General features: G+C 32.1%; 6 protein-coding genes and 2 long non-coding RNA genes across 8 annotated transcripts; 1 reads left to right on the top strand and 7 right to left on the bottom strand.

Moving 5' to 3' along the window:
• Positions 1–24332: 24332 nt before the first annotated feature.
• On the bottom strand, positions 24333–25729 carry LOC134257574 (uncharacterized). The gene is made up of 2 exons (XM_062740174.1): positions 24890–25729; positions 24333–24782 (listed from the first exon to the last, which is right to left on the bottom strand). The coding sequence occupies exons 1-2, from the start codon at positions 24893–24895 to the stop codon at positions 24333–24335; spliced, it is 456 nt and encodes a 151-aa protein (XP_062596158.1). The 5' UTR covers positions 24896–25729.
• An 8376-nt stretch (positions 25730–34105) lies between these two features.
• LOC134257566 (chitin synthase-like) lies at positions 34106–47435 on the bottom strand. Its single transcript, XM_062740169.1, has 10 exons — positions 47325–47435; positions 44051–44186; positions 42419–42619; positions 41492–41719; positions 40620–41338; positions 39789–39928; positions 38794–38965; positions 38519–38619; positions 34604–34794; positions 34106–34490 (listed from the first exon to the last, which is right to left on the bottom strand). The coding sequence occupies exons 1-10, from the start codon at positions 47415–47417 to the stop codon at positions 34207–34209; spliced, it is 2265 nt and encodes a 754-aa protein (XP_062596153.1). The 5' UTR covers positions 47418–47435; the 3' UTR covers positions 34106–34206.
• Positions 47436–47880: 445 nt separating this feature from the next.
• On the bottom strand, positions 47881–68104 carry LOC134257572 (chitin synthase chs-2-like). Its single transcript, XM_062740173.1, has 7 exons — positions 67992–68104; positions 67779–67904; positions 60657–60680; positions 58654–58677; positions 48607–48723; positions 48404–48513; positions 47881–48020 (listed from the first exon to the last, which is right to left on the bottom strand). The coding sequence occupies exons 1-7, from the start codon at positions 68102–68104 to the stop codon at positions 47881–47883; spliced, it is 654 nt and encodes a 217-aa protein (XP_062596157.1).
• Positions 68105–69067: 963 nt separating this feature from the next.
• Positions 69068–71002, bottom strand: LOC134257567 (uncharacterized). Its single transcript, XR_009989948.1, has 3 exons — positions 70887–71002; positions 69387–69606; positions 69068–69196 (listed from the first exon to the last, which is right to left on the bottom strand). It is a non-coding gene; the product is annotated as an uncharacterized LOC134257567 (long non-coding RNA).
• Positions 71003–71543: 541 nt separating this feature from the next.
• LOC134257571 (unconventional myosin-X-like) lies at positions 71544–81816 on the bottom strand. The gene is made up of 11 exons (XM_062740172.1): positions 81326–81816; positions 81011–81153; positions 80621–80671; positions 80382–80448; positions 79994–80049; positions 79731–79880; positions 78277–78406; positions 75230–75472; positions 74933–75064; positions 73350–73446; positions 71544–71608 (listed from the first exon to the last, which is right to left on the bottom strand). The coding sequence occupies exons 2-11, from the start codon at positions 81082–81084 to the stop codon at positions 71544–71546; spliced, it is 1065 nt and encodes a 354-aa protein (XP_062596156.1). The 5' UTR covers positions 81085–81153; positions 81326–81816.
• On the bottom strand, positions 81287–95517 carry LOC134257570 (myosin-IIIb-like). Its single transcript, XM_062740171.1, has 11 exons — positions 95356–95517; positions 91045–91110; positions 90632–90859; positions 90035–90149; positions 89467–89620; positions 87946–88054; positions 87681–87792; positions 86337–86405; positions 83264–83387; positions 81984–82221; positions 81287–81496 (listed from the first exon to the last, which is right to left on the bottom strand). Exons 1-11 carry the CDS (start codon positions 95449–95451, stop codon positions 81287–81289), a joined length of 1521 nt encoding a protein of 506 aa, XP_062596155.1. The 5' UTR covers positions 95452–95517.
• A 9755-nt stretch (positions 95518–105272) lies between these two features.
• LOC134257568 (uncharacterized) lies at positions 105273–107062 on the bottom strand. The gene is made up of 3 exons (XR_009989949.1): positions 106787–107062; positions 106258–106314; positions 105273–105658 (listed from the first exon to the last, which is right to left on the bottom strand). It is a non-coding gene; the product is annotated as an uncharacterized LOC134257568 (long non-coding RNA).
• An 18069-nt stretch (positions 107063–125131) lies between these two features.
• Positions 125132–128044, top strand: LOC134257569 (myosin IA heavy chain-like; the record flags this gene model as incomplete). The annotated part of the gene is made up of 4 exons (XM_062740170.1): positions 125132–125358; positions 126478–126589; positions 127509–127662; positions 127957–128044. Coding segments are annotated over exons 1-4 (504 nt in total), but the record flags the coding sequence as incomplete, so codon positions are not given.
• Positions 128045–128771: the final 727 nt, after the last annotated feature.

Raw genomic sequence — 128771 nt, 5'->3', positions numbered from 1 at the left:
TTAAGAAATCATCGTATATATATATATATATATATATATATATATATATATATATATATATATATATATATATATATATATATATATATATATATATATATATATATATATATATATATATATATATATATATATATTATATATATATATTTATATATGTAATTGTATTGTGTCGTCTTAAATACCTACAACATTTCGTGAAATCTTGTGTAGTGATTAAAAACGAGCTGTGCCTATAAAAGAAAAAAATAAATAAGAGGACTGACTGACTATCTGATGGGCGAAAGCATTATACCACTGGCAACTTGTCGTTACATGTATGAAAGTAATTCATAATCTCTCTCTACACTTTACACGGTTTCTATACGGGATCTTAAAAAGACCTTTACTCTTAATGGATTTTTACGAAGAGCACTGACTTTTACTGTCGACGGTTTACTTTTACATTAGAAAAAAACCCTTTTTGATTTTCATATATAACTTAAATTGTTTTAATACAAACCACGACCGTTATGACATATCTGATGACATATCCAGATTTAAGACAGATTTCAAAACCAAGCTGACAGATTGAAACAATGAATGTCACGAAAATCGATACTTTCTCAGAACAAAGGACTTCATTGATGTTGTCTGATATTAACCTTCTTGTGTTCGTTAATATCTTTCAATATGTTTTGCAGACACACAAAAGAGTGTTGAAATTTTGAATGCCGAACAATCTGAGATATCAATATTTAACTTGATTTGTCACATGATATATTGTTTGGTTTATCAGTCATTATGCAAAAACATGATCAAATAACATTTTTCTATGTCGCTCACAAATAACCCGTTCTAATATCTTGACTATAAATTTTATGATCGATTTCAACCCTCAAGTCTCAACATAAACACATGGTTATGTAAATATTTACCTATATATATGCAGTTTAACTTTCGATAAGAAAATAATATAATGTTGAAAACGAATTCACCTGCAAATCTTCATGTGGCTTAATTTATTTATAATTTCAAGATGGAATTCTCAGCGGTAAAAGAGTTCCAAACAAATTGCAATGAATGTTTAAAAAAATTACCCTATATAAAAAAAATCAAACCACTTCTCACAAAGAAATGCATGGATATTCATTACATGTCGTCAAAAATCGATTTAACACAGCGGCTTCTTAGGGAAAATACTTAGAAATGGCAAATAAAGAAACTTCATATTCAATGGTTATTCGGATATTTCTAAGACATTTACTTTAGATGCAGAAAGTAATAAGTGACTTCATACAAATTCTTTAATTTTATCAAAAAAAAAATCTATTCTTGCCTTATTACACCCCGTTTGAAAAGCAGGAGGGTATATAGTGTAGTAATCGGTATGTCCGTCCGTCTGTTACGCTTTGGTGTACCCATCTCTCAACCGCAGCTCTTCTCATACCACTGAGTGAAAGTTGATGCAACTTTCACAGAATCTCTATCACATATTGCAAATGTGCACCTTCTATTTTACTTGTTGATCCGATACTTATTTTGGGTTTCCCACAGCAAGACATGGACATTGACATTATATTCACATGGGAGGCATGGAGTATAATTTAGTAAGCTCATTGCTCATAGTACCTCTAGTTTGTTAATGAATTTTACACACATTTTTCAACAGTTCATACACAACCAAAAAAGTTACTAGTATGCAAAATTTCTAGAAATTAATAAGATGATTATATATTAAGTTCAGGTGAATTTATTAATTTGCATACGTCTTTCAACCTGGAGCAGCATTGCTACGTCATTTCACTTCACCTCTGCTGGATATATTGAAAAATATCTTTACGCTCTATAAGACCAAAGTAAAACAACAAAACAAAATCGTATTTCAAAATCATTTTATTGATAAAATTTTCCCAAAAAAACTTTATTCATACCGTAAATCTGGAAATTTTTGCTGCAGAAAATTTTTTAGCAAATTTGCGAGTTCATTGTTTTCGCAAAAATATTTTTTTCTTAAAAATAATTCAACAATAAAAAAATTGTTAACAAAGTAGTGTTCATTCGCAAAATTTTGAAACGCAAAAATTAATTAATAGCATTTTGACCCAGATTCGCAAAATAAAATCGACGTAAAATTTTCAGATTTACAGTATAAAGCATTTTCCTGCTGCTACATCAGAAAAAGAAAATAAAACAACGATAATGAAAAAAAATAACAAATTTTGACTTTTAAAAAATATGGAAAGGTTACTGAAAGAAAGAGTCCAATTCCAGGATTATTCACTTGTTATAACAGTGTATAACTTTTTCTTTCTCTTCACCCAATCATCCAGTTTCTTTCTTTTTACGTTTCTCTTTTTTTCTTTCCATCTCATAATAGCGTATAAAGTACATCACTATCATCTCTGTTTCTCTATCTGCTTTAAATTCCTTATAAAATATTATACAACGTTTAAACCAGTGAAAACTTAAAAGAATAAATACTTTACCAAATTCAGCGAGATCAAGCAATATTTCAATTATAGATAAAACAAAAACGACGTAATAAAAATAGACAGAGGTTTCTGCTTGTTCTGAGGGGAACAGTTTTTTAATGCATAAAACTAAAAATAATGAGTCGATGATAATGTCTACTCCTTTGTATACAATCACAATTAGATAATGAGCGGTAACAGGAATTTTATTCTTGATCTCATAACAAGCTGAACTTGGTTTTTCATTATCTACGTCTTTCCCCCTGTCCTCTTTATGTGAATTTGGTTTTTCATTATCTACGTCTTTCCCCCTGTCCTCTTTATGTGAATTTGGTTTTTCATTATCTACGTCTTTCCCCCTGTCCTCTTTATGCGAATTTGGTTTTTCATTATCTACGTCTTTCCCCCTGTTCTTCATATGGGAACTTAGCTTTTCATTTTCAGGTATGTTTCTCCCGCTTTCAGCAGTCAATGAAGGTGTCACTTTATTTTGTGTTACACATGCCTTTTTTTGGTCTTGACACTTTTTTGAATTTAGGTTTTCCACTTTGATTCCAAAAAATAAATAAAATGCAATTCCAAAACCATATCCGATACCTACGGCTATGGCTATGAATATTCCACGTTCTATATCCGAGGGAACTGACACTTCAACTACTAATGTCAGTACTAATTGTATTATATAAATGACGGCACTTATTATGATCCGAACACTGAAACAGTTTTTTAAAATAATATGGCGTATGTAATCTGGAAGATCCTCTAATCCACACGACGTCTTACCATCTTGGTTTGAGGTTAACATGAAAAGTGCTTGAAAAACATTTTTGTCCGTAAGAGGCAGTCCCTTAAGACTCAGTCCATATTTCTCAGGAAGATTTAATTCCAAGAGAATGATAAATAAGGAAAAGAAATCCACAACACAAATTTCCCCCATCATGAACAAATTACGATAATAAACAAAACCAATATCGATTCAGATCCATATTAAGCACTGTGTCTAGTTTAACTTTCAGTTAAATTGACGATCTTTCAGAAAAAGAATAATCGGACGTACTCTTTTTAAATGTTATGAGATTCTAACTATTTTGAATTTTAGAAGGCAGAAAAACAAAATCCCTTTAAACTTGATACATCATGTACATGAGATATATGAAACAGTCCTCTTATATTACACAAAATTGTAAAATTATTGACTATTTGAAAGGAACCAAACTTCCAAGGCATATCCCTGTTAATCCTTTAACATGCATACATCATGTGAATTCATAATCATGCGTACAGTGTAGGCCTAGAGTGACACAGCATACATGTATCTCCTCCAAATATGGTAATCAATGGGTTTAAATTCTGCGAAGTCTATAATTACTGACTGTTAGAATGGAACCGAAATTTAAAGGTGAATCCCCGTTATTTTTTTATTTAGATACCACGTGAAATTATGCCTACACTGTAGATTTATGTATCAAGATTCAGTGAATGGATCAGCGTTATAAAATACACCTTTCGGATAATTGAAAATATACAATATTTCATGAGGTTATCCATTTTGATTTTTATAAACTTCTCTTTGAAGCCTGTTAGGTGTAAAGTGTTGAAATATACGTCCATTTGTCTTTCCGTATGTTTTACAAGGGTTGTCCCGTAAAATCGTGGACAAAGCGTTTTTCTCGAAAAGTAATGGGCGCACTAAGCTGAATGAAAATTTCAGTAAATGTTTATTTATCACATTTAAGTGCATGATAATTTTTTTGATAAAATATAGGCAAAAATAAAGATTTTATTGTGCTTGAATGTGCACGGGGTATTGTCCTACGGCGCACGGACAAAGAACTGAGGTTTTATTAAAGAATACACAAGTTTGAATTCAAAATAAAAGTTTTAAATACGTAAGATTGGACTAAAATTATCTTAATTCAATTCAACAATCAATTATGTAGTCTTTGTAAAAATTTTAAGGCATTTGGTTAATTTTGGCAGTTTCTTGAGCATTCGAAATGGGAAAGTGGTAAACACAGCACACGAAAAATGGCGACGTCTTATGACGTTACGGCGCACCGGAGAGCAGTTCCGTTATAACTTGATGTTGTAATGACACCTTTAGAGACTTGAAATGAATATAGAAGAAAAAAGATTATAAAAATATCACCATATCTTAAGTATACGAATGAAATAGGAGTTTTCTTAGCGAATCCTTTTTTGATCGAGTCCCTGGGGAGTACAAAACATACGGACAAACTCCTAATGTAATAGGAGTAGACCGCCGATATGAGATTTCCTATTAGTTGAATGATGGTGAGAATATTGTCCGTAACTTAGTGATAAATTTTCAGAAGATCGCATGAGGGTGCCAATCGGTTCTTCGGCTGTTTATGGAGATTAAAGAATGTGTATCAATGAAATTCCTAAATTTAAGTCGGACTCATCCAACTTTTTTTTCAGCAAAGATAAAACGTGACGCTATTTTAGACACCTTGACGTTATAATCCATGCGCCGTAAGGTGATACATTAATACATAGCATAAAATCTCATAATTTGTTTATTTATGCATATATTTATCTGAAATTTGCTTTGTATATTACTAAAATATGTACTAAATAATAGTGAAAATTTTAGAACGCAGTGATGTTTATTTTTTACACTAGACAACTTGTCCACGATTTTAATGGACAACCCTCGTATATATCTAATAGTCAGAGACCAGCAAAGCTAAAGTGATAGTAAGGTGTCCGTTGTCCGTCCATCTGTCTGTCTGCTTGTAAACAATCATGCTCCTTCTGTTTTGGTCTTTCAGAGTAACTTGGAACACATTGATTTTGATGAACTGTGTTGCAATGGTTACCCAAAATAGATTTTTTTGGTGCAATCCTTTCAAATTTTACTACTTCTATAGTTTATTTGATTTTAATATCACTTGGCTTATGAATGGACTACACATATACTAAGATAAATAATATATGCATCGTTTTTTAATTCTAATAAACGGTGTTGTACTAAAAATAAAAAAAAAACTATTGAAATTCCTTTAAAATGCTACTCCTCCTAAATTTTCGGATGATTTCAATATAACATGACATATAAAAAGACTACAATAAGATAGGTAAATAAATGGTTCGTTTTTTGATTCTGTTGAAGGATGTTGTCATTGTTACTAAAACAAAACAAATTCTGTGAAATTTCTTTAAAAGTCTACCCCACCTACATTTTTCTTCTGCTTTAACAATGGTTTGACAAACAAGAAGAATACACTAACATACATAATTTCCTGTATCAGAATTTGATTTTGAATATGATTGCCATTGTTACTAAAATTAGAACGTTTTTGTAGAGTACTTTCAAAATGCTACTTCTCTTACAGTTTTGTTCATATTTCAATGTGTAACAAAACTAAAATAGAAAATGGTGTGTAATGGTTTTGATTATGATGAACGGTGTTGCCATGGATACTAATATAGAAATTTCTTTGAAATACTTTTGTAATGCTACTACTCCAACTGGTCTGTAGATTACACTTAAATACATAATTATCTTTTTTTTATTTTAATGTGTTATGGTAACTAAAATAAAAATTTATGTAATGTTCTTTTAAAAGGCTACTCATCCCACAGTTTAAGTCTGGGTGCAATCTTGCCACAAAAAGAAAGAACAGATCATTTTCTATTCATAGTTGTTTCAAGTTTCAAGTCCAAGTGCTACTTTTCTCTTCCATGTTATAAGTACAAGCCAGTAGAGCCACAGTCTTGGAAAATATCTTCTGGTTAACAATTTGTGATAGCAATGAATTTTGCTGCAACCCTCCTATACATTTTTATAAAATTATATGAAGTTTTATAAAAAAAAAATTCAGATAATAACATTGTACATCTAACATAAGGGATTTTACTTTACATTTTAATGAAATGTCAAGCATTTGGCCTTTTCACTAGCTAAACACTAACTGGATACATTTCTGTATTATTTTCGGTACCCATCCGCGAATTCAATTAAATGGACGCTTCAATATATTATGTCTTATTTGCATTGCATTTCATTGCGAAAACACCGTTAACTAATTGCTTTTATCATTTACATGTAGTTTCTTTAAATTCTGGACTTTAAATGTCACATTGATTTTTATAATAAAAAGCACTTGAAAAGCCTTTCAGGTAAATTAATAATGGAATTAAGATATTTAAACAGCAATTTACAAACAACTTAAAAGTGGATGCCAAACAAAATTTCTTTTAATTGAATTGCTCCTGGTACAGATGTGTAATAACAATACATAAATTTATTGCAATGAGGTGTAATGGTTTAAAATTTAAAATTTGGATGGTTAAATTATAACTTCTTAAAATGCTTTTTTGATTAAAAATTAATAAGAACTACGTTGGCACTTTAGGAAAAAAGATTAATCTAATTTCTTGAATGTTTATTAAAACTTTATCATGAAAACACATATTAATAAATACTTGTATGCATTACCTGAAATACATCACCAAAGAATCATACGTCCTGAATGAATTGTATCATTACAAAAGTTCATTTCGGAGAATTCTGCAGAATGTGTCAAACATTTATTCTAACTTCATTTGAGTTTTCTCTCATTTTGGCCATGGAAGCACATAATCTGTTCATTTTGGTAATCATTTGAAGATAGCTTGAATTCAAACAAGCACTTTTTCATTACCGCCAATTAAAGTACTATCATTTTATTCAATTATTTTATGCCTTCCTCGACAACCGGTCACAACCGACTATTTTTGTTCCTTGTCAAAAAAAATCTTTCTTTAGCTAGCATTTAAAGTATGGAAAATTCATACCTATTTTCTGATAAAAGAACTTGAAATATACTCAACGCCAGGGGAATTTAAATGACATGTAATATATATTTTTAAGTGACAAAGATCAAGTTAATTTTCTGTTGGAACAGATATCTTTTTACTCGTGATTCGTAGCAAGTAAAGTTAAAGGGTAATTATACGGTGTGTTCCCGTTTTGCAGACATTTGGTAATTAGGTATAGAACAGGTATTAGGTATAGAACAATAGATGTGAAGTGTGTTTTGATAGCAATTATAGTCTGATTTCTGGTTTGGATTTACCTGGATTTACCTGTGAATACCTGATTTAGCTTAATGTATTCTTCAGAGGTTTAATACAAATTTATAAGCATTTTATTAAAATTCTATATATATTTATGAGAAAATATTTGAATAAATTATTAATATTTGTTTGATATCATTTATTAAGTCCAATTTCTTAAAAAAAAAAACTTTTCAATGTTGATAAAATTTTAAATGAATTAAAGATATGACATAATAAAGAAAATAGTGAATAAAAATTAATTTGAAAATAATGCCCAAGCCAAGAAGATGTTAAGATCATTTGATAATCAAATACATTAACTTTGTGTTTATTCTCTTATTTTTTCACCATAAGTTCACCTTTCACATACTTACTAAATATGGTATAGACTACAGCAACCAAGTAAGTATCTCACCTGGTCAAATTCCAGTTTTTCACATATTTTTAATTACCTGTAATTCAAATGTGTGCAAAACGGGAACAAACCAATTATACCAGGATAATAGAGTGTTTTCAACAAATTAAATACAGTACTGAAGATTCGAAATGTTTCTATTTCTGCACAGAACATATTTTATAAAAAAAAATATACACGGTAACTCAAAACGTTTAATTGTTTCGTCGGATTGATTTTTATCTAAAAAAGAGTTTGGAATATGCCTTAACAACAATCTATTCATCCAGAATAAAATTATTGATCGAGGAACACAGTTGTTTTATATTCAGGATTTGAAAAGCAGTACAATATAGTGCTAAACGCTAACTTTATATTTGATTCCTGAATTCATATGCATGGTTTTATAGTTAAATATTCTGAGGACATTTTAGGCTGTGTAAAATCAAGAACATTACGAGCTATGTTTTGAAGATGATTGATATTGGAGTAGTGGATGTTTTTTCCCTTTTAATTGTTATTGCAGAAAAAAACTGCCTATTTGTAGTGGATTAGAGATGTTGGGAATACTGCTCATTCGAGACGTTCTTCTGGCAGTATTTAGGATTCATTATAATGAAGAAGACAAAAAATAGCTTGTGGGATTGAAGAGCTTGGAAATGTAAAGTGCCATTTGATTTTGAAAAGATGTTTTTCTCTCCGGATGTTCATTAGCGCTGTGTTACAGCTAATATTGCTTGATTTTGTTTTCTCTTCCCTGCATTTATAGACTACAATAATGACATCTTTTGCCATAATATATTCTCTTGGACTTTTTTTCTCTTTGGTGCTTACAATAAAAATAGAACTTAAATGTGACTTTAACTGTAAACAAACATAAAGTTGTACTTGTGTAATTGGAAACAAAGTGGAGCCCCAATCATCATCAAAGAAACATTCCCGCACTGAGTCATGTTTTAAAATTGAAAATGAGATCAGCATTCAGAAGCATTACTTTTTTGTCATGATTTTTAAACTGTTTGACATTTTAGTGAATTCCTTATTCATATCTGTCTCTGTAGATGAAATATTTTTTTCATGATATGAATCAAGTGATTCTGTTTATTTCCACTTTATTTTATTTGGTCTATCTATTTTTGAAATATTCCTCGATGTTTTTGAACTTTTACGAATTGCTATTCTCAACTGCATACATGTGGCAAAAGAAAATTCCGATAGGGAGAAACAAAACGGAAGGAATATCACTAATAATAAATAAACACAAACCGAGAATACCTATGACAAAAACATAAACATTGGAGGGACAATTTGATATTTCGAAGAAATCGATCGTTTACATGACCAAGGCGCTTAGACTGTAAGTAAAGAATGTGTGGTTGTATTTATACTGAAAACATAAAAATCATTTATACCAGGTGCAGAAAACGAGTTGATTTCTTTTCTGTGCACACTAAATATTACAGTAGATTCGCCTCATTTCATATTTGGAAGAAGACGCTACAATTCACTCTACACAATACATCGGGAAAATTGCGTGTTAATCGTTAATCTTTTAAGGTTTCACTGAACATTTAGTCGATTATGCTCTTCTGGTAAGGTACATGTATCAGACACGCATCATTATTTTTTCTTAAACGCTAATATTACACGCAGGCCAGGGCAGAGTTAATCGATAAATTGTTGAGCCTGCATAAAATTAACATTTTTGACATTCATACTTTACTTTCGGGGATACTTCACCCAGTATTGTTGACGATGATTTTTTTTATTGTAGATTCTTATAATTAGAATTCTGGCAAATATAATTGATTTCTTTTATATTTATATTTATGTGTTTATTATTAGACAATAGCTTAGCTCTTTATATTTCTATGTTGTTATTTTTTTCACAGTTGGACAGCTCTAATTCAGTTTTGTATAATATGAAACATGGTGGGAGGGGAAAATTACGTATTAAATTACTGAGCATTTGCGTTATGTCTAACGCTGTTGTATTTATTTATTGCTATAAAATATATTCAAATCATATCAGTTTACTTTTTCATTATTTTTAAAATCATGCATTATGTCAGATAATAATGATTGATTGATTGTATATTGTTTAACGTCCCTCTTGAGAATTTTTCATTCATATGGAGACGTCAACGATGCCGGTGAAGGACTTCAAATTTAGACCTTTACTCGGCACTCAGGGCCATTGAGCAGTGAAGGTTCTTTATCTTGCCAACGCCTACCGTGACACGGGACCTACGTTTTTAAGATCATATCCGAAAGACCCGTGACTTTCACTTCTAGTACCGAGCGCTTGGCGAAGGAACAGTCACTACCTATGTTTACGTCTTAGGTATGACGCGGCGCCGCAATTGAGAATCGAACCCGGGCCTCCCGATCACGAAGCGAACGCTCTACCACTCGGCTACCGTGACCGGTGTCAAATAATGAAGTCAAATGCAAACTTTAATAAAATTTGTTTATGATGTTGGCCACATTTAAAATTAATAATCAATCGCAACGCTATAAAACTTCAAAACTAGGTCATGCTAGGTATACATTTAAATATTAAAAATTCTAAAACATGTATTAATTTGCTTAAACATGTATGAATTTGAATGCATATATACTAATTATAAATACAAATATTAAGACAAATGATATACTTCATACAAATTATACTGAAAGGAAAAATAAATGCAGGGTAAACTTTAGAGGTGAAAAAATTTTCTTTTTTTTGTATTCTCTAGTATTCCTATCTAACGTTTAAAATCACTTTTAATGACAATGTAACCAAAATTCCATTTGACTTTGACCAATAATTTGTTACTAATTAAAACTGATATGACGATAACATCCCCCCAAATAAAACGAAAATGGAAAATTCTCAATAACTTCAACGTCTCCTTTGAGCATCTGTCACAGCCTCCTTTCTACTTTGCATGGAGTTCATCAGTGTGTTTATCCTCCAAAAAGGGATATTTTATCAACCATTTCAACAAGATAACCCTAACATTAAAAGGACTATCTTCGGTATTTCAAATCCTAGCTTCCACATAGCCCCACTGATTTTCAATGAGAAAAAGATGGACTGTATAGACTAGACAAATATGTAAATGTGATTGTTTGCTAGAAAATATTGATAAACCCAGGCTACAATGGGCCGGAGGTAAGCACTCCGAAAAAATAGACAAACGGTCCGCGCATGCGCCATTGAGAGGAATCCCGACGTAAAGGTGACCTGCTTAAGATGGCGTATTGATTAAAAACTATACTAATCCCTGTCATCTGACAACGGTTAAGACGACCTTTGCGGGAAAATTTGCTAGAAACTGCAACGTAAGCTACTGATGCTTTTGTCCTTACTTTGGCAACCTAAAAGCCAGACCCCAGTGAAATTATGTCACTTGTTATAAGACTGGCAAGATTGCATTTCGTCTACATATACTCGAAATCAAATTCTGTGTCTCAAGTGCATGAAATGGTACAAAAACATCGTTGAAAAACTATCAAATTGCAGGTGTCTTTGGCTTTTTTCGTATTTTTCCGACGTGACGTCATAAATTTCACAGTTAAGTAGTTCTAAACACTGATTTTAGTGCATAATAACCAAGATTTTTATCTGACCAATTTTTGTAATTTTTGTTCATGCAGTAAAAAAATCGTTATTTTATGTTACCCTGCGTTTCATTTTTTTTTCCTTTCAGTAAATAGGGGGTTGGTTAGTTGGATTTTTTTAAAGGAAAAAAAAATGTTCTTTACGCAAAGCTTAATTAGGATATTTCATAATAATTCAATTTTAGTTGTAACATGTTATTTGATTTAATAAAAGATTTTATCAATTTTGTATGATATAATATGCCTACGTCACAATGAGTCACGTCAAGAACGTATTTCGCCGCTTGACATAAATTTTAAAATATGTTATATCTGAAGCCTTTTTCTAGAGGGAAAATTGTCTCATTGTCTACACTTAATTTTTATTATACATGTAAGGAATGAAACTTTACGCTTTTTCAAAAACCTCTCTGCTGTTTATAAAAGGTAAACTGAGCCAAGTTATGTTATATCGTATTACAGAAATTCAAAAAAAGCTTCATTCCTCAAATAACCATTTCACAAGAGCATCATATAATGTTTGTCAAAATATGACGACACAATGCATAAACACTGGATAAATATCTGCATTGTTTCCTTTATTTGTGAATTTTTAAATTATTTAGATTTTTTGTAATAAACATAATTTCCATTTTTTTTTTACACACAAAACGTTAAGAAAATGGGGGAGAGGTATTGGGGTCCCATTGGCCAACCTTCACTAACAAAAACAATAGTTAACTATAGTTTACCATATTCAACTATAGTTTCCCCAAAGTTTATCAAAGTGTCAAAGTTTTCGCCAAAGTTTTTCAAAGTGTCAAAATTTTCGCCAAAGTTTTTCAAAGTGTCCAAGTTTTCGCCAAAGTTTTTCAAAGTACCAAAGTTTTCGATAATTTTTTTCAAAGTGTCAAAGTTATCACTGTAGTAATTCAAAGTTTTCAAAATGTCAAATTTATAACTATACTTAACTATAGTTAACTATAGTAAACTATATTTAAATATAGTATTTTTTGTTTGGATTTTGCAATGAGTAAACAAAGGCTGCATTATTATTATGCATCAGTCATAATTATTATTCATCAGCTATACATTTCTCTAACATTGTATATAAGAATAGATATAACATCAAGTGTAATTAGCTGCTGATAAGCTTCTCAACCTTTTACAAGTAAATTAAGACATGAAAAAGACTTGCAACTTGCGTCAGAAGACCAAAGACTATTACATGCATTTAGTTCATCTAGAAATAAGGCTTAGGTGAGCAGTTCTGAATGATTTTAATTGCTCGTCGCCTGCATAGTTTTTGCAGTGTCTGTATGCGGTATTGTTTTTGTTTACATAGCTCATTTTCTCAGATATACGGGACCTAGGTTTAACAATCAGCGAATAAAGTATTCTTTATGAAGAAAGGGTATATTATGTGAAAACACCACATTCAGTTTTGAATGTAAAAGAATTTCTTCAACAACCAGAGGAAAAGAAAACATTCTTAAAAATTGGAAAAAAGTATGTTTTTTTATGCAGATTCACTCTTGTTATTCAAAGCATGTCTGCAATAGTGATCTTGAAACAGTAGCGTACGAATGTCGAGTTATAGGCATTGACGAGTGTCGAATTTAATGTATACTCTAATGATAATATAGTGAAACTGCATTAATTCTTGGAAAATCTTCTCCATTGCTACTAGGCATTATGCTGATGATCTAAGTATATGGTTATGATGAACAAGTATTGGTCATCTAGAATTGTGGATTTCAAGGTCCTTGGATCAGGGGTGTTGGAGGAAATTTCAATGATTATATACTGAAAATAAATTAATGCTTTGAAAACATTCATGATGAGTGAGGTGCCTTTTCCAAAATTGTGAAATGTATGGTTTTGGACAAGGGTTCCTGTTAGGAGGAAACACTACTGATCATTGTTTTTTATTTCTGATTAATGGACGGGCATTTTCTTTCTTTTATCTCCAACCCTGCCTCTCGGTATTAACTTCGTGAAAAGTTATGATGAACATTGGTGCCTCTTTCCAAATTGTGAATATAATGGCCTCTGGTTTAAAACTTCTCGAACCAAATTCAATTTTTGGAAAGTTGATACATGATAATCAGGTGACCTGACAAGGTGGAGATCACTTGTAATCCCTAACCGCAACACTTCTTCAGTAGAAATTCAATAAAACCTTCAGTTAAAATTGCTAGGGAAAGCGTATGTTTTTATTCTGTGTACCTGATCAGAAATAATGAAAATTCTATTATTAGATTTTGTTTTTTTAAAAATTAATAATGGTCCCTTTATCATTATCTTTAACCTCAAAACCCCTGTTGGTAAAGAAAAATATTAAAGAAATGAATATTTATTTTTCTACAGGATAAAAATATCTTGAATTTGACTTATATTGTTCATCATTTTTAGTTCGTCCTTTAAGAATAAATACAAGTGAGTATCCAAATAATACTTCAATAGAGATCCCACGGTTCTCTTTATTCGAATGATGTTTTTCTTGCTAAGGAAAAAAACCAAAAACCAGAACAATGATTTCCAAATACTTATGTAAGCAGTTTGATATTAAGAATAAAATCAGCTTTTGAGCTTCCTTTAGATTTTATTGATTTTCTTTAATAATGCACGCAACCGTGAAGGATTTTGTTTTAAAAAGGTTTTAAAGTTATTGCATTCTTAATTTTTGTTTCTTAACTTTAGCTGATCATTATTCTTCAAATTTCAAAGTTTAAAAACTTTGGAATTTCACCTATTCTGAAAGAAAAACTTGTTTACAACTGGAAAAAATAATGCAGGGGTTTTAATATTTCACATGTGTTTTTCTTATAACAAGGTCTCCCAAGGGTACTTTACAGGATAATTATACCTTTTGACATAGACCTTTGGGTTTGTGCTTAGGTTATAAGGAAGCATACAAAAAGTTCTACCTTGGCTAAATCAGTGCTACATTATGACGTCATAGTATGCGAGATGACGTCAATTTTAGAACATTAGATTTTGTAATATTTATAAAATAGTGTTGCATTATGCATGTACAATGCCTAAATAGTAGGCAGGGTTTGACACATGGTGCACGAGCCGGAGGCGAGTGCACTATTCGTCAAACCCTGCCTACCATTTAGGCATAGTACATGCATAATGCAACACTATTGTTATTATTATGCTGACTGTTGTTATTATTTATTAGGCAATCCATTTGATTTTTTCCTGAAAATAACGGTGGTAACACAGCGCACGTGCAAAAACTCATTCAAAATTTTCATGCTAAAATTAGTTGCATGCTTAGTTATTTTGGTTACTAGTATTTTCTCTAAATAAGTCAGGATTTTCTGTCCCAAAGATACTCATCTTTATTTTCTGTTTTGTTAGTAAGACTGATTTATTTACAGACGTGGATTCTCATTGATAATTTTCTTTTACATCCTTCAATCAAGCGCTATATAAAAAAGCGTTTTAATGACCCCATGATATCAATTCATCTAACGATCTGTATGTAATTAGTTTGAAACTTTGTTGTATACATTTATCTAAATTTCCTTAGAATAAATATAACTGTTTTCAAATAATATTTGTCTATTTTCTCCTTCTTGTGTCAATTGTATAAATTAAGTTTATATATTTAATAAAATTCTCCCAATCAGTGATCGTCTCTGTGGCGTAATCGATAAGGCATCGGACTGACAAGGTCATGGTCGTGAGTTCGATTCCCGGTGTATGCATAGAAGAATTTTATTCAGAAAATAAGGCCGTGCACTATTTCGGCATAGTATGCTTACGCTATATAAATCCTTAGACCACTATGCTAGAGTAGTAGGGTATGGGTTATATAGAGACAAACTGACAGGAAGCATAATAATGATTTTTAGAAATGAAATTAAACTCTAGAAAATGAATAGAAACGTGTAAACATAAAAAATAAGATGTTCTTATTGTTATGCTGTACCTGTCATTTTCATTATAGTCTACTACCGATGACGTCATATGTGTACATCAAGTAACTTTTAAACTGATCATGTCGTGTAAAGAGAATTTGGCTGAGACGGCATGTACAAAGATACGTAAAATGTAGTTTAAAGGCAAATAACGTGAATATTTTGTGAGATTCATATGGAGTTCAGTTGATCAAATAGTTATGCTAATTTATTAACATCGATTATATTCTCTTTCGAAGACAGTCAGCTCTATACATATCCCGGTCGGCCTTTCCTCTGTCATTTTTAACAAAAAATATTGCAACAGAACAACAATAAATGGCATATTTCAAAACATAAAATTTTTATAGATGGAAAGTTTGCCTTCTAATATGCTTGGAAAGTGCTTCTATAATCTCGAGATAAGCATGGTTTTACGAAAATTCTCGATTCATATGTAAAAAAATGTAAAACATCGGGTATGGTTTCGTGCGAATGTGTGGAATCATTATTATACTGAAGGAGCAGTGGGATTCTACCGGCACTTTTAAGGCAAAATAGACGTTTTTCATTTACATTATTTACTCCAAAAAATATTTAACTCCGGGGTATTTTTGTTCTGTTGGCTTTTTTATTGAGGACAATTTTGTTATTAAAAGAAGTCACGTAATGCCGTGGTGGTGGTGCACGTCGTTGCGTTAGATACTCTTTTTAGTCATGCAATAGAAAATAACAGTTTACGATTATTAGCGGTTTTCGTAAATTATCAAACTAAATCATCTTTAGAAAGTCTAAATTTTCCAAAAAAAATTGACTTATGTGCTTTCTTAACATACCCACGTGGCCCATATTTAAAACAAAACTTAAACCTTTGGCATACTTTTTTAATATGGTAGCTCTTGGGTTTTCATATTTCATAGGTATATTTTTTAAAAACAAGTCCTCTCTCTGGGAAACAGCATTTTTCAACCCTTGACCTTGGAGGTTGATCTGCATTCGAAAGAACTTCAACCTTCTCCAAAACTGTCCTACTGTGGGATCCGTGTTTCACAAACACAGCTGGATTTTTCTAAAGTACTCTCAGTACATTGCAGTGCATATTTTACTTTGTGCTTGTTAAATTGATATATTGGATAGACATATACGATGTACTGTTTTGTAAGAAAAACACACACACAAATTATGTTTTATACAAGTTTTTAGATGAAAATCAGTTCATATGATAAGTAATAAATTAAAACGAAATTTTTAAAGTTTTTTAACGATACATATAGTTTTTTACAACTTATAATTAGGCCTCATGTTCAGTTATCTCTGATGAGACACACAGCAGTCTCTTTCATTTTTTTAGAAAGACATTCATAATACACTTGTACTTTTATAATTTTTTTTATGAAGGGAATTAAAAGAGTGTATCCATAGTTGTTAATAGTTTTTAGATGTATATCAGTGAGCAAAAAATATATCATGATAATGTTACAAGTATTAGACTTCTGTAACATACAGTACATGAAAATCAAGAACCTGTACATATAATAAATATTGATAATTTGTTTGATAAAAATGCAATAAATTCAACAATTAAAGAAGCATAAATATGGAAGTACAGATTTTCTTTCTTTAAACACTCTCTCAGTATAAATCTGATTATTCATAAGCGAAATATATGGTTATACATGTACCCCGTGGATACAGGGTCATTTTTGGTTACTGAAATATACATATTCGGACAATTCATTTTAGCAAAGAAATCATTGAAAATTGATCTCCCATGAACAACGATTATTCCAAAGTTGCTGAGAAGGCCATTCAATTGCAGGATTGTAAGATACATGTAATAACAGTTTCCTACACTGGACTTTTCCATTAATTTTGTACCAATGTAGTATAAATCACCATTTCACTCTTTGATGATGTATATGCATTATCATGGGACGATATTTGGGCTTGTTTTTCTCCGGCGTAAACGATTCATCATCCTTTCATGAAACTGTTTTTCTTTTCCTTTATGGCGTCGTCCTGTTGAAAAAGTCAAAAAAATTTTTTCAATAAATTGAATACATCTCTGTTGTATATTTATAAATGAGGAATGTAATGATGGATAAGCAACAATCTTCACAGTGGTATAAGGCGCAAACATAATAAGAACTATATCAAACAGGAAAAAATACACGAGTTCAGAAGATGTATAGGCCATTATTTACACACAAAATTGTCGACTGATTTTTCCGTTATTTTCCAATCATGGCAAGGAGCACACGGTGGGTGTGACCGGTCGGTAGGGGATGCTCACTGCTCCATGACACCTGAAGTGTTGGAGGTCCGCGATTACTCTGCTCCAACTTTGTATTGTTTTAAAGAACTTTTGAGGTTGAATTCTTTACTTAATTTACATATATCTTATTTTTCTGCCTATGCAGGGAATGAGGGATGTCTAGACTTTTAATACAATTTTCGAAATGAGATGATATGTTTTTATTTAATTTTACTTTCCTATTTCCATATACAAGTAGTTAAATAACAGGGGGAATAATATAATATATTTAAGTCATGGGGATTTCGGAAAGAAGTCCCTTATGTCTTCGTTTCGTAAACAAAGACATGTCAAAGTATATCTGAACATTCATAGGGTAGCTACCGTCTTCTTCAATATAATATTGAATGACAATCGTTACTTCAATTATCTGGCGACTGTCATTCATTTTCTGAATGCTTATGTGTTTTTTAATGCAAAGTTGGCATCATGCAGCACCATTTTCCTATTAGTTATTACTGTTTATTAAATTGCAATCTTCGTATTTACATATCCTAGGTATAGCCAATAGATTGGAATGGAAGTATAAATACTCTTTATTCATTTTATTTCTTTAAATATTGTTTTGCTATCTTTGAACGCTCCCTTTCCCTTCTTTATGTCAGAGAGATTCAATGACTGCTTTATAATACGATATATTTTCACATGTATCCTTGTTAAAATCCCTTCGGTTCATTATATGTCCACTAAATAGTATTATAGCGTCGCAGTACAAAAGAATTTTGAAGTTATTTTGCGGAATATTACATGCTTAAGTTTGCACATTTATTGCATGGAAATAATTTTATCAGATTCTCTTTTAAAACATATTCCATTATGTTACAATATCGTTGCTTCCATTAATAAAAGAAATGATAAAAAGAAAAAAAAATTAAAAAGGGTTGAATTTTTAAAAAATGTATTTTTTGACATAATTCTGATTGTAAAAAGAACATTAAGTTCTCATTATGTAATATATGAAGCTATATTGTACACAAACTAAAAGTGATAATTTATTAACTGTATATTAACAGGACAAATTTATTTTATTTATCAGTAGTTCATGTAGGATCGTGATTTATTTATGAGATGATTTCCTTTAAAATAATATTTTTAAATAATATATTCTTTCATCTAAAGAACTTGTTGTTGTGTATAAATGTATATACATACCATTCCACTGGTAGTTTTACAGTAAACCAAATCAAATAGATTTGACAGGTTTAAAAGAAACGATAAAAAGATTGTTTCATCATAAACCACACATTTCACCAACTGCATGTTTTATAAAGAAAATAATCCATAATATTCATTGCTTATCTATAATAAAGTACAGTGATTTTGATTAATTTTGTTGAATTTTTTTTTAAGAAAAAAAAAAATCAAAAGAGTGTGTTTGTATATCGATTTTTGATAAATACGAGAATAAAATAATTAGTTTACATAAAATGAAGTTAACTGTTGACCGTATCATTCACTAACAAAATTATGTTTTATCTATTCATACGACAAAAAAATCACTATGTATGTAGATCTACTCAATGACATGTGAATATTTACCTACATATGTACATAAGTTAAAGTTAATTTGCTATGTATTCAGGCGAGATTAATGTACCATAAGTTGATACTTAAATTGTTATTAAACATATTAAGGATTTTTGGCTGATTCAGAATTGTAAAATTCCATAGAAAAGGGATATTTTCTTTCTTTTAGACTACATTTTAAATGTTCCTTAAAGAAAGTTAAAAAAAAAGTGATCCACTTATTGGTACGTGAAACAGAACTTAAAAACTTTAAGATAAAGATTAGTTGGAAACTTTCACTTAAATATTAATAAAAATATCTTAAAATCTTGTTTTGAAAATATTTTTGCCCCGTCCAAAAAGGCGGAAATTGCTATCTACTGGTTGGCATCTTCAGAGAAATATAGGATAATTGGAAATCTGTCTGGTCTAGTGAAATCTACAATGTATGACTGATGGAAACCGAGGGAAATGTTTAAAAGGGAAAGTACGTAATAAAAAAACAAATTATAAACGAATTCAAAATCTTACTCGAACGGGGTTGTCGAAATCATTACATCAATCTATCTGTCAGTAGCTTGCCTCGGTTTAGAAACTGAGAAAATTTGAAAAAAGTCATCAAGAGCTTAACTGATTTGGACATTTCATAGAATGGATATTTCTGTCTAAGCTCCGGAGCATTCCAATGGAGAGCACTTGAACAAAAAGTAATTCTACCCATTGATTTTGCGGGGTGTTTCCGATAACAGCTTTATTTATCATTTGATACATAATTTTATGTTTGCCAGGAAGTAGCATGATGCCAATGTTTTTGAAAATGGCAAAAATCGATTAAATAGTCCAAAGATTATCGACCATTTAAAATCCGTGTTTTTAGAGCATTGAAACCTAGCCGCCATGTTTACCAACTGATGTTTTACACTCCATGTATTGAATATACAACAGTTACAATGCTTAAGATGGAGACTGTTGCTATAAGCAATATGAAATGTACTTACACAAATAAATTCGCGCTATATTCATACGGCAAAATTTACACACGAGAACTAATTATTTGCAACCACATGTATGCAAAAGTTAATGTGCACCTAGTCCCGATTAGGATAAAGTGTGATATGACCGGTAAATAATTTCATATTTTAAAACATGTCATAGCTTTTTATCTAGTCTAATTTTAGAACCATTCTTACAATTTAAGCTTAACCTCTTGTGTTTACCTAATCTTTCATCATTGGCAGGTAAATGTCAGTATATAGAAGTCAAATAAGAAAAAAAAATCATAAAAAATATAACAGAACCATTTTAACATTTTAATTTAATTTTTTTGGTTTGAAGATTTTTAATTTGCATCCAATTATATGCCACGATATTGAAACGAAGCTGATCTCTGATTGTCGGGACAGGTAGTTTATTGACTCCATTTCCAGGTTGAATTAAGCTTCTTAAAGCTTGGTTAGCGTAAAATGCACTCTTACTTTACAAAATTTGTGTGTAAAAATTCTTGTTATCAATGTTGAAACATCTCTCTCGTATGCGTCGTCCTACGTGAATTGTGCTAAATTTTCTGGTGGGCTGCCATCTTAAGGCTTACATGCATATACTTATGAAGTAAGTTGTGAAGTACAGCAGTATTTGTGTCACGACACCCTAAGCTTGATCAGTGATAACAAGACTATTTTCTATTTACAATTTTATATAAAAACATATATGTACAAATATACAAAATGAAAATTAATGAATTTCAAAATGTCTATGAGCGTTCATCTTGGACCACGTTCCCAAAACCGTCCACGTCTAATCCTTGTTACGGTCCATGTCATACAGGTACCACGCCCTTGCACAAAATGCCACAACGTCCTCGAAGTCCCACGCCAATCCAAAGCGTCTTAAGCGTCCACAGTGCTGACAAAACCAGGAAACCACGTTTCCACACACACGGCCTCGGCCTAGCATACCACGCCCTCGTGTAGTCGCCCAGGTTGCCACCGCAGACAGCACCAAACCATTGTGTAACCACATTTACGTACATGTATCTAGAGGGACCTTCAACAAATATGCGTAGATATAATAAGCTTGACCCCGAACGGGCTGCCTTACAACATAGCATAAATGTTTACACATATACTTGTTCAAACATACAGTTTTAACTAATATGTATCACACCGCTTCTTACGACAAAGCAAAATAATGTACAATATAACGTTACATTCTAAGTAATAGACTAATATCATTACTTTACGCTTAAACTCACGGCATGTGCACGTGATAAAATTCCCGTATATAATTCAAACACTTTCTCGTGGATAAAAATAGAATAAGCTCAATTTACATAATACTGCATTACTTTTTAATATAATAAATGTAAGTAAATTACACTTACCCTGATTGGAGATTCAGTTACCACGAATAAAGCTACCTAACCCTCCATGGACATAACTGTGAAACTACTTTCACTGGTCAAGGAAAACGTGCGCTACCCAAGACAAACCTGACATCACCTTATATAGCGACTGGCCAAATATTTAAATCATCTGAGCGTCACAATGGGGCTCCTTGCAGGATAAACGCTAAATACAAATAAGGGTCAACACAGGGCAATATTAATAAAACAAAAAAACAAATAAACATATAACAAAATCAACTTTGATTGTGACATCACCTCCCCAATTCAAGAAAGTTCACTGAACTTGTGCAAAACTCACAATCAACAACAACAAAAAAAAAAAGCATATGTACAAAATTACTATGTTCATTATGTCTCACTCAAATCCTACAACCTACTTAGACAATCAGCACCAACGTTCTCTGATCCTTTAATCGCCACATACGGAACCTGTAAGGCTGCAAAAGTAAGGACCATCTCATTAGTCTTCCATTAAGCACTTTAGATTGTGATAAATAGATAAGCGGCTGATGGTCTGTCTCTAACATAAATTGTTTTCCGTACAGATATCTCTGAAATTTCTGAACTGCCCATATGATAGCAAAACATTCTTTCTCGATCGTAGAATACTTAACTTGCTGCGTTGTAAGTTTCTTGCTGGCGTAAGCAACGGGTTTCTTGATACCATTCTCATACTGGAGAAGAACGGCTCCAATGCCAACATCTGATGCGTCCGTTTGCAAGATGAATTCTTCGTTGATGTTCGGCAGCTTAAGTACTGGCGTTACCATAAGTGCTGATTTCAGGGAGATGAAAGCATTCTGCTGGGTCTCTCACCACACAACTTTGTTCGGCTGTCCCTTTTTCGTCAGGTCGGATAATGGTGCGGCAACTGCTGAAAAATGGGGAATAAACTTACGATAAAACCCGACCATCTGTCAGCATCTCTTTCGGAACTCCGATTCTGCAAAATATATCTACTAAAGCCTCAGCTACTCTTTCAGTTTCTATACCTTTGAGTGCAATCGCTTCTGGATAACGTGTTGAAAAGTCAACTAAAGTTAAAATATAACGATTACCGTTTTCTGTCATTGGCTGTATTGGTCCCACCAGATCAACTGCTACGCGTCTGAATGGCTCATCCATGATCGGCATAACACTCACTGGAACTTTAGTTGTCCTACCTTTAGGAGTAGTCCTCTGACATATGTCGCATGATCGACAAAACCGTCTTGCGTCAGCCTGGACCCCTGGCCAATAAAACTCAGCTAGCACGTTATCAATTGTCCTTGTTGTAGCTAAATGACCTGCCATTAAAGACTCATGTGCAAGTTATAAAACTTTCATTCTGTACTTCTTAGGAACAACTAGTTGAGTAAACTGCTTACCATTCTCGACTTTCTCTGACTGAAAAACTCGAAACAGCATACCTTTCTTCAAAATGTACTTCACTCTGTTGCCGTTGGTTTCCTTTCCAACCAAAGCTCTAAGATTCTTCAGCGTCTCGTCTTCTTCCTGTGCTTTTAACATAGCCTCTGGACAAACTTCAGATCCTATTATTTCTGGAACAGAAAGAGGTTTTATCTTCTTACCTTCCATGCGTTTCTGTTGTCTAGTCACTACAGCATTCACAACACTAGGCTTCCAGTCCTTGTTCGGATCGTGAGGATCTCTAGCATGCGGAATGTTTCCGATAATCAAAGGATATAATGGAGCATGTAGGCACCACGCATTCACTTCTCCTACGAAATACGGAGTGTCAACATTCACCTTTGCGATAGGGGTTTCAATTTTGGATCCGTCCGCCAAAACACACACTTGATGGTCTCATGTAAGTTGATCATCATGGACAAGACTCCTACGCACTATAACACCATTGCATCCCGTGTCTCTAAGTACTTGAACAGATTGATCATTAATCTCACCAACACAAACAGGCATCTGATCTGAGAAATTAGCTACACTGCAAGCTGATGTAGTTAATAAGTCTGACGAATTTGCCATTGAAAATGTTGAAGTTGATGTGATAGATGTAAAAGCAGAGCACTTGCCTGAATTTTTGTGTTCCTTCAAACTGCTTCCTGACTCACTTGAAGTATCCGCTTTCACCGCAAAGCTTTGATTCTTACTTGATGACTGTTTACACTGCGAGGCTATATGTCCTAGCCTGGAACATTTGTAGCATCGAATATCCTTCCCTGTCTTCTTCTGTTGTGAAAAGGACTGACCATTAGTCTTCGGCGGCACTTGCTCCTTCTGGCTGCGTTGATCTCTTGCTGCAACTGGATTTCTGTTTTCAAATGTCGTTTCCTTTTTGCTAGAAGAAACTAAAGTTAATATGTTTACATGTCGTGCTTCTTTGAACTGATCCGCTAACATACACATACCTTCAATACTTTTCGGAATTCGCTCTTTTAGGAACAACGATAAGTCTCTGTTACAAATTGATATGAACTGATCTTGCAACACTAAGTCATATAGTCCGTTGTAAGTTTTGTTAACTTTTCCAAACTCAATCCATCTATCTAGATAACTTCCTAAACGAACTGCGAATTGTGTAAAGGTTTCACCTACCTCTGGTCTACACCTACGGAAATATTCTCGAAAACCGTCCTCTGTTTTCTCAAACCTCCTCAGCAAAGATGTTTTAAGGGCTGCATAATCCAGAGCCTTTTCTTGTGGAAGTAATGCATAGACATCAAGAGCTCGTCCTTTAAGTAATGCGCTTAAGTTCCTTCATTCCTTCGTTCCACTTTTGTGCTATAGCGTATCTTTCGAAACGTCTAAGAAAAGAGTCTATGTCGTCTTTAACCTCATCAAAGTATGGCATTTTAGGAACCTTTGCTAATGAACCATCAGATATGTCTGACTTAGCAGCTTTAGATTCTGTCTCTTTCAAACTCAACTGGTATTTAAGTTCTTGTACATTAGCTTGGTACTTACTTTCCAGTGCATCTAGTGATTTCTTTTCTTCTAGTCGAAGCTTCTCTACTTCCAACTCTTCTCTCTTCAATTCATAGTCTCTGTCCTCCTTTTGTCTCTCTCTTTGCTCAACTCTGAGTTCTCGCAGATGTGCCTGCTGTTCACGGATAAACCTCTGAAGATCCGCTCCCGTCAACTCCAAACTTTGACCATATGCAGTCAGCTCTTTTAACAAATCCATCTCAAAAATCGCCAGTAAATAAACCAACTATCAAACAACATAAACTGACACAAAAATAACAAAGCAAAATATCACTCCAGGAAAACTGAACTAAATCGAAATCAAACCTTCATAATACAAACTAATTCATGGTAACGTCCTCTCCTCTCAGGGTCCCTTAACTTCTTTCTGAACGTCTCTCTACAACAATACAATAAAAAAAATATTATAACTTCAATACATGAAAATACTACAATATTTTTCCAACGTTCAATCCAATTTACACAAAAAACATTCTTTTAAAAAAAACAATCACTGATCAAAGCTAACATCATCATCCCACTTCTGACACCATTTGTCACGACACCCTAAGCTTGATCAGTGATAACAAGACTATTTTCTATTTACAATTTTATATAAAAACATATATGTACAAATATACAAAATGAAAATTAATGAATTTCAAAATGTCTATGAGCGTTCATCTTGGACCACGTTCCCAAAACCGTCCACGTCTAATCCTTGTTACGGTCCATGTCATACAGGTACCACGCCCTTGCACAAAATGCCACAACGTCCTCGAAGTCCCACGCCAATCCAAAGCGTCTTAAGCGTCCACAGTGCTGACAAAACCAGGAAACCACGTTTCCACACACACGGCCTCGGCCTAGCATACCACGCCCTCGTGTAGTCGCCCAGGTTGCCACCGCAGACAGCACCAAACCATTGTGTAACCACATTTACGTACATGTATCTAGAGGAACCTTCAACAAATATGCGTAGACATAATAAGCTTGACCCCGAACGGGCTGCCTTACAACATAGCATAAATGTTTACACATATACTTGTTCAAACATACAGTTTTCACTAATATGTATCACACCGCTTCTTACGGCAAAGCAATATAATGTACAATATAACGTTACATTCTAAGTAATAGACTAATATCATTACTTTCCGCTTAAACTCACGGCATGTGCACGTGATAAAATTCCCGTATACAATTCAAACACTTTCTGGTGGATAAAAATAGAATAAGCTCAATTTACATAATACTGCATTACTTTTTAATATAATAAATGTAAGTAAATTACACTTACCCTGATTGGAGATTCAGTTACCACGAATAAAGCTACCTAACCCTCAATGGACATAACTGTGAAACTACTTTCACTGGTCAAGGAAAACGTGCGCTACCCATGACAAACCTGACATCACCTTATATAGCGACTGGCCAAATATTTAAATCATCTGAGCGTCACAATGGGGCTCCTTGCAGGATAAACGCTAAATACAAATAAGGATCAACACAGGGCAATACTAATAAAACAAAAAAACAAATAAACATATAACAAAATCAACTTTGATTGTGACAATTTGTGTTGTATGCTTAAATTGAAAAGATGTATAATTAAATTAAGTTGATAAAAATAACTTTCACAATGAATGAGTACTTTCATTTGAATTTTCTTCATGAGGGATCTTAATTGTAATTCCGAAAAGCACCTACTTGCAATAAAGTTTGCCTAATTTTCAAAGAGAGTGGTATGATATAAACGACCCAAGTACAATCAATTGTAACACTGTTGTTCTTTTGTTTACTATTGATATGAATTTAAGTTGGTATGACTTGTTAAACTTTCATGGAAACAGTCATAATGTTCCGTAAATGTTTGATTATTTGTATATTTCTTTAATGTCCTTTTTGAGAATTTTTCTTATATTTTGAGGGGCAACCACTTGTTTCCTGGAGGTGCAAATTTAGACTTGTACTCAGCACTCACAGTCTTTGAGCAATGGGAGGATTTTAAAATACGAGAACCTTCTGCAACACGTGATTTTGGTTCACACAGTCTCATTCCAAGGACTAGGATCCAAGTGTTACTCTGAGATTTGAATCCACGACGCAATTATAGGATCCACTTTATTGCAAAGATTCTTGTGACCATCTTCATCACTCACACTAATCCTTTGGGAAGAAAATATTTATCTATATTGTTTCGAATACTATTATTAAAGCAAGACATTTGTACAGAAGTAAAAAAAGCGTATGTCAGTCTGTACTTCTGCTCTTCCGTCACAAGAAACTTAAACCTTGTTCATATCTTTTGAATGAGATCAGGTTGGGGTTCAATATTTACATGTGACATGACCTCTCCAAATGCACAATGATTTTTTACCTTGGGAATTGATCTTGAAGTTTGACAAACAGTTGAAAATTACATTGAATTGGCTGTATCTTTCGAATGAGAATAGATGGGGCTCTCATATTATACCTCTGCACTGCTTATAATAATATCTTTCTGAAGTTTTTGATTTTAATATAGATATGGTACTTCAAATCCATCCTGGTTCTGTAAATCTTAAAATGTATTCAAAACCGACATATACTTTTGAAGAATTTCTTTCTTAGACAGAGGACTATGAGTATAAGTTACATCACCATTTGTAGAATGAGACGTATGGAGATAAGGAACAGTATTCAAAATCAAAAGTCCATAAAACAATACTAAATAGGAGGAGAACAACACGAACCTCCAAAATATCAGAGATGGGATCAAGTGCAATCCAAGTTCTTCTAAAATGCGATTCAAATAATGAAATGTACAAAGATGATGTTGTTATCTGCTTTGTTAGTAGGGACCAGTATGCACTGATCATGTAATCTATCTAATTTTTTTTTTCATATTGATTGTTGAATATACATGTATGAGAATAGATTGATTTCATATTTCTCCGCAATCTATTAATACGCGATTGTTACATGGATAATATACACTAAATCCGTTCTGACAAATTGTCAACGTCTTTTCCATATCTGGCTTATCGCTTTGCGTTTTCCTCTTCTTTTCTTGTATATGCCAACCTTAATTTTTACATTGTTTTGATTTTTCATATCACAGGGAATTCCCCTGCCATTGTTGAATATATGCTACCTGGTGATGTCCTGAAGATCTCCCATCTTCTAAATTTACATTCATCAATGATAACAGAGTCTTGCTTAGACTTTAGGGACATCCCGCTGCCTTTGTCATGTTAGGTGCTCTATAATTCTATGTTTGTCTGGTATCTCCTTAGTAATTAGTTTGTTTTACACCCAGGAATAATAATAAGATTCTCAAAGAAATAATGATAATTCATTTTCAATGTATGATCTATGTAGCCCCTCCATAATACCAAAACACCTGAACCAGAGGCCATGAATTGCACAGTTTTTGGCAAAGGTATAGGATTGAATGCTGATTACAATCATGCCAACAGTTTGACTGCTTGATGTATAGGTGTAAAGAAGAAGATTTTTTTAAATTTTGTATTAATGTAAGTGGTTTTGGCACCACTAGCCGTAGTGGTGGCGGGGGAGGGGGCTAGAAATAATGAAATTAACATTTTCTGTTGTTCTTAAACCATAAATTAATAGATTACTGCCCAAAACCAGATCTCCTAACCCTATGGCCATGAGATTGACAAGTTTGAAAGAAATATTATCGCTTAAAATAATTTTATACTTAAATATTTCATTTATTGTTCAGAAGCAGAAAATATTTTCAAATAAGTAATATATTTTCATTATAATAGGCTATTTCTCCTCTCCCTAGCACTAGAACCTCTGACCCTGGGGCTATGAATTTTGGTACAAGACTATTTTTGACCTAAAAAGGATAATTATTGATAACGGTTTATAGAAGTCAGATAAAACACATTCATGGAAAAGAATTATGTTATTTATTTAAATGACGGAATAAATTCAAACAATTTAACAAACAATAAGGGGATCGGACTCACAAGCTCTGATTGTTAGTTACGTAAAACAAGATAATGTCTGAAAAACGAATAGAAAATGTAGATATATTTAGAACAAGACAAACAAACATCACAAGAAAAAGTTAGCAAAAAGATGGCACTTAAAAACATAATTGGACCTACATATAAAACAAGATAAAACATCATGTACAGCTGTTTCGCTATGCTGATCACGTAATGTTTTCCTATCCTTGAGTAGGCGAAATTATTTAGTACATGGGCCAAAGCTCGGATCTAAAGCTTTTACAATAATGGAATTTCACAAGCTTTAAATCTTTATGGAATCCTCTACATAAAAACCCCCATAAAATACATTCAATTCATACAATTAATAATAATTGTTGGGTTTTTTTTGACAGAACAATTTTACAAAATAAGTGCACTTCATTTGAAGTGTGTCAAATGATTTTCTGGAAATAAAACAAGTCTAATTTACAAAGTGATTGAACTATTTCAATGTCCTATCGATTTTGCTGCAAGACAAATAATTTAAAAAAAAAAAACGCTTTAATTTAGCTTGACACAAGTTATTTTCATTTACAGCAGAAACTCCTAACCTACTTTCTGTTCCTTGTCAATAATCAAAGTACCGAGAGTACTCATGGGAGCTGAACGTGGTGTAAAATAAAATCTTTGATCGGGAGGTTAAGTGAGTGAACATTATTATTATTTCAAATACAGACAGTTGTTTCAGATTTTTTGGGTTGCAACGTCATGAGAAAGACATTCAGAGACACTGAATAGCAAAATGCATGGGCCATAATGCTTGTCTGCCTATATTAGTCCTCTTTTTTTTACCCCCTGCTTGAAAAGCGGGAGGGAATTTATTAATCGGGATTTCCGTCCATCTGTTTGTTACACTTAAGGTATACTCATCTCTTATCCGCAACTCCTTTCACACCATTGAACGAAATTTTCATAGAATCTTTATTACATATTGCCGTTTTGCTTCTTCTATTACTTTTTCAACCTACACATAATTTTGGTTTCCCATTGCAAAACATGGACATTGTCATTATTTTCATTTTAGAGCCATTTGATCATTTATATAATTCACTGCTTGCAGTTAAAATTTGTAATATATTTTTCCCTTGTGTAACAATCACTATTGCACTTGTGTATATAACTTGTATTTCCCGCGTTTTGTCCCTATACTTTTTATACCCACAAGTCGTTGCAAAATAGCTAAGCCGACCAGAACAATTGAGGCATGGTCATTTCCGGCAGAGAAGCGTAGCTGCAGACACGTTTCTGATTTGAAGCAGCTAGTATATGTACATAGCAGCAGTATATGCAATTTTTTGACACTGGCATGGAGACAGGTCCGTGGTAAGTATTACTTATGATATTATTTGCTTTGTATATAGTTTTTTATGGCAAATTTATCATTAAATACAACTTCGTTCTTATTTCTGAACTTGGCCAGCTCTCACCATTTTACCTGTTGTTCATTCAGGTGTGACGGTTAGCGAGAGTGTTCGAGTGGCTGTTGCATTATATCGATACAATGAATGAATTGCCAAACATATGTAGTGAACATGTGACTTATTAGTATGCATCATTGTAGCGTCGAGGATATTGGAACTGGATATTGGGTACATACACTAAGCTGAGTGATCGTCTGATCGTGGTGACACAGCGAAAGGTTCTTGGACCAAAGTCAGGAAGGATGCTGTGTGTGTGATCAAGACTCGGTGATGGTGGACAGACACAGATAAGTCAAACCACGTAACGTGATAGTTCGTTAGATGAACATTAGTGGCAAACCTGACATGGTTTTATTTATATGATGATGATGATGATGGTGATGATGACGTTGAGGATGATGTTCGATGATGATGCCTTTTGGCATTGATTGAATAATTGAGACATTGATTGATAACTGAGATATGTACCGGGGGTAGATTAGTTGATTGTTAATTGGTTACCAAGAGAATTGTTTTTTTTAGTTAACTGTTTAATAGTGAGTAAGAGGTGTGGAACAGAGTGTGGTAGATTGTTTGAGATCTTTGTTATTATTATTTTTTTTCTTTTTTGTAAATGAATTTATTAAACTTAGTTGAACTTGTGTGATTCTTGGAGATAGCCAGCTTGACCACGTGACACCTTGCACCTTTACCATGTGTTATGAAAATTTCAATTTCGCAGGAATAATACCAATGTTGATAAAATGTGCATTTTAACACAGCATCCTTTTAAGAGCTAACAGGTTTGTTATAAAAAACTTCTCTGAGAATATAAATGTATTTCAATTACACGAGTAGTATACATGGTGTACGTCAGAACTTAATCGTTTTTAATATTATGAAGAAAAAAGCTATACCAAGTTAAAACAAATATTTATAGACCAAACATAAAAACAGTGGTATATGTAAGAGTTTGCGTGCGTACAAATTATTTGATATGTAAATGGATCAGATGGGAAAGAAATGGAGTTATTTAAATTTGTGTTTGTAGCAGTATTTTCTGGCAAATGTTTACAAAATCATTTGCATTGTTCCTCGAATTTCAAAAATTTCATGCGGAATTACGTTCTGAAGAAACGTTTCTCTCTTCGGGTATTAGCTGTTGCTATCATATATGCAGTACAGATAGCACTACTTCACTTTGTTTTTTCCTCTCTGCACGTCCTGACTACAATAGTGACGATTGGGGCATACAATATGTATATTGTCTGGCAATTGCCTTGCTTTTGTAGATTTTATATAGATATTGGGATTATATGTAAATCAAAAGACAAAGAAAGAGGTGAGATAAAGTAGCATTGGCTTATTTACCTGAAAATTTAACTATTAAAACGCGAATTCTACTCAAAGCAGCAGCATTTTTTAGAAACTACAAAGTATGCAGAAACAATTAATAGCCTGAATTTTTAATTTCAACTAGAGTATGCCCTTGCGATATTGAAATTTGTTCATGACCTACATTCAGTACACGAACTATGCATTCATTACGTGACTGTCCATCGATGGGACCAAACTTTATTCAGTTCAGATTGGGTTATACTAGGCTATTTCCAAAGGTATTTGAGTTCTGTGATAATAAAACAGCTTAATTAAAATAAATTCAGTTTTAAAAAGTCCTCCTATTTTGCACGTCTATTTTCAGTTGGTTTTCCATAGTAGGCCTTAACAGTGCTGCGTTTCTCTGCAATTTAGCAATCACACAGATCGGTTTCCTGACCAATTCCCGTTCCATCAACTACAACATTACAATCATTATGGCTGTGGAGAAGTCACATAGGGCCTACACATGTGTTTGTGCTTCCGACAACCTAAATTTAGTTCACATATATAATTGAAATTTTTTCGTAAACAATATGCTAATTACTAAAATTTTTTGATTGATTAAATATTGCTTAACATCCTTCTCGAGATTTTTTTCCACACATATGAAGACGCCACCGCTGAAGAGCTGCAAATTTTGATTAAATTGTAAACAATATTTTATTCACTCATGTTTGTGTAAATATGATAGACAAGCAGTCTCAACCTATTGTAACCCTCTCCCTACAACAAGATCAAATAACGAAATAAATAATGATAATAACAAGAGAATGTACAAAAGTACAAAAGAAGAAAAACAAAAATGCACAAAATAAAAAAAAAATACAGAAGAAATGATATAAAGGAATGTACGAGGGGTGACCAAAAAGTTCGCGAACTAATTGAATGACTTTCAAAAAAAAGAAATAATAATAATAGAGACAATATATCATGACAGCTTCTACTCCGTTCGAAAAAGCTGTAACATGCAAAGGATGAAAATGTATTTTTCCCACAGAGAGTCTGGTAGAAAAATAAATCGGAAAAATCAGAAATAGAAATCAGAAAAAAAACTGAAAAAGCATTGTACCAACTAATTTTTTTTCATAATAAGAAGCAAAAATATAAATAGTTCATCAAATGTTTTTTTACTATATAGCTTTTTGCTTTTTGTTTGTTTGTATGCTGTTTAATGACTCTCTTAAAAATTTTCATTCAAATAGTGACCACGTACGGATAGATTTAAATTTTGTCCTACACTTGGCATTTACGGCCATTAAGGTATATAAAGTAGGTCGGTCGGTAGAGGGCAACCTAAGTTTTTTTAATGAACTTAAAAATCATTTTCGTTTGCATCATATATTTATTTATGGGTTCTTTTTTTTCTTTTTTGTTTTTGTTTTTGTTTTGTTTTTTTTTTTTTTTGCTTTTATTTTTGTTCTTGTTATTTTTTTATCGTACATGAACTGAAGTTTTATCAGCACTATCCATTTTTCTTTTTGACAAAGACACAACTTACATGGTGAGAAATCTAAAGCAAACCCTTTGGTTTAAAGATATAAAAATGTAATAGTATGATTACCGTACAAAGTACATTTCTAAACGTGTTGCATATGTTGAGGGTAATTTTAGTTTGAAATTAACGGATAAAATGTAAGTTCTGAACATTAAGTATGATGATAAATTGTCGAAATCATTAAATGTCTGTAACCCTGTATAACACTTTATGATCAGATAGCTAACTAAAAGCAGTCTATCAAAAAAGTAGGGCTTAACAAAAAGAAGTAAAAGAAATGTTCATGGTAGGGTAGATATATTTAAACATTTACATATCCATTTATTTTTCGCTAATTACACATAACTTACAAATTAGAATTTTGTTCATTTTCTCATGAGCTACACATTGTACAATGGATGAGGATGAAAATCTCCATTTTACGTCAAAATACCCTACTTGACGTCAAAACTACAGCTGTGGAATTATTTCAACCCATGGGGGGTCAATTTCGTGGGTTGGCAAAATTTCGTTGGTTTGTGGATGTCAATTTCGTGGGTAACTCATATTGACAGAAGATTCAATAAATAATGACGTTATCAAAATAAACGTTTGTGGGGCTGTGAATTCATGGTTAAGTGGGAGCCACGAAATCCACGAACATTTGTACCCAACGAACAATGTGGATTCCACAGTATATGAGAAACTGTTTTGCTTTAAAAAAAAAAATAGTTGAATTGATAAAATTGTGGTAACTCATAACAAAATAATGTAAATATAAGAAATGAATTAAATTTTTGAAGATATTAAGTACATGGACTACAACGCTTCATTTTTGCATATTTATCGTGCTTCATGAAATTTGTCGACGTGAAGCGTCGTAGTTCATGTCCTCATGAATCTCCAACAATGAAATTCATTTCTTAAATGATTTTCTTATTTAAATATTAATGATATGTAATAAAAAACATACAAGTATTATGACCAGTCAAACAGAATTTAAAAAACCGTGAACGGAGCATACGAAGACCCCCGAAAACAGATGTTTTAATAGTTATATAACCATCCCTAGGCAAATCACTGTAAAAATGTTGGTTTTACAATCCATATAAAAAGAAGCAAAAATGCCATTTGCAAATAGATGTAATGGTTAAAACATTTAATAGGCGAAAATGAATACATAAAGATATCTTTGTTTTGCATATAACTCCAAGTATTGTCACAACTGATAATTTTTTTTTTTTCACTAAAAGGTAAAATTATCAAGATAAAATATCATTCGACTAAAGTAAATAATTATAAATGGGTCACTTTTATATGTTGATTTAACGTCCACTTCCAATGAGTACTCTTTAATAAAAAGATTATTTCCGCTTCGAAATGTTATGCCTCTCTTTTTGACCTCGACAGCTGCAGTCTTCGGTGCATAAGCCCTCCACGTAACAACGGCAGGTTTCCTCCCTGCTGTCTATCAGGTATAGAGTTTTCGGTCTCAGTTCTCGCCATTATAGTTTCACGTAGATTTCGCTTGGTTTCTGCGAATCTGACTCTTTTTCCTTCTTCATTCTTATTTGTATTTTTGTAAGATTCAGTTGCCGCTGTGGAATTAAGATCATTTTTCTTAGTGGAACTTGTTGGTATTTCAAAACTTTCTCTTTTATATTTACCTGAAATCAGAAGAATAAAGTATGAATAATTTCATTTACTTACAACCATACATACATACAGAGAAGAGGCAATCTTTATTTCATCATTGGCTCCAGTTCTAACTATGTTGTACCTGTTTTCTGAAGACTGAAAATTATTTGCTCTAGATCTTCCTCTCCTTTAATCCTTTCTTCCTCTGACGTTTTGAAGTTTTCATCATCCTCTGATACTTGATTTATACTCTCGGCTAAATTGTCCTTTTGTTTCTTTTTGAAAGGATTGGGGATTTCGGTAATAGCTACAAGGTGTAAAAATGTTCCCCATCTGAAATGGATGTATAAGAAAGAAAACTGAAACAATTCTATATGAAAATTATATTGTTTATTTTTAGGTCACCTGGAAAAACTTATGTGACCTATTGCTTTCAATTTTCATCCCTAGTCGTGCGTTTAAATTTGAACATTTTCAGTTTCTTCTCTGCAACCCTTCGACCATTTCAACCAATTTTTGGCATAAAGTATTTATGGGTAAAGAGGAAGTAAAATTGTGAAATTTATTGTCCCTGTCCCCCCTAAGGCCCGAGGAATGGGTATAAAACCAATAATATAAATGCAATCTTTAGAAAGCTTCTTCTCTACTCCTGGACATCAAGTACTGAAACTATTTGAATAAAATTGTAATTACCATCGAGTACTCTATTAAAATTGTTAAATTCATGGCCCCAGGGTCAGAGGTTCTAGTGCTAGAGCGGGGCTAAATAGATTAAATAGTAAAAATACATTAGTTCTTTGAAAATCGTATTCTATGCTCCTGCTCAGCCAAGTTAAGGGCCGATATGGAAAATGTGACCTTTGCACCGTTCTTTTAACAAATTGTAACAAAGAAACTAAATATTTGTAGAGAAAATGTAATATAGCTTTTAATAATGGATAGGACTAGGCCATAGTTATTACCAGTTATATCGCATGAATAAGATATTTGTCACGTGACTTGTATGAAAATAGAATTGTTTAGCTGAATGTAGGAAATGAGGGTAGTGTATCTAGGCATACGCTTGGTTTGAAAGTTGATACACATTAAAAAAATATTTATTTCCTCTACCCAAAAAGTGCTGATAGCTAGTCTGTGATGTTCGCGAAGTACTGAAAATTTTGCTGAAAAAACTTATAATAGCTAAGAATTTTCCCTTCGCTTAAATTCTGTTATAAATAAAAATAAAGTTACACAGACTAGGATCAGCTCCCAGCACTTTTCAAAATATACAGTACATAAGCAATTAATATTCCAGATTTTAGTTCAAACAAAGGTCTCTATGTGTTCCATGACAGGTTTGTGTTTAAAACAACTATTATAAATATAAGACTAATACTTTGAAAAGAATATTACATTTCATTCTTATATTTCTTGTGCAATTTCAGATAATTCACATCCATTTCCCTAGCAAGAGCCCAGTTTTACAATGAATTTTTCAGCTTTTGAGCCATAAAAAATTACTACGAAGAGTTGCTAATGTATTGAAAGAATCTAGAAATAGATTGTATACTATTTAACGTCCCTCTTAAGAATATTTCACTGATATGGAGACGTCACCATTGCCGGTGAAGGGCTGCAAATTTGGGCCTATGCTCGGCACTTACGGCCTTTGGGCATAGAGGGATCTTTATCGTGCTACACCTGCTGTGACACGGAGCCTCGGTTTAAGGTATCCGATCCATATTAGCCTCAGATTCAGTGGAATTGAATGCATAATAGATATGTATGGGCCGAATACTCGGTGTATTTAGAACTAATTTTCATCTTTGAGTATCAGAATGTAAGAGTGGGACATGTCCTAATTTATGACCTTTCCTGCCCTTGACGAGTTATCTCCCTTTGATTTTACTCAATAAAAATTAATTTTAAAAAAATATGTCTGGTCAAAAAATTATTTCTAATTTTTTTTTCTATTCCCAATGATCAAATACATCTTTCCACCAGAGCTTTTTTTGATATTTGTAGTATTTATTTTTTTATTGTGAAAAACTTACTTCCTTCTATAGACTTCAATGCAATCTTCAATAATTAATTTCTGCTTAGGTAATAACTTTTTTGAAAATTTCTCATGGCAAATGTCGTTCTACTCTAAAATGCATCAAAATAATATCAGGATATCTTACAAAGAATTGATAGTTAAGGTTAGAATATTTGGTCCTAATATGGGTCGGATACCTTAAACGGTCTCATCCGAAGGACCGCCCCATTTAGTCGCCTTTTACGACAAGCAAGGGGTTACTGAGGATCTATTCTAACCCGGATCCCCACGGGGTGAATCCAAAAATAAGAGGAGAGACAAAATAGATGCAGCATGACCAATTACATGTACTTGACACTGCCGAGAAAATGCTAAAGAAATGTTAGGCAATCATTAAAAATATTTTTTGTTTGATGTTCTCGGAACAACATTTTTTAAGGTAAATACGTAGGTAGGAGGTACATGTACATCAAACAAATCATTTTTTTTATTGTTGGCCTTGTACAAATGTATAACACAATCAATTTCTTCAAATTAAATTTAATCCTATCACACACTAACTGCAATTCATATACTGTAAACAGAGAAGTAAAGAGAAAGTATAAATATAGAAATTGCCCTGTCTGTCTGTCAATTTGCCACATGCATTTTCCCTACTCTGTTACTTTGCTTCAAGAAGATAAGAAGCTCTTGTTTTCTTCAAAGATAGCCAGACGAATTAGTGAAGAATCTCACCCAAGTCATTTGATGACATTTTCTTAAATTGGAAATATATAAATATAGCATTATCAAAAAAAAAATTACATTCGTTAATTATTTTTAAAAAATATGTCTTGTATGGTTTATTTCAATATAATCAGAAAACTGTCCTTTTTCACATGTAGGGGCCTACATGCTTTGAGTACTACATTAAGTGTATTTGGAGACAGATTAGTTGTTCTTTGAACCAGGATTGAAAATATCAGTGCTTGTTGAATTTTGTCCAGAACTTATTGGATGCTGCAGAGGAAGAAATGGGGGTCATACTGAACAGAATAGTTTAAAAGCTTGAATCCTCAAGGTCACCAGTAAATGGTGTACCGAACTTGGATAAATAAAAAAAAAAAAGACAGTTTTTGATAGTAGACGCTTGCGTAGTGTAGTGACCAATATTTCAGGGTATGTTGTATAGATGTTAACTTGTTAGTAAACGTTTTAAGTACTTTTACATGTAGGGACATTGGAAACAATAAATTTTTCTCTTATAATTTTCGAATATGACTTTGTAAATATTTAAGTTTTATTTGTTTTACATTTAATGCTTGTACAGCTGCTTAGAGTTTTAATATATAGGGCGCTTTATAAATGTTTAATAATAATAATAAATAATTAATTAATTAAAATTCACAAGAACATTATTTCAAAATCATGAAGAGAAGACCCAGAGATAGAATTTTTTTTAGAATAAAAAATGTCTTTAAAATGTACCACTTTGCAACAAATGTCTGATCTAGCCGATTTTTAAGTTATTTTTTTAGCAAATCAGAACTCACTTTTTGGAAAATATCATCATCTCCCATTACACAGAATCCAGATAAATCAAGATTTGAATTTCTTGTGACACGTCAATATTTTTTTTCTCACTTTTCAAGTACGCCCAGATAACTACCAAACGTGAATCAAAACGACCCTGGTTCTTTGATTAAATTTTCCAAAATTGTGTCAAAATAAAACAAATGGACCTAGGTTTAGTGGTTACTGTGGGCTGGGATGCACAATTAGTTATAAGGTGGAAATGCGTTTTCTCTTTGTTTCCCTGATCTACCTTCGCGTATTAAGAAGCCAAAGTTAGCATGCCAAATGTAAAGTAATGAAAAGCAATGACGCTTCTATCAATATTGCTAATTATTTGCTAATTGTTCCCCCTACTTCAGACTTTGGAATTAAATTAAAGTTAAGATGTTGCAATAAACATTTGATCATATCATGCAGCTTCCTTTGTGTATTGTTTAATGTACAGTTTCTACAGATTTTTTTTTTACCAAAACGAATACAAACCTGTGCATGATCATACCACAAAACTGAATAACCAGAATCAAGGTGAAGAAAATTATGAACAACAAGCCTAGAACATCAGTCTTTATTTCTTCCCCATTTTCCTACAATATGAAAAAAATACATTTCCATTATCTAAAACGTAGAGGCAGTGGAAAAATATTGTAGCTTCGTAAAATAATGAGACTCATATTTATTTCAGTTTGTTAATGAAGCATAGATATCTAATGCATTGTAAGTATCTTAAAGGAACATAACTAAAAATTTTGTCACCTCACCAATTTAACAAAAGTGACTACTGTCGGTTTGCGCAATTGAAACATGAAGTTCACTGATATCCAGATGAGGTTAATCAGAGCCATCCCTCCACATACATTGTTCCTCAACTCTCTTAATTCTTCCTTCACTTTCTTTTCCTTATCTTCGTCTTTTTCAAGAGGTTTTAGGTACCTTAGTAGAGAAAAATTTAATAATGGATGGTTTATATAGATTTTTATATAGACTCATATATTATTTGTGAGATTTATGAAAGATGATTTGTTTCTCTTCCCAGTATGATATTTTTGTGGTATCGAGTACGTACATTTCTTCTAAATGTGACCATCAACCGAAAGAAACGATCCAAACGTAAAAAAAAAAAAACCTTTCAATTACTGTCTCGTAGTTTCACTTTTCAATCGTAAACATCCCTTACTTGTACAACAATATACCTTAAAGTCTGTCATCTCTCGGTTTATTAGATGCGGAAGAGCATGTTTTACATAAGAACAATTTCATAAATGAGGTCAACTATAGCAAATAATTTCATGAAGCAAGAACATCAGCAAACTCTTTTTAAACAATCATTTCGTCCTATAGTTGATGCAATTACCGTGTCAATTGAATTATCAGTTAAATGCTGAATGATTTTTTTCATGCTGACTGTTAAGCTATAGAGTAGTCAATTGATTTTTCCATTATTTCTAGATCATGACATGGAACACACGGCGGATGTGACAGATCAGCGGGAGATTCTCACTCCTTTATGGCACCTGATCCAACCTCTGATGCTGTGGAAGTATTTGTTCCTATTAATGTTTGCTCCTTTCCTATTTTGCATTGTTAAGTTGAATTTCCGTTCGAGTACCATTTGTTATCTCCTCAAATTTCATGATTAAAAATTCTGCTTACAAGAACAATTATATTTTTTTAATTAAAGGAAGGCGCTTTGAAAAAAATATTTGGATACATATCTTCTAAGGGTGAAAATATATTAGTCAAAAAAGATATTTACTCTTTAATAAATTTTCTCCAAAAAATAGTCTCTTCTTCCTTCATTTCAGTGCATATGCCTGGAAACCTACAATTTTCTATCCATCCCGGTCCTGAGGTCTTATTACCTCTAACTTTTTTCACCGTGTTATGCTTTTTAGTCTGAAGTATATAAAACATAAGAAAAAAGTTACTTTCTCGTGTATAAGGATATATCAAACTTTTTTTTCTGGATACGAGTATTTTGTATTATACACTTCTTAGCCAGTCGAACTAAGTTATTAAAATTATTAAAATATAAGGAAGTTTCAAATCTAGACCATGTAAAATCTGAAAAAATACAAGCATTAATTCAGTTTCATTTTTTTATTCTTTTATATTTAGTTGCAGTTGTTTGATTTCGCCCCTATAGTAAATAAATCCTCCTGGTTTCTTTGTGGATACATATAACGAAAATTGACATTAGGAATTCAATGAATTCTTGAAAACGTGTTATGTTACATAATATTATCTATAATTACTTGAAATTCATCTGTTGAACTTGATTATTAAGTTTTGGTATGCATCTAGCCTTTTTTTAAATTGTTAAAAGTCATCTATAACAAAGTCCATGGAAGGAAAATGTAAGTAGTATTATGTAGCTTATAATTTTGGTTTTACAAAAAGATGTTTTGTTGTGGAAATAAATTGAATAAAGTATTCTAATAGCTCAAAAATGGTATATGTCCTGCAAATACATTTTAAATTAAAACTAATTTAAATTTAAAATGCATGTAAAATCACCTTTTACCTGAACAGGTAAACTGCATTTAGACTGATTATATTCTTAAAGATGGAAATACCTTAGAATTACCTCAGCTTTCTTGTTTACAGTCTCTTTCTGTTCCTTTTTTACATCTGTGTCGACGATCACTTCTCTTAAATCGCCTTCAGAGGAAGTGCGTTTTCTCATAGATTTACTTTGCTCCATGACATCTGTCATTGATTTGAGCATGTTTATGTATAAAGCGTCCTTCTCAGAATTTCGTGAACTTGAAAGAGACTGTCTTAGTTTTTTAAATGGGTATAGGATTTTGGAAAGTACACTTTTTTTCTGCTTCACGTTGGCGTTCGGTGTACTGCTTTCACGTGTACCCCAGGACACGTCGTTCAAATTACATAACGAGTAGATAATTAAAATTAGAAAGCCAGATGGCACCAAAATGAAGTAGAGAAAACCAAAGATAAGATTGCTCCATTCTCTTGGATGACACATTGCAGCAAATACAAAGATGGCCACTATTCCAACGAGGAAAACAACGCTTGGATGATATGGAGACTCTGTGACGGCGGTTATGATGACGCCAACAAGTACAACCATCATGATAATAACGTAGAGCCCACTCAGTATCTGAGCAACAACTAATTGGATCTTCGTGCTACACGTTACACAGATTATGAAATAAAGAACCGCAGGGACAAGGGAAGCGATATATGACGTGATCAGATCAACGCCAAAGACTGCAACAAATGCTCCGGCGATCATCATCAAAATCGTTGCAGGTCCAATAAATGTCGCAGCCATCAAAGATGCTAAAACATAATCAAAGTGGAATTTTACATAAGAGATGTTCAACTTATTTCAATTGAGAAATTGTCCTCCTTTTGGTAGTAACAACGAAATAGTAAAGATTCATTTTTCATTTTCCTAAAAACATACAACAAAAAGATTAAAAAGAAAGTTACCCTGATAAAAAATGTACAGCCAACTTATGTTCGAGTTATTTTTAACTGTATTTTTGCTGTTTTGTAAAAGAGACATAATATTGGCTAGTGTTGATGGACCCCATCTCTTTCTTTGGTTGAAATACTCATTAAATTTCTCTGGGGCATATGTAAAAGCATCAGCCCCGGCAGCATAATCCACTCTGTAACCTTGTTGAAGAAGAAGTGTGCAAAGCCATCTGTCTTCGCCTGGTTAAAATAGAATGTATATTTTACACGGTCATTTCTTATCATGACATTTAAAAAAAAATGTATTGCCATTACATGTACAACAGTTAGAAATTTTAATAATTGATCTTTGAATGTGGCACAGACCAAACGTCCTTATTAATAAATAAAACTGTTCTCTACAGGTTGTATTTTCATAAACCAAATATTATTACAGAATGTCCAAAGACCATAACTGTGACGTGGATGTATATACATGATCCACAAGCTGAGGTGAAAAGTTAGAAAAAAAATGCGCTAGAGAATAAATACTTGAAATTCTCTAACCTGTTCAAACACAATCAGAAGAGGTTAGTATAACAGAGCAACAAAAATGTCAATATGTAAAAATAATAAGCAACATTAGGGCCAGAAGGGGTGGCTGGTGTGTTCGAAAAATTCAGCAGTTCAATAAACGTCACTTTTTCTTTTCGTAAACAGATAAATAATGACTACATGGTGTGGATTAATGTAAGAACTTTGCTGATTGGTTGAACCAAGATTTGGATATAGGAACGGCCTAAAAATACATGTAGTTCTTATAAATAATAATAAAAAATAATAGCAGCTTAGTATAAAACAAGGTACAATATACAGACACTGTTATATAAAAAAAATTGCCAAACCAGAACATGTCACATAAATGGGATTATTTAATCTCCACGGTGTCCATGATCTTACCTTGATCATACATTAGGTGATGTGATGCCTCAGACGGCAGTAACGTATACTTTTTCATTACATTATCGTCCATTAATGCAGAGCCTCTAAATAGACTGAAGCATCCGGGGGAACAAAGAACACAACCTAGGACGTGTTCGGTTGCTTTCTGGAGCCAGTGGGCCACAGCATATTCAAATTTCTGGTACCAAACAATTGGACCTTAAATATTATATGCATATTAAAATGCAAAAATGAAACATGCTTGATTAGCTGAAACATAATGTTATACAAAACAGGCAAAACATTTTGATCCACGTATCAAATCCAGTCGGGCAAACTGAAAATATTCGAATGCATATTAAATTCAATTAAGCCAAGACAGATAGGAATTTAAAGATTATCTTTGAGATACAATTTTTGTTTTAACCCTTTCAGGGACATTCGTTAAAATTTATTTAGGTTATGATAGTTTTCATAGTGTCAAAGTCATCATTATTAACGAGGCCCAATTTACTTGAACTGCTCATACGTTTTAACGCAGTGTCAACTCAGGCACGTCACAGTGCCCTTGACTTCTTTCATAATTAAACACATTAACTTCACAATTAATATGACGTCAAATTTCGCTAACATGTTTTGCTGATCCTACATCCATCATAGCTCTATAGACTGTACATGTTGAAAGCTGGTATTTCTACTATTGACAGGTATTTTATTTTTTTTAATTAATAAACAACTTTGGAACATGATTTTTTTAGGTATCAATTTCATGGTACAAATTCATTAAGTTTTTCTTGTTTTATTTCAATATGTGAGTTAAAAAAACAAACACTGCAACCAAAATTAAACGATTTTATTCTTACTCCTTGAACATGTTTAAGTGTTTATACACACCTTTTTTATTGAGGACTTAAATATGCAGGAATTAGCTTGAGTTTTAAAATTCAGCCCATGAACCATTTCAATGTAACCCCGAAATATTTTATTTTTTTATATATTACATGATATTAGTAAAATTCGTCATTCGTCGCCCTTTACACCCTTCCCCTTTCCCACATGTTACAACTTCGCGTGTAAAGAAAAAAATAAAACATGGAGAGAATTTTTTTTTCAAAATGTTAGAATTATTTATTTTTAAAAACTAATAAAGGATTGCAATCGTTTGTTAATGTTACCTAAACCCAGGGCGACTCGGTGTCTTATTTTATATCTAATTGGATAAAAAAATCCTAATTTTGCGTTTTGATATGCCCCTATTCACTACAATAAAGGCTACCTCTAATTTTCTTTCATTTTTTATAAGAAGAATAAAAATTGCATGATATATGTGACAAACAATACATTTCATCATTTCTTTTTAATTTTCAATTTCTTTGTTTATTGGAGAGTTTTAGATTGTATTTGTGTATAAAAACACGGAAAATGGTCCATATCTTGACAGTGCCATCATTTGACTATAATAAAGGCAAGGTTACAAAATTTCATTCTAATTTTTCTAGGCAAATTACATACAAATATATTTCCAAAAATTGAAAAGTTTTATCATTCCTTTCGGAATTTTCAACAAGATCGAGCCTTGTTAATAGTTTATAGTTCTTTTGAAGACATAATTTAATCCTTTTTTTCAAGTGTAATAAAGTTTTACAATACCACTGCCAATAGGATGTATGCGTCCACATGCGGCTCCAACCCTATCATCTTTCCTCATCCTGTCAATCAAAAGTCTCACCGAACCAGGTGTAAAGTCAACGTCCCCATCCAATGCAAGGAGAAATGTGTTGTCAGCCTAGATATTCCAAACAAGTTTTCAAAGTTTTGAATGTATTATTCATGTTAAAAAACTACATGTAATGTCTTTTTTAAAAATTATTAAGAAGTCATCTTGTTTTTTTTTAAACATTCGTTTTACCAGCATGTGTCAAGGAAGTATTCCGGTACACAGACTAAACAATATTGTAAGTAATATTTGGCGACAGTTGAAAAAATGACGTTAACTGTACAATTAATGTATTGTTAATGAATGTATTTGTATTTAAAAATTTAAATAAACTCAGATTTGGTGGACAGTAAAAAAAATGGCAATGGTTTAACCATCCCTAAATTTAAATATTTCGACCAGTGATAATATAACTGATCATCATATATTTGAGAATTGATCATGGAGTGTAACAAAAATTAGGTTATGACAGCATATACAGGAATAAGCGAGGAAATCGAAAACAGGCAATTTTGCATGTGATTATATCATTTTTTTTAGTTATTTCCTAAAGGTTTGTCCACTCTCAGTATTAATGGTTAAAAGAACAAAAAGCCATTTTTTTCATTAAATACATGTACACGTGAAATTTACCAATTATCGCGAAACAGTTTACGTCGCCATATTATTATTTAAACAGAAGTACGAGGGACGCTCAATAAATAATGTCTTTAGCTCGATGACGTACAGCATTGAAGTCATATGACAGAAAGCTTGACTTTCTATCATTATTGAATCTTTAATAAATTGATAACAGTTTGGTTGACCTCTTTTCATCGCATTATTTTATTGTGGAAAGCTGGAGAACAAGGGCTATTCGATACACTGCATTAAAAATGAATGGTGAAGAGTCATCAAATTAGAGTAAAATTAAACGCTTCAATAAAGCAGCTGTAAAACTTGTTAATATCCCAAAAATATATTAACTGAACTATGTGAAATTTATAGCAACCAATGTCTGTTTCATAGAAAGGTGAACATGTAGATTTCAAAAAACAAAAATCGTATAATGGGCATAAAAAGTGGGTACCGTCCATCGCAACATTGACTTACAATAACCGATGTAAATTTGCAAAATGTCAACAAATTATCACTGATTATGTTTTATTGACTTTAAGACACATAGCAAAATTGATAAAAATCATTTTGGGGATAGTTCATACTGTTTTAAAAAAACATTTTATAGTAAAAATATTTAATACTCAAAGGTCACCCTATATTTTGAAGAAATGAGTGAAAACGATAGCGTGTAGGAATATCCAAGCATTATTATTTAAAAAAGTAAAAAAAAATGTACTTATCCACGTTTATGTGAAATTCTAACAGATATTGAAAATTGAATCCATATTGCTCTAAGCCCTCAAAACAAATTTACAATAAGGTGCACTTGACAAAACTGCAAAGACCTAAGAAGAGCAAAGACTTACAAGAGCAAAAAACAGTTTGATATGCTATTTTCTTCAATATTATGCAAGTTTGTTGTTCAAATTCATATTCGATGAAGAAGTTCAATTTCTGGAGGAGTCTAGAAAATATTTTTTGCAAAAAATTGAAAGGTACCGTATATGAGAGGAAGGAAACAGAATGAGGAATTCACCACATTAGATGTCCATGACGGCGTCAAAACCCACAGGCCATGAAGAGTAAAAAAGTTTTGAGAATAAACAGAAAGTTATTTTTTGTCACACCAGCAACATTTGCCAGATCTTTCTACCTTTGACTTGTTTCATTTCCTTAACTTAGAAAAACATTTATCAGAAAGAAAAAAAAGTACAGCAAATCATAGGATCTGCCATATTCCAGTATACGAAGGGTCATACTCAAAAATGTGTTTGAAAAACAATTAGAAATTGAGTGAAAATCTTTCGGGTATGCGTTTAATTCAAAGATAATATTTTAGTTAAATCATTAAGACTACCCGGTAAGTCAAAGAAAAGCGTTTTTTGTTTCTTTCTGAGCCCAAATGACATTATTTATTTAACGTCCCTCGTATATAACATTTTTAAAATATGTACATTTTATGTAAACTGTGAGATAATAATTATGTAAAAACAGGTTCAAATGCATAATTCTGATGCAGAAAGTTTCAAAATACTTGCTACTAGTAAGATATATTTAAATTGTGAATATCAGGAAATCTTTTTACTCTTAGAAGTAAAAATGTTCATGTCTGAATGAAGATTCCCATGAGGGAGTAATTTCCCTTGTCAACATTTTTTGACTGAATAGAGAAAATATGCATCATTTAAACTTCCTTTATTCAACAATATATATGTTACACCTATTGAAAAACATTCTTCAAAAAAATATTGTTTTATTTGGTATGGATTTAAATTCATAATAGTTTTTGCAAAAAAAAAAATTAAAATATGACATCATAAGAGGTTGGAAGGATCTTAATTTATCGATTTTCTTCTCAACAATCATGTCTCTAAATTTAAGAAATCAGCTGTACATTACATGCAATCACAGCCAAGTTTCCTCTGCCATTCTTGAACATAATAAGCAACAGAACAACAGTACCCTATATCCATTAAAACATTTTTTTCTTAATTGATCAAAAGATTGTGACATATAATACTTGGTATTAATGTGGCTCGATTCATAGATTACAGAAGGGTTTACTTACTATAAATTGAAAAAAAATCAAGTTAGGTTTTGAGTGAACTTGTAGAATATTTAATAAACTGAAAAATACGATAGCAGTATAACTTTTTAGCATGCTGCAGATATGTTGTCAGAAACATTTCTTACAGATGTGATTCAGCATACAATAACATGTTTGACTGCTGTAGACGTACTTTTTTCCACGGTGTCATAATTCCGCGGAATTTCAATTTCTGTTTAATCCGCGGGTAAAAAATTGTGCGGATTTTGTAGATTGTCACTATATGCCTTACATTTATACAAAGTACGCTTGGATAAATTTCTGCCGAAAGCTTGCGACCGCGTACATAGCGTAAATTGATACCTCGCTGTAAAAGGTACTTCTACGGTATTTTAATTAAGGATCATGTCTCAGTTTTCAATAGTTTCGTAAGAGTGGTCGTCCTCGACTTAGGCGATACTTTTAGCATCTTAAAATTGTAGATACTTGTTCGTATTTTATCGATGACTTTGAAATATTTGTTTTTTTAACAATCACATAAATGTTTTCATTACTAGTACCTTTGTATCAAAATCATTCAGACTCTCTGATTCGGCACTAGTAGTTTTCTCTTTATCTTCTTCCTTTACTTTGTGAGATATCTCCGCCGTCATAAAACGATAACCAAGCAGGTAGTACATATACATCACCTGTTGATATAATTATCCGATTCAGAGAAAAAGGAAAACAGATTTAAAAAGAAAAATTATTGAAACCTTTTTGCTTTAATATGGAAGATTAAAGGGTAAAATTGTATAACTCACCTAAGATGTCTATAAGTAAGTATTTTTGAAATGTAATTACGTATTTTCACTCAAGAACAAAACTCTATTGTTTAAAAAATGCCTAACCTGTGACCACCTTTTCTTGTGCCGTATTTTTGATTTATCTTTCAAATGAATAAACATTAAATTCCCACCAGGCATCCTATATATCACTTGACCTCCATATATCGTATTCAAAAGAAAGGGTTTCTCGATTGGACACAGCTTTTTATGTACAGCACTAAAATGAATTGTTAAATAAAGTGCACAATTCTAAATTAATTGAACAAAGCAATTTATGGTGACAACACATTCATTGATCTGTTGATATATAAAGTTTATTTGTTCCAATCATTATATACCTTGCAGATTCTTTTATTACGGATTCAAATGTTTCTACATAGTGGTTGACATTGCCATTTTCGTTGAAAGCGTCGTCAAACAGAATATGAGCTTAATGAAAAATGAGAAAAAAGAATATGTGTATACAACAAATGCATGAAAAAATTGACATGATAATCAGGATCCGCTATGATAAAAACAATTGAAAAATAATTTGATAATAGTATATTATAAACAAAAGAAATATAATAAGGAAATGTGTGGCACAGTTTACTGCGTTTAAATGAGTAAATGAGTCATATATCTATTTGAAAAGGGTATGTGTTAACCAACACCACAAGACTCGATATTTCATATAATATGCCTTTAAATGGGGAAGTGATTTTTTATATTCTGCTTAATAAAATTTCTTTAAAATCAAGAATAATTTACCTCGTGATTTAGGTTTAAAGCATGTAAAACTTCATGAAAGACATTCAGGTTGTGAAAAATACCTTCAAATTCGTAGTAATCTTCCGGTAGGTTGGTTTTGTTTGGATCGTTTTTATTTTCTTCCTTTGCAGATTGATATTCTACTTCTCTGTCAAATTGGTCTTTATCTAGTCTTCAAATCGAAAAAAAACAACAAAAACACTTAAATGTTCCTCATAAATATAAAAATAGGAACAATTTTCAAGATACAGAACTCAAAACAAACCTGAACAAAGATTTTAAAAGTTGAACCATTTCAAAGCGGGTTTCATGCCACATAGTTGCGCATGCGTACACAACAGGATGATTTTTCTCATTTGTGTTGGTTTCCTCCTTCAATACCCTACAAAAGACGAAGATATTCTTTCTACACAGTATATGGAAATATAAATTGACCCTTCATATCATGTACTGTAGCGAGATTTTTAAAGATTTTATAGTAACTGGTATTCTACTGACGAAAGGGCATTTGAATAAAGCAATAAAATCATTTTTGCATATGAAAAAAGGTGTTATTTAGGATAAAGTCAGCGTTTTCGTGAATGTTTTGGAGTAACCTACGAGGTCAAGATATGTTGTTTGAAAGATAAAGGCTGATGTATTAGCCGAGGCTGCTTTATATTTCAACAACATTTCGAGACCGAGGAGGTTATTCTGCAGCATTCACGACAACAAGGACTTTATGTCTATTCTACTGTATGTACAGCATCTCTTAAATACGACTGATCGTTTTTCTATAGAGAAACGATTTAGGTCACTATGATGAGATAACTTTGTTCCATTTAGCTCCCGAGGGTAAAGTACGTTTGTTTACTTGTGAATAGAGTACAGACGATTTGATCTTTCGCTGTATTAAAATTAGCCTTTTATTAATTACAAATCTGTTTATAGCTTGTACATTTATAGATTAAACTTCTTAAAGATAGAAAAGCAAAATCAGATTATCATTTTACCATTTATCACTAGGATCACGGAGTTTAAAAGAAATTACGTAAGGAGGGGTGATGGTCATGAAACAGTCCCACGTGCAAGCATGTAGCAGCGGGGGGGGGGGGGGGGGGGGGGGGACTGTCCCCCTTTTTTTCCCAACATTATTTTTACTGTTGGAAATGTTCATTGAAAGGCTGGCTGCCCCTAACTTTTTCTGATATAAGGAAAATGTAGTATTTTAGGTTTAAAAATTGGTACTGAAAGAAGTTGGTATCAAAAACTAGGTTGTCTCCCCCCTTCCCCCCCCACCAAAGTCTAGAATAAGGTTAGAGAGTTTACAACGATCTCAAATTTTTGACACAGGAACAGGTACATTTTGTATCCGTCGCTGATAATCGTCATCGTCCCGATACAAGAGACGTGTAATAAATCAGCCTATTCCTGAAATCCGGGCAACTAACATAGTACTAAAATATACAAAATATATACAAGATCAATATCACAGGTCCTCGTTACAACAGGTTAACAACCGTTGTCGTAAAGTAGTTGATACATGTACTTGTACACTGTACGGTCGCAGACATTTATGCTGGAGACCAGGGTTTTATTCTAAAAAGGTTCTTTCAGAAAAAAGAAGTTGAAAATAGTATTAATTCTGTTTCATCAATCAAGACTAGATTTTCTTGAAAAATACATGCATAGGTATGATAAAATGTGTTAGATTGACATAGGAATATCAAATTCTATATATATTTGATCTGTACAATAAGATAACATTGGCTTTCTTGTTGATATTTAATTAAGAGCATTTGACTGAAATCGTCTATTTCTTTTTTTTTCCAGATTGCATGATCACATAATTATTCATTTTTGCTTATAGTACAGGCCACGAGTTTTCCGCATCGCTCGGTGGAAAAAAAACACCGTGTGAAACGCTCTGTGTTACACCGTGTACACGGGGTAGCACAGTGTGTGTGGATTTGAAATATACAGGTAGGCACACCGTGCCGCACCGTGTCTACCAGAAATCTCAGGTAATGTCCTCCGTGTCGCACCGTGTCCAGTAAAATTCCCTCCGTGTTGCACCGAGTGACAGAAAATTCTCCCCCAAGCTGCACCGTGTATATAGTATTAACATTTGTTTCTGATAAAAATGTAATAAATTTTGATGACAATTTAGAACTTTGGTTTATTTATATATATATATATATATATATATATATATATATATATATATATATATATATATATATATATATATATATATATTCCTGAAACGTTCAATTTTCCCATTTTCCCGTTCGCTCACCGTTCGTTCAGCGTGCGTTCACCGTTCGTTCAGCGTGCGTTCACCGTTCGCTCTTCGTTCACAGTATTGCGTTCACCGTTCACCGTGCGCTCGCGTTCATCGTTCACAAAACGTTCACCGTTCGCTCTTTGTTCCGTTTACTTTGCGTTCACCTTGCGTTCACCGTTCACTTATCGTTCAGTCTTCATTGTCATTCAAAACTCCGAAGTGAAAAGACTTATCTTTTTGATGGTAAGGATTTACATGTTTTTTTAATTAAATAACTTAGATATCGTTTTTAAAGAATAATCATTTCATTGCAAAAATTATCCATGATAATTATATTTCTATTATTATAACTCAGCTGTTATTTATTTCATAAATTTTCCCTGGAAAATAATTAATACAGTAAGTACCTACATGTATGTAGAACGATGCTAAAATATTAAATTCAAAAAAGGGCAATGTACAAATGCTTCACGCACGGCATCAATTTGATGTAATTTTAAAGAGGACAAATTATTAATGGACGTATAATAATTAATCCAAGTCTTTTACAGGATAAGAATACATAAAAAAAATTATTTCTACAGTAACACGTATTTAAATTACATGTAGGTTTGAGAATTATGAACAGTACTGCAAATATTCAGTTAATTAAATATCTTTAGAGGTAATTAAATTGATGGTGTGGTTTTAAATTTTAGAAAAAACCAACTGTTTAAAATATTCTATTATTAGAGAAGAAAAATTTCTTCCTTCTCCGTACCTAAACATGTTTAAAAAATATGTTTTCTTGCTATTCAGTATAATTACCCCCCCCCCCCCCCGGTGCCTTTTCTCCCGAAATAAAATTCTTATTGAGTTTTTCAGAATATTTTAATTAATATTTAATTTTCGTTGTAACACAAGAAAATCAGTCTTAAAACCAACATCAAACAGTCATTAAACAATAGTATTTTAGTATAAACTTGTGTCGACAGTAGTATTTTAAATTGGCAGGGAATATGTTTCACATTCAATTTAAAACTTTATCCTTCCATGTATATTTTCGAATTATTTTTTTCTGCAGAATGCAAAAATCAGATCTAGAAATGATAGGGAAAAATATTAAAATTTCTTGGAATACTAAGTGACTCCTTGCCTTCGGCATGATCGGTGAAACGCGATTTCCACACCTCCACTGTGTCGAATTATTTTGATTGACAGCACAAGCACGCTACTACAAATATATCACGGACTTCCTGTGAACTGTGTGATCTTGTTGATGGAAAATAAAAGCCAATGATTACTGTCAAATGGATTTCTTAAGGTAGTCCGATCCTCGGGTTTATAAAATTAGCAGTTAAGTAATCAAAACTACTCATAAAAGTATCTCCCAATCCACAAAGGTAAGTAAATTTATCCACAGTATTTCTTTAAAGTTAAAGATTGAAGTTGATCATAATATATAGGGAAAATTGTCAAATCTCCAATATTTTTGCAGAAAAGGCGAATTAGATTATCAGAAATGCATTTTCTAATTGCATATTGATCAACAAATATATTTTTGGTTAAAAAACGATAGGTATCGAGTCATTCAGAGAAATTGTCATGATTTTTATACTTATTTGGTGTTTTTTGTCTTCTATTTCCGACATGTATTCTATAATACATAGTGTAAAAGGCTTTTGCTATCATTGCAAGACACCACAAAACACTTCTCATTTCATATTATGCTAATAAGCATTGGTATCTAAGGTTAGATTCAAGAAAATCTTATTTCTCTAAAACGGTATTAATTTGTTTTCCTTTTATAGGGTACAAATGTCAACTTTTATAAGACCTTTTCTAAGACTTCCAAAAATCCTGAATCTTAAAAAGATGAATGAAATGAAATTTGTTGCATGAAAAAAAATCATCTTCAAGCTTAATTTTGATGCATTTCAATTCAAATATTAATTTTTGGACTTGTCCTTCTGAGCTGAGGATCGGATATCCTTAATCTAAAAAATAAAGATTACCTTTATTGCTTGGAATATTTAGGAAAAATAATTAGAATTTTTATTTGATACAGCATATATCTGAGAATCGAGGGGGTTATCTCTCTCTCTCTCTCTCTCTCTCTCTCTCTCTCTCTCTCTCTCTCTCTCTCTCTCTCTCTCTCTCATTTCTCTGTTCAATAAAAACTATGACAACACATTACTTATTTAGTTTTGAAAATTTAATCTACACATATATTACAAATAATTTGAATGCCTCTTTCCAACATCTTGATCGAGTATAATCACGGCCGGGAAATGTCTACAGATACATGAAGAAGTTAGCTAAAATAATCGTCATAAAAGAATAAAAAGGCACATAAATATAGAATATTTTGCAGTAGAATTTAAATAAAACGAGAATTTTTATGCAGTACGATAACAGTCAATGTCAACAGATAATTGTGAATTAAAAAAAATCCGTTATTTTACTCAGAATCGCTTTGGCACGGAAATACATGTACGGTTGTTTCAACCCCGTACAATGTAATTAATTCATTCTATAAATAGCAGTTTTATCTTCAGAAGTCCACATTATTTTATTAATGAAAAGAATAAGCATAATTATTTACTATATAAGTAGATTAATTTATTTCTTTAGTACACGCGGTAACAAATACACGTTTGACGGCGATTAAAATAATGTCATTAAAATATCGATTTAAACATACAGTGTAGGTATGTGCAGAAAAAAATGCTTTATTTATTTATTTTATTTATTAATCAATTAATTAATTAATTAATTAATTTAATTAATTAATTAATTAATTTATTTATTTATTTATTTATTTATTTATTTATTTATTTATTTATTTATTTATCTATTGTTTATCTCAGTAGTAGTTTTATCTTCTAAAATCCACATTATTTTATTAGTTAAAAGAATAAGCATAATTATTTACTATATTAGATTAATTTATTTTTTAACTACACGCGGTAACAAATACACGTTTGACGGCGATTAACATCATGTTTTTTAAATATCGATTTAAACATACGTATGTGTAGATTTTTTTTTTATTATTATTTATTTATTTTTTTATCTATTTATTTCTCTTTTTTATCTATTGTGTATTTATATTTATTTTTGACATTTGAATTATAGAATAAAAGAATAATTTCAATACAAGGAAAAGACTGAAGGCATTCCGAATAAATCGTTCATCTTGCGTTCACCGTTCGTTCACTTTGCGCTCGCGTTCGCGCTCCGTTCGCGTTCTGTGTTCAATCACCGTTCACACATCGTTCACCAAGTTGCGTTCACCGTTCACTCTGCGTTCGTTCAGCGTTCGTTCAGCGTTCAGGTGGGAAAGTAGAACGTTTATATATCAATATATATATAATATATATATATATATATATATATATATATATATATATATATATATATATATATATATATATATATATATATATATATATATATATATATATATATATATACTGAAAGGAAAAAGAAATGCTGGGTAAACTTTTTGAGTTGATTTAATTTTATTTTTCTTTCAATTTTTTTCAATATTCCTATCTAACTTTTAAAATCATTTTTCAAAAAGGTATTACAAAAATTTCATGTGATTTTGTTTAATAATTCTTGAGTTATTGAAGCTCATATGACGATACCCCCAAAAGTGAAAATCGAAAACACGCATTATCTTCAATGTCTCTCCTGCATATCTGTCATGAGCGTTATTTCTTCTTTGCATGGAATTCATTATCTTTTAAACCCTGGCTATATTGGGCATCGGTAACCACGCCAAAAAATTAGTCATGCAACGCGCGCATGCGCGAGTGAGAGGAACAAACACAACAGTAAGCTGACTTGCTCAAAAAACCAATTTGCAGAATTGTTTTCTTTTATTTTTTGTGTTAATGTGATGACTAGAATAGTCTACTGTATAAAAAGCGGTTTTTGGTGGTAGTAGGATTGTGATTTAAGAGGTGGCAGGACGAATAACCCGCTCGTAACATGGCTCTGTTTCGCGTCAGCGTCATCGTCACGGTTGATTGAAAACCATTCCAGGCCCTCACTGACAACAGACAACAAGTTTTATGGGGGAAAATTTACAAGAAACTGCTTAGTTACCCATTGTTGCCTTTTTCAATAATTGGGCAATTCAAAAATCAGACCCCACTGAACTTCCGTAAACTGTACCAAGATTGCAAGGAATTAATATCGTCTCTAAATATTGAAAAACAATGTGTATACCTCAGGTGCATCAAATGGTGCAAAAAGATTTGTTGACAAACTCTTCGTTTTCAAATTGCACGTGTTTTGGGCTTTTTATCGTTTTCCCTGCATGACGTCATACATGTTACGGTTGAGTAATTCTTAACACTGATTTTCGTGCATAGTAACTAAATTTCTGATCTGACCAATTTTCGTAATTTTCGGTCATGCGGTTAAAAAGTTTTCGAATATTGTGCTACCCTGCGTTTCTTTTTCCTTTCAGTATATATATATATATATATATATATATATATATATATATATATATATATATATAATATATATATATATAATCGTTTTTATTCAACCAGATATTGGACTCGGAATGGCACGCATGATATTGAGATTAGATATCGTTAAAAAAAATTGAATCATTTTCATTTGAATTTGAACTGTGTGTCTAGAAATTTTTATTTAAGTAAAATTATTCATTCACGTTACTAAATCAAATTTATGGATTTTTTATATATGAATATTTTAATCTCATGAGTTCTTGAAACAAAGGAAGACGAAATGGCATCGAGCTGCATTCGTGTCAAACACACTGTATGTAGTATTAAATCCGAGCTGTTTTTATAATCATGGTTTTAACATGTACAGTACTAGTGTACGATCCAAGCATTATTATGTATATTCCTTATTAAAATACATGCATTTAATTCATCTTGAATTATTCTGAATGTGGATGCGAAAATCGTCAGCAGAAACACAAAATTAATGCAATGATTTCAAAGCGTATTTCTCGTAACAGCAAACATTATTTTCATACAGTATATAGTGTTCACTTCCACGTTGTGTTTTTAAATCCTTTCAGTGTAAGTAATTATTTAAAAAAAGATTTTCTTAATTCTAATAAGTTTTTTTCTTGTAAAGTGTACTATGTTTAAAAAGCAGTACCAGAGAGAGAGCGAGAGAGAGAGAGAGAGAGAGAGAGAGAGAGAGAGAGAGACTCATACAACCCATTTCTAACATAGTCTGTATTTTTTTTTTTTTTTGATTCTTCGTTTTATTTAAGTTATTTAAGTTACGGATGTCACAATTAATCATAATGATTCTATAATTCTATTTAATTGCCACAAATTTTGTTCATATCCAACTTATTTACTGCAATCAAATTCGTTCTCTGTATATGCTGTACGCACAAAATCCTCGTGCATCACCTGTCCCATGACGCTAGGTGACCTTGAAAGTCAGTTACGAGTTCACACCTGTTTAAAAAATATATTGGGTCTCTGCCGGTGGACCAGGGGCGCCGTATGTTTATCACACCTTTCAAATTCTTTAGCTCTGACCACAGCAAGTGTATAACACACTCAACTGATATCATGCGAAATTCATCTTCCACAGTGGCGGATTTAAGGGGGGTACACCCGCCCCCCCCCCTAATTGTCAAAATTAACGTAAATCACAGTTTTGTCTAGAAAATGTAAACATTTATACTTGGTAGACCTCATTTTTACCCTACAAAATCTCTAGAATCCAGGAGCTTCCTGGGGCTTCGCGGCCCCCAGACCCCTTGTCTACTTTTGGCGCCCCTTCTAACTTCAATTCCTGGATCCGCGCCTGTTCCACTTACAGCAACGATTATAAACTTTCTTGTACTTTGTTAATTTATTTATCCTATTTCAGACACCAGTAATCATGTATCTCATAGATTAAGATTAAAAAAAAAAACATAACATAAATTTGCAGACCTCTGATAAAGTTTTAACCAGCCGATTGACTCGTATCGCTTTCTAGAAGGGGGGGGGGCATTTTTAAAAATCGCTGAATATCTATATGTTCTCTCAAACTTCTTTTTTCGTTTCATTTTTCACACGATATATTTCAGAGTGAAGTAATATTCGTACCTAAGTTAGTACATTTTATTTGCCAAAAAATTCGGCTGGTGATTTTTGTATTCAGCGTGTAAGTTGATCACTATTTTAAACAAAGAAATTTATTAGATTATCATCTCTGCCTGTTCAGTAGATTTTTGAGTTTACTGCATTTAATAATTATCTCCATATTTTACATAATTACAGATTTTCAGTGTTAGTCACGGCAATAATCCTTATCTGTACCTGTCCAATGATTCGCCGTATCGGTACCGGTATCAAAGAGCAGAATTAATGTGCGAGTCTGATATGTTTTTTTTAAATTATTCTAGACATAGTACATATATAATTATATATATTTTTTAAAAATTCCGACATAATATTAATTCACTTAGTACAATCACGCATCTGATATGTACTATGTGTGAATGCATACGTAGGGAAAAACGGTTAAAATCAAAATCGAAAGTAGAGACAATCAAGTAATTCATGTTTGAAAGTGTGTTTCCTCTTAGTGTAATATAATAATAATAATAGTCTATTGAACTTTTTATGACTAATATAATTGAGATTTAACTTGAAACGTGAATGTACATATTTTTTTGCTGGACACGAGTTCGCATTGTTATTTAATTTAAGGCATCTTATAAGTTTAAACATCTGTATGCGATAAATTACCATAATTAATTTATGGAAAAGTATAACAACTAGAGCAAAGCTCGTTGCAAAGCAAGGAGTAGGTCTTCCGTCCTGTTTCACCGGAAGTAGCTTTCATTTTTAACAAAAATGAGAAATAAGGCCCACAATGCTTTGAATCCTTTAATGCTATGTTAATTTATGCAAAAATAAGCTTTTTTGCTACTTCCGGTTTGACAGGAAGTGACGACGACGCACGGAAAGTTAATTTCTAAGCTCCCAGAGACATATGTTACCCAAAAACTTGTCAAAAACGGCAAAAATACGCGTTTTCCAACTACTTCCAGTTTGGCAGGAAGTGACGACGCTGGACGTATTTTGACGACTTCATTAGATTAAGCTTGTCATTTTCAACAACTTTGCTTCTTTGATGTATAACAAATTCTCAATGCTTTTTGAGATATCTGGAAAAAACTTTTGGTCCCTCTAGATCCCTTTATTTAGGGGTCAGCCCTTTTTACGACATATCATTTGAAAGATCTATTAATTCTGCACAAATTATGTTCTATATATCTTAGCAAAATATTTTTAGTTTAGAAGATAAAAGGCAAAATATGAGTAATTTTTGGTTCTTTTAAGCGTTCTAATTTTTTACCCCTATACAGCGCCATTTTGAATAGAGAAATCGAAAAACAAAAACAAATGTGCACAACTTCAATCCTTCTATTATCTAAAATCAGTAGAATTTCTGCTCCAACTTTAGCCGTCTCTGAGCCTTTGTCTGGAAACGAAAGCTTATAAATTTTCGTTTAAAGCAAAATAACTCAAAACCGGAAGTGACTTTTTGAAATTTTAGTAAGCATTCTGATAGAATATATAAACGTCTATTACCTCTAAAAATTTAAGCAAAATCCGTTGAGAAATGAGTGAGATATGAAGCCTCAAAGTTGCGGTCTAGGAAGCGGAAGAAAAAAAAGAATAATAATCTTTACCAACAGAATCAGCAGAAGGTCTTCCGTTTGAAACGGAAGACCTTAAATATTTCAAAAGAAAACAAAAAAGGGCAATGAAAATGTTTAAAATATATATCATCAAAACTGTGACACACCGTGTTACACGGTGCACAGAAACGCTGACTTCAAAGACACCGGGGCCCTGTGTTTTTTGCTGAAAACTCGTGGCCTGTACTGTATCAAACTGAATATTTATCACTGATTGAGAGATTCACAGAAATAATAAAAACTCTCTTCTTGTTAGCGCATATTGCTATTTCATGAACGAAGGACGCTTTTCTCTAAAGTATTTTTTACATTCCAATTTCCATGAATAGAAAAAACATAAAATGTATACATACACTTGATTGCTGTCCATTTCCGGCCTTAAAAATAAGAAAATCAAAATTAAATTGTACCATACATGAGAGTATATGATCATTGGTTAACTGCTCACCTTAACAAATTCTCTCTCTCTCTCTCTCTCTCTCTCTCTCTCTCTCTCTCTCTCTCTCTCTCTCTCATATATAAAGGACAAGTATTGTAACGGACACATTTGACCTATTATTTTATAATATAAAAAACTTTCAATGTTGATTGTATACAATTAAGAATTCCATATGATTTATTTCAAAACTAGCGTTGATTTTAATTCAAAGCGGACAAAAAAGTGACAAGAATTGAAAGAAGAGGCCCATGGGCCACATCGCTCACCTGAGTAAATTTTGTCATTTTGTCATTTAACAGTTCCCTACTTTGTTATACATATCTTGACCTTGACATCCTAAAGAGTCATAATTTAAACAATTTAGAATGTACATTACCCCCAGGATGCTTCAACATAAGTTTCAGATTTTTTTTGTCCACTTGTTTTTGAAAAGAAGATTTTTAAAGATTTTTAAAGTTACTGGTATTCTACTGACAAAAAGGCATTTGAATAAAGCAATAAAATTATTTTTGCATCGGAAAAAAAGTGTTATTTGAGAATAAAGTCAGCGTTTTCGTGAATGTTTCGGAGTAACCTACAAGGTCAAGAAATGTTGTTTGAAAGATAAAAGCCGATGTATTAGCCGAGGCTTTTAAATTTTAACAACATTTCGAGACCGAGGATGTTATTCTGCAACATTCACGACAACAAGGACTTTATTTCTATTCTACTGTATGTACTAGCATCTCTTAAATACAACTGATCGTTTTTTTCTATAGAGAAACGAATTAGGTCACCATGATGAGATAACGCTGTTCCATTTATCTCCAGAGGATATAGTGTGTTGACTTGAGCTTTCGCTGTATCAAAATTAGCCTTTTATTAATTACGAATCTGTTTATAGCATGTACATTTATAGATTACTCTTCTTGAAGATACAATAACAAAATCAGTTTATCATTTTACCACTTATCACTAGGATCACGGAGTTTAAAAGAAATTACGTAAGGAGGGGTGGTGGTCATGAAACAGTCCTGCTTGCAAGCATGTAGCAGCAGGGGGGGGGGCTGTCCCCTTTTTTCCCAATATCATTTTTCTGTAGGAAATGTTCATTGAAAGGCTGGCTGCCCCCAATTTTTTGTGATAAGGAAAATGTAGTATTTTAGGTTTAAAAATTGGTACTGAAAGAAGTTGGTATCGAAAAATAGGTTGTCTCCCCCCCCCCCCCCCCCCCCCCCCCCCCAAAAAAAAAAAAAGCTAGAATAAGGTTAGAGAGTTTACAACGATCTCAAATTTTTGACACAGGAACAGGTACCCGTCGCTCATAGTCGTCATTTTCCCGATATAAGAGACGTGAAATAAATCAGCCTGTCCCTGAAATCCGCACAACTAACATAGTACTAGATTATACAAAATATGTACAAGATAAACATCGCAGCTCCTCGTTACAACAGGTTAACAGCCGTTGTCGTAGCGTAGTTGATACATGTACTTGTACATTGTATGGTCGCAGACATTCATGCTGGAGACCAGGGTTTTATTACAGAAAGGTTATTCAAGAAAAAAAGTTGGAAATAGTATTGATTCTGTTTCATCAATCAAGACTAGATTTTCTTGAAAAATACATGCATAAGCACTAAAAAATGTTAGATTGACATAGGAATATTGAATTCTGTATATATATTTCTTGTTGATATTTAAGAGCATTTGACTGAAATCGTCTATTTCTTTTTTTCCAGATTGCCTGATTGCATAATTATTCATCTTTTGCTTCACAAACTGAATATTTATCATTAAGAGATTCACAGAAATAATAAAAATAAAAACTCTATTCTTGTTAACGCATATTGCTATTACATGAACGAAGGACGCTTTTCTCTAGAGTATTTTTTACATTCCAATTTCCATGAATAGAAAAAACATAAATTGTATACATACACTTGATTGCTGTCCATTTCCGGCCTTGAAAATAAAAAAATTTAAATTAAATTGTACCATACATGAGAGTTTATGATCATTGGTTAACTGCTCTCTCTCTCTCTCTCTCTCATATAAAGGACAATGTATTGTAAGAACCACATTTTACCCAGTATTTTATAATATAAAAAAAAGTTTCAATGTTGATTGCATACCATTAAGAATTCCATATGATTTATTTTCAAAACTAGCGTAGATTTTAATTCAAAGCGGACAAAAAAGTGACAAGAATTGAAAGAAGAGGCCCATGGGCCACATCGCTCACCTGAGTAAATTTTGTCATTCTGTCAATTAACAGATCCCTCCTTTGTTATAGATATCTTGACCTTGACAATGAAAAGATTTTAGAAGTTTGTTTTCCCATATATTTCAATGTAAAGCTTAGATTTCCTATTGCGTTCTCGCCTTTCCTCTAGGGGTCATGATTTGAACAATTTAATATCTACACTTCGACATAAGTTTCAGTTTTTTAAGTCCATTTGTTCTTGAGAAGATTGTTAAAGATTGTTTTCCCATATACCTCATTGTAAAACTTGGATTCCCTATTTTGATCCCGCCCTTCCCCCGGACGTCATGATTTGAACAATTTAAAATCTTTTTTTTTTCCAAGTATGTTTCCACATAAGTTTCGTCTTCTTTATCGCTGACTTGTTTTTGAAAAGGATTTTAAAAGTTTGTTTTCCCATATATTGCTTTATAAAACTTGGATTCCTTTTTGTGCCCTCCCCTACGCCCGGGGATAATGATTAAAACATTAAAAATCTACACTGCCCGAGGATACTTCCAATAAAATTTCAGCTTTTCTGGTCTAATGGTTCTTGAGAACCCCAACCTAAATTGGTATATCTTTATTATCTCCCTTGGAAAGGGACTTGGCCCTTATTTTAACAATTTTAATATCCCACTACTCAGTGATGATTTGTACTAAGTTTGGTTAAAATCTGCCAAGTCGTTCTTTCGAAAAAGGCGAAAAATGATAACCTTTTACCGAAAATGGACAGACAGGCGGACTACAGACAAAATATGATCAGAAAAAGTAAATTGAGCTTTCAGCTCAGGTTAGCTAAAAAGGGAATGCATTCCCTCAGTTTTAATGGGATAACGTCATTTAAGATGTAATTCTTATTTCTGAAAACATGGAACATGGGCTTGAGACTTTCCAGCAAAAGATATATATAGTTGAACAAAATCATCCGAACGCTTCATCTCCCAGATGATATTTTGAAAATCTTTATTTCAAACTATATTATCTCATTAATTTTGGAAATTCACGTTCCGGATTCGGATGGTCAATTATTGCTACAAAACGGAATATTTCACTAAAAGTGACTTGATCATCCAGACAGCAATTTTTAAAGGAACGACTGTTTTTTTCACCTATCTCGCATTGATGACCAATGTCCGTGAAGTCAGTTTGAAGGCGGTTATCCGTGACCTCTAAACAATTGAGTCTAGTGTTTACCCACAATAAAGCAATGTGTAAAGTACATGTCTTATAGGTTACGATGCTGCAAGAATTTAGCATAAATAATTTGCATGAATTTAGTATATGAATGTGAGTTAAGGCTACGTATGGAGTTTTCTATGCAAAATAATTAATTAAGACCCATTATTGCTATACATACCGCAAAGAAAATGTTAAGACTTGTTTTCTTATACATTCTTGGTACCCACGATATGCGACTGCCAGTACACATTATGACGTCATTTATGACGTCATCGACCTTTACTACACAAGTTTATAAGAAACATCAACAAAATCGCTTCGGCGCAAGGGCATATCTTACTTTGTTTTACAGAAACAAGGTATAAAGAAGAGCAGAATATTCCAAAGATTTAAGGATATACGATCCACAGCCAGGGAGGATAACTCTTTAATTTATAATTTAATTCAAAAAGTCTTAAAATAAAGATTGAAATTGAACTTTTTTCATGCAACAATTTTCATTTTATGCCTCTACATTTGATTCAATGTTCTTTAAAGTTTTAACAAACGGTATGAAAAAAATTGACATTTGTACCTCATAAAATTATATAAACCTTTTTAAAAAAAATCAAATTTCTTTAAATTAAGCCTTAGATACCAATGTTTATAAATATGATTTGAAATTAGAAGTGATTAACGGTATTTTCTTTAAAAGGAAACACTTCATACACTTTGCATTATGAAACGATGGAAGTAAGAAGGAGAAAGTAGAGTATTAAATAAGTGTAAAATTCATGCAATTTTCTTTAAAAGCCTGGATACCTATGATTTTTATTCCTAAAATGCATTTCTTGATCAATTATCAATTAAAAAATATGCAGTAGGTAGTTCAAATCGCATTTCCGAAAAAAAATATTTGAAATTTACTAATTTTCCCTACATAATATGATTAAATTTAAAGATGAAGTTTAAAGAAACACCGTGGGTAAATACATTTTAATATGAGAATTTAGGGACATTTTTGTGAGCATTTTCAATTAATAACTGATTTTCAGAACCTGAGGATCGGATAACCTAAGATATTGCTGCACAAATGTCCACGCTGCAATTTTTTAGTTAATATTTGCACAGTTCTAAGTTGAAACAGGTTAAAAATGTACAGTCCAGTGTAAGTTTAGTAAATATTTTTATCGATTTAAGAAGAGGATAGGATTTGTGCAGCAATTTTATTAGTTAAAATAGAATATTTTCCTTAATATTATACTTTATTTATTTTAAATTAAATAGGATATGCCCTTGCGCCGATGTTGTTTTATTGACGTGTTTTATTACCTTGAATGGGAAAGAACTTTGACGTCATAATATGACGTCATAATGTGCACTTGCAATAATATACTGTGGGTACTAAGTATGTATAAGAAAATCAATTTGAACTTTCTCTGTACATAAAATATATAGTTTATGTATTTTTATTAGCTCATTTGCATAGAAAACTCATATCTAGCCTGAACTCACTTGCGATAAATCCATTTAGTTTAGAATTAATTGCTAACTGTTCAACAGATTAATCAAAATAATGAAGAGTTCTCAGCTATGTTAAGGAAGGTCAGAGTTCACATTCCTTGTATATCGTATTGGAAGTTTAATTGTGACGTCATTGAAATTTAACAAGCCACAAAAATTAATTAACGACATAATCATGCATAAATAACAACTTGATTATTTATAAAATCTTGCAAAATCACAATACTTGATAGCACTACATTCAAGTAATACAAGAAAGCCTTTCGTCAAATATGACGTCATCAGGCTTGACATGACGCAGCCTAGTTGATACAGAGGACTAGATTCACTGGTTTAATAATTACAAGAATGCATAAATAAATATGATACCATTGCTAATTTTTAAACCTAATCATTAAAACTAAAAGAAAATAATTTATTAAATCCAATGTGTATAGAATATGAATTTATCTAGTAGCACTGAAGCTGCACATGGATAGGGAATGTATATATAGAGAGAGAACATCGCTAAAATGATGAGCGTATTCGTGATTTATATCAAAAGTGCAAGGGCACAGACTATTTTGTTTGAGATGAAATCTGGAATATTTATTGCTTATATAGTGTATATTTTGAAAAATGCTGGGAGCTGATCCTGTTCTGCATAACATTATTTTTTATTTATGACAGAATTTAAGCTAAGTGGAAATTTTTAGCTATTATAAGCATTTTCGGCAAAATTTGAAGTACTTTGCAAACAGCACTGACTAGCTCCCATCACTTTTTGGGTAGAGGAAATGAACTTCTTTTAATGTGTATCAATTTTTTTCTTGAAAAACAAGCGTATGCCCTTGCACTATCCCCATTTCCTAGATTCAGCTTAACAATTCTATTTTTATACAAGTCAGGTGACCAACAGGTGATACGTGCGATGTACAGTAAAACACGGTTATAGCGAAGTCCTGGGGACCTGTTACTTTAATTAGCTATATCCGTAATTCGCTATATATGTATTACGAATTCGTATAACCATATATAGCGAATTCGCAATATGCATGTTTTCCTTCAAATGTTACTATCAAATATGTTAGGGAAGCAAATATTACAAAACATACCTTCGATAACTAAGGTTTTATTATGAATTGAATTTTATATATTAATGCTGAGAGAAAATAAAGTCAGTTCACTTATTCAAATTTTGAAATCTTTGAAAGTTCGTTATAAAAGCTGTAAAATTTATTGTATTTAACTTCAACGGGACTCAAAATCAGTTCGCTATATCCGTAAATTCGTTTTATCAGAGTTCGTTATAACCGTAAAATTTTACAAAGATTTGTTTAGAATTTTGCTGGGGACCCAGAAAAACTTCGTTATATCCGTGAATTCGCTATATCCGTGTTCGTACTAAACGTGTTTTACTGTAACTGGTAATAACTACGCCCCAGTTCTATCCATCATTGAAAGCTATATTATATATTCTACCAGTATTCAGATGTTTTGTTACAAATTTTTGAAAGAAGTAAAACATATTTAAATTGTGCAAAGGTCACATTTTCCATATCGTTCCTTAACATAGCCGAGTTGTAAGTAGAATGATTTTGTTGTGGTCTTGATGCTATAGTTTATGAAAATACCATTTTGCATTTCTCAAAACGTAGAACATTAAGTTTCTTTCTTTATATACAACGATTCATAAGGATACACAATTCAAGAGAATATTTCTACTTAATTTTTTTTTCTCATTTTATAGATGAACATAAAAGAAATATGTAACTGGCGTGAGTTACAAATGCCGATCACGCTTCACGTGTCAAGGTATAATACTTAGAGAGATTGTAGAAAAAATATTAATCTGGACTGGTTTACGTTGAATGTTAACAACCTACACTGAGTATGCGCCTTAGCTTAGAGTGTTCAGTTATTTGAACTTATCATTGAAATGAATATTTAAGCGGGTTGTGCATTTATCATTGATTAAAATGAACCGTTCTTTGTAAAATCAGCTTGAATAAACAAAATAAAACAGAAACTGATTTGATCAGTGTTTTAACACACATGAAATAGAAGGCAAGTAGTGTTGAAAAAGGTAAAATCAACATCAAATTGCCAATTTATTTTTCGTCGTATAATTCAATTTAAAAAAAATTCTTTTTCTTCTTTTTTAAGATATAAATAAATATTCCTTTTCAAAATAAAAAAAAATGAAACAACAAATAACATTAAACACATACGTTTTTCTTTATCTTCAAATTTGATGACCACTTGGTGTATACAAACATGCTTAGAGAGGTAATTTACTCTGGACGATTCATTTATCCTGATGATTTCGTGTGGGATGTAGGCGTCCAGTTTAACGAGGCGCCAATATATATTTTTAAGGTACACTGTACATAAAATGAATACGTCTAGAAGACAAGCAAGTCTTACGTTTTTTTTTTTTTTTTTTCTTTTTTGTTTAATGAGTTTCTTTAAAACTGATGAAAATTTGAACAGAAATAAGATCGGTAATCAACAAAGGTAAATATCAAATTTGGTAAAAAGTTTACTTTCTTTTGTTTGCCCCCTGTTTAGAAGCATTTGTTTATATCTTATATTTACTTTGATTTAGTGACGATTCGTAAAGACTTGATAGCAAAAATTAATATTCCATCATCATACTTTTCCTTTGGTAAACACAACTATCATTCATACAAAGTTCAGACATTATTGTATATTTTACCATGATTCAAATAAACGAAACTTTGAAAGTAGTCCATTATGTTTTTGTTGAAAGAAGAAGGTGTGTACAATTTCTAATTTGAACACATCATTCTAATGTTAGTAGTAGTCTTTTAATCGTTTGGTCATTCTTATTTTAGTTTCTATTGATATAAATCTATTATAATGTGGTATTTGTGCTGCTGTTCATGAATGTATGGACGAAACATGTAGCTTCTCATAATGATATATTACATTAAATTGTACGAGGGGTGATCAAAAAGTTCGCAAACTAATTGAATAACTTCCATACAAGAAACAATATTTCGTTTTAATGTTGATTATATTTTAAATTAACCCTCCCCGATTTTAATGCACATGAACCACCGTTCTGCGCATGCGCGAATCACGTGATATTGGCGGTCACGTGACCCTCTCCGTAGCGTCCTGTCACAAAAATTGAAAGATTTTTCTGAGTTTTATTTTTCTTTCCATGTGAGTTAACTTTTATGACAAGAATGGTTCATTTGTCAGAAATGGCCATATCTCGGCAACAGAATGGGTAGATAATGATATCCTTTCCAAAAATAAGCATGGCGACCATTAAAACACAAATCTACTGTCTCAGGAGAGACCTTTATTCAAAGTGGATAGAGAATGAGTGCATCCTTTTTATCATATCTAATATGTTTAAAATCTAAAGTAAACGATATCTAAGGTATTTAATACTTATATCATTGTTCAAATATTTTTCAAAGTGTTATTTGGAGGTCTTTGATTGCAAATTGCTTAATTAAAAATACATATTTTTTCAAACTTGCTTTCACTGGGCAAGATGACAAGTATCATTTTCAACCATCAGCCTTCCTTCACTAAAACGATTAATCCAATCATTAATTGAATTAATAGGAACTTATTTATCTCAGTAAACTGTCTACAAATTATTATATGATACTGTAGAGGGATTTCTAAGAAATTCAATAAATTTTACAGTCGTTTGTTGAACGAGTTCGACTGAGACCATTTTTCGTCACAAGTGACCTAAATAGTGACGTCATTTTCACATTATGACGTCACAAACAAGGAGAAAATTTATTCAGCATATGCTATTTATAGAAGTTGTGTATGGTTATGTGTGTACTGAATTTCATTATATTCTGAATCGTGGTTTTCTAGATATATATAGAGATAATTTGCGAGATGTTTTGATCACCACTCGTATCTCGTTTATCATGTATCAATTGTATTATTCTTATTTTTGCACGACATAATATAATTGTAATTATATATATATATATATATATATATATAGTTATAGTTATAGTTATTTAGAACTCGTTTCCCATCCTTTTTTTTTGATGACAATGGTTATTGCATGTTTAAAACAATTATTTACGAAATCATGTTATTTTGAAAGAGTTTAGGTGTTTCATATGCAGTAACAAATGATAACTTACATGTACACACACTCCTTGTTATTTTCATTTTTTCCTTTTTTATTTATTTTCTGCTGCTTTCGTCTTCTATTCATCACCAAATGTTGTTCAAGCAATATCCCACAATAAAGTGGATTTACAAACAGCCTGTTAATGAAAATGATAACGAAAAATCAAGCGTGAACTTATTAATGAATTATCTATTATAAGATACAATTAAATAGGCAGTCTTACCGTGTAGCTTTAGCCAGACGCTCTTGAGAAGGAAACCATATGTGTTGACCAACCCAATACAGGGATAAAAGCCAAACTGCAGAGATCAGAACATGCATTCGATTGCCAAACATTTCGTTGTCGCAATTAGAATCTATTTTGTTAGTGGAAAACAACGAAATAAAATCTTCTCCCGTTTTACAGTAATACGTTAAAACTGCAATAAAAACTGGGGTTGAAAGCAGACAAGGTAGAGAGAACGAAATTCTCTGCATCTGTAATTTACAGGAAGTGTATGCGGTATAATATCCCACAAAACTGGATACGATGAGAGCAATGATATCCGAAAAGAGGGTAACATTTTTGTAATCTGTTACTTTAGACCAGAATTCACCTTTTAATAATCCCATGTATTCCCCAACAAGAAGCCGTGCAAAGAAAACGGTGGTGGCAGTTTTAAGGAATGAAACAATAATGTATATGTAAGGACGCCTTTCCTGCAAGTCATCTCTAATTTTAAGGATACTCTGTTCAGCAACCTTCCGGCAGCATGCCTTTTCAAGTACAAAATTTTCCCACCATGATACGGAGCAGAGAAGTAACGATAGTAATACCTTGAAGTACCAACTTAAATCTGTGGAAAGTTCACTGAAAATACCATTGTCGAGTACTTGCGTTTTGTTTGAATTTCCTGGTTTATTTGATTCTGGCTTAAACTTGAAAAACGGGAGAAGAAGAAAAAGAATCGCTGATAACTGCATGACAATTGCCAGTATATCAAAAATTATAATCATGAGTTTTCCCAATTTCCCTCTATTCTTAAGCGATTGCGATTCCCGATTTGAGAATAATTTGAAAACGCTCGGAAGTAATACTGTAGCACTCAAAAGACATATCCTTTGTACAGATCCTAGATCAGGCAAGAGTTTAAACACTAGCACACACAACCCAATTGAATGTAGCACTTCTATACCCGCACACTGCAATTAATTTAAATTCTTTATGTTAGTTTTATTATCATATCAATATATGACAGATCATTATATCAATTTAGATTATATTGCTTTTTATTAAAATAATTTTAAAATTACCATGAGGATTGTTGTCAATGAAGGCCGTTTTATATTTCCAAAGAAAACTTTCCAGCAGCTTGCAAGAAATGTCATAACATATGGAGTACATATCACGAACACTAGCAGAAGACTATGAACCCCTGGGTTTGAAATCTAGTTTACGAAATACATGCATTGCAAGAATATGAAGTTTTATGATACAGTACGCAAAACCTACATTAAAAAATAAAAGTATCTATTTGCAAGTCTTAATTATTAAAAATTAACTCACTGACTATTTTGCAGAAAGTAAAATTTAATTTCCTTTCTTAAATGTAGATGCTGTTTAATAAAATACACCTACCTCGTTTTCGATGGTATCATTTCCAGTTGCATTTGCAGGGTTGATTTTTTTAAGTTTTGATGTAGCAATTAATAGACTTATCTTCTGTATTACAAGTGAGGCCAGCAAGATGAGGAACAGAAACATGTATAATAGAATTTTTATAATGCGAAAACTGGTATGTGTGTGAACATCGACGCGTTGGTTTTCTTTGTCCATAATTTGGAAGGTATCCCAAACCCTGCAAAATATTTATTTATCATTTAAAGTAAAATGCATAAGGCATGAGAAAATTTTAATAATTTTGAGTATAAGCTTTATTCTGAATAAACTACAATAAAAATGTTAATTTTTTTTTAATTCACTTTTATTTCTAAATCGATATGAAAGAAAAATATATAGATAAAATACATGTTTCTAATCAAAAAAGATATTGCAATACATAGATGCATTGTAGAAACTGCTTATGATATATAGCCAGTTAATGTCATTAAGTGTTGCAATGTGTTACACCGAAACTTTCTGTTTTTAAATAAAAACGCCCAAAGTTTCCAACAAAGTTTATTTTGTATTCCCGTGTAACACTTTACACACAGGACCCGACTGAGTAACTAATTGAACACACAAATTCTACGCTAAATATTAAGAACTGCCCAACCTACAGACTGTCAATCACTGCTAAATTAACCCGTTAATTGTGAACACTATGAATTCTGCATTTTCTCATGGCCAGCACTTCGGACATTCAATCCCCCTGAGACTCGGGTGATAAAAGTCAGCAATGCTGATACAAGAGCTAAATTTCCCAGCCAAATCTTAATGAGCGGTCAAGACCTTATCACATAAACAGATCACTGCAGTCTGTAGCTTAGAACAATTACTACAAATCAACAAGATTAAGATAATATAAATCAAGCATTAATTATACAAACAATTTCACACAAAATTTCACTTTAACACAATGCTATCATTACATGTAATGACGTAAATGATTGCGTTCATTGGTTACATGCTCATCCACTAAGCATATATTAAAATTGATATAATTCTTACATTTGGCAGCGATTTAGGATTACAGGTAAAATTGGTCATCTATTGATGCAGTAATTTATGGCATTTAGGTTCATAAACCCTCCTCTCACTTATATGAATTTTTTTAACTTTTATGATTTTCCAAAGGAAATGTATATGCTCAATAAAATGCCAAAAAAATTATAGCATGCTTTGCAGGTTAAAATTTGACAAAAAAGACACTTACGCTTGACAAATTTATAAAGAAATTATAGATATTTGTGTAATTAAGAGTTATCTCTCTTACCAGAGTATCAATGTACCTTAAGTGTTGATGTTGCGATGCTTTATGATGTTGTATCATAGAGTGGCGTTCTAACATCAGCGGTTGCTACAATGCCTGAGATGCATTTTTTTTTTGTTTTTGGCCAAAAATACTTTAAAAAGAATGTAAAAAGTTTTTAAATAGCCTATTTATCAAATTATTTTTATTTTTCTTGTGCATCTTACTCCTTTTTATCTGTTGAAGGGGATGGTCTCTTGTCATCTCTTCTTTCATTACCATCTTCATCATTTGTTTCCTTCAAAGTAATTTAATTTATTATACCTCCCGCTTGAAAAGCGGAAGGGTATATAGTAATCGTTAATTCCGTCCGTCTGTGCGTCCGTCCGTCCGTCCGTCTGTTACGCTTTGGGGTACCCATCTCTTATCCGCAACTCCTCTCATACCACTGAATGGAATTTAATGAAACTTTTACAGAATCTTCATTACATATTGCCATTGTGCACCTCCTATTTAACTTTTTCATACGACACATATTTTGGGTTTTCCGGCCACAGCAAACCATGGATTTTGCCATTAAAACTACTAGTATATGGCGGCGGGGGTATCATTTAGTGAGCTCATCGCTCACAGTACCTCTAGTTTCTTTATTATTTTTTAAATGAAAAGAAATAACAATAATATCCTTTTTGCAATAAATTAAATTTTGTTTAAAGTTATTTAACTCGAAAAAAATATATTTGTAAGCAAATTATGCCTTTTTACAGCAAATCCGAATGTCGATTTTAAATAAATGGATATAATTTATTATGTTTCCTAGCATTTTAAACTGTAGTAGTAATAAACATAAATTAAAACAAGAGGTACTGTGAGCAATGAGCTCACTAAATGATACCTCCCGCCTCCCATGTGGTAATAACTGATGACAATATCCCTGTTGTGCTGTAGCCTGGAAAACCAAAATATGTGTCTGATCAAAAAGTAAAATAGGTGGTGCACAATGGCCACTCTTTATCAAAGATTCTTTGAAAGTTTCATTAAATTTCATTCTGTGGTATAAGAGATGGGTACCCCAAAGCGTAACAGACGGACGGACGGACGGACGTAGAGCTTGACTGACGACAGACGGACGGACGGACATACTAATTACAGTATACCCTCCCCTTTTCAAGCAGGTGGTATAAAAAAGATGAAATAAAGTACGTATGTATCAATATTGCCAAGAAGCAATACCTCTCCGCTGCTTTGATTAGAATCAGCTGTTGGTTCTGTATGATCTTTCATTTGTTATAACCCCCGCTTGAAAAGCGGGAGGGTATATAGTAATTGGGATGTCGGTCCGTACGTCCGACCGTCTGTTACGCTTTGGGATACCCATCTCTTATCTACAACTCCTCTTATACCACTGAATGAAATTTTATGAAACTTTCAGAGAATCTTTATTACATATTGCTATTGTGCACCTCCTATTTTACTTTTAATCCGACACATATTTTGGGTTTCCCATAGCAAAACATGGACACTGCCATTTATACACATATGGGAGGCGGGGGTATCATTTAGTGAGCCCATTGCTCACAGTACCTCTAGTGTTTCTTCTATGTCTTGATACTGACAAAATAAAATGCATCTATTGCCATACAATGTTTATATTGGTTACTATTCCCCATTGGTAGTGATAGAGGTAAGTCACAATGATCCTTTTTGCTCATCGAATTAAGGTCCTGCATGTTATTGTGATTGTTATGAAATTCTAAATAAAAGTAACCATCTCCAAGACTTGTCCTACTGATTGATTGTATACTGTTTAACGTCCCTCTCCAGAATATTTCACTGATATGGAGACGTCTGCATTGCCGGTGAAGGGCTGCAAATTTAGGCCTATGCTCGGCACTTACGGCCTTTGAGCAGGGAGGGATCTTTATCGTGCCACACCTGCTGTGACATGGGGCCTCGGTTTATACGGTCTCATCCGAAGGACCGCCCCATTTAGTCGCCTTTGACATTAAGCATGGGGATACTGAGGACCTATTCTAACTCGGATCCCCACGGGGCCAGATTTTTTCTAGGAGGTCACACTGAAATTTATACTTTAATTACCATTCACTTAGAGAAAAAAAGTAAGCTTATATTTTTGATTGGTCCTGGCATCGTTAAGACGAAAAACACTTTGAATTTTACTTTTGTTGCATGGAAGTCCTACTTTGTAAATTATGTTTTTGGGTGTGAAAGGTTTTATTGATATCAGATATTCAGTAGGTTAAATTAATCGTGAACAAGGTAAATAAAAATAGGGTTTAGGTGCCTTGGAGAAGTAAGAATCCCCTTTTGACCTTCACAACTGCTATGAACCCTTTGTATTGATTAGGAACAGAGGATGTTCCATAGACAAAACAAAGCAATGAACTTACAGTCGGCATGCAACGTCATACAAATACGACCTTACGACAGGTTGCACTGCACATTAAATATGTAATTAAAGATATGTTTGTTATGAGTTATCGAACTCGAAAAAAATATTCTAATTTTGTAAGCAAATGATGCAGTTTGTCAGCATTTCGATTGTCGATCTCTTGTAAATAGATATTCTTAATTAAGTTTCTTTGCATTTTAAACTGTTGTAGTAATAAACTGACACATTCATTGTAAATAAAAAGAGGAAACAAAGTACATATATATATCAATATTGCCAGGAAGCAATACCTCTTCGCTGTTTTGATTATTATCAGCTGTTGGTTCTGTATCTTCTTCTATCGCTTCCAGTTGTATTTCCTCATTGCCCTGAGACTGACAAAATAAAATGCATCCGTTGACATACAAATCTTATACTGGTTACCATTTTCTAAGTGATTATCCTCAAGACGTATAATATAATGATATTTTTTGGACATAGAATCAAGGTCCAAGATTTTCATTAATTAAAATTTGAATACACAGTATCACGTGGTTTGATCTTTTCTACATAGAGACTTATATCATGCATTTCATAGTGAATGCTATAAAATTAAAGAAAAAGGTTTTCCTAAACTATCTCCCGGACCTGTCTTAGGAGGTCACGCTTAGATTATTTACCATTCAATTAGACAAAATTGTAACATCATCTGTTTAATTGGTCCTGATATCTCTTTGAAAAATTACAGTTTTTTGTCTTTTTTACTTTTGTTGCATGTTATATGTAGTCCTTTATTGTGATCTGGCCGGTTATGATCTTATCAAACTTTTTTGTAACCTTATGCTTTTGTGTGTGAAAGGTTTGATCAATCTCGGATATTTTGTAAATAAACCAATCATGAACAAGGCAAAACAACAGATGGGTGTTAAGGTACCTTGGGGAATTAAGAATGCCCTGTTTACATTCACTTCCTCTGTGAACCCATTGCATTGATTAGGTGTATGGAATGTTCCATAGAAAAAACAAAGCAATGAAATCTCAGGCAATTTACGACCCAATGGAAGGTTATATTTAAAAACAAGGTCATAACGACCATATATAGAATTTGTGTGAAACTGACTTTAATTGTCACTTGTACATGGTTTGGGTTACCCCCGGCTCAAGATAATCTAGACATAAGTTACGTTCAAAATTATCAAATCACTTGCAGACCTCTTTGATTTATCTGAGTAGAGCTTAGCATTGTGGTTTAATATAAACCAGGTAAAGGGCAGGTTTAAAGGAAGGTTTATAAATGATGGCGTATTATTTTGATGAGATAGACCAAATTTATTAAGTGGAAAGATTTATCAGGCGAGAAAAAGTGGTTAGAGACAGGACAAATCCTTTTTTGAATGATTCAGAAAAATTTATTGACAGATTTCGCTTTAGAAAGGAATGTGTAATTGAATTATTACATGAAATTGGGGAACAGCTGGAGCCAAACAAACGAAGGTTTATCCATATCACCACTTGACCAACTACTAATAGTTTTACAGTTTTAAGTAACTTTGTAGAAATCCTTGTCTAGATGCAATCACCCGTTAATAATTTTGGAAAAAGAATAATTTGGCGTTGGACCTTAATAAAAAGTCAATTGCTTCTCTATCTTGGACTGAATATTTGTTCAATGTTTTTTATTTTATTTAAATTCCAAAAATAACATGGGAATGAATTTTGTTTACATTTTATATATTTGCAATAATTTATGAGATACACCTGTAGACAGTAGGATCAGAAATAATATGCATGTACATGTATTTAAGAAATAATAAATGTGTTTATCTTGTATATGAGCATACTCTTTGTTGGGGAAAAATGCATCGAGTCTTGTGCATGTACCTTTTGTCTGTCTTTACTACGTACACGTTCAGAATTGGATGAAGACAGCCGAATGCATTCAGCTTCTATATGAATGGGAGTGGAGAGTCCGAGCTTCTCTTTTGGTTTTACTTCTTCGTCTTCCGACTCCCCCTGAAGAACAAGCATTTAGCGTCAAGTGCTACATTAAATATCTGCCTTACGAAACACGGTAATATTTCTTTTACATGTGTATTCTAATAAAAATTCCTATAATATATATCAAACTATCAAACTATGCAAATAAATCTTGCTTGTCAATTTGCTATTGATTCATACAGTTTCTCTCGTTTCTCTGTTTGTGTCTGAATTTTGCTCTGTCTTCATTTCCTCCCTCTCTCTCCTTAACTTCTCTTCTTCTTCGATTTTCGCCCTCTGTTTTCTCTCCTCCATCAATTTCTTTTCCCTTTCCCGTTTTCTTCTCTCCTCCATCAATTTCTTTTCCCTTTCCCGTTTTCTTCGATCTTCTTCCTCTTTCAAAAGCTTCTCGATGAAGTTGCTCAGTTCCTCTTTCATGAACACCTATGATAGTAAACCTTGATCAAATTTTATCACAATGATTTAATATACAATTATAGACTGTTTTGAAGGGAGACATCACCAATTAACAAGATTGAGTAGGGTTGTCATCCGACGGCGTTAGCGCTTGAGGATGACAACCCTACTCAGACCTTATTACTTGTGATGTCTCTTTTCTAAATAGTCCATAATAGCTTTATTATCCTGAAAAATCTAAATTATAAAAAAGAAAATAGTTAAGAAGAAGAATATAAAGTAGAAAATAGTAATCAAACCTCTTTTTACACTACTTTTATTCCATACTTTCAAAATATGTCAACAGACAACTTTGACGTCATCGTCTAGAGTTAGATTTTTTTGTTTATCGATCCGGTAAGTTTAGCAAATACATGTATAAATAAGAGTTATCTCGCTTAAACCTCTGTAATTTAATTTCAAGGACAAAAACACAGTTGTAACAGTGCATGCTTGCTTAAGCTATTTCATTGTCGTTTGAAGGGTGACAACAGTTGTCACCCTGTGCATGAGGGAAACATCACGAATTGTCACACATCACGTGATATGCACTAAAACAATCAGATTTACTGAATCATTCTGAAGGATAATAAAATATTTTATATGCGTGCGAAAAAAAATGAATTCGTAAAGCATAATTTCTACTGAAAAATTTTTGTTACATCTTGTCCAGCATATTCCAAGTTTACGTTAGAATGAATTATTGTGTTTGTTATATATATATAATCGTATCCTGTATGATAAGTTTTAAAGTAAAACATTTATCAATGAATATAAAAAAATGAAGTGCAGTATAAGAATTCAGTAGATAATAGAAATATTTGACGGTTGAATTATTGGAACTTTTGGAACCAAAAGTCATCAATGTCTTAAAAGTCTGCCTTGCAATCAGAGGTTCAGGTCTAAGACTCCCTCAACTAAGAATCAGTCGTACTTGTACTCTCATTTGTCATTTATTTGGTAATAAACACGTACCATAATATAACAACAAGCCTATATCTTTCCTCGATTTACATGTATTACAGGCTTACAAAATGTTATGTGACTCTCTCCAGACTAAACTTTTTTATTTTGAACTTAAGAAGTGATTATTTTTATTCCTTTAAGAATTTTCTTATCACGTCAATAGCTACTGAAAAATTGCACATTTTTCTGGCAATAAATTAAGAACTTGAGAATTGAGAAATTCCCACTGATATTGAAAGTTTCTAGATCGTTATATCAATCTGACGACCATTTTTTTTCCTGGGTTAAAAGATGACAAACCAACGTTCTTTAAAGATGACTTACGCAATTTTGATTAGAAGCAAATTTCTAAGATGAATAAACAACAATCTTTATGCCCGGAGCTATGCATGTATATTTTCGATTTCAAAAATGGATGAACATCATTCTCTATGCATGGAGCTATATATGTTTATTTTCAATTTTTGAAGACCGTCATGAAAGCTCAGTCGGTTGAGCACTTGCTCCGTGATCGCTAATTGTAAGTTCGAATCTCGGCTGCGACTGAATAAGGTCATATAAAATGAGTAGTAATTGTTCTTTTGCAATGCACTCGGCACCTCCAAGTGAAAGTTGCGGGTCCCGAAACTTTAAAAGTCAAGGCTCCGTGTTAGGGTAGAGTTTGACTTGAAAAAAACCTCATTACTCGATGGCCGTGAGTGCTTAGAAGATGCACAATTTTTTTTTTAACTCCTTCATCGGTATATGGAGACTTACATTTAATCAATCTTGATATGAGTTGAACAAATATTCAATTCTTCAAAGTGTAAAAAGATCGTAATTATCTTTTTATGTAAAAAAAAATAATAATAATATCTTTATCCTTATGGGCCAAATTTTGTAGAAAAAAAAACATTTGCACCTATTTAAATTTTTCCCCATGCATTTCTTATTTTTTTTAAAATTATCGTATAAAATTTATGAACTGTATTCAAACACAATTGAAATAATCTGCATGAGATCATTAAAAAGAAATTAAGGATATTCATTCCTAAGCCAGGAATGATAACTCCAAAAAGTTATATTAAAATTAAAATGCATCAAAATGAGGCTGGAAAGTGAAATTTTTTCATGCAACAACTTTCATTTTATTCATCTTTACAAGATTACAAGATTGAAGGTCTTTGGAAGTCTAAGAAAAGATCATAATATTACCATACCAAAGGGGAAAAAATTAATGCCCTCCTTAATGTCTTGCAGTGATATCATAAGCCTTTTACATTATGCATTATAGAACATATGACGGAAAAAGATGACAAAACATACCAAATAAGTAAAAAATTCATGACAATTTTTCTGAATGACTGGATACCTATTCTTTTTTAACCTTAAATATATTAGTTGATCAATTTGCAATTAGAAAATGCATTGCTTGTATTCGAATTCACTTTTTCTGCAAAAAGATTTGACAATTTTCCCTAATTTTAATCTTTAACTTTAAAGAAATACTGTGGATAAATTCTCATAACTTTGTGAATTCAGAGATACTCGAATGAGTATTTTTGATTACTTAATTGCTAATTTTATAAACCTGGAGATCGGACTACCTTAACTTCAAATAATAAAAAAAAATCTTGATTCTAGTTTCTTTTCTTCATTTTTTTTCTAAAATTAGCGTAATTTGATCAGCAATACGTAACTTTGGGAACTTTGTAATTCTGGTCTTTGAGGAATATATATAATAACCACAACTATTGTACTTCGAAATTCAAATAAAATTCGATTATCACAAAGACTTTCTTTTAATAAATTTGGTCAACAAAAGAACATTATACATTGTAATATACCATGTATTTTCCGACTTTGAAGCAACCATTCAATTTCAACTCAGGCTGAGAATTAAGTAAGCCATCTATCATAGCTGCAATGTCATCCCCAGCTTCATTTGTATGGTTTGAAGGCAAGATTATCTTGTACCTAAAACAATTTCGATAAATACGTAATCAGTATTAAGTTCTACAAAGTATATATTCTTATTCATTCAACTTTATTTTCACCTAATTATGTAAGACTGTCTGCACGTGAGAAGACACGATAGGGAAAACCCCTTTTTGGCCCCTGGTTTGGGGTGTCTTTTAAAATGATGAAACATTTTATAAATTGAAACCACTTATCACCTCTCCCACAAAATGCGTATTCCCCTTAGTTATGGGATTTAAGGAGATCACAGAAAGGTAAGATAATATGCCAATTTCCGAATTTTCTCATTAAAATGCAAGTTTTAATCAACTTACAGCATATTTCGTTTTAAAAAAAAAAATAGAAAACAAGCTTGTCTATGTACCAAATTTACATCTTTAATACAGTGGTATCATATGCATCTTGTTTGTAAAAATCTTAGATGGACAAGCTTGTGCTCTATCTTTTAAGAAGCGAAAAGTACCTCAAAGAGCAAAAGCCACTTTGGGCCTTATTTTGCTCTGAGAATTTCTGAAAAAACAAAAACAAAAGCGCTCTGTTAAGGTTGCAAATGCAGTATTAATCACTTGGAGTGTTTGTGACCACGCATCTATCAACCATGACGTATTTTTCCTTCTAGTCAATACATTATGACGTCATATAATGCGTCATTTTCCTCTTATCCTGTAAACTACTTTGAAAATGGCATATATTTGACGTATTTTTTCTCAATATTTCATAAAGAGCACAAGAAGGCATTCAAATATGCATGTTTTCTACAGATCTAAAGAACATCGCAATTTCTCAAAACCTGTTTTCAAATATGGTTTCTCAAAAAGAAATTTTATTGTAGGAAATGAAAGTGCCAAATATCTACTTTATTTTGATATATGAAATGGGAAAGAGGATGATAGTAAATTAATTGATGTAAGTACATGACCATTTTATGCATAAAGTGAACCTAGCTTTAGGAGGTTACACGAGAATTTAGAAAATTCGGGAAAACATTTTAATTCTGCATCCTCATATTCTATCTTCAACAAAAACAAAGATTTGCAATAATTTCATATGGTCTATGAATATTTAATACTTTAATTAAAGAAGATTTCACATGGACATATTATTTGCACTTCTAAGACCTATCGGTAAATTCGGAGGAAAAATGAGTTAAAACCTTAAAGCTGAAAAATATTTATCTCATCTACTCTCACTTATTGATACGTCTTAACATTAATAGAAAATTAATTTGAAAAACAGTTTTCAAAGCGTAGAAAACGTCAATTGTCTTTTCATGTATTTAATAAGATAAACATTTTACGCATGCAGTTTAATAGTAATTAACCTGTCAAAGAAGTCTTTGAATTTCATCCGGACAGGAAATCCATTTTTTCTATATTTCGAAAGCTCATAAATGCCATTGTATTTCAACTGCTTTCCGACAAATGGGGCATCAAAATGGTCCTGCCGAAGTTCTTCGTTTGGTTTTATACATCTGAAATGTTGTTTTCAGGCAATAATATATCATTAGTGAATTAACATACGACAATACTAAAGGGCTTATATTTCAAATATATATTTATTTCTCTTAAAAGACAATTTATTTACCTTACAAAATGTGGTGTCGCCTCTTTCAGTTTTCTATTCAATTCCTTCACCGATTCCTAGATTTAATTCAAAACACATTTTACATGTCACAAAAATTAAATTAAATATTTTCATATTGTTATTCATGATTATGAATGTGTCTTTCCAACCAGTTCTCCTTTAAATAAACAAAAAGATTCTTGTATTATACGGAAAACAAAAATTAATGCAATACTACATGTAAAAATATAAAATAGTTTCATAAATGTAACATGTTGGATTGTGTTTAAGAAATACTCCTAGAAATTCTTTGCAGAGATCATTGTAAAAATGTTTTTATATTAATTTGAAAAAAAAAATCATTTAAACTCTCTGTCAGATAATGTGCTGTACAAGACTCTCAGGATACCCTGTAGTAATTAACGACTGTTTTGTGAGATTTAGGTCCATGGATTCCCTTTTTCCCGATATGATTCCTGAAAAAGAATTAAATATCATTTTATTTATCAAGTTATTTATTAAATTTCTCAGAAATTTGAATTACTCTTGTTCTAATAGATTTTTTTTTTCATCGAACGTTTCAAATTTATACACAATCAATACTGAGAATGAATTATTTCCTTAGATTTCGATACATTCTGTACTCACTGCTTTTCAAACACCATTTCTTTGCTAGAGAATTGTTCCATTGCTAGTGTGCTACAAATCAATCAGAATGTTGCATGTTTGGTTTGAACACAAATACCATTCATTAAAGCAAATTAAAAGCAAAAAGCGTCTTATAATTAATAAGTTAAGGATTTTAATAACGATTTTTTTTAAATGTAGTCACTATACAGCTGTACATTTCAGGTAGATACAGGTACATGTAAATATATTTAAATTATGTTTCATGTTTTTGGCTCTGGTGAGCTATAAAAGCTAATCGATCAAAACAATATCTGTCTCACTATAGAAGAAAAGGCATAATACCGATATGGTAAGATAATGTCTTTGCCAAAAACTTTCATGTATAAAATTTCTAGCATGGAAACTTACACAGAGAATGTGCCAGTGATTGATTTGTCGGCGGAAAACAAGGATCTTATCACTTTTTCACGGCTTTTCTTCATTTTTTCTTCTAGTCCTTCGGTCAGCTTATCTCGATTTTTTTCAAGAATGTTTTCACAGTTATACCAAATCTAAAAGTTTTATGTCTGATTGAATTTGGTTGTGTAAGAAAATAATAGTCATCGTTTTAATAATAATATCAAATTTGAAAAAAAACAATGATTCCAAAAAATGTATAACATATGTGATGTACCAGCAAATGAATTAATTATAATAATTATTAATTATAACTTTATCACCTACCTCGCCTGCAAAGTGTTGAATACTAAATTTAGTTTCTCTGCCTCTCGTAAACTTTAGTATATGATGTTTGTCAAAGTCTTTGGCATTGGATTGCAATTTTTCCACAAATTCTCTATCATCACCAAAGGGGAGTTTTGTAGTGTCATCCAGCGTTGACCATAGTCCCTTTGACTATAAAATATATCATTGTAATATGTTTAAAGTTTTGCAATGTTGCCTTAAATATTCTTCTATGTGTATAGCCCTGCTGTGTGTTACTGCTACCATTTACATTGAGAATCTGGAAACATTGTCTTGGATATTTTTTTTTTCTTAATCCGTTCCTCGTTTTAGCTAAAATTTGTGCTATAAGACAGTTGCTAATCACAACGCATTTCCTTAGTTTATCGATATTTCTTTTCATTATCGTTTAGCCAATGTTAGCTTAAATATCACTCACATTTTCCAGCAATGGGGTATATAATGAGCAACCTTAAAGTTTGTGAATGCCACAAATCTATAAACTCGAGAAGCTTATTCATTTAACTGAATTGTGCGTTCTATCCCAGTGATTTTTACATCTGTTTTTTTTTTTATTCAAACGGGTTATATTTATATCGAATAAAGTTTTTTTTTGTTTTAAATAATAATAATATATGATAAAAATGTAATAACTTGCCCTCATTTCAAAAATATCAACCACGCATGTTTCCCCTTTACTTATATCTCCAATGCCAACATTAATTCCTTCTGATTGATAAATTCGCTGTTCTTCCTCGACGAGAATTCGATTCATAGAAACCTGCAGTTGTTCGTTGACAAAATTAATGCACAATTGTTCGAATTTGTTGTCCTGAAGTTTTTCAAATCCTGGAATATCCAATATTCCGATATCTTTCATCTCATTGTTCCTGTGACTGTAATATAAATTTATATAAAGTAGTGGAAGAACTTTCTGTTCGAACAGACATGGTGTCAGATCGAATTATATATATATATATATATATATATATATATATATATATATATATATATATATATATATATATATATATATATATATATATATATATATATATATATATATAAGCACTAAAAATTACCAACGACACGAACAATAAAAATTGTCAAATTTTTGGGACGCCCTGTCCCTTCCTCAGGACAAAGAAAAAAGTTAAAAAGTCATAAGAACAAAAGGAAAAAAAGAAACAAAAACAACTAGCACTACTACTAAACTACTTAACACTAGATATTTACATGCTTAATTACATGTTGAATTTGGAAATTTTTAAGAACACTAATAAAGAAAGAAATCCGGACCGCTATGAAATGCGTCCGGTCAATCGGGTATTCTCGGGTGAAGTGCGATTTACATAATTGAACGAATTAATTATGCTAATTAATTACGACAATCAGTGTTTCATTTTCTCAAAATGGCGTAACTTTACTTAATAAAGAATAATGAAAGAAAAATCATATCGTATATAAATATATATAATATCTGAGTACAAAGAATAGAAAACAGCGATATAGGAATTAAAAGACGATTCGAAATTAGTTCATAAAGGAGAAGGATTGAACAAGTGTCGAATTAGACAATTTTCACTGTATATGTGTCATGATAATTGAGTAGTTAATGTATACAATTTTTTCCCCTTTTTATGAGCTTGAACTAAGAAAAAAAAGATTTTCAAAAGCAGAATTGTCTCTTTTTTGAAAGACAGGTTTCGATCTGTTAGTACTTTCACGTGATCTAAACATAAATTTGACAAAAAATCATTCTATGTTATACCTTTGAACATTGTTGTTTACTTCTTGTTGGATTTTATCTTCTTTTATTTGTTTTCAATTTATTACTTTTTTATGAAGCATAAAACAGTGCAATCCATCACTAGCTTTAGAGTAAAAGGTTTCTATAATATCGATAGCAATAAAAAATATATGACTTGAAATTCAAACCTTTTTCTGTTTGGGTGCAAGTTGTCGTTAATCTTTTTCACTACCCATCCAAACAACCTATCATATGTATGCTTAACAAGGGCATCTCTATTGACTTCCGCTTCAGTCTGTGTATTATTGCTGCCTAGAAAATAAAAGTTAAAAAAAGGAATTGCAACATAATATGTATTTATATATGTCAGGGGACTACAGTGTACTTAAGTTTGCAAGTTAAATTAATTCCCAGCTAACACAAAAACATTTTAAAAATGTTTTTAAAACATTTTCAAAATGTTGCGAAAACATTTTAAAAAAATGTTTTTATCACGTGATTTTGTATGGTTTTTTAAACGTTTTTTAAACATTTTAGTGAAATATTTCAGCAAAATGTTGTCAGAACATTTTCTTAAAATGTTGCAAAAACATTTTCAATAATGTTTTAATCACATGAATTTGTATGGTTTTTTAAACGTTTTTAAAACATTTTAGTGAAATATTTCAGCAAATGTTTCCGGAACATTTTCTTAAAACGTTATAAAAAACATTTTTCAACAATGTTTTAATCACGTGATTTTGTATGTTTTTTTTAAATGTTTTTAAAACATTTTACAAAATATTTCAACAAATGTTATCATAACATTGTTTTTAAATGTAACAAAAACATTTTCAAAAATGTTTTATTCACGTTTAAATTGTTTGGTTTTTAAAACGTTTTCAAAACATTAAAGTCGAGGTTACAAAAGTATTTTTCCTGAATTTTTACTTTTTCTCATTTAATGATGATATATTTATATTTGAAAAGAAATAAACACAAATTATTATTTATCTTTAAACCTTAAATGCAAACCCATATTCAATATGCACATTTAAGATCCATTCTCGATACAAGTTTTAATTAATTTTTTTTTTCAAATCACCGGGTTTTTAAAGGTTGAAAACGGCGTTTAATCCATTCACTGAATTTTAAAAGAACAGAATCGCAGAAATCCTATGTTCACTGTATAGGTCGAATAGAGCGGCGGATCTATAAGTTAGAATCACATACACTGAAAAGGCTGACAAGGAATTTGCATGCCCCTCGGAAAAAATAGCACAGCCTGTAAACATAAGGAAAATTGTGTTTGTGTCATCGTTCTACATCTATCTTATGTATCTTAAGATGATCAATGAAAATATACAAAAAAATTTAAATAATTACATCACAATTTAAGTTCTTTCCTCATTTGCATTAATAAAAACTTTAAAAGCAAAAAAACAATTACTATGACAATGATATTGTTGAAGAGTAATAGTAATTACGTACACCTTTGCCTTTACCAAAGGCGGGTCTTTTGAATGTGGGAATTTGAAAAAAACGGATGATGCAACCAACACCATGCTGTAAAGAAATTTCATTTTTAAATCAACATATTGTTTGATGATTAACATTTCACAAAGAAACGAATACTTGAATCAAGGATATAATTGTGTTGCCTTAAGAATGAAATATTCAAATCAAATATGCAATATAATTAACCTCGCTTTGTCATTGCTACATACATTTGTACAAAGTTATTGATCATGCACTGGTAGTATAAAAGTCGTTTTTAAATGATCTTTTAAAGCCTATGATAAAGGAATAATTCTTACCCTTCAAAGTTAATATATCCCGAGGTTATTATTGTGGTTTATATAGTGCGAAGTCTTCTCATTCAAATCGGTACGGAGTAAGCGCGCACATCTTCTTTACCAGAATTCAAAATTTGGCCTAGATAAGCAGCAAACCACTATACTCTGTAACGCGCTGCCCAGCAGGAGAATTGCATAATAGGTTATCATGACACTGAAACTGACCAGTGTGCCGATCCCTATCGAATGCCTCAGAGTAAAAATCTGGGAGTGGATAACAGATTTGATGAAGAACATTTTTAAAAAAAAAAGACATTTAAGAGTTTTATTTAATGCTTATGATTTTATATATTTTAATTTTTTTTGTTTGCCTATATATCCTTTCATTTATTGATTTTTTGAGTTGTTTAATTAAAGGACTTTATATAAATTATGTCTGTTTAATCAATTAGCCAAAACTAGAAATCATTATAAAATACCGGAAAAATCTTTCAATTAAACAATTACTACAATTCCTCATTTTAACACTATTCTTTCTATATATTCTTTTTTTTCTTCATAAACTAAATTTTATAGGAAAATCGCAATCATACATTATTTAAATGTTTTAAGAACATTTTGAAAAGAACAGCAGCAATGAAAAATTAAGTCTTTTAAAAAAGAAAACACATTAAATTGAATGTTCTAAGATCATTCTCACAACATATTCTTAAAGTTACTAAATGAATTAAATTGTGCCGCAATTACATAAATGTTTCAGAAACATTTTGAAAATGTTTCCAAAAAAATGTTACAAAAACTTTAATTAAAATGTTTCAATTGTAGTGAAAATAATTATTTTAGTTAATGTTTTAAATAAACATTTTCACTGCCTGGGCCGAAAAATATCCGGAATTGAATGTTTTTAACTAACAGCGATATTAAGAATGTTTTAAAAATATTTTTTAAATGTTCCTTACAAATGTTTCAGAAACGTATATGCAATGTTTCCGATTTACACAAAAAGAATGTTTAATTTCATGTTTTAAGTACGTTTTTAAAACGTTTTATAAGACCTTTAATATTTGGAAGCTATGAATACCCTTAAATAAATTAAGAATGTTTCAAAAACATTATATCAATGTTCCTTCCAAATGTTTCAGAAACGTACTGATGCAATGTTTCAGATTCATGGAAAAGGAATGTTTCATTTCATGTTTTTAGAACGTTTTTAAAACGCAATAAAAAAATCTTTGATATTTGAAAGCTAAACATACCTTTTGAAACATTTTTAAAACGTTTCAAAAATATTTTAGAAAAATGTTCCAAAAGGATTTAATCATAAGCTTCTTGAAAACATTTTAAAAATGTTTTTAAAATGTTTTATTGAGAAGAGGAAATGTTTTAAAAACATTTTTAAAATGTTTAATCTGAAATGTTTCGAAAAAACCTTTTTACAACACCAATAAAATGTTTTGAAAATGTTTTGTGCTACCTGGGAAGTCACCTGCAGGTTTGGATTTTTCAAGCAAGCCATCATTCAGATCTTCAGGTTGCACTTCTAATAGGTCAGCAGCTATAAATAAACATGTGTCCTTATAATATACAGTTTCTTTGTCATATCTAAAACAATCTTATCGATTTACTAAAGTTGTTTATTTTAGGATACAATATACGAAGTTTTTACAACAGGGCTATCCTATACATTTGCACTTTATTCCCTGTGCGAATAATATTGGATTTTTCTTAGCAAAAATGAAGCTATATACTGTTTTGGCATAATATGCTTACGTCACATCAATCCTTTTAACACGTTGTTGGTCTAGATAGGCATTGATAGTATAGAGACAAACTTACAGTGAGCATCATAATGTCAAAGTAATCACTGTTTCACATAGCAATTCTCTTCATTCGAGTTCCATCAATAGTAAATCAAAGTTTCAGAGTTATTACGCGTACTTTTGATATATAGGTTTCACTGTTTCAAACTTATCACTATATTTACAAACATGTATATTATGCTTAATCAGTAAATTGGTCGGAGTATATTTTTGAAATGTTGGGAATTGCTCATTGAGTTTTAATATTTCATGACGTTATCGTGAAAAAGCAAGATGTGTTTGTGAAACACTATGCGGCCGGCGGCAACAAAGTTCAAAAAAGATATTTTAAGCATATAGGTCAATGTCAAGGTCACAAGGTCATTGACCTTCATATCATTTGATAGTGCTTGATAATAATTGAGTATTCATACCAAAGATGTTCTCTATCTCTCATGGCTCAAAAGTTATGGTTAAGATTCAAAAAAGCTATTTTTAGTATATATGTCAAAGTCAAGGTCAAAACGTCATTGAAAAAGGTTCATGAGTGAAGTAAGCATACCAAATATGAAGTCTCTTATCTTTAATGGTTTAAAGGTTTGAAGACAAAAAGCTATTTTTAGCATATAGGTCACAGTCAAGGTCACAAGGTCATTGAAATTGGTATCATTTGAAAGAACTTAATTAGTAGAGTATGCATAATAAATATGAAGTCTCTATCTTTCATGGTTCAAAGGTAACAGCGAAGGTTAAAGTTTGTCGGAAAAAAGCTATCTTTAGCATATAGGTCACAGGCAAGGTCACAAGGTCATTGGTCTTGGTGTCATTTGAAGAAACTTTATTAGTAGAGTATGTATACCAAATATGAAGTTTGTATCTTTCATGATTTAAAAGTTATGGCCAGGGTTAAAGTTTGCCGACAAACAGACAGACAGGACAAAACAATACACGCCCCGAGTCTATCGATCAGGGCGCATAAATATGCTGAGAGCTTAAAATCACACTGATATGACAGTGAAAACGTAGTTAACCTTGTTTTAGGTATTCCTTATCCTTTATCTTAACACTACCCTTCACTACATCAAATTTGATTTCACTCAAATGTAAAATGGCCGCTAGCATCTTCTTCATTATCCTTTGTTCCTAAAGATTAAAATATGATAATGTTTGTCAAACAAAAGGACAATTTACTGTAAATACTTCATATTCACTGGATAACTAAATCCGCAATTTACAATCAGTGATAACTTTTTGCAAAGAGAATTAAACTTCTGCAAAGAGTTTAAAATGTCTTACATCTTCTTTCATTCCTATTTGTGTTAAAATTTGTCGAATGGATTCATATCTCCTGCGATATTCCTCCTTCACTTCACTTTTTAAGTTTTCAGCACTCCCTTTTAGTATCCTATTATCAATAATATATTAGAATTAAAGAAAACTTGAAAGATATTCAAACAACATGTATGTATAAGTAGTCATCATGTATGATACTCAGTATTTGAAAGAATAATGAACCCTGAAAGAACAAACAGTCGTTTAGACTCAAAATTCTATTCAAAAAAACACAAATCATAAGTTGAGCAAACATGGACCTCTAAAACATCAGGGGTGGGATCAAGTGCAATGAACGAGAGAGCAAATCTGCTGCTCCTTTGCATGATCATAATAAACAGAAGACATCCGTGAGAATCTCAGTGTGAATATTGGCCTAGCAATAAGTAAGCAAATTGTCAGTCAGCATTCGATTAAATCATAGATTGTAGTTGCTGATAAACTCACAGTATCGACCATAAAACTTTTGAAATAATTACTTTATATGACAATTGATATTCTTGTTCCATCAACTTAAATGTCAATAACTTGTCTCGTTTTAGAAATAATTCGTATGCTTTTGAGTATCGAATCATCTGAGACAATAAGAGGAGACTGTAACATGATTAAAGAAAGTTAACGATTCAAACGTTAAAGTCGGCACATTTATCATACAGCTTGTCTTTTGGTTACCATTCTCATTTTTTTTTCGGGAAAATTTGGTTCTATAAAACAAATGTGTCCGACTCTGCCTTTTTCTCTCAAACTCACTGGGATATATTGCGTTCAAGGATGAGTAGAAGTGTCTATTATTGACTGTTAATGGGTTGATGACATATTAAAATGTTGAAAGCCAGAAGAAGTTTTTATTTTCTTCTCGTACACAAGATTTTGAATAAATCGTTTACTATGAAAAAAGGCGCAAATTAGAACCATGAGAAATCGGAAAGGTTTCTGGTATCAAATATTATTAATGGGTGATAATCAATCAGTAAAATATATATTAATTTAAAAATACAATTTCAAATCAATTAATTAATCAACTAAAAACACACGAAATGACTCTGAGAACATTTTTGGAAATGTTTTGTAATTCATGGATGACACACTGCTACATAGCTTTGCTATCCCGAAACATTTATATATTCTACTTTTTTACACTTCTTAAGGTCAGAAGACAAGTTCCTCAAGGATATTTTTTTCCCAAGAATTTGTCACTGTAGTCTGGGTACTAAAACAAGTTTCAAAAAATTGAAGTATATACCTTACGAGGGACTTGGGCAAGACTCCAGAGAGTAATATTTCTTATATAATCCTTATGGGCAATTTTCCAAAAGTCCTAAATCATAATGATTGGTGTACATACATTTAAAAACATATTGAAAACAGAGTAAAAATTACAAGAGAATGACAATAATGAGATTCAAAACATATATTAGAGGAACATGTCGTCAGACCTTAAATGCAGCAAACAGTAAAATGTTAATTTTAACGTTATTGACATACTCGTAGGTTTCCTGTCTCTGTAGATAAAGGTCTCGTTTCTCTTTTTCGGACAATCCTGCAAACATGGCGTAAAAGATGTGGAAGTTTCCTTCATGGCAATTTGGAATCCTGGCCACAACTCGACATTTTTCAAGCATGTAGTCCCGAACAATTGCTAATGTTGAACGAAAAATAATTCATATCGTTTGAAATAATTAAAATGAAAACCTTTTCACATACACTTAGAGTTAACATTTTGAATGTTTTGTTTTTAGAATTTTCTCTAAAAAATATTATAATGAAAATCTTTTCAGTCTACTAAACTGTGAAAATTACTTGATATACCTTATTTTATACAAAATATAAAATTATTTTAAATATTATTTCAAAAAGAAAAACAAGAATGAAAGCACAAAAACATTTGTAAACAAAAACAAAAAAAGGAAAAAGATTCAAACCAACAAACAGAAAAGGGAGAAAACATGTTTAAAAATATTAATAAAAATATAAATCAGAAATTCAGATATGAACAAAAAAAATTGGAAAAAGAAAATTAAAATTAACGAAATATTGTTATTTGTCTCTCTACCTCCTATCACTTGCCCGTCTTCACCAAAGCTCAATTGTAAAAATTTGGCAAATCTGCTCGAATTGTGGTTCATTTTAGTTCTGGCGTTTCCAAAAGTCTCAAGTATGGTGTTTATCTGTAAACATTGAAATTTTCATTAACTGAAAGCGAATGAGAACATTGTTTTCCCAAACAAACATATTTTAATACTATACATAATTAATTGTGCTAGAATCTTTCTCTCTCTCTCTCTCTCTCTCTCTCTCTCTCCAAATAATTATTTGCTTCACTGAAAGAAAAACCTAGTGAATATAGCTAGTGTGCCTCGTAAAGCGTTTGTCATGATAAGTAATCTTTTCGTTTACTGGCAAAGATAGTGAGTTTTGAAGCGGGTGTCGTATAGATACTTACATACATAGTGAAAGTTACTTATCAATTCTAGATTTACTAATCTGATCTAGTAAATATACCCAATGCCTAGTAAAACTGCTTTTTAGGTAGTGATTGTATGGACAATGAACTTACTAGTCTTCTTTAGTGACTTTAACTAGCTTTTTTTTTTTTACAGTGTATGCTTTTATTACGTGTAATAGTTTACTGTTTTTCTTTCAGATATACCTTTACAATTCTTTCATTCAGGTTCTTTGTTCCATGACCAACCATGTACATTAGGTGCTCAACCATGTACTTCGCACTCTCCGTCTTCCCCGCGCCTGATTCGCCACAAACCAGTATAATCTGGTTTCCACCTGCCTGAAGCATGCGTCGATATGCTCTTGTGGCAATGTCGAACACATGTGGAGGAGGTTTCGCTTCGAAATTTCCCCAGTCATATTGCTTCTTGGTCTTTATATAATATTCATATATTATTTCAATTAGAAAGTAAATTATAGACTTGTTATGGTATTCATAATCAATTAAAGGTTTTTTCCAAAAAGAAATTTAATAGTATTTTAATTTTGATTTGAGAGATATAATGTACCATCATTCATTTTTTATTTGTGCGCAAAATAATTACAATTGTAGCTTACACTTTCTGTGTATATTGTAAGTTCTTTGCAAGGATTTACTGCAAGAAGAATTTCTCCAACGTTCGTCTAAAAATACAACAAATACTATTAAATACAGAATATGACAAAAGTAAGACAGGGTTCATTAAAACGGACGGTGCTGTCAATCATTTTAAAGGGACACAGGTCCAAAAATTGAATAGGGTATAGACTATGTCTTACATAATCGGACAAGGAAGTGGTTTCAAATTTCCGTGTGTATTTTCCCAAATAACATGAAAATGATTGCAATACGATACGTTCGTTTGATCTTTATCTCAGCGAGAAAATATCTAAGAGAATAAACATGCCGTATTTGATTACACTGCGTTATCTGCTTTGTTCATACACCACATGATGGAATTTTCCTTTGAAAGGCTTCTTATTTCTTAAATAAATATATATGCGTTGTCATTTTGTAAAGGACGGTTTGTAGATTTTGTTACATATTCTTTAAGATATTCTGTGTACGAAATGGCAACAAGATAACAAGATATCAAATTATATTGAATCAATGGGGGAAAAACTGCATCATACAAAATTTTTTTTTTCCATTTCAGTGAGCAGAGTGTTTAAATTTCAATGGCTAATTCTTGCACTTTTCATGTAAATTTATTTGTCCCACCCCCTCCTCTTTGCCCTTGAAAACCTTGTAAATTTCGCTATACAGTAATGACAAGTGATAAATGTTCAATAACATTAAAGATATTGAAATTCTATAGTTATGAATATTTTCAAAATAAATGTAATCGTCGAAAATGAGTGTGATACGAAATATTGAAGGTAACATTCAAATTGAGTGTCAATGCGTACCCCAACACTACATGTTCACCACCCCACCCCCTTATTTTCACTTTGACATTTACCTGTTGTTTTAGATAGGGGAAAAGGCCCAATGTGACACACATGTCTTTAAATTATGAATGCATATTAACTGTACTGCATGTGGTGTAGAAGGGCTTTTGGGTGAAAGATGTAATTAAAATAATAAAATTATTGAACTTTTTAAGTAGTTTTACATACCTTGCTAATTTTTAAACAATTATTGCTGTTTTTTGAGGTCAATACAATGATTTAGCCATCTAAGGAGTACAATATTAACCGAGCCCGGTAGGATCTTTATACTTTGAATTGAAATATAAATAAAACTAGAAACTCTTGTTGCTACAGCAACAAAGAAGGTCTTCCGTTCTCCTCTATTTATGTGTATGTATGAATTTTTATCTATGTTTAAAAAAGGAAGATTCTCGATGTTACTTTAGATAATTATAGGCTTAATAACATTTACAAAAAATCATTTTCAATTTTTATATCACTTCCTGTGATGACTGGAAGTGACGGCAGATGGATTTTACGCTATATCTGTTGCCTAATCTTAATGATTTGTTATTCATATAAGTTTTGTGTCTTGATCTAGTACAGTTTAATTTAAGAGGTCTCGTCATATTAACATCTCATTTTAAGGGCAAGAAATCACGTGACCGGAAGTAATTTTTCAAAAGATATTTGAGGTTACTCTAGACATTTCAGTCTGAATGACATGTCCTAGGACCATTTCAAATACTCTTTTTATAAAAGATTCTCTCTCATGACCGGAAGTTGTCGATTTTGTTTCCAGTGGGACTGATATATTTCAAAATTACAAATAAGATGCTATAATGTATTACTAAGAAAGATTCTATAAAGAAATATTGATTTTTTTTTATTTATTTGATCACTTCCTGTGACAACCGGAAGTGACAGCCGCACGGACGATGTTAACACAAATGGATTTGCTTTCTTATCAAGCTCTACCATTCCTATAAGTTTGGTGTCTTAATCTTTTACCGCTTTCAGGATCTAGCTATGATAACGTCTCATTTTGAGGACAGAAAATCACGCGACCGGAAGTGAATTTTAAAATGATATTTGAAATATCTGTAGACATATGTTGTCTGAGTTACATAACCAAAAATCATTAACAATTTCTTTATCTACAAAAAGTATATATATATATGGGAGAAAAAATAATCAAATTATGTAGTTTTTCTCTTATAACCGGAAGTTGTCGTTTTTGTTTCCGGTGGGACTGATATATTTCAAAACTACAAATAAGATTCTATAATCTGATGTAAAAAAAGTTTCAAAAAAGAAAAGTTGAAATTTTCGATTTTTTTATCACTTCCGGTGACGACCGGAAGTGACGGCAGACGATCTTTTCATAAATGATTTATCCTACTCATCACGATTTACCACTTGATTAAGTTTGGTGTCTTAAACTCTTACCGTTTACGAGATCTACATTGTAGCTATTATAACTTCTTATTTTGAGGACAGGAAATCACGCAACCGGAAGTGAATTTTACAAAGATTTTTGACGTTACTGTAGACAGTTGCAGTCTGAATAACATTTCAAAAAATCATTACAAATACTTTATCTATAAAAAATATTTGAAAGAAAAAAAACTGAAAATATGCAGTTTTTCTCTCATAACCGGAAGTTGTCGTTTTTGTTTACGGTGGGACTGATATATTTAGAAACTACAAATAAGATGTTGTTACCTGATGCAAAAAAAGTTTCATAAAAGAAAAGTTGAAATTTCTGATTTCTTTGATCACTTCCTGTGACGACCGGAAGTGAAGGCGGATGATGTTAACCCAAATGGGCTTGCCTACTAATCAAGATCTATTATTTCTCTAAGTTTGGTGTCTTCATCTTTTACCGTTTCTGAGATAAGACTCAGACAAAATTATTTTGAAAAAAGCGGAAATCGGACATAACTGACGACCGGAAGTTAATTTTGAAAAAATTAAAAAAAAAACGCCTGGGCGTATTTTCATTTTCTATCATCCCTGAAAATTTCAAGAAAATCCGTCCAGCCATCTCTGAGAAATCCGATTTACAGGAAAAAGGAAAAAAAATAATAAAAAGAAAAAAACAGTAGAATCACAATAAGGTCTTCCGTCTGAAACGAAAGACCTTAACTAACCAGTCGTATCAATTTGGAATGTAATTTTGCATGGCAGTTTTAGTTGCCATGAAAAAAATATAATCATTCATAGGATGGATTTTCAAAGGAATGAGTATAATCAGGGAAAAATGACAGCCAAAAAGTAAAAATTGTTCTTCAGTATAGGTGTTGGAGGGGATCTCTGCAACCCCTCTTACCGCCCTTATCCGAAAATATATAATTCGTTAAAGTTTTGTTCACATAAAAAAGTCAAATTCGTTAAAATAGCATTCAAAACAATTTGTATCAATTTGGAATTTCCCGATCTTTTTTTAGATCAATGTAGAAAGAATTAATCCTTGTGTTCACCTAGAATGTCACATGCAGCCGGTGCATGTCAATACAAAATAATATTTTTCTAACATAGTTGGATCTCAGGAATCAGAGAGATGGAAATTATTCAATCATATAATAAATGGATTTATATACATGAATGGGGCTATATTATAATTATATATAATAAAGTAATCCTTGAAAAAATCAACTAGTACCAGATTTTAATAGCAGAGAAAGTAATGCGCTAGATAGAATAATTAAAGTTGAATACCTTGGGTAAAATATAAAAAAAAATATTTATGTCAAAGGAGGGTCAAGCAAAATTTATTTGATGCTAGTAGATTTGCGCGTCAAAAACACGTATTTGGGGTTTTCAATAGCAAAACATTGACACTGCCATTTTTCAATAATATTAAAGGGTACTCATCTTTTATCTGCAACTGCTCCTATACAACTGAATGAATCTTTCTTTTAAAATACCATCGTGCATCTCTTTTTTTTTTACTTTTTGACTTGGCACTTATTTCGGGTTAGAAGAGCAAAACAAGGACTCTGTAATTATAATCATATTGGAGGCGGGGTTATCATCTAGTGAGCTCAGTGCTTACAGTACTTCTAGTTATTCCCAATAGTCGTTAATACTTGAAGGTTAGGTCGTTAGGAGTATTTCAACAACAAAATCCGGCGGATCGGTTGAATTTTCACTTAAACGTAAAAACAACGATTTTATTACTGATTTTTTTTTCTAATTATATGATGTCATCATTAAGTTAGGACCGGATAAAACAAGATTCCGTGTCGCAGTAGGTGCTGTCATGAAAAATATTTCTCTGTGTTTTAATTTCAATATACGTCTAAATCAGCAGCCCATCACTGGCAAGTGGTAGCGTCTCCAAAGGAGTGAAAATAAATCCTCGAAAGGGACAATAAATATCATAAAAACAAACTCAGCAAAACGGGTCAGTGTAAATATAAAGTTATGAAACATAAACCGGAAGGTACACTAATATAATGACCGAGTACTTACATATATTCTGTCTTCTTTATATCTGGTCTTAACAACTTTAGTTACGTTGTCCTCAGAAAAGTCAGCTAACTGTGAAAGGTCATCCGGACATTCCATATTGGACAGTTAATATCTGATTAGCTATCCACTGATAATCTTATTTCACTGCTTACATGTGACTCTCCACATGTTTGCAAGCAAATGCAAATAAGCATCGGGTACACTTGTTTAAAAGCCAAGTTTCGACATTTAAACACCATTGTGCATTTTCTGAGTAAAGAATGGGGAACATATTTCAGGCATAATATCAAAATAGGGTTTTGAAGATCTTTATTTCATGTTAACGACACTAGCCTTTGAGTGTGCGTTTTTAATGAATAGCTTATAATTAACGTATATTTCTTGGAACCGTTTTCAGTTTTTCGTAGAAAACATTCTTTTCTGAGAACCGATTTCTTTGTTCTTTGAAAAATACACATTAATTTAATGATCATGCACATGCGCGCACACACAATGCTTTAAACGACAGTATACTTAAGTCTTTTGATGTTCATGCAGAATTAAGAACTTATAAATGTAAAGACATACTGAAGCAGATCTTTTTACCCTTGACCTTGATACTTAGGTCAAGGTCACTAGTAACCTGAATAAAATGTTGATATTAGCTATTTACCAAAATGACTTTGACCTATGAACTTGAAATCGACCTTAACCTTTGACCTTAACCTTTGACCTTAACCCAAGGGTAGAAAGACCCCCCCCCCTGACACAAAGTAGAGAATCGCTGTAAAGCTAAAATTACACCTCGGACCCACATTACATTTCAAGGAAACTGCAGAAAAGAGCTCGAGGAAAGAGTATTAAAATATTTGATGTGAGTTTCCAAAGAATATAGAAATTATCAATTTAATTAATTACAAATCCTGTCGTGTTTGAAATTAAAGTACAGATGAACAAAGTTTGTATATAAGCCTTCTATTTTTACATGTATTTATTCGGATGTCGTTAATAGCATTCAATTCTACTGATTTGAAACAATATATTAATACCAAGTATCCTTTGTTTATTTAACCTTTGAAATTTAATTTATTTTTTTTTAGAATTACGCAATCCTCAGAAATTCAAAATCAATATACATGTACGCTCCTTCGTAAAAAAAATATCAGGTATTAAGAAGGTCTTAAAGAATATTGGTCACATTAGCTGATACAAATGTCTTTATAAATATCTATTGTAAACCCCAGAAAGTAGCCTCCTATGCATTCAATTTGGAAAAAAATGAATAGTTCCGGTCAAAAACCTTTACATGTATATATTTATTTACATAGTATATAAAATTTACTAGGCACAGGTACCAGAGTTGTCAAAATGACCAGAGAGGAAATATATTTAAAAAAAATCTTAACAGATTAAAGGAAAATCCCTTTTCTATGTATGGAACTAAAATTGACTAAGTTCATTATGATTGGTTAGCCATCGGCGTGATATCCTTAATCGACTTTAACACTGCCTTGTCGTAAAAATAAAACCAACTTTGAGCCCGAGGTTAAAATCAGTAGAGAATTTAAATGTGAATAGGTATTTCAAAAAATGATATATACTTGAAATGTGGTAACTCTATATCTGTATTTTTTCTATTATTCGCAGGATAGAAAGCTTAACCAACATGCCATGATCATCTTGCATATGCATGTACATGTACGTGTGGGCCAATGCAAAACGTTAAACGATATACAGCTGATATCATTGTAACTTTTATATCTTTAAATGAAATCCTTAAATACTTAGTTTATTTATAAAAGGTTTTACAGGAAAAGCTATGGCACGAAAAGGGACATGGGGAGCGTTTGGGGAACATCTGTAACGGTCCCCGTTACAATTAGCCCTAGTTATGTTTGGGAGTAATCAATCACTCTTTCAATCATTCAGATATCCAATTTCATGTTTACATGGACCCTAAACTTTGAAATAGATAGGTATGACCGAATCTGAAAGTAACTTGGACACTCAGGAAGGGGGAATCCAAGTTAATTGGGAACATAACAAAACAAAAAGTCATCTCTCAATGTATTTATTCTAAGATAAGAAGGTCTTTTGACAATACGTGCTGAGACATAAAATGCTTTGAGTTATTTGTGATGGGAAAATACATAAGATCGGTAAAACAGAGATGTGAAAAGCTTGCAATCTGAATAGTAAATGAGGCACAAAGGAGTTTAACAATTCAAGGATATTTTTTAGCACTTAAGATTTGAGACCGTATTTTTTTTTCTTACGTTTCCGAGAAAAAAATTAAATGGTTTCTCAGTACGCGTTTTTTTTTTGAAATCTGAAAACTACTCTCCAAATAATACATTTAAATATATAAATATTTATAATCATATTGTTCAGTGCAATTATATTCATCAGTTTACATACCTTTTAAATGTACTTACATTGTATATAAACCTTAAAAAATGTACCCTATTAGATTTTTTTTTGATGTCTGGTAAAATGATTGTTTTACAATTATAGCAATAACAATGAAAAGTGTAACGTGCGGATACGCTAACTGGACTGTCTTCAACAAGTCAAGAACTCCATTGAAAGTTTATAAATTTATTTAACAGGAAACAAAACAATACTGTTCAACATTTCACAAAATCTCTGGTGTTTCACAAACTCATAAAAAAAACCTCTATAACTGGAGTCTTATCCAGTAATTAAATAATTCATGTGCAAGTCTAACTCTCTTAGACCTATTAAAATCCCAAGTTTAATCCTAAACTGGTAATAAACCAGTAATCATGAAAATCCACACCAGTAATATACTGGTAAATAAATATTATTCAATCTCTGAATAAAGTTTTCCCCCACACCACTTAATCAAATTATTTAACCCAAAAAAAACTAAATTAAACACACACCTTTACACTGGTGTAATCTACTGTCTGTAATCTAATCTCTGTCTACTCTGCTCTCTGCAACTCTCGTTCTTACTATATATACGTCATGAAATACTACGAAATGACGTAGAATACGATAACCAATAAGAAACGTCGCGCACCTGATCATCAACCAATCACAGGCGATACGCGATAACCTTATTCCCACGATAACAAAAAGTTGTGTACATGTTTCACCATAAAATAGAAACAAGTAAAATATTATAACTACTTTATAAACAAAATAACTTTCGTAATAATTAAAGAAGATTGACATACAATTAATTAAATAAATCACCGCTTACAACTTTTAACATTTTAAGAAAAATGCATTCTGGGAAATCGCACTTCCGGAATAACAAACCATGCGGCGAAAGAGAAAACATACCAGGTAACAATTTACCGAATAATCGCTAAACAAACACCGTTTTAATTATGTGATCATGTATACAATATAGGAAGCTATAGATAACAATTAATTTAACATCATAACAACATTAAAATCTCGAAAAGCAAACAAAATAACGTATGCGGCAATACACATCGTCTGACAGAATTCGGGGGTCGTATCAAAACACAATGCACTAAAGAAAAATGTAATCAAGTAATACGGTTAAAACTTCGTGATTATAATATCACTGTCACTCTATTTGTCACATTTTGCCCCCTGTTAAAATTGTCCAAGTCCCTTTGGACTTATTTTACAACAATAAAAAAAATGTCAACAATGCAAGAATGAAAAGATGATCTCAAATCAAGATGAAAGTGTGATGTAACAATATATGGAAGGATGATTCTATAACAACAATGCAAATATGAAAATATGACAACAATGCATGAAAACATGACAAGGTAAGTATAAAAATATAACATCATGTAAATATGTGCATCTGTACTTGCACATAAATGCTAACAACTGATAACAATGTACTTTGCTAATGCTAATAATTTAGAGACAAAGGTACATAAGCATAACTATAATTAGTTACTCAAGTAACATATCCTAATCTTCCTTGATTTCATTTACAGAGTTAATCAGAACAGAGGATACCGATGGACACAATTCATGTTACTAATCTTAAGCTCTCATGAAAAATAATTAAGGTAAGTATACACAGATCAATTTCTCAAGTTACTGTCTTCAAAGATAATTAGATTCATAAATAAATTACCAATTCCAATGAAAGTCATTCAACAAAGACATCAAGTAAAATATGAATTCTCAATCATTGAAAATGATTGTACAGTCATTGCTCAAAATACATTCAAGTACTCCAACTTATTACTTCAGACACTCTCAAGTATATACAATGTACATACATCAAACTATCATTACAATTATAACATATGGTAATATGATAACATACAAATTCAAGCAAAATAAACCACCAATGCTCGAAGTTACAATGAAAAATACACAGAAAGTCCACCACCCATCCCAATCCTAACCTTACTTCCCAATTATCAATAAAAGAAATATTATAACAAGTTAACTTATCTGAGGGGAAATATACTTAGCACAAAAGTTAATGTCCATGTTTTCTATTTCTTTCAGGCTTAAGAAGGTTCTCAAGGGGAGATGGTCTTCTGTACGGCTCTGGTTTCCTTGCTGATGGTCGTCTGGGCATTTGATAAACAACTGATTTCATTCTTGGAGGTGGCGGAGACTTTTTACGGTAGGAGATATTAGGGCGTTCACCTTCCCCTGGTCCTTGATGCATAGATCTCATATCCTGCTGTGTCTGGGACTTCTTTAGAAGTTCTTCTAGCCTGTTGGTGGCAAGGGTGTTGTTCCTCAGGGCTCTGGCCTGTCTCTCAATAATGGCTTTCAGCTCTGCTACATCATCCTTAAATGGTGAGGTATTCACTCCTATGTCCCTGGTAGTTTTGGGAGGCACATTTTCCAGATCGAACTCACTGGTATCTTCCAGGATCAAAAACTCTTCAAGGACAGATGCTTCTTCGTTGTTAAGTGGAGTGATCGTGGAGACTGAAGGAGGAGGAACAGTAGAAGATAAGACAGGCACAGCAGCAGATGAAATGGGCACAGCAGCAGATGAAACCGGCACAACAGCAGATGAAACCGGCACAACAGGAGATAACACGGGCACGGCAGCAGATGGAGGAGCAGCAGATGGACCTACTACAGTGACAGAAGCTGATGGCACAGATAATGGTGGAGATGTACGTGGTGCAATGGCAGCATAGCTGATCTGGACAGATGGATTGGGAAGTGGAGGAATCGTGGGTCTTCTTTTGCTCTCCCAGTATCTCCGGATTCCTCGACGGACCACTGCCGCATCATGGAGAACACCACCTTGCTCTCCAGCCGAATCTCCTCTGGACCCATAAGTGTGTAAGATACTGATAAGGCCATGGAACGATGAATTTCATACCATTTGATGTGACTGCTAAAGTTGGTGTAGTTGTAATGGCTGTATTGGCACAGGGTACAATGATAGGGCCACTCGTCTATGGTCAAGTGTTTCGAGTACACGTGCTTCATTACAGTGTGTCTCTCTCCTCTGTACGGGCACACAACGCAACCCCACACTCGGCCTCTCCTGCCAGCTGTAGTCATCAAAGACATCTTGCAAGGGTAATTATCTGCAATAGAAACATGGAAATTACCATGTAATTTATATTAACAATAATATGACATTATTATATACAAAAACATAGCTATACTTTCTTAATAGCTATAGAATTCTAATCAGAAGAATACCCCATTTATTCAAACCAATAGTTAGACTTGCATCATGTAAATATGAACATGATAAACAACAACTCTCTTGTTGTATTCATAATAGTTTATTTTATTTGTTATTTGTAGGCTGCAAAGGCATGACAAAGAATAACAAAAACGGTAAGTCTAATTTTGATTTCTTCTCATCTCCATAGCAACTTTCTGGATCCATTTGGGCGGGTCATCACCTCGATAAGGCAACAACTTGTTGTGGTTGACAACTCGACTCTCTCCTCTTGCATCAAGCTGGGACTTGAAAACTAAGTCAGAATAGACTTCTGTGACAATGCAAGGACCTACATATTTAAATTTTGGACATTCATTTTCTCCAAATTTTTCATTTAAGAGCCAAACAACATCTGTATAATTCTTTAGCAGGGTTTTCAAGGTTTTTGCCTCTCCTTTGGACAAGTTCCTTACAGACTTCTCATACAGATCTGTCAAGTGTGCTAAAGATTCCTCTTCAGTTTGACCTTCCAACCCCTTTCCAATTTCAGCTACTCTGCTGACATTGTTTTTATCAGCTACATGTAAACCCAATCTTGATACCTCCAAACAGACCTCAGCAGTTCCCAGAACTGTATCTTGGTACAATGTTTTTGCTTCTTCCAGAGGATTCATGATTCTCAAGGGTACTGTAACTTTCCTAACAATATCAATCGCTGCTGGCGCCACAAGCAATGAAGATTTAGCTGTAAATTCTGGTGAAGATTCAAAAAGGAACAATTTTTCTTGATCTTCTTCATGATTGCGTTCAACAAATGCCTGAATCAGCATTTCGCTCATAGGGGGTATAGTGTATTGGTCAGCTGATCTAAGAGTCAATTTCGATTCATCATCAGTTGAAATGCATGGAATTTCATGTCCATAAAATTTTATAATTTTTCTGTCCAGATGAATTTCGGCTTTACTTTCTTTATCCATTAAAATGTCCATTCCCAGCAGAGCATCGTCTTCTATGTCTGCTACCAGAAGTTGTTTCTCTATTCTTCCTTCTCCAATTTGAATTTCAAAGGATCCACACCCATAAACAGGTATATTTGCCCCACCTGCACCTCGGAGTTGAGAATTTCCTATCAACAAAGGTTTTTCATCATCCTTTAATTTCTTGTATACTCTGTGAGACAGAATACTGGTGGAAGCTCCAGTATCTGTAGTAAAATGAACAAAATACCCATTCACCGTTCCCTCTAGATAAATTCCTGTTGTATTTGGTAATCTGGTTAATTTTGTAGTTGAATCTTGTTTTTCTTCTTTTGTAGAGTCTCTACTGTCCGTCTGTCGGTCCTCAGTAGTAATCTTTGTAGCCATCCCTCGACCCTCAGAAATGGCTAATGGCCATTTAAAGGATGGGGTCTAACAACAGGCTGTTGAGTCTGGTTGTGCGTTATTTTCAGGGGACATTCCCGTGCATAGTGTCCATTTTGTTTACAGCATTAACAGACAATAGTAGGAATTCTTTTGTCACCATTTTCGACTTTCATGTGGTTTGTCACTTGCTGTAGTTCGTTGGTCCTGTTATCTGCTAAAATTTCAGTCTCCTCTTTTGTGCCATATTTCTGCTTGTAAAACTCTAACTCCTTGCTTAACTTTTGCAGCTGTACTTCCAAGTCATTATTTCTTTGTTGTTCTTCTGTCTGTTTTGCTGTACTTTTGATCTGACCTCCCTTTGGAAACTTCTTAAAGGCCTCACTTCTGGCTTCAGTTTTCTGTTCTTTGATTTGTCTCACAGCTTTCTGCTTGTTTTTCTGTGCTCGACCAGTCTCTTCGAAATTTACTACTTGTAGGACGGCCTCGTCTATATTCTCTGGTTCTTTGACATATTCGACATGAAACTGGGCATCGCCGTCTGCTAGACCATCTAAGAATCTTCGTAATAGATCTTCTTCTCGCGTCTCGGAGTTTCTCTTGGGGTGTGCTTTGTCATACAATCGTTTTAATTCAGCAGCATAATCCTCCACTCTTTCTCCAGGTTTTTGTTGCCGGTTACTAAACTTGGATATAAAGGTCTTTCTAGTTTCAACAACCCGAAATCTGTTGATTAATTCCTCCGTCAGTTTCCTATAGCTTCTACGAGTAGATTTGGTTAGTTGGCCATAAACAAATTCTGCTGCTACTCCATGGAAACATGGCAATAACTCGTCAAGTTTTCGTTTTTCACTCCATCTCTTCCTTTCTGCGATCTCCTCAAATCTTGCGTACCAAATTTTCCAATCTTCTTTGCCATTAAAGGGAGGTAACTTTACTCTGGAATCTCTGGATTTGGTTTCATTCAAGACGACTGAAGATCTAGCATCACTGGACTCTGCATCTTCCAGGTCTGAGTCAGAATTGTCTTCATACTGAAATTTGTTGGTCGCTGGCTTAGCATGCTGCATTTTGGCTGACAGTTTCTGTACTGCTTTTTCCACCTCGGCCTGAATTAGCTGGGCAATGTTAGAGGGTTGCAACACATTATCATTATGGATCTGCAACGGAGCATCATTAGGTGGCGCCAGATAGTTTTGAAAACCATGACTGGTGTTGTTGTTTTGAGCACCATTTTGACTTCTTCCAAAGGCACAGCTTGTGGCAGAGGCGTTCTGGACCACGTAAGATGATGGGTAATTAGAAGGGAAACCCATACTTGAAACAATAGGTATATTACCTAAAAATGTAGGAACAGGAATATGACCTGTACAAGCAGCAGGTAGAGTACTGACTGATGAGGAAACTGGTAAAAACTGACCAGTATGAGATATGACAGGTACATAACCTGTATTGTGTGTACTGGGCATTGTATTGACTGGTCCTACAGTGCTGCTATCCTATAAGTTGACAATTCTATCCTATCCTATCGTGAATCCTGCATCCACAATCCTATCCTGTGATTTCAGTCTAATCCTATCCTATCCTATCCTGCAACTCTCAGTTTTTTAATATTTAGGAATTAATTTTACAAAACGAAAAAAAAGGAATTACCAGAAAAAAAAATCAGATATAGTTATGGTATTCATTCAAATGTTATATATTTTAATGGAGAAAAATAATCGAGATCGGCATTCCATAATTCCCGACCGACCGCACAAATTAAAATTACGAATTATCATTACCATGTTAAAAATTAATGTTAACAAGCAGATCGTAATTACACGTGGACAAGTACTGATTTTGCAAACATATGTAAAGAAATTGGCCTACCAGAAGAATTAAAGAAAAATATACTTATAGTGTTTTAATTTTCCTACTACATTGTAACAATGATCGGGAGACCCGGGACGCGACTTGCGTCCGACGTGTAATATTTAATTATTTTTAAAATTTATAGGCCTATACGGTAATAATGTTAAAGTATATGTTTCATGTAAAAATTTTATTTTTTCCTATTAAACTGAGCACCATGAAAAAAACACGCATGTACATTGTATAGTCTAACTGTGCCGGTGTAACAGGTTTTTCTGTATGCAGTGGTATGCAATTCTGAAAAAGAAGATATGACTAGACCATAAATCAAACAGACAAGTCAAAATGTAAATCTAGAATATCTTGACTTTTACATATTGAACAATTTAAATGTGAAATTGTCTTATAATTTCAATATTAATTGTATGATTTTTTTTTATTTAAATTCATAATTTACTCTTTTTTAAAATTTCAGTTCATCATCTATTGTATGTGATATTTTTCAAACATGCAAAATACATAGTTGCTAAATTCAAGATAATCTAAATGTTAATTTTTTTCATTTAACCTCAGTTTCTCCTCAGTTTATGGTCAGCTCAGCACCGTACAAATGTATTTCAATTTCCATTTTTTTATGTGTGAAAATTTAATAATTTATGTTTAATAGAATATATTTTCTAAATTTGATATTGGTTGACAGACTGACATTAATAAATATTGTAGTGAGGTCACACATGTTTCTAAGATCTTATAAAACATGCATGAGAAATTCAGAATTCACAGTATTTACATGTATAACTCATTCTTGAGTAAAGCAAGTTTGTATTTGACCTTGGCATTTGATCTTGAATGTTAATCAGTGTCAGATTGAGAAATATTAAAATACTCCACACATATTCCTTAGATCTTATAAAACATGCATAAGAATTCACAGTACTTACAGCATTTATGACACATTCTTGAGTAAACTTTGTATTTGACCTTGACCATTGATCTTAAAATGTTCAGTGTTTAAATGAGGAAAAATACATCATCAAGTTCACAATATTTTTATTCAAGGTGATTCCTCAACAATGTTTAACAATTGAATATTCCATATTACCATGAGACAGTCATTAAAAGTATCCATGTACAGCATTTATGAATTTCAATGCAAAGATCACAGATACATGTACATGAACTTTGTTGAAATTTAAGTTTATCAATATTTTTATTACACTTGTATAATGTCTTACATGCATATGATTTGGCTTTCTTAACCGACGCTCAAATTGAAATTCAAATGTCAGAGTTATTGTCAGAGAGATGGTCATAACCGAACAGTTCTACAAATGTCAACAATGCACAGAAAACAAACACTGATCTCCTTAATAAAAGCACCATGATTTCAGACTTAGGACTCTTTGACACTGGTTTGAACATCTTTCATCATTTACTCTAACAGCATATGGCATGAACTGCATTCTGTACAGCTGCAAATGTGCAGGGTTTTCTGGAAAAAAAAAACAAAACATAAAATGAAATTATAGGCATGTTAATTGTAAATTTTGTAATACACATTTCACACACATTTAAAACATGTTTAAAATGTTTTTGATTGTGATTATCTTTCACATTTCATGTACAGTTGGTTTTAATATCACCTTTTTCTCTCCCAAAAGTAATGCATTTAGAAATCATGAAAACTAAAATCTTATACTGCAACCTTAGTCATATAAAATAAAAAATAAATCTTATTTAACATAATTTACTTGTACATTATAATTCATTTTATCTTGTCAACTTGCTAACAAGTATGAATACATTTGTTTTAGTGACTTTTCTCTATTTTCTGCTTGTATTTATCTATTTAATGTTTTTTCTTGCTTTCTTCTTTTGGTCTTGAAATTTGAATATGAAAATCTATGTAACAACAACATGATGACCAGAAAATTTCAACATTTCTTTCAGTTTTACTCTGAATATTTTTGAAAGAAGAAAATCACTTGTTCCGAGAAACTGCGGACATGTCACGTCAACTCAGATAATGATGTTTAATATGTATTTTAATGACCATGTAAAAATAGATGATAAAAATAAAATCATACATACTTTTTAGGTTAAAATCCTTTATACTGTGATGACGCATGAGTGCAGGCAATCCATTTTCTGTAATGATTAATATTAAAAGATTAACTTATGTTTCATAACCTACAATACATCATACATACATGTACAATATGTAAGTGCACTGCTGAGTGAGCTCATTAAACATTTAAGCAGAAGCATTAGAAATGGTCATGATGATTCTACATTCATTTATTATTAATTACACAGAAATGAAAAAAAAATATATTTTCTGACCTTATTAGGGAAATGATAAGAGTAACAACCTGATAAAAGCATATTATATATGATTGTATGAGTCTTGGAGCTTATTGATAGCTGATTAAATCATATGACAGAGTCAATATTACCCCCCCCCCTTTCTGTGTACACAACTTCTTTTCTCCGCACCCAATTTTTGTTTATATTAAATAGAATAAAATATTTATAGTTTAAGACATTAGAACATTGTTTAAAGGGATAAATATGTATAAAAATGCACACATGTACAGTGCACAGTGTGAAGAATACTTACATGATCTCGCACATCATCTATTCAAGTCCGCTGTTGACGGTTCCTGTGGAATTATCCAAACAAACAGAGCATATTTAACAGAAAAACATGTTTCATACTTTTACACAAGTAAGAATCGGTTAAATTATCCAAACAAGCTAAAGAAATACGGTCTTTCGATGCCTGGATTCTTCGTTGTTTACATTCCCAAATTCTTCCGGTGAACGTTCACGGTTAGATCGTACGCCGTGTTACTCGAAGTTTATAATGTAAATCTGTGTTTAGAGAAAAGAATGTTTTATTTTCTATTGAAAATTTATAAATATTTCTTTTGTAAACATTTTATATCGTATTTCGTTTTTGTAATTTATTCTGAAATATGAATCAACCTTTGCTCGAATCTGATTGGCTGTGGGATACAGGATAGGATAGGATAGGATAGGATTGGATTAACTTCTATATGTTTCTATCGTGAATCCTCAATCCTGAATCCTATCCGATCCCACCCCATGTCAACTTGTGGGATAGCAGCACTGTAATGTGCCAACATTAAAATAAGGTTTTGAACTAGTTGGTACATGCCCTGACTGAATTGTGTGCAGTGGCTCTTGACAATGCATGAAAGTACTTCTGGTCATTGAAGGGCTATGATTGTGAGGTACAGAATTTGCAGTTGAGAATGTTGTCAAGTAACCAGTGTTGCAATTTTGTAAATGATCTGGCAGTGTGCTGCTTAAGTCAACTAAAGGTGAAGCTGCTGGACCTTGAGTACCTGACAAAAATAATGGTGGCCTAGCACTTACTTCGTGTGAAAATAGGGAGTGCACTGAGCCGTTACCCTTATATACATTTGTCAAAGAGCTAGGAGTAGGAGCTCTAGTATGTGTGCTGGGTACCTGTATTACATCAGTAAAACTTACTGGTGTAAACGAGCTTCTGGATGTTACAGGTACATCACCTGAATTGTGTTGCAAAAGGGTATTGTTTGTAACATGTACTAAACATGTATGATCTGCAGCAGGTAATTTACCTGCATTAGTTGCAAAAATTTCGGACTCTACATTTGTTTGTGGAGTAGAACTTGTCAGTCTTGTGCTAATGTTTGTGTTATTAGCAGGTGTTTCAATCCGTTTTCTTTCTTCTTTTTCAGACTGGACAGATTGAGATGCGTCAGAATTGTAGTCTCTACCCACCAGCACATCCTCTTCTACGTGTCTGCTTACAGGAGATTCCAAATCTCGACTTCTTCTTGCTGCGCGACTACGAGCTTTTCTCTTAGAACCCATGACATAAAGTTACTTTGTAAACAAGTAAAATAACTTGTACATAAAACACCAAGATGATGCAAGTAAACAGTATTGTATACCAAATGTTTTTTTTTCTTTTAAATAACCTGTAACTTACAGGTACATGAAAAACTTCTTTTTTTAGAGGTACAGAATTCAATCACTGGATCTGTAAATTTTACAGATCCCGCCGTGGATGCCAAAATTGTAACGTGCGGATACGCTAACTGGACTGTCTTCAACAAGTCAAGAACTCCATTGAAAGTTTATAAATTTATTTAACAGGAAACAAAACAATACTGTTCAACATTTCACAAAATCTCTGGTGTTTCACAAACTCATAAAAAAAACCTCTATAACTGGAGTCTTATCCAGTAATTAAATAATTCATGTGCAAGTCTAACTCTCTTAGACCTATTAAAATCCCAAGTTTAATCCTAAACTGGTAATAAACCAGTAATCATGAAAATCCACACCAGTAATATACTGGTAAATAAATATTATTCAATCTCTGAATAAAGTTTTCCCCCACACCACTTAATCAAATTATTTAACCCAAAAAAAAAACTAAATTAAACACACACCTTTACACTGGTGTAATCTACTGTCTGTAATCTAATCTCTGTCTACTCTGCTCTCTGCAACTCTCGTTCTTACTATATATACGTCATGAAATACTACGAAATGACGTAGAATACGATAACCAATAAGAAACGTCGCGCACCTGATCATCAACCAATCACAGGCGATACGCGATAACCTTATTCCCACGATAACAAAAAGTTGTGTACATGTTTCACCATAAAATAGAAACAAGTAAAATATTATAACTACTTTATAAACAAAATAACTTTCGTAATAATTAAAGAAGATTGACATACAATTAATTAAATAAATCACCGCTTACAACTTTTAACATTTTAAGAAAAATGCATTCTGGGAAATCGCACTTCCGGAATAACAAACCATGCGGCGAAAGAGAAAACATACCAGGTAACAATTTACCGAATAATCGCTAAACAAACACCGTTTTAATTATGTGATCATGTATACAATATAGGAAGCTATAGATAACAATTAATTTAACATCATAACAACATTAAAATCTCGAAAAGCAAACAAAATAACGTATGCGGCAATACACATCGTCTGACAGAATTCGGGGGTCGTATCAAAACACAATGCACTAAAGAAAAATGTAATCAAATAATACGGTTAAAACTTCGTGATTATAATATCACTGTCACTCTATTTGTCACAAAAGTATTATTTAGATATGTTACAGTTAATGTTCATTTTTGCCGTTCTTTTCTGTTTTTAGTTTCACCTGATGGTTGCACTTCCTGAATTCAGTGTAAAGTACAGCAACTTACTGTAAACCAACTTTAATTCGTGACAGACTTTAACTCGCAAATACTAATCGCCGTGAACAAATAATTTTGCTTGGTGTTTTTAAAGAATGTTTCCTCTGTCGCGAAAACTAATCGTTGCGGATAGATTTCAACCGGACGAATTGCAAAAATATTTGGTTTACAGTAATAAGACTTAGATTATTATCTATAACGTGAAAAACACATGTGAAAAAAAATAAATACTGTTAGACATTTCTATACAATAATGAATTAATTTCATTTCATTGGATAAATATTGTGCTTATGGTGTATAACATAATGTGCCTACGTCAAAATTAGTTACGTCAAAAACGTGAAACTCCTTTTGATGATACTTTTGAAATAAGGTTAATTTGAAGCCATTTATTGGAGGTAGAATTGTTTCATTGTCTTCGTAGGTTTTAAAGCAAAAATTGTCCAGAGTTATGTAATGCATAATAATTTAGGTTGCTTCATTCCTTGAAGATCTCTTTTATATTCTTTATTTGAAGTAAAGAAAAAACCCTTCATTTTCCGCGTATATGTTTTCCAGGAACTGCATTAAAAATAGAGCATTAACATACTATCCTTAAGAGAGTCTCTTGATTTTTAATGCGCAAATAGATGTACAGGTTCTAGGTCCAACAATCGTTTGTCTAGGTTTTAAGAATGTTGCAGCTATATCATTAATTATCATCCTGAATTTGATTTTGCTCATAACAACATGGACGAAACGGATGACCTTTGCCAAATTAATGACCTTTCTGGGGACATGATTTTGACCCTGATCGAAAACAGATATAAAGAAGACAAAATCTAAGTATCAAATTTGATTTTATTAATTTAAAACACGTATTTTTTTTATTTTAAAATGAATAGAAAACATTCAGGGGAAATTAAATAATATCCTGATGTATAAGTACATTTGTCGCCCCCCTCTCTTTCTCTCCTTTTGTTTGTTAATTTGTTTGACTATATATGTGTGTGGGGGGGGGGGGTTGTTTGATTTAATTAGGTAAAGCATTTCTATACATCTTTTCAATATGTTGCGATTCTTACTTCAGACAGACTTGTTTCCTGAAAGAAAGTACTTTTGTCGATAATATATTTGTTTTCAATATATAATATAAAATTCATTTTATAAAGTATAAATGGTAACCTGTCTTTCTGCAATCATTTTAACCGTTCATCACCGTAAAACACGAAGCAAAAAGTATTTATAATAATTAAATACATAAATTAAAATGATTTATATCTGAAAGTGTTGCAAAATGCATGAAGTATATTGTGCTATTTGTGGGAAGATTGCATTAATGAAAGAGCAAAAAATGAACCTAGGCCTACCACGCTTATTTTTAAAAGACTCTGTCTTTTAAGAAAATATTGTAAAATTATAGAAGTTAATTCTCTTTTAAGCCATTCTTATAATAAGAAATTAAATATTAATCCAGTTATAGTATCATAGCTTCTTCAAATGTCAAAATAGGATATTTCTATGAAATTTAACTGAGATGTGACTTTGAGAACACTTGGTTTAAATAACATTTTTGCATTTTTAAACCATTTTCTTTTCGAAGTATTTCATGTTTGCCTCGCGTGGAAAACCATTGTCAGTCAATTCTTATCCCGACAAAAAGTAATGCAATTTTAACAGCATGAATAGATGAGGCATACAATGAAGCTCCATTGTTTTTGTATTTATCCAACTTTACCTTTGGTGTCGATGTCATGCATAAGGTTTCATTATGTGAAATATTGCCTCTTGGGTTTTGAACAGCTTTTTAAAAGACGATAAGATCTACAAATAAAAAAAAGAAATATTAGCCCTATTTTCTGGACATGTTTCTTAATGTATGTATTACAAGTATAAGCTAAATATCATGTTATATTTCTTATGGCAATACAATGCAGCAAGTTATAGATAATTGTTTACCAATCAAATAAAAGGTATTGAAATTAAAATAATCATACGATGTTAAATCATTAAAAAATCATTTAAACCAAAAACAAAAAAAAAAAAAAAAACAAAAGAAAATCATAATAAAAAATTTGAAACAAAATTAAAAAAAACACTTTACTGAAAATGTTGATACCCTTTCTCGAAATCCGTTTTTATGCAAGGTTGTGAGTAATATATGTGTTTGGAAGACAATTGGACTGAAAATGGGTTTTTGGAATTACGTGTACAGGTGTTTTGTTATATTGATAAATTAATACTGAGAAACATTCTCATCATAGACAAACATAGACATGTATGAAAATATTGCCTTTGAATTTCTAATGCAGAGAAAGAAGTTAATAAAGACTTAAACATTCAGATGACTGATAAAATATACATTTGTGATACTCCGTAATATCTTGACACTGACTTTTTTTTTGTCTTTGATAGACCAACATTGGCGATACTCTGATTGCAGTTAATCCGTGCAGGGATCTAGATATTTACGAAAAAGTGGTAAGGCCAAGGAGTTGCTGAATTAATAATGTTTTTTCATATAACCCTGTAATACTTTATCAAAAAAAAATAAATAAATAAACAAAAGGTGAAATAATGTACTATATTTTTATGCTTCTTTTCAATTGCATTATCTCGGGTCTTTCTGTCAACTTCGAATGTATTAACATTACGAAATGTTGAAGAATTATACATTTGCTGCTTATATAAATATAGGATAAAAAGATTTAAAAGTCTCTTCTGTGGTATATCTTAGGTAATATCTTTACATTCAATAAAGTTTAACTCAATGCTCCTTAGATAAGAAGACTTCCAACATTCATTTCAAAGTTTGTTTAAAAGAGGGTTGTAATGGCGTCTACATAATACATTCGAGGTCTTATTTCCGCTACTCGAAAAGGTCCGTGAGGTAAATTGGTTTCTTTTCATGAAAAATAATGAAAAGAACTTTGCATTTGTTAAGTCGTACTATTTAGCTCACCTGCCATGACAATGGACTTTTCTGATCAGTTATACCTGTTCTGTGTATTGTCTCTAGGTTAGGTAATTTTAATGAACTAATGTGCATAGCAAGTGGTAAATGTGTCATGAAGTAATTGAGTTGAATTAAGAAATAAAATCTGCGTTTTCGTGAATGTTGAAGGATGAGAAATGAGGTCAAGAAATGTTGTTTGAAAGATAAAAGCTGAAGCCTTGTACGAAAATTTACGCCCTGACTCCAGGCGGAATTCAGAAGACGGAATCCGCCTATCATCTATAAGGAACTTAATAAGACTATTAGACGGAGTCCAGGTGGAGTCAGGGCGTGATAGGGCTCGAAATATTTAAATGAGTTAAGGCGTCTTCCGCTTTTCCTAATATGGATTACCTGCAAGGCGTACTCTGCCTAACTTGCAAAAGCGTATTCCACCTGACCTGCAAGGCGTATTCCGCCTAACCTGCAAGGCGTATTCTGCCTTACTTACAATATGCGTATTCTGCCTAACCTGTAAGGCGTATTCCGCCTAACTTCAGGTAGGCGTATTCCGCCCTACTAGCAAGGGGTCTGTAATTCACTCTTTTTTGAAAATTTTGTTCTAAAATGTTTTGTTTGTTGTGGTTTTTTTTTTTTTTTTTTTTGTATTTTTGGACTTTAATAAATTGTAAACCTTAACCATGAATTATTATTTCAACATTCTGATTATCATTTCAAAAACAATATGACTATTACACTTTTTCATGAACTACGCATCGCATTTTTAGAAAAAAAATACCTGAACTAGGTGAAGTCATTAATATCAACTCATTTAACTGACATCAAAATAGTATTTTCTTTTAGCACTTCGACTTTGGTAAGCTTTATAAGAATCGAAGCTTACTGATCAGAATTTTCCGAAATCCAATGAGTTAAATTCCTTTGTTTATTTCCCGCCATGATGAAAACAATACATTGAGAGTCTCAGGATACAAATATCTTTTTATTCTTCGAATTTTAATTGCTGGTGATGTCGCCACAAATCCAGGACCAATAAAATTTCCTTGTTCTGTGAATCAAAAACAAACCAGAAACAAGATGTGTTTGTGAAACACTATGCGCCCGGCGGCAACAATTTTAAAAAATATATTTTTAGCATAAAGGTCACAGTCAAGGTCACAAAGTCATTCATCTTGGTGTCATTTGAAAGATCATGATTAGTGAAGTATGCATGCCAAATATGAAGTCTCTAGCTTTCATGGTTCAAAAGTTATTGTGAAGGTTCAAAAATGCTATTTTTAGCATATAAGACACAGTCAAGGTGACAATCATTAATCTTGGTGTCATGTGAAAGGGCTTCATTAGTAAAGTATGCATGCCAAATATAAAGTCTCTATATTTCTTCGTTCAAAGGTTATGGCAAAGGTTAAAGTTTGCCGTCAAAAAATCTATATTTAGCGTATAGGTCACAGTCAAGGTCACAAGGTCATAGACTATGGTGTCTTTTGAAAACACTTAATAAGGTTTGTATGTATACCAAATATAAAGTCTCTATCTTTTATTGTTCAAAAGTTATGACAAAGGTTAAAGTTGGCAAAAAATCCCTATTTTTAGCATATAGGTCATAGTCAAGGTCACAAGGTCATTGATCTTGGTGTCATCTGAAAGAGCTTTATTGTTGGAGTGGGCATACTAAATATGAAGTCTCAACCATTCATGGTTCAAAAGTTATGGCGAACGTTAAAGTTTGCAGACAAACAGACAAACAGACAGACAGACAGACAGACAGGACAAAAACAATATACGCCTCGGATTTTGCGATCCGGGCGCATAAAAATCAAAAACTACTGATCTGTGCATTAGGCAGTTCTAAATGTCATTTAAAATGCGTGACATCTAAGCATGGGATCAATCTAGGGATGATCAGTCAATGGTCATGCAGTACGTGTACAAACAATTTCCCTTATTCATCCTCAACGACTGCAGATGCTGTAGATCCCGTATCCCGCATTACGATCAGGCTCGACGATTCGGGTATACAAAACCTGCAACCCAGTGACCCAATTTCAGAGACCGATCAGCTGGAAGATGCAGACACCTGGCAGACGTTACGAGAAGCAAGGAAGCAAAACCTAAATAACTTTTTGGTGTGTCACTTAAATATTATTTGTCTAAGGTATAAATTTGACGAAATTTAAGACATATTAATTGATAAATTAGTTGACTGTCTCATCATTAGCTACACGAAAATATACTCTTCCTTCCTTGATGCTATTTTTGCAGTCGAAAGTTAAAAACTTTTTCGGCGTGACAGAACAAAGCATGGAGGAGGGCTGGCAGTATCTATGCGATCAGATATTCCAGCTAGGAGAAGAACAGACCTTGACGACCGAGATTTAGAATCCATCACTATGGAAGTGACACTAGGTAAAATTAAGTGGATTCTGTTGTGTGTATACAGACCTCCATCTTTCAATGAGCTCTGTTTTAACACATCTATGTGCAATATTCTTGAAAAAAGTACTTCTTTTTATGAAAAAAATCATTATTTTTGAAGATTTGAATTTTGATATGATGAATGAAGAGAAATCCAAATGTCTAGCTGAAATATGTGACATTTTCGATCTGTTTAATATTATTAAATCACCAACATGTTTTAAAAAGGGTTGCGAACCATCCCTTGTTGATTTCATATTAACATCTGATCAAACAGTATGTAAAAACACCCTAAATTTTAATACTGGAGTAAGCGATTGTCACAATCTTAATGGAACTTTTATGAAGGCCGGTATCACAAACTCTAAAAATTTTGTCATTTTAAATCGAAGTTTTAAGAGTTTTGATGTACAATCTTATATTTCTGACTTACAAAAAATGAAACACCCCCAGTAGCAAATGACGCCTCAGATGTAAATGTAAATTATCAAAATTTTGAAAAGGCATTTGTAAATGTTGCAAACAAACAGGAAAAAAAGGCGAAAACATAAAAATACTGTACCATACATGAACTGTGAAATAAGAAGGGCTATTTATAAAAAGCAAATGCTGAAAAACAAGTTTGACAAGTGCAAGACAGATGAGAATTGGGAAGAGTTTAGGAAACAGAGGAATTACGTTACAAAACTAAAAAGGGTATCAATAAGAAACTATTTTCAAGAAAGATGTGCAAAGTCCGCAGAAAAAGCAATTCTTTTATGTGAAAATGACAAGATTTTAAATGACCCAAAAGAAACTTGCAACACTTTTAATGAATTTTATGCTAATGTGACTAGTGAAATAGGGAAAGATGTAGTTTTTAATGAAAAAGATCATTGTAGTTTATATGCCATCAGGGAAAATTTTGCTTTTACTGAGAAATTTGATTTTAAGAAAACTAATGAAGAAGATTGATTGATTGATTGTATATTGTTTAACGTCCCTCTTGAGAATTTTTCACTCATATGGAGACGTCACCGATGCCGGTGAAGGGCTTCAAATTTAGACCTATACTCGGCACTCAGGGCCATTGAGCAGTGAGGGTTCTTTATCGTGCCAACGCCTACCGTGACACGGGACCTACGTTTTTAAGGTCATATCCGAAAGACCCGTGACTTTCACTTCTAGTGCCGAGCGCTTGGCGAAGGAACAGTCACTGCCTTTGTTTACGTCTTAGGTATGACGCGGCGCCGCGATCGAGAATCGAACCCGGGCCTCCCGATCACGAAGCGAACGCTCTACCACTAGGCTACCGTGACCGGTCTAATGAAGAAGAAGTGACCAAGCTAATTAACAAACTAAATGTTAAGAAATCCACTGGTGTGGATACAATATCAGCTAAACTTCTTAAATTTGGAGCACCTGTTCTGAGTAAACATATTTCTATTCTTGTTAACCAATCCATACAGAAGGACATTTTTCCTGATAGACTGAAACAAGCTCAGGTCCTTCTTTTATACAAAAAAGAAGACCCTCTGTTACAAAGTATTTATAGACCTGTTAGTATTTTACCAACCGTGTCAATGGTTTTTGAAAAGGTTCTATGTGTACAACTTTCTGACATTTTCGGGTATTTATTTGTGCATTTAAAAAAGGTCATGGATGCCAAACTACACTACTGCGACTCCTTGAAGACTGGAAAATGGCTTTAGATTAGAACTTACATGTTGCTGCTATTTTAATGGACCTCTCTAAGGCTTTTGATTGTTTGCCACATGACATATTACTAAGTAAACTCTCTGCTTATGTTTATCTCCAAATTCTGTCTCCATTCTTGGAAGCTACTTGTCTGAGCGCTTTCAGCAAGTGAAACTTTAGGGAGTTGTCAGTAGTTGGGTTGGTATTAAAAAGGGAGTACCACAAGGTTCCATTCTTGGACAACTACTCTTCAACGTATTTATTAATGACATTTATTATTTCATTAAGAATGGGTCTTTATATAATTATGCAGATGCTTATACTTTAGCATACTGGCATAAGGATTTTGACACTTTAATAAATACTTTACAAGATGAAAATTCTGTATTATTGAAATTGTTTAAAGAAAACTGTATGCAAGCCAATCCATCTAAATTTCATGCAGTTGCCTTGGGCAAGAAAACTTTTGATAAGAACCCTGTATTTAAAATTGATGGTGCAGAGATTTTGTGTAATGAGACTGTCAAATTATTGGGAATTGATATAGATTTTGTGCTCAAATTTGATGTCCATATTAGTAATATCTGTAAAAAAGCTGCCCAACAATTAAATGTGTTAAAACGCATTGGTTCAGTATTTACTCGGGCAAACAAAATTACAATATTTTATAGATTTATTTTGTCAAATTTTAATTTCTGTCCTCTTGTATGGCACTTCTGCTCCAAGAAAAATACCAAGAAAATTGAGAAAATTCAAGAACGAGCTTTACGTTTTATTTATGAAGATTTGGAGAGTAGCTATGAGTCATTACTACTTAAGGCAAAATTACCATCATTAGAGATTAGAAGAATGCGTAGCATGGCTCTGGAATGTTTTAAGATTTTACATGACCTTTCTCCTAGATGTCTGTCAGACTTAGTGAGTTTTAAGAAAGTGGCATACAATTTTAGATATTCAAACATTTTAGAAATACCAAAAGTGTCTTTTATATATGCAGCACCAGTTTTATGGAACTCCTTACCTGAACATTTAAATGTCAAACCAATTTTTTACAGTTCAAATCTATGATTGCCTCTTGGAGCGGTAAGGACTGTGAGTGTACAGCCTGCTCCACTAGGTAAGTGGTGTCCGTTTGTTTGTGTGTCTGTGCATGAGTGTCAGTTTTTCTTTTCTTTTTTTTTTTTCTTGTTGTGTTCTTTTTATGTTTCTGGCGATGTAATGTTTGCATAATGGTGTGACTTATACTGAAAGGACAAATAAACGCATATTTTACTTTTAAATTAAATTAAAACTATTATTTCGAAAATGTTTCAGGATGAAAAGCCCTGTCTTGATGTGACGTTGTTACGCGTCAACGTCACCGCCATGGTTGGTTGGAAACCTTTTAATTTACTCTCTGACAACTGAAAAACCCTTTTTTGCTGAAAAGTTTAAAACAAACTGCACATCAACATCTTGTTGCCTTTTTATTCACTTACGCAATTCAATTACTGGAACCAGTGTAACTTCTGTCAGCCATACTATGATTGCACAAAATTTATACTGATTGCAAATGCGGAAAACGATGTCTATAACTCCAATGCATCGATTAGCACCACAAAATGTGATCATAAAATTGTCATCATCAACATGCACGTGTTTTTGGCTTTTTATCATTTCCCCTACGTGACGCCATACATTTCATGGTTGAGTAATTTTGACCAGCAATTTTAGTGCACAGGAATCAAAATACACATTTGACCAATTTTCATAATTTTCGGCCATATAGTTAAATATATTTCGCTGTTATGCTATTATGCGTTTCTTTTTCCTTTCAGTATATATATGTATACCTGTTGCTTTCTCTATGCATCTGTGCTGTATTGTTTATGTGTCTGTACATGTATGTTTTTATATGTATCTTTAACTGATTATATCCTTTAAATTAGACTGTGTGCTGTATTGTTGCAAGTAATTCTATGTTTATATAGAACTGCATGTTTTCATTGTTTTACTGTTATGTATATGTTAAACATGTCAGTCAAAAGCTCATTAGAGCCTGTGTTACTTTTTAACTACCATACTGACTTTAAATAAAGCTTATTTATCTATCTATCTATCTATCTATCTATCTATCTATCTATCTATCTATCTATCTATCTATCTATCTATCTATCTATCTATCTATCTATCTATCTATCTGTCTATCTATCTGTCTGTCTATCTATCTGTCTATCTATCTATCTATCTATCTATCTATCTATCTATCTATCTATCTATCTATCTATCTATCTATCTATCTATCTATCTATCTATCTATCTATCTATCTATCATCTATCTATCTATCTATCTATCTATCTATCTATCTATCTATCTATCTATCTATCTATCTATCATCTATTTTGCATGGAAAGATAGAATAAATGAAGGATATTTATGTAACCTCAAGAGAAGCTCCATTATCGGAGGGTTGTAATTGAAACCATATAAAAATAGGTAACATTCGTTCTTAGCCAATTCCTCTGCACTTTGAAAACACTCTCGATATCTGATGACTTATTGTGATCAGAAAAGGTCGTGATTAGGACGTCGACAAATGTCTAATAAGGTTTCCTATATGTTGTTATTATGTTTGGGAGTAATCAATCACTCTTTCAATCATTCAGATATCCAATTTCATGTTTACATGGACCCTAAACTTTGAAATAGATAGGTATGACCGAATCTGAAAGTAACTTGGACACTCAGGAAGGGGGAATCCCAGTTAATTTGTGGACATAACAAAACAAAAAGTCATCTCTCAATGTATTTATTCTAACATAAGAAGATCTTTTGACAATACGTGCTGAGACATAAAATGCTTTGAGTTATTTGTGATGGGAAAATACATAAGATCGTATTCGGTAAAACAGAGATGTGAAAAGCTTGCAATCTGAATAGTAAATAAGGCACAAAGGAGTTTAACAATTCAAGGATTTTTTTTAGCACTTAAGATTTGAGACCGTATTTTTTTTTCTTACGTTTCCGAGAAAAAATTAAATGGTTTCTCAGTACGAGTTTTTTTTTTTGAAATCTGAAAACTACTCTCCAAATAATACATTTAAATATATAAATATTTATAATCATATTGTTAAATGCAATTACCTTCATCAGTTTACATACCTTTTAAATGTACATACATTGTATATAAACCTTAAAAAATGTACCCTATTAGATTTTTTTTTTTGATGTCTGGTAAAATGATTGTTTTACAATTATAGCAATAACAATGAAAAGTATTATTTAGATATGTTACAGTAAATGTTCATTTTTGCCGTTCTTTTCTGTTTTTAGTTTCACCTGATGGTTGCACTTCCTGAATTCGCTGTAAAGTACAGCAACTTACTGTAAACCAACTTTAATTCGTGACAGACTTTAACTCGCAAATACTAATCGCCGTGAACAAATAATTTTGCTTGGTGTTTTTAAAGAATGTTTCCTCTGTCGCGAAAACTAATCGTTGCGGATAGATTTCAACCGGACGAATCGCAAAAATATTTGGTTTACAGTAATAAGACTTAGATTATTATCTATAACGTGAAAAACACATGTGAAAAAAATAAATACTGTTAGACATTTCTATACAATAATGAATTAATTTCATTTCATTGGATAAATATTGTGCTTAAGGTGTATAACATAATGTGCCTACGTCACAATTAGTTACGTCAAAAACGTAAAACTCCTTTGATGATACTTTTGAAATAAGGTTAATTTGAAGCCATTTATTGGAGGTAGAATTGTTTCATTGTCTTCGTAGGTTTTAAAGCGAAAATTGTCCAGAGTTATGTAATGCATAATAATTTAGGTTGCTTCATTCCTTAAAGATCTCTTTTATATTCTTTATTTAGAAGTAAAGAAAAAACCTTGCATTTTCCGCGCATATGTTTTCCAGGAACTGCATTAAAAATAGAGCATTAACTTACTATCCTTAAGAGAGTCTCTTGATTTTTAATGCGCAATTAGATGTACAGGTTCTAGGTCCAACAATCGTTTGTCTAGGTTTTTAGAATGTTGCAGCTATATCATTAATTATCATCCTGAATTTGATTTTGCTCATAACAACATGGACGAAACGGATGACCTTTGCCAAATTAATGACCTTTCTTGGGACATTATTTTGACCCTGATCGAAAACAGATATAAAGAAGACAAAATCTACGTAAGTATCAAATTTGATTTTATTAATTTAAAACACGTATTTTTTTTTAATTGTAAAATGAATAGAAAACATTCAGAGGAAATTAAATAATATCCTGATGTATAAGTATATTTGTCGCCCCCCTCTCTTTCTCTCCTTTTGTTTGTTAATTTGTTTGACTATATGTGTGTGTGAGGGGGGGGGGGGGGTGTTTGATGTAATTAGGTAAAGCATTTCTATACATCTTTTCAATATGTTGCGATTCTTACTTCAGACAGACTTGTTTCCTGAAAGAAAGTACTTTTGTCGAAAATATATTTGTTTTCAATATATAATATAAAATTCATTTTATAAAGTATAAATGGTAACCTGTCTTTCTGCAATCATTTTAACCGTTCATCACCGTAAAACACGAAGCAAAAAGTATTTATAATAATTAAATATATAAATTAAAATGATTTATATCTGAAATTGTTGCAAAATGCATGAAGTATATTGTGCTATTTGTGGGAAGATTACATTAATGAAAGAGCAAAAAATGAACCTAGGCCTACCACGCTTATTTTAAAAAGACTCCGTCTTTTAAGAAAATATTGTAAAATTATAGAAGTTAATTCTCTTTTAAGCCATTCTTATAATAAGAAATTAAATATTAATCCAGTTATAGTATCATAGCTTCTTCAAATGTCAAAATAGGATATTTCTATTAAATTTAACTGAGATGTGACTTTGAGAACACTTGGTTTAAATGACATTTTTGCATTTTTTAACCATTTTCTTTTCGAAGTATTTCATGTTTGCCTCGCGTGGAAAACCATTGTCAGTCAATTCTTATCTCGACAAAAAGTTATGCAATTTTAACAGCATGAATAGATGAGGCATACAATGAAGCTCCATTATTTTTGTATTTATCCAACTTTACCTTTGGTGTCGATGTCATGCATAAGGTTTCATTATGTGAAATATTACCTCTTGGGTTTTGAACAGCTTTTTAAAAGACGATAAGATCTACAGATAAAAAAAAGAAATATTAGCACTATTTTCTGGACATGTTTCTTAATGTATGTGTTACAAGTATAAGCTAAATATCATGTTATATTTGTTATGGCAATACAATGCAGCAAGTTATAGATAATTGTTTACCAATCAAATAAAAGGTATTGAAATTAAAATAATCATACGATGTTAAATCATTAAAAAAAATCATTTAAACCAAAAACAAAAAAGAAACAAAACAAAAGAAAATCATAATAAAAAAATTGAAACAAAATTAAAAAAAAAAAACTTCTGGCTTTAATATCAAATACTGAAAATGTTGATACCCTTTCCCGAAATCCGTTTTTATGCAAGGTTGTGAGAAATATATGTGTTTGGAAGACAATTGGACTGAAAATGGGTTTTTGGAATTACGTGTACAGGGGTTTTGTTATATTGATAAATTAATACTGAGAAACATTCTCATCATAGACAAACATAGACATGTATGAAAATATTGCCTTTGAATTTTTAATGCAGAGAAAGAAGTTAATAAAGACTTAAACATTCAGATGACTGATAAAATATACATTTGTGATACTCCGTAATATCTTGACACTGACTTTTTTTGTCTTTGATAGACCAACCTTGGCGATACTCTGATTGCAGTTAAGCCGTGCAGGGATCTAGATATTTACGAAAAAGAGGTAAGGCCAAGGAGTTGCTGAATTAATAATGTTTTTTCATATAACCCTGTAATACTTTATCAAAAAAAAAATAATAAATAAACAAAAAGTGAAATAATGTACGATATTTTTATGCTTCTTTTCAATTGCATCATCTCGGGTCTTTCTGTCAACTTCGAATGTATTAACATTACGAAATGTTGAAGAATTATACATTTGCTGCTTATATAAATATAGGATAAAAAGATTTAAAAGTCTCTTCTGTGGTATATCTTAGGTAATATCTTTACATTCAATAAAGTTTAACTCCATGCTTCTTAGATAAGAAGACTTCCAACATTCATTTCAAAGTTTGTTTAAAGGAGGGTTGTAATGGCGTCTACATAATACATTCGAGGTCTTATTTCCGCTACTCGAAAAGGTCCGTGAGGTAAATTGGTTTCTTTTCATGAAAAATAATGAAAAGAACTTTGCATTTGTTAAGTCGTACTATTTAGCTCACTTGCCATGACAATGGACTTTTCTGATCAGTTATACCTGTTCTGTGTATTGTCTCTAGGTCAGGTAATTTTAAAGAACTAGTGTGCATAGCAAGTGGTAAATGTGTCATGAAGTAATTGAGTTGAATTAAGAAATAAAATCCGCGTTTTCGTGAATGTTGAAGGATAACCTCTGAGGTCGAGAAATGTTGTTTGAAAGATAAAAGCTGAAGCCTTGTACGAAAATTTACGCCCTGACTCCAGGCGAAATTCAGAAGACGGAATCCGCCTATCATCTATAAGGAACTTAATAAGACTATTAGACGGAGTCCAGGTGGAGTCAGGGCGTGATAGGGCTCGAAATATTTAAATGAGTTAAGGCGTATTCCGCTTTTCCTAATATGGATTACCTGCAAGGCGTATTCCGCCTAACTTGCAAGGCGTATTCCACCTGACCTACAAGGCGTATTCCGCCTAACCTGCATGGCGTATTCTGCCTTACTTACAATATGCGTATTCTGCCTAACCTGTAAGGCGTATTCCGCCTAACTTCAGGTAGGCGTATTCCGCCCTACTAGCAAGGGGTATTCCGCCTAATGGTTAGAGAGGATTTCGCATAAATGTTTACATAATCTACATGTACTTATCACAGTGTATCAGATATTGTTGTTTCAGACTTTTACAAACTTAAGAATTAAACAAAAAAAAAATTAGATTATACAAATTATATATCATTTATTTTTTAGTACTTTAAAATTCAATGACTACAAAACATGTTTACATTTGAAAATTTCCTGCCTTGCCTTCACATGAAATTAAAAGATAAAAAATATTGTACCAAAACTTGATTTAACAATTAGCTGTTAATTTACAACTGGTTAAATATATACAACTTTTATATGAATACAGTTTACCCAAGAAAAAATAGAACAAGGTCGAAGAGAAGTGTTAATTTTTTTTTTCATAAATATTTTATCGTTTAACATTTAAATAACCTGGCTTCTCTAGTCAAGCATTCAAACAATTATTGTTAAACCAACACAAGCACGGATTTTATTTGTTGTATTTTTAATTGTTTTATTACAATTATGACTTCATAATTAGACTATAAGATATGTATGATAAACAAAATATTGATGTATCTGATTATATTCATATGTACATGTCTTTTTTGAATGCATATAAAATTTGCATGAACATGGTGAAAGAAGATAATTATTAAAATGTTGAATTTACCTATCACAATTTTGTTGTTTAAAATATATTGAAATAAAATTTTGATTTACAATTTAAAAAATCACAAAATAAAAGAATAGACTTCTCATTCATAAGTCCAATAAATATATATATATATATATAAATATATGTATCACAGGCACTAGTTAGAATACTATAATCTAGAATAATCTAACTGTGTCTCGGTACCGAAAGAACGTTTTATCTACATTGACACCTCAAATTTAATTACCAGGAATGAGGAAAATCAATTTACGCATATGGTACAATCAGAGGCATTTATAAAATAGATTGAAATGTACAAGAAAAATCTTTGTGTACGAGTTGACTTCTCAATTTTCTACACTATATGAAAACCTATGTAGGAATGACAAAGTATTGTGTACGAGTTGACTTCTGCTTTGTGTACGAGTTGACTTTCTGTGTACGACCTGGTTTGAGTACGAGTTGACTGGACACCCCTAGCACTTAACTGGAATCCGTCTCCGGCCGGAAAACGGTTAAGAGTTTCGTACGGGGCGCATTAGCCGTGACTTTTATATTTCAAACAACATTTCGAGACCGAGGAAGTTATGCTGCATCATTCACGAAAACGAAGACTTTATTTCTGTTTTACCATGTCTTCTAAAATCCCTAACATACGGCTGATCGTTTCCTGTATAGAGAAGCTAATTAGGTTACCATATCTTGAAAACGCTTTTCCATTTAAAACCAAACGGAAAATGTGTTAGCTTAATTGTGTATGGAGTGTTGACCAATTAAGTTTTCGTTGCATGAAAAATAGTTTTTTTTAATTACAAATTTGTCCGTAATATGTATTGATTAGTTTTAATGAATATACAATAGCAAAATAATGTTCATGTTTTACTGCTCTATTGGGACAAAAATCACGTTGTTTAAATGTGTTATTGTAACTGATTAAGATTATTGTTAACTATCTAGTTTTTGGTCTGGATTTTAGAGATTTGGGCTATGATAGTACATCTTTGTCGATATATGTTTTGTATAAGAATAAATCAGAATTATTTTTTAAAATAAGTAATAAGAAAGCATAATCGAGCTACAAGCTAGGTCTTTTCTCGTGTTTTACTCCAAAGAGAATGCCTCTACTTAGTATTTCATTGTTTTATTAACAACGAATATAGGACCATGAACAATACCACTGGAAACATTTTGATACCCGACTCCAACCACACATTTTTAATCTGGCAAACAGAGCGTTTCGGCGAATGTGTCAGACTGGCGGAAACCAAACAATATTGGTTTGTGGTGAATCAGGCGCGGGAAAAACAGAAAATGCTAAATATGTGGTAAAACATCTGATGCATACATGCGTTTGTGCGGGAGGTCTGGGTGACTTGAAAAGCAACATTCTTAAGGTAATATATATAAGCATAAAGACATTGCTCTCATGTTTTTAACTATATAAAACAAAGGACACACATTGTAAGAAAATAAACTAAAAGCAATTCGCTGAAAAGAAAAAAAGGAAAAACAGAAATTTAATGTAGTATTGATATGTTAATTTCCTGAATATCTTGCGTAGTCGTTTTCTGGGGTAGACAATATCTTGGAAAATACTGAAATATCAACCAAATATTATTCTTGTCCACAAATTAAGGTACATTCAATTTGATACTATGATAAGAGAGATAACTCTTAATGACATGAATGTCTATTATTGCAGCCCGGAGGACCGGGCTGCTCTATACATATAAGTTTAAGTGTTGGTGTATGGGGATTGGGCTGGGAGTAGTTATTTAGAATTCAAGGTTTTCTAAATATTGAAAAGATTGTTAATCAGAAGTTCTCTCCGTTTATAAATTTCGAGATACATAATATATTTACTTCCATAAAGTGAATCTGTAAAAATATGTTTTTCGTATTTAATATATAAAGCTACTTATCATTTACTATCGAAAAAATGACAGATCCCTTTTTTTTTTAGAAAATAGAATTTTACTTCTCGCATAAAAACGTACCCTGCACAGTTCGTGTTCTATATTCTAAAATTGAAAATTAATACATTTTTGAAAATAGGTGATGCATGTGTCTAACTTCAATTTATATTTATGAAGCCAACATTTACTTGAGGAATTGATAAAGTTTAAAATGGTATCGTTTTTGTTTGATTTTTATCCGACTATAAGTTTTCAAATATTCGCGACTATCGTCTCCATCAATTAGACGCATGCCTTTTCGCACATATCGAAGCGGTTTGATGATCAAGTCTCAATTTCATTGTTTACTTTATATATTTCCTGGGGGACAATTGATGGTTACATCAATGTTTTCTTGCTCCTTTATAGATTTGCCAAGTTGAAATGTCTTTTATGTCCAATTTTGCCCAGCAAGCTATGCTATAATTGTTTTAATATTACTTATAAAATACATTTCTTTTGGTAAAACATGAAGGTTCAAGAAAAATTTTATATGATTGAGCAGAGGGTTTATGTACCTTAAGATAAATCTCATTAAAAAAAGGAACATTTTTGCAGCTTGACGTTTTGCTCGAAAGCTTTGGAAACGCAAGGACGAAAATAAACTCAAATGCCAGCAGATTTGCGAAGCTTCTACAAATAAGCTTCAGAGACGAGAAAGTCATAGGAGGTATTTAAATATTTATATATACAGATATTGATTTTTAAACCATCCGAACCTATGCACTTATTCTATCATAGTACATCAAAATTCATACATTTGTAAACCCTGTTTTTTATCAACATGGTTTCTTTTTTAATTAATTACCATTTATTTAACAATCATGACTTGGGCATCATAATGTCGCTAAGGCATGAAGAAAACAAGGGAAACTTCTTAACTGAAGTTGTTAACACTAGAAGTAAGATATCTATTGTTTTAAACTTTTTAAAAATTATTTTCCAACGTACTCCTTCACTGTAAGCGGTGATGATTGGCCTTTCGTTAATTAAGCAAATATAGGAAACTTCTTTTTCACATACAATTCTCTTTGAGCAAACTTTAAAATCAATTCTAATATAAGATATATTAACCTTTTTTATCGATAAGCATGCAGATGAAATATTTATACTCTTTTGTTCTTTTTCATGCTTAAAATTAAAAATGCTACATGCTGTTTAATCAGTATAATTTTTCTACGCAAAAATTTGAGAGATTTAGATTTTAAATATAATCCGCTTAGTTTTATTATGCTATTCCAGCTAGAGTGAAAATAGTATCCTTGTAATAAACAACTCTCCTGTGCACATAATTATATAAGAAGCCTTTACATAATTAAAGCGCGCATGGAATCTGTCCACATACAATTTCAATCACGATAAACATCAGCAATTCACACTTGGGTAATATGTACTTTTCTTTTAATCACAACATCGTACAAATCAATTAATGATTTTTTTAAAATAATTTAAGTGCATAATTTAATATTTTGTATTTTGAGAATATCATATAAATGATAAAATCTATACAAATGTTTTAAACATAGGTGCAACATGAAAGATTATTTGAAAAGCGTACACAACTAAAAGTTTCAATTCTATTTATTTAGCCAATGTAAGACATTTCCTGCTTGACAGAAATAGAGTTGTTGACAGGACAAAAAATTGTAAAGAGGGAAATTTCCACATTTTCCACGCTTTTTTTGATGGCCTATCTGATGAGGAAAAGAAGGATTTTTACTTGAAAAGGGAGGAATATGACACGTAAGAGATACTTTATATTCTGGAATACGTTTGATCAATGTAAATAGAAATTGCAATAAATAAACATGATTTGAAGATTCATTTGTGTGTTGAAAACAGTATATCCTTGACTGTTTCAGCATTATATATAATTGGGTAAAAGATTAAAAAAAAATCGAGTTCCTTTTCGGAGTAAAACATTTATAAATGAAGGTCCAGATTAAACACTACTTTGTTTAAAGATAATTATCTAGAGATTTATTTTATGATTAGGATGTGTGCTCTTTATTTCTTTATGATTTTTTATGGTTTCAGAATACTCCATGGAAGAAGCGCAAATTTACATGATAAAGAGAGATATCTCAAACAGTATCATGATATAGAGGAAGCTTTGGATAAATCAGTAAGCTAATTTAATTTTTAAAAAAGTTAACATTGGTTTTAAGCATTTAAAAAAGTTATGTTCTCTTTAAACCAGGCTTTATTTTAGTAATTAAAGATTCTATATATCTATTTTTTTGTCCCCCACTTTCGCGAGAGCGAGGGGACATTAAATCTCATTCGTCTGTCCTTCAGTCTGTCAGTCTGTCCGTCACAAAAACTTGAACCTTGCCCATAACTATGATTTAGTAGAGCTATGACTTTCATATTTCACATGTGTATTCCTTGTGAGTAAGATCTTTCTTTGGGTACCACCAAATTTGACTTTTGACCTTGACATTGGAGTTTGGCCCACTTTGAAACAAATATTCCAAACTTTTACTTTGACCTTAATTTTTGAATAGTAGATACTAAGACTTTTATATTTCACATATATATTTTTTGTGAAAAGACCTTTCATTAGATACCAACAACTTTGACGTTTTGACCTTGACCTTGAAGATTTTGGAACTAATGAAAATTTTTTAACTTTGGCCATAACTTCTGAACAGTAAGGGCTAGTGATTTCATACTTCATATATGTAATTCTTGTGAGAAGACCTTTCTAGGATACAAAGAACTTTTACCCTTTGACCTAGACCTTGGAGTTTGATCTACTTTTCAAAAACTTTGATCTTGGTCACAACTTTTTAACGGGAGATACTAGGACTTTCATATTTAACATATGCATTTTTTGTGGCACGAGCTTT

Source organism: Saccostrea cucullata, unplaced genomic scaffold (assembly GCF_032062105.1).
Source record: "Saccostrea cucullata isolate Sc308-1 unplaced genomic scaffold, CSIRO_AGI_Scuc_v1 ctg862, whole genome shotgun sequence".
NCBI lineage: Eukaryota > Metazoa > Mollusca > Bivalvia > Ostreida > Ostreidae > Saccostrea > Saccostrea cuccullata.
The sequence above is the reverse complement of the archived record's forward strand: the minus strand, read 5'-3'. Positions and strand labels throughout refer to the sequence as shown.

What these genes read in the sequence shown, in the direction of transcription:
- LOC134257566 (XM_062740169.1), bottom strand. Translation starts at nt 47,417, where the DNA reads ATGACGGCGGAGATATCTCACAAAGTAAAGGAAGAAGATAAAGAGAAA. An exon ending in TCACCTAATGTATGATCAAG is followed by an intron (nt 41,720 to 42,418) that starts GTAAGATCATGG and finishes TATTTTAACCAG; the next exon opens with GCGAAGACAGATGGCTTTGC. An exon ending in CTGTAAACAAGAAAGCTGAG is followed by an intron (nt 39,929 to 40,619) that starts GTAATTCTAAGG and finishes TATATACTTCAG; the next exon opens with ACTAAAAAGCATAACACGGT.
- LOC134257572 (XM_062740173.1), bottom strand. Translation starts at nt 68,104, where the DNA reads ATGTTTGGCAATCGAATGCATGTTCTGATCTCTGCAGTTTGGCTTTTA. An exon ending in GAAATGGACAGCAATCAAGT is followed by an intron (nt 58,678 to 60,656) that starts GTATGTATACAA and finishes CTTATTTTTAAG; the next exon opens with GCCGGAAATGGACAGCAATC. An exon ending in CTTTTAAAATCTTTGTTCAG is followed by an intron (nt 48,514 to 48,606) that starts GTTTGTTTTGAG and finishes TTCGATTTGAAG; the next exon opens with ACTAGATAAAGACCAATTTG.
- LOC134257571 (XM_062740172.1), bottom strand. Translation starts at nt 81,084, where the DNA reads ATGAAGAAAAGCCGTGAAAAAGTGATAAGATCCTTGTTTTCCGCCGAC. An exon ending in ATCACTGGCACATTCTCTGT is followed by an intron (nt 80,672 to 81,010) that starts GTAAGTTTCCAT and finishes ATTGATTTGTAG; the next exon opens with CACACTAGCAATGGAACAAT. An exon ending in CAGTCGTTAATTACTACAGG is followed by an intron (nt 80,050 to 80,381) that starts GTATCCTGAGAG and finishes AATTAAATCTAG; the next exon opens with GAATCGGTGAAGGAATTGAA.
- LOC134257570 (XM_062740171.1), bottom strand. Translation starts at nt 95,451, where the DNA reads ATGGAATGTCCGGATGACCTTTCACAGTTAGCTGACTTTTCTGAGGAC. An exon ending in ATAAAGAAGACAGAATATAT is followed by an intron (nt 91,111 to 95,355) that starts GTAAGTACTCGG and finishes TTGTATTTTTAG; the next exon opens with ACGAACGTTGGAGAAATTCT. An exon ending in TTGCACCCAAACAGAAAAAG is followed by an intron (nt 82,222 to 83,263) that starts GTTTGAATTTCA and finishes TTTATATTACAG; the next exon opens with TCACAGGAACAATGAGATGA.